Here is a 142,580-nt window from a genome sequence, read left to right as displayed (position 1 = left end):
GAGGACCACCAGACGGTTAGCAGATTGAACTGAGAGGACCACCAGACAGTTAGCACACTGAACTGAGAGGACCACCAGACAGTTAGCACATTGAACTGAGAGGACCACCAGACAGTTAGCACACTGAACCCCTTCATTATCCTCAACTTGTGTAGCCGGCGGGACTGTGACCGCATGCAAGCACTTTAATTAATGTCACAGAAAAAAAATATTTTAATGATTTACAAATGGGGACTGTGCACACACACACACACAGGCACACACACACACACAGGCACACACACACACACACAGGCACACACACACACACACAGGCACACACACACACACACACACACACATACTGTACACACACAGGCACACATAAACACACACAAATACACACACACACAATGTGCTATGCCATTCATTTACAGTCTGATTAAGACCTACTGGTATATGGAAACAAATACAGACAATTCTTAGACATCCAAATTAGAGGGGGTAGAGAGTGTCGCGGCTACAGATACATGTGTGTTACCCTGTGGTCTTCCTCCCCTCTTCCCCCCATCCACCTCCCTAATTTAGCCTTTTTTCTAATCGATGCCAAATGGCACTTTTTCCAGTGTTTTTCAGCGAGAGAGAGAGAGAGAGAGAGGGAGAGAGAGAGGAAGGAGGCCATTGTTTTTCAATGGGAGCCTTCCATTTTCAGTTTTTTTACAACCCACGTCACATTTTATCCCCCACAAACAAACTCATACAATTACTAGTGCTTTCATGTACCACAGACTGTGGGGAAAGGGGGCAATTGCTTATAATTAAGAGGTATTTGTTTGGGGGGGAACAGGGGTGGGGGGTCCTTACAATAAGTTATGGATGTGTACATATGACTTTGTGACAGATTATGAGCTCTAAAGTGAAGGAGTCACAATAGAGTAGATAATAAATCACACCATTTTAAAAATATTTTTTTATGTATTTATTTAACTAGGCAAGTCAATTAAGAACCAATTCTTATTTACAATGACGGGCTACCCCGGCCAAATCCTCCCCTAACCCGAACGACTCTGGGCCAATTGTGCTCTGCCCTATGGGACTCCCAATCACGGCTGGTTGTGTTACAGCCCGGGATCGAACCAGGGTCTATAGTGACGCCTCTAGCACTGTGATGCAGTGCCTTAGACCGCTGTGCCACTCAGGAGTACCAACAGACAAATGGGACAGAAATGCAATTTGACATCTTAAATATTTAAAGGATTATGAGGACTTAAAATACCAAACAGTTTCATGCAATTCAAATTACTATCGATGTGGATTCACTCTAAAAATAAATAAAAAAAGACTTTAGAAGGGAAATGCATTTTGACAATCTTAAGGGTATACCATTGTATTGTAAGGACCTTTTTTGACATTACGAGGATAAAAAAAGACAAAGATTTTTCATCAATATACAGTATATATTCCAAGTTCATAATAATACTTCATCAAACCCTGGTCGACTGTTACGGTGCTTGTGTGAGCGTCTGAACTGAACACCCTTTGCTGTACCTTTAATCTCTCATTTACACGTAATAACACAGTAAAATAATTCCACACTTAACCCAGCATATGCTAGTCATTATTAATTTGTGCATTTAGTTGCCTCCATTTAGGTAATAGCAAAGAAAGGAGAACAGTAAAAACTCTTTACGTTCAATACCCAAGGCCGTACAATTAAAATTTACTATGTGTTTGTTTTTCAATAGGTCTTTAGTTTTGGCTGATGCAATCTGTTGGCACGATGAAACCAGGGCACGAAGCTGATTTCATTTGACTGCAAGATAAACAAAGCTTTGTGGACTTTCATTTCAAAACATTCTCAGGTTTGATTGCTGGATTCTTCGGGATGATCGGATGATCAGTTTCTTGAGCACATCTGCGTCCGCATATTTTTTTTTGCGAGGAAGTAAGTCACATAGGCGCGGTAATTGGGAATTGCAGTCAAACTGAGACAGACTCTTTTTTTTTTGTCTGGAGAAAATGGATAAACTCATGATTTTCCATAGTTTTCATGATAATCTACCGGACCCCATTGACTCTCATGAATTAAATGTGATCTGACCAGGTAAAAAAAAAACGTCTGGCCCTACTTTACTTCTCTACAGTGCATTCACACTGTATTCAATACAATTCAATACAGGGCATTTCAATGGCTGAACAAATATGAACGCTGAATCTACCCCATCTCTCCTGCAGTCTCAGACTAGAACAGTGCTCCTATTGCTTCCATCTCTCTGCTCATCTGACATCATAAAAAGGGGTCAATTCTTCTCTCAACTCCTGGGCAGTGGAGACGTTTAGTCTGATGGATGAGGCCAATTCTCCATAGAGATCCTCACTGCAGATGAACACAATCAAATAAATGGAAAGAGGGAAGAAAAGAAAAAAAGAAAGAAAAGAAAAGAGTGGGCCAGGAGGATTAACTTAATATGACCACTAGCTCATGTCAAGGAAGGGCGCTCTTTTGTTTTGTTCCTCCTGCTCTCTCTCTCTCTCCCTCTCGCTCGCCCTCTCTCTCTCTTTCCCTTTCTCTCCCACCCTCTATCTCCCCTCTCCATCCTCCCTCCATCTCTCTCTCTCTCTTTCCCTCTCTCTTCCCCCCCTCTTCTCCCCCCTCTCTCCATCCCTCCCTCCATTGTGTGTGTGGGTATATCAGCCACAGCTCCTGTCATTTGGCCTGACTCGGCAGAAAGCCGTCTGGGTCACAAAGTCAGCTGGCACCAGAGCTAATGGGGAAGGTTTGTTACGGGGGGCCCTCTCTTCTCAGCCCGGGCCGGGGCACAGCAGCCGACAATGGCCAGCGTCTCTGAAACCCGGGCCGCGCGATGACAGGTCGATCGGCGGGGGACAATGCGCTGTAATTTGTGAGGGCCTCGCCGGAGAGGTGGATGATGGGTAATTAAGAGGAAGACAGTGAGAGACACCACAGAGGCTCGGAGCGGCTCGATGACAGGCGAGTCAGGTGATTGGCTGTTTGTGAGTTAGTAGGGGGGCCCTGGCATCTCCAGTTCGCCTCTTCTCTCTCTCCTCTCCCTGTCTGTCTCCCTCATCCCCGGCTAAAACAAACCTGGCGGACAAGAGCAAACAAGGGCCTTTGAGTAGAGCTCAATGGTAGCTGGATGTTGGGGAGGTTCAGCTAGAGTGGTGGGGGTTGCTGTTTATGGGGGGGACAGGGACAAGTACTGTAGCTGTGTGTTCCATAGCATATGAGGGGACTACCTGTATGAAGGCTTACCTGTACTGTCATTAGATGGTTAGGGGAGAACGGGATTGGTTGTCACACTTTTTACTCTCGTGTGTATTTCTCAGCACCAGTATATCTTACAAGACTATTTGCAATATTAGGTGAACAAACAAGGTCTTAGGTTTAAATGGTTACCTTTTAATCCTCATATCTCATTCCAACATGGAGTTATAAGCCATCAAACACACGCTGGGCACTTGTGACATCCATCCCCATCGCGAGGTTGGATTTCACACAGTATGTTGATTGTCACAATGTTTTCTATTAGCTTATTCATTTTGGAACAGGAAATGAAGCAATAATGTATACAGTCTTAGAAATAGCCTTTCTTTGATCGAGCGATATTCCAAACAAAATTCAGCTTTCTATTCCATGAGAAGAACATATGACATTTTAAGTAAATTTGTTTGTGTATGCGGGTGTGTGACAGAAAGAAATGTGTGTGTGAGAGAGGCAACGAACCCAACCTTAGAGCTTGGAGAGAGTGTGATTGTCCTATGGTTATTTAGCATGACGTTTTCTACAGGTTTCCTCATCGTTCTATTTAAAGTCATGTTCTCAGAACGTTCAGAGAACATTAAGAAACAACGTTCTTCTGTGGGAATTTCAGTACTTCAGCATAACGTTTTCTGCAGGTTTCCTTACGGTTCAATTTAAAATAATGTTATCAGAACATTAAGAAAACGTTCCATAAAAACCACAAGACATTTTTTATTGGGGACGGGGGGACGATGAGGAGTAGATCAGCTTTAATATTGCAGATAGATTGTGGCTTCCATCAAAGGAATTATCTGCATTATTTCCAATCCCCCATATATTTTGGGGTAAATATATTTTTAAAAAATATATATATATATATATATATATATAGACACACATAATATATATACAGTAGCAGTCAAGAGTTTGGACACTCATTCAAGGGCTATTCTTTATTTTTACTATTTTCTATGTTGTATAATAATAGTGAAGACATCAAAACTATAAAATAACACATATGGAATCATGTAGTAACCAAAAAAGTGTTAAACAAATCTAAATATATTTTATATTCTTCAAAGTAGCCACCCTATGCCTTGATGACAGCATTGCACACTCTTGGCATTCTCTCAACCAGCTTCACCAGGAATGCTTTTCCAAGTCTTGAAGGAGTTCCCACATATGCTGAGCACTTGTTGGCTGCTTTTCCTTCACTCTGCCATCCAACTTATCCCAAACCATCTCAATTGGGTTGAGGTCGGGTGATTGGGGAGGCCAGTTTATCTGATGCAGCACTCCATCGCTCTCTTTCTCGGTCAAATAGCCCTTACACAGCCTGGAGGTGTGTTGGGTCATTGTCCTGTTGAAAAACAAATGATAGTCCAACTAAGCTCAAACCAGATGGGATGGCGTATCGCTGCAGAATGCTATGGTAGCCATGCTGGTTAAGTGTGCCCAGCAAAACACCCCCACACCTCCACCTCCATGCTTCACGGTGGGAACCACACATGTGGAGATCATCTGTTCACCTACTCTGCATCTCACAAAGACACGGCGGTTGGAACCAGAAATCGTACATTTTGACTAATCAGACCAAAGGACAGATTTCCATCGGTCTAATGTCCATTGCTCGTGTTTCTTGGCCCAAGCAAGTCTCTTCTTCTTATTGCTATGCTTTAGTAGTAGTTTCTTTGCAGCAATTCGACCATGAAGGCCTGATTCACACAGTATCCTCTGAACAGTTGATGTTGAGATGTGTATGTTACTTGAACTCTGTGAAGCATTTATTTGGGCTGCAATTTCTGAGGCTGGTAACTTGAATGAACTTATCCTCTGCAGCAGAGGTAACTCTGGATCTCCCTTCCTCATGAGAGCCAGTTTCATCATAGTGCTTGATGGTTTTTGCGACTGCACTTAAAGAAACTTTCAAAGTTCTTGACATTTTACGGATTGACTGACCTTAATGTCTTAAAGTAATGATGAACTGTTGTTTCTCTTTGCTTATTTGAGCTGTTCTTGCCATAATATGGACTTGGTCTTTTACCAAATAGTGCTATCTTCTGTATACCATCCCTACCTTGTCACAACACAACTGATTGGCTCTAGTGCATTAAGAAGGAAAGAAATTCCACAAATTAACTTATAACAAGGCACACCTGTAATTGAACTGCATTCCAGGTGACTACCTCATGAAGTTGGTTGAGAAAATGCCAAGAGTGTGCAAAGCTGTCATCAAGGCATAGGGTGGCTACTTTGAAGAAACTCAAATATAAAATGTATTTTGATTTGTTTAACACTTTTTTGGTTACTACATTAATCCATATGTGTTGTTTCATAGTGTTGATGTCTTCACTACAATGTAGAAAATAGTTTCAAAAATATATATAAAAAACCTGGAATGAGTAGGTGTGTCCAAACTTTTGATTGGTACTTTATATTTTTAAATATATTAGATTTTTTATTTTCCCGTAAACCTTACATGCCTCCCCTAATTGAAGTAAACTAATGGACAACAACTCTTAGGCTTCTACTTCCAGCTTATGCATACTACATATATTTTACAGACACAGTATATTTTACAATAGTTATCATTTGTTTCTTTTTAGTTCCATCCTTCAGCTCTACTCAACCCCTCCCATCCATCTCTGAACACCATCCAGTTTTTATTTTTCAACTGCGCTGTGAAGTTTCACAAAAGTTCTGAACCTTTCTATTCTCATAGATTCTACGTATTGTAAATTAAAGGTAAAAATGTTTGCAAAGAGTATTATTGTATTATTGATCGATTATCTATGACGTTTTAAATCACCCAGCAGTGCTATTTTCAGAGATATCCAGGTAAATGTTGCAATTCTTCAGCCATTCCTGAACCTGCCACCAAAAACAAGCTACAGTGCATTCAGAAATTATTCAGACCCCTTGACTATTTACACATTTTGTTACATTACAGCCGTATTCTAAAATTGATTAAATTGTTTATTTCCTCATCAATCTACACACAATACCCAATAATGACAATTTTAAAAACAGAAATATCACATTTTTCATAAGTATTCAGACCCTTTACTCAGTACTTTGTTAAAGCACCTTTGACAGCGATTACAGCCTTGAGTCTTCTTGGGTATGACACTACAAGCTTGGCATGCCTGTATTTGGGGAGTTTCTCCCATTCTTCTCTGCAGATCCTCTCAAGCTCTGTCAGTTTGGATGGGGTCTCACTGCACAGCTAATTTCCAGGTCTCTCCAGAGATGTTCGATCGGCTTCAACTCTGGGCTCTGGCTGGGCCACTCAAGGACATTCAGAGCCTTGTCCCGAAACCACTCCTGAGTTGTCTTGGCTGTGTGCTTTGGGTCATTGCCTTGTTGGAAGGTGAACCTTTGTCCCAGTTTGAGATCCTGAGCGCTGTGGAGCAGGTTTTCATCAAGGATCGCTCTGTACTTTGCTTCGTTAATCTTTCCCTCAATCGGGACTAGTATCCCAGTCCCTGCCACTGAAAAACATCCCCACAGCATGATGCTGTCACCTCCATGCTTCACCATAGGGATGGTGCCAGGTTTCCTCCAGACTTGGCATTCAGGCCAAAGAGTTCACACTTGGTTTCATCAGACAAGATCATCTTGTTTCTCATGGTCTGAGGTGCATTTCGGCAAACTCCAAGCGGGCTGTCATGTATCTTTTAGTGAGGAGTGGCTTCCATCTGGCCACCCTACCATAAAGGCCTCATTGGTGGAGTGCTGCAGAGATGGTTGTCCTTCTGGAAGGTTCTCCTATCTCCACAGAGGAACTCCAGAGCTCTGTCAGAGTGACCATCGGGTTCTTGGTCACCTCCCTGACTCCTCTCCCCCGATTTCTCAGTTTGGCTGGACTACCAACTCTAGGAAGAGTCTTGGTGGTTCCAAACTTGTTCCATTAAAGAATGATGGAAGCCACTGTGTTCTTGGGGACCTTCAATGTCGCAGACATTTTTTGGTATCCTTCCCCAGATCTGTGCCTCGACACAATCCTGTCTCAGAGCTTCAACCTCATGGCTTGGTTTTAGCTCTGCCATGGACTGTCAACTGTGGGACCTACTATATACAGGTGTGTGCCTTTCCAAATCATGTCCAATCAATTGAATTACCACAGGTGGACTCCAATCAAGTTGTAAAAAAATCTCAAGGATGATCAATGGAAACAGGATGAACCTGAGCTCAATTTTGAGTCTCATGGCAAAGTGTCTGAATACTTATGTAAATTAAGTATTTCTGTTTTTTATTTTTAATACATTTGCAAGAATGGCAAAAAACTGTTTTCACTTTGTCATTATAGGGTATTGTCGAGGGAAAGATTAACGAAGGGAAAGATTAGGGAAAGATTAACGAAGCAAAGTACAGAGCGATCCTTGATGAAAACCTGCTCCACAGCGCTCAGGATCTCAAACTGGGACAAAGGTTCACCTTCCAACAAGGCAATGACCCTAAGCACAAAGCCTTAACAACTCAGGAGTGGTTTCGGGACAAGGCTCTTTAAAAATAAAATAAAAACACTTTCCAAATGCACTGTACATATGAACAATACCAAAACAAATGATCTAATGATTCTGTCTCTTCACAGCAAAATCTGCAGAGCTAGGATGGTTGTATCTCCCTTATATATAACATTTTATTGGTTGCAAGAATTTTGTAGAATCATTTAAATTGAAAAAACCTACGTTTTGAATCCAGTGTAGTTTTGCGTATCAGTTCATAAACCATGTGCCATAGAAGCGGTACATCAAAAATATCTTCCTAACTATTTTGCAATATGGCACAGCTGTACATTTTTTGGTCCTTAAATGAAACTGGCATACTTTTTTTATTTAGCACAATTTTCTTTAGCCAATATTGGTCTTTAATGCAGGGCCGACAAACAAGTTCCTTCATTTCTTCACCTTCCACTTGCCTCTTACATATTTGCGGTAATGTTGCAATTAGTAACATTCAAAGAACGTTCTAAGAAACATACACATTCTGTTCTCAGCGTCAACAAAATTCTCTATATCCTCTATCTTGCTAAGTGTGTTTAGGTGTGTTGGCCGTGCCAATTCATTGGCCACACCCGATTTTAAGAGATAGAAATTAACCACTTTGTGTGAGTTAAAAGAACGTGGCATGCTAGCGCTATCCTGGTGGACTAATTCCATGGATAAACAACAGAAGACCATAGGTTTGAATCTCACTGACACATGCCACAATAAAAAATCTATGTGTTTGCATGGTTAATGCCTAAATTCATTTCCATGTGTATTTTCTGTGTTTGGAATTCATAACAGTTAAGCTAGCAGTGTTATTAACAGCCTTAATGAAACATGTTCTCAGAAATCTATCTAATTTCCTTCAAATAATCATTTCCGTTCTTAGAACATTCATGAAACCTCCCAAATAAGCTTTCAGGGAACCATAGTAAAACATTCAAAAACCTCCCAGCAACCTAAAATTGTAAGTTTCCAGAGCTTTACATTTTACCCGGACATGAAAATTATGACTTTGTTCCCAGAACCAATGGGAAACCAAAAACGAACGTTCCTACAACTTCCATGGAACCAAATGTGCTAGCTGGGAAGGGAACTCTTTATAGGACAATCACAAAAGAGCTTGGGAATTATTGTATACTGTCAGTGGCAATTTTATAATGGAGTTGATAGAGACAACCAACCCCACATTCCATGTGACCCTGCGTGGCTCAGTTGGTAGAGCATGGCGCTTGCAGGGTTGTGGCTTCGATTCCCATGGGGAACCAGTACAAAAAAAGCATGAACAAGTATGAACTCACTACTGTATATGTACGTGAGAAATATATGTGACAACCGGCCCAAAGCTAATTAAGATACTAGTTACCACATGACTTCGGAACTCAGAAATAGGCTTTTTCTCTTTTTGACAAACATAATTCTTCATGGATACTCCCATAATCCACCCAAAATTCTGCTTTCACGTATGAAAAACACATGTTTTGTCATGTCGACATAAATTGACCAGGTGGATGAGTTATTTCAAAGAATTCACATGTTTTAACCTTAAATATATATATATATATATATCTTATGAGAGCCTGAGCTGTTGTGGAAATGCATATTCAATCTTAACCTTTTTAGTTTTCTTGTTTTTACCCACAAATCAGTTGTGTGTGACATTTCATGTGAGGGCCTACCTACGCTGTCATGAAATCAAAGCAAATGTTACTTGTCACAGGTGCCGAATACAACAGGTGAAGATCTTACAGTGAAATGCTTTTACTCACAAGCCCTTGACCAACAATGCAGTTAAGAAAAATAAGTGTTACGTAAAAAAAAATATATAGATAAGTCATTTATTTGTATTTTTTACAAATAATAGAAAAATAACAAATAATTAAAGAGCAGCAGCAAAATAACAGTAGCGAGGCTATATACAGGGGGTACCTGTACAGAGTCAATGTGTGGAGGCACCGGTTAGTCGAGGTAATTGAGGTAATATGTACATGTAGGAAAAGGTAAACTGACTATGCATAGATAATAAACAAGGAGTGGCAGCAGCGTAAAGGGGGGGGGCAATGCAAATAGTCCGGGTGGCCATTTGATTAGCTGTTCAGGAGTCTTATGGCTTGGGGTAGAAGCTGTTAAGAAGTCTTTTGGACCTAGACTTGGCTATCTGGTACTGCTTGACATGCGGTAGCAGAGAGAACAGTCTATGACTAGGGTGGCTGGAGTCTGACAATTTGTAGGGCCTTCCTCTGACACCGCCTGGTATAGAGGTCCTGGGTGGCAGGAAGCTTGGCCCCAAGCTGGGCCGGAAGCTGGGCAGTACACACTACCCTCTGTAGTGCCTTGCGGTCGGAGGTCGAGCAGTTGCCATACCAGGCAGTGACGCAACGAGTCAGGATGCTCTCGATGGTGCAGCTGTAGAACTTTTTGAGGATCTGAGGACCCTTTTCCGTCTCCGTCTCGTGAGGGGGAATAGGCTTCTTCACAACTATCTTGATGTGTTTGGACCATGATAGTTTGTTGGTGATGTGGACACCAAGGAACTTAAAGCTCGCAACCATCTCCACTACAGCCCCGTCGATGAGAATGGGTCCTCCTTTTCCTGTAATCCACAATCATCTCCTTTGTCTTGATCACATTGAGGGAGAGGTTGTTATCCTGGCACCACACGGCCAGGTCTCTGACCTCCTCCCTATAGACTGTCTCATCATTGTCGGTGTTCAGGCCTACCACTGTTGTGTCGTCGGTAAACTTAATGATGGTGTTGGAGTTGTTCCTGGCCATGCAGTCATGGGTGAACAGGGAGTACACGAGGGGACTGAGCATGCATCCCTAAGGGGCCCCCGTGTTGAGGATCAGCGTAGCAGATGTGTTGTTACCTACCCTTACCACCTGTGGGCGACCCGTCAGGAAGTCTAGGATCCAGTTTGCAGAGCGAGGTGTTTAGTGCCAGGGTCATTAGGTGCATAAGGTGCATATTTTTTAAGGCCCAGTGCAGTCAAAAATGTGATTTTGCCCTTTGCTAAGTAGCAATTTATTTATTTTTTGGACCATTTTAATTTAAAACAATCACAGAAATTAGATAAAAATTGCTGCATTGGACTAGTAGCCCTGTACACTTGTACCCATATACAGGTTAAAAATATCATATTTGGTCACTGATAAGTGCCTACATTGGAAAGTGGTGGCTGTAAAGTAATACGCTGTAAATGACGTCAGAGCTCAGGCTCTGCGTTTCACAGCGCTGTATGGGTTTTGACTGACAGCCAACATAGAGATCATAAATGTGGACACTGTATATGACTGAGTTTTAAGATATGGAAATGTGAAGAGCAAGGGCAGTATTTATTGTAATTGTCAACGTCTCATCTTTCAAAATAAATCATGTTCTTAACTTCCAGCATATCCCTTTAACTCAGACAACACCGCGCGCGACAAGTTGTTGCCCACATCCCGCCCGCTAATTAGGCAACTTTTGCGTATTTGTTGTTGTTTGAGTTATAGGGAAATGCTGTAAATTAAGAAGACCTGATGTATTTTGAAAAATGAGACGTATACAGTATCTACATTTGTGATCGCTATGTTTGATGTACAGTTACAAGATGACATGGCGTCATATCCTGGATTGTTCTGAGCAGAATGAGCCTTGTTTGTCTATTGTGAAGGCAGTTTTCCTCGGGAACACGCACCTGAATGCAGACATGATTCCTTTTCTATGCTCACCAAAACGGATTTTCTGAATTGCCCTGTGAAAGCCTAACACTGTAATATTGTATTATATAACTTAGATAGTCATGTTGATAATAGAACAACCTTTCAAATGATGAACACCTGACCCAGATTGCGATGTATACCTTTTTGGGGGGATTGCGTAAACAACAACAGTAATTGTGTGATGGCGGTGATGCAGTACTGTGTTCTGTAGCTACAGTAGGAGAGCAAAAAAATAGCACCTTATAGTTGACGACTCTTCTTTGAGTCATAAAAGTGCATTGACATTGCTTAGGAACTGTGCACACTTTGGAGAGGGGTGTGGCCACATGGAGACTCCAGTTAGTCCTCTCTTGCTCAAACCCTTTACATTTTTTTCCCTCTTATGTTGCACCTAAACCACATTTTCCAGGAATATTCTTATCACCTTACTGAATGTATCCAGAGTATTTTCAGATTTCGTTATCTACAAATGCGGCCGGAAAGTACAGTACATGTAAAAATGCATAGAAAATCAACAGTGTAACATTTGGATTCAATCTTGTGTCAGGTGAAATGTTGTGTGCTCACCTTTGGTCTAATAATTGTCCCATAATATCCCAACTGTTCCCTTTCAATTGTTACCATGGTTATGCATATGCTTTTTCTTCTGTGAGAAGCTTTTCAATTTAACCCTGTCCATATAGGCCAATTCCCACGAGTGTAAAGGGTTAAAGTACTTGGGAAAAAATGCTTGAAAACCTTTGCGTTTAAATTTATCAGTCTCCTCATTAGTATATGGTACCAAACCACAGAACGTGGAATACACAAGGTTTGGCCTCCAGCTACAGTACATTCCTATGGAACTTCAAACCTATAGCTTTATCAGACTGACTGGAGCTAAGAGCAGGACATCTTTCCCTTACATCTCCCTGACAGTCTCTAAATCAAAACTCCCAGCTCCTGGGCCCATTAAATAACCTCGCTGGAGTCGCTGACTAATTGATAACGTTACAATCTGAAACATTTTCAGAGGAGGGCCTTAATTGAAAACATTGGGGAGGAAGACAGGATTATGTCTGAGGAGACTGACGTGAGAGAGAGAGGGAAAGGAGGAGGGCGGAGGAGGTGGGGGGGAGGTAGCCTTCGTCTTTGATCTCTGTACTTGTCTGCCATGCTGTTTTCCTTCAAGGCTTCCTGGTTTGTTTCAGTAGACACCGGGCCCAGGCCCCACTCTGGGGGAATCGGATCGCTAATGGATCACTTTAGGGAGGCCTATTCTTTACGGCCAGCCTAAGTGTTATCATCTGGGGTTAAAGACACTGACTGCAGAGCAGAGGAGAGAGCTGCTGGCTGGGCTGGAGTTTTTCTGACGGAGTGGAAAGCGGAGGGAGGAGATAACCTTCTCTTGGGGATTACAGTAGAAGGGCCTTTGGGGTGTGTTGTGTGTGAAGGGGTGTGTGTGTTGTGTGTGAAGGGGTGTGTGTGTGTGTGTGTGTGTGTGTGTGTGTGTGTGTGTGTGTGTGTGTGTGTGTGTGTGTGTGTGTGTGTGTGTGTGTGTGTGTGTGTGTGTGTGTGTGTGTGTGTGTGTGTGTGTGTGTGTGTGTGTTTGTGTGTGTGTGTGTTTGTGTGTGTGTGTGTGCGCTGTGTGTGAAAATGGTCTTGATCTTTCTGCGTGGCGTCCTACATGGGGAAAAACACTCTGGAGTCTGACGTTCCCAACCAGAATCTGCCATTCCATTGGAAACCATTTATCAGTCAGTAGCACAAGAGAGAGTCAGGGAGTCAGGCGGCAATAGATTCCAGAGGTTAAGGGTGACCTTGGCCCTTTGCCTTAAAGAGTTAAAGGGGTTTATCTATCCACAGGACCTGTCATTGCCTGACTGGCTGAAATGAGTAGCAGTCCATCAGATAAGCTGCCGAGGAAGAAAGAAACATGTCTCTTAAAACGATCATTATCTGACTGTGTTTTTCTGTTTAACGAGTGCACAGAAGGCGTGATTGACAAGCAGGAGGCTCTTTAATTGGATGTGACATATTCCATCATTAGGTTAATTGCCAACTGGTTGTGATTATTTAGAAGAGTCAATCTCACCTGAAAATCTAATTCAATCATTTCATTTGACAAATGTCTTCTTTTTCTCACATATGAGTGGCAGTTAAAATCATAACTGTTAAGAGGGCAATGAATGAATACACACTCCCACCACTTAGCCTATAACCAAAGAGACTCTACTACTGCTTCTATAGTTAAGCAATATGACATATTTAGATATTTGTTTCCTTGCCTTTAAAACAAGTCCAACGTGTGGATACGTCACTCAATAAACTGCTTTCAATGTAAGCAAACAAATATATAAAAACAGCATTTTACTGAAGTGTTTCTAACAAGTAATCAATCAGAAAGTGAGTAATTTGGTCAGAGACGACTCCAATGCCTGTGGTACATACAGGAATATATCACTTAAAGGGGGGAACCTGTCGTAAAATAGCCAATAACATGTGTTTCAAATTGCCCGTTGGTAAAAGATTGGTTTACTAGAGGTGGCTAGTTATCAGCCCGGTGGCATTTCACACACACACACACACACACACACACACACACACACACACACTTCCCTGTGTTGATAAAACACCAGGGAATTCTAAGTCAATTAGTTTGCCACACCAAAATTCCTGCAGACAGGCTGGCCAATTAAATCTCTGAATTCCCAGTCATGGTTAACGGCTCTTCCTGTTGACTTCCTGGTTAGGGTTAGCTGTAGTTATTTCCAGATCACAGCACCTCTACACTGTGTGATGGTAAAAGGATATTTTATATTTTGAGACTGGCATGATGATGATTGGTTGGATTGGATTAGAACGAATCTACACTCTTCATTGAGACGAATGTAGAAAATATGCAATGGGCAGGGAAACATTCATAAAATATATATATTGCAATAACTGTTTGTGTAAGCATAGCATTTGATTTCAGGTTGGTATCATTTTTTTCATCACTGTTCAGTATGCTTAAGCCACTGACCTATTTATCATTCTGTTTGTTGGTTTCAACCCTATAACTACGACCACGAATTCCGCTTTGCCGAAACAAAGTTGCTTGGTTTCTTTATATTCATTTTCTTTGCTCTGGAGTGAAAATCCCTCTGGGGAAAGAAATGTGTTCATTGTTTTAAATCGCCAGCTTTTATTATGAGCTCTTTTGTTCTCGGTCGGAGTTGCAAATTGTTGTTTTGCTGTGAAGTTACGCAAACGGAGCATAACAATAACCACGACTCCACAATGGAGATTCAACTTGAGAGGGAGTGAGCTGAGAGCTCTGCAGATCAGTTGTTCAGAACAACACACCTGATGTGTGCGTGTGAATGTAATGTGTGTGTGTGTGTGTGTGTGTGTGTGTGTGTGTGTGTGTGTGTGTGTGTGTGTGTGTGTGTGTGTGTGTGTGTGTGTGTGTGTGTGTGTGTGTGTGTCTTACAATTTGATGACTACACTCTTAGAAAAAAAGGTGCTATCTTCTTCAGTTGTCCCCATAGTAAAACCCTGTGAGAACCCGTTTTGGTTTTTGGTTCCATGGAACCCAAAAGAGTTCTACTTGGAACCAAAACGGTTTTACCTGGAACCAAAAAGGGTTCTCCTATGGGGACAGTCGAAAATCCCTTTTGGAACTCTTTTGTCTAAGAGTGTACAGGAATCTCAAAATCTGCAATCTTTTAGACATTCAGAAACAAATTCAGATTCAAAAGTGGATGATTATGATGATCAAAGACCATAAGATCTGTGCTTCTTCTTTTACATGCCTTTTTAGAATATTCAGTATTCCACATTTCAAAGGTACAGTACTATAGAAGGAAACGTTGTCCCATGACTAAACTGTTGCACGCAATACTTTTTAATGATATCTGACCTTCACCGAAAATATGGTCTTGATCTAACATCACAAAGACGTTAAAAGGACATTACAGTATGTGGTTATTTTGATGTTTTACCTCTATCGTTATATCTCCTCTTCTAAGTTTGTGTGATCCAGACATTGCTTGTGGTGCTTGTTAAACCGTTGTGGATAACAAACAAAACGTCCCCGCGATGATGAACACAGAGGGACTGGGGAGCACTACCACTCAGCCTACCACAGCACTCTCTTTGTCTCCTCGGGGGCAGGTTACTTTACAAAGCTGAATTTCCCCATGACTGAAGTTTAAGTTAACTAAACATTTTTTTGATCGCCGCTATATTTGTGGTTCTGTGCAATCCCTTTAACGAGCTCCATCTTTGACCTTGGTTGTATGTTACCCCGAGATGTCATGTCTTGTAACTCACTGAAATACTTTAATGTCCAGATGATTTAACATTAAAGGGGAAGGATCGAGAAGAGGGCTCACTGCCAGGGAGCTAATAATACTGCCTCAAAAATGAATTGTAAACGCTAAATACATCTTACAGATCAGTAGAGAACATCCAGTGCAAGTTCATTACATTACAGCAACTTAGACTGTCCATGGTTTTAGACCTAAACAATTTGAGTCATACACCTGTCATTGGATGTGAAAAGAAATGTCATCAATAACTGGTCATTCTTTAAAAATGTTGACACATACTCACATCCATACAAAAACCCTTTTGACTTACAAAGGCCCATATTTCTAAGATGGTCTTTATAGTCTACCCATCAAGCATAATGAACAGGAGTTCCCTGTAAAAGCCAGAGTTACACTGTCTCTTGCTTTTCCCTGGTCTTTAGTCAAAGAAAGGGATTCGATAAAACACATTGTTTACATTGGCCCAAACCACAGTTGTGTTAAGAGGGGGTTTCCTACTTTTAACTTTCCCTTTTCCCTCCGTCTTTCTGACTGTAAATTTGTACAGTATGTTTCCAGTAAAAACAACATGAATTATGCTCTTCTCCTTCACTTTAGATCTGAGACGAAGAGAACAGAGCAGAGAGCAGGAGTTGGCCCGAGACATACAGTTCCGAGACAGGCTTGCCACGCCATTGTTTGTGGCTCTCACAGACCTGTAATCAGTTTTCTGGAGGTTTTGGAAAGCCATCGCCAGGATAATTCTTTAAAGACTTCACTTCACCAGCTCGTCCTCTAAGGCACAATGATGTCCAGTAAAACAACATTGAGACTCTTTCTCAAACTCATATCCTACTGTGCGAGCTATAATCATATATTTTTTAAAGGAAATACATTCCATACAAATATTTGTATGCACTGTTAGAATTGTTTCCAATATTATTTTGAATACAGTTATGTCCCTTGCTAAATCACTTTGTTTTCGTCAAATTGCTCGAGGCTGGTTGAAGGTTTCGTCCGGGTTTTAGAGTTGGGGCTGGGAAACCCTGTTTGAATTAGTGTGATGGAACACATGTGTCCAGGTCCTTATCGGAACCGACATCTTCTACTGATGGCCTTTGAAATAACTGGCTCCACTGGGTAATTGGACTTGAAAGAGCTGATTCTCCCATGGTGCCGTTTTGCATACTGTCGGGCCATCCGGAGCCAGGCCCGCGTGGCTCTGCTGCTGACACCCGGCCGTGTCTGGAGACTTGTTATAAGAGAAAAACACACGCACGCATTCACAAACTCACACACAGACAGATATAACACACACACACACACAGATAGTTGACACTCATCAGTGTCCAAAGACTTGTTCTAAGTGGTCGGGTATAGCCCGGCAACACCCCTAGGGAAGATTTGGATCTCTGCAGTGGGACCCTCTGTCTCATTCATTAGTGGCTACAGACCATACACACAAAGTCAACGACATAACACACCACAGAATGACACAAATGCCATGGATGTTCTCTACCACAACGGACAAAACCCGTGTTAGACCCGCAAGTGAAAAACAAGTGTCGATGTCCTAATATGTCTACCACATCTACAACAGATGTCCCGAAGGACTTATTGACGTATCATCACACCGTAAGAGTTAGTTAACAGGCCATTCTCAGCCAGACATAGCTCCAGTCTCATTACGTCTCATTACATACAGTTTGTTTCTCAATTAAACATATTAAAAAAAACAAGCCCACGTAATGATCTCTTTAGACGAGCAAATTACCATGGCAATATAACGTTCTTTAATTAGACTTTATTAGACACCTCTGGTTGGGTTATTTTATTGTTTCATTTTGTTTTATTTTTAGTGTCTTTTTCCATAGACGTAGGACAGAACAGACAAGCCCACGTAGCACTGAGAGGACTAAATGTAGACTCTTAAGTGTCTCATAACTAGTCAATAAATCCATTTGCTTCATTTGAGAGAGTTGGTTTGCTCTGATGAAGGGTTAAATTGCTCCCAACATCATGATGCAATTTGGGTTGTTTTTTATCACCGTTTTAGCAGTTACAGTGCGGCTGTCCGATTTCCTGCAACAAAAGTGTGTAGTGCCATTAGTGCGAGTAATTTCACACAGCAGGCCTCCATTTGGGCATACATGTGATCTGGGAGAAATGCACTCGGACACACAATGCACAAATAGACACACACACCCAAGTGTGGAGGAAAACCTTCGTTAATGTCCTCCTTGGTCATCTTACCTTGTCGGGGTTGTGTTTTACTCCACTAACATTCTTTGACCATTGTGGGAGAGAAACGCAACAGAAATACAACAGATGGCATACACTAGACTAGAGGGTGTGTGTGTGTGTGTGTGTGTGTGTGTGTGTGTGTGTGTGTGTGTGTGTGTGTGTGTGTGTGTGTGTGTGTGTGTGTGTGTGTGTGTGTGTGTGTGTGTGTGTGTGTGTGTGTGTGTACATCGTATACATACATGTGTCTGTGCATATCAACCATAATGTCATCTGACACAAACATTACACACCATACCCTTAGACATTTATATATGAAACATATTAACCGTCCCCTAAGATTTCCTAAATGGGCAAACCTTTAGACGTGGACGGTTCCATTCTAGTTCAAGGTCACCAATGAGTCGGCAGAACTTCCGGTCAGACCACTAGGGAGGTACTGTGGCGTCACTGGGGTAAGTCTGCTACTGTGTCTTCTCTACACACACACACACACACACACGCTTAAGTGGTTCCACCATGATTCTCCCCATTCTCTCATGCAGCACAGACACGCATATGCTGAATCCCAAATGGCTCCCTATTCCCTATACAGGCCATGGTCAAAAGTAGTGCACTATGTAGGGAATGGGGTGCCATTTGGGACAGAACCTCTGTCTTTCTCTGTGGACTACCACATACTTATAGTAATACGTATTTTTAAGTACCCCAAACCATATGTAGATACAGTGTGGGAGCTAAACTCCACAGCTCAACCATCTTGGCTGCTTAGGCTTATTCGACTGAGTCCTAATATAGAAGTCAAACAAGTAACGTGAGCAAGCACCATGCCGACCGTCGATATTGGAAATAAAATAGTGCTCTCCTAAGAAAACCTGAAAAATCCTGTCCCGGCACTTTAAACCTTAAAGGGCGTCTTATATAAACTGTGCAGGACCGGACTGAGTGATATCTGATCAACTAGATCAATATTATTGGCTTTTATAGCCCACTGAAAACATAGCCCAAAGGTATGTCGTTTGGCAGAGAGCAGCTTGTAATATGTCGAAGAATTGTTACCAGCTGGTGTGACTGCGGGGAACGCTTCTCTCTTAAAAACCTCAAAGTCTAAATGATACATGTTCAAATGCAGCATTCATAACCAGGTTGGCTTTAACGGCCGGCCGTCCACATTGATTTGCCTCCCCGTCGCAGTGGCAACCTTAAAGGGGGAACTACACTTTTTTGAAGTTGTATTTTTTTCAACTTTTCCTCTGAAAGGAACTGCCCAATTTTCAATTTGGATTATAATTTTATCATTAACTTTTCAGCAGTCTTCATTGAATATATGGTATGTAGGCTAGTCGTTGTAGGCTATTTTGTTTGTATAAGAAAATGTCTGCTCCTGTCTCTGCCTGTCACTTTTAACCCATTTTAGGGATTTTGTGGACTCCTCCCTGATAGTTTGCAGTACACAGTTTTACTCAGGTTATTACCTTATTATGAGATCACAACATCTATGTAGTTAGTGCAGACAATTACTGTGAGAATGTTGTCGTTTTAAATGGCCTCTTTGTGTAGTTTCCCAGTTCTATATTATTTCGCCTACATCCTGTCTACACTATAGACAAAGAAAGGGCATTTTACCTCAAATCAAATGCATTATCCCCGCTCTGTCAATACACATTGGGAATCCCATAGGGCGGCGCACAATTGGCACAGCGTGGTCCGGGTTAGGGTTTGGCCAGGGTAGGCCGACAGTGTAAATAATCATTTGTTCCTAACTGGCTTACCTAGTTAAATAAAAGTTCAATAAAAAAGTGTTACCGGTAGATAGAAACCACTAGTGGAAAAGTTGCTGCTGCCTGATAATCGACCAATCCGGTCCAAGGAATCCTTTTCTCTCACTGTGTGCCCTGAGGTCTAGTTGGCCTGTCATAAGAAACATGAGCCCCCTCTGTAGCAGTGTGAACCGGGGGGGGGGGGGGCGATTGTGGGGGCTGTTTACTCAATGCCTCCTTGACCTGTTGCTATTGATGGGGGGGTGACTCTGCGCCGCACCACATACAAACATCTTCAGGGACACCTCCGGCCGACATCCTCTCACCCCTCCCTCTCCTCCTCCTCCCGGCGGCGCCGCAGTGTGAGAGAGGAGAGGAGAAAAGCTGTTGTTAATAAAAAACTGTTTCAAAAGAATAAAAAGAGGATGAAAAGGAGAGGTGAAATTGAGCGGGCCCTGGCTGTGTTATTCCTTCACCGTATGGGAGCTGGCCTCTCGCTGTGTGTATGTGTGTGTGTGTGCCTGCGTGTGTATCTGACGCTCTCGGGCCGGCGGGGGCCCAATGGGGGGGCTGAGGGAGGGGTCCAAGGATCACTGACCATTTCTGGCCCCGGGGCACAGCAAATTATTTGCCTCTCTGAGGCTTCAAAGAGGGGCAATTACACTTAAGTAACTAAATGAATAGATAGCCCAGCTTGGAGGCAGTTTGGGGAAACAGTGAAGCCCATTGAGGGGAAGAAGAAGAGAGGCACCACACCTCTGGAGTAATGTGCAACAGCTCCCAGCTTGCATCACAGGGAGAAAGGAGAAGAAGGAGAAGTAGGGGAGGAAAGAAAATAAAGTAATGCAACTGACTGAGCGAAGAAAAGAAGAGAAGAAACTGAAGAAGGGAAGATGGAACAGAGGAGGATGGTGCCAGCGTTTGGCGCCTGTCAAAGGGCAAAACAAAACAAATTCAGGCATGGCTCAACTCCACCTCCATGAGTTACATGTTTCTAGAGCGGCGGCACCGCCTTTATGAACTGAAGGCATTCCGAATGTCCCAATATACCATAGCAGCAAATACGAAGTCAACTCAGCCCCCCCCCCCCCCCCCCCCCCCCCCAATGAAAACTCCCATTGAGCCCCATTGAGCGGACTGGAGAGGCTGTGAGGCTGCTTCTTTGGCACGGTTAGCTCACCTGCAGAGAGGCCTCTATAGTCGTATAAAGAGGCTTAGCAGCTGCCAGGGCTGTAAGTCTATGGCACCTAGTGGGAGAGGAGAATAGGGAAATGTAGGCCCCCCCTTTCAATGGCCCTCGCCACTTAGTAACAGAAGGCATGTGCCAAACTTGCAGAATGAGAATGAGGAGAATGAAAACGTTCCCTTTGGGGTTCACTAAATATCGGCAGTGGCGGCGACTCTCTTTCTTTGTTGTCAAAGTGAAGTCACCCCCCTCTCTCTCTCTCACACACACACACACACTCTCTCTCTCTGTCTTTCTCTCTCTCATAATTTCTCTATGAATAAAAGGACAATGAATGAAGTCAATTCAGCCAAAGACCCACAACCAAAACAGCAGAGATATAGCAACAACAGGATAGAGAGGGAGAGAGCGAGAGAGAGACAAAGAGAGAGAGGGGAGAGAGAAAGAGAGAGAGAGAGAGAGAGAGAGAGAGAGAGACTGAGGTCCTGGGTCCCGAAGTGTGGAAGCCATCAATTACATAGGTAAAGCTACCAACCCAGCAGGACAGGGGCATTCGAATGCAGATATAGGCATGCAGGACCATAGGGGTCCCATAGGCAGCAGATGCCAAGCGTAGCGGTCAAAAGAGCACCCAGGGGCATATAGTATAATGGTATAGAGGAGGCATATGCACTGTGAGGAATTTTCTTTCTATAGAACTGAGGAAGAATAGGAAATTCAATGGAATGATGAGTGAAATAGTGAGTCAATAAAAGCTATAGGTTATATAAAAGGTTATAATAAGTTATCGGTTTGCTCTGCATGTGGGGGTTGATCCATTCCATTCTGATATGACGTATTATCGCAAAAACCGAATATAACACTTTTCCTGACATATTAACACATACAGTAGCTAATGTCACTTTTCCTGACATATTACCACATACAGTAACTAATGTCACTTTTCCTGACATATTACCACATACAGTAACTAATGTCACTTTTCCTGACATATTACCACACACAGTATCTAATGTTGCTTTTCCTGACATATTACCACATACAGTAACTAATGTCACTTTTCCTGACATATTACCACATGCAGTAGCTAACGTCACTTTTCCTGACATATTACCACATACAGTAACTAATGTCACTTTCCCTGACATATTACCACATACAGTAACTAATGTCACTTTCCCTGACATATTACCACATACAGTAGCTAATGTCAGTTTTCCTGACATATTATTGAATAGCTACCTGTAGTGCAGGTAGCACAAGCATTTCGCTACAGCCGCAATAACATCTGCCAACCACGTTCAATAAGAAAATGACAATAAAATGGGATTTGGTTTGAGGTATTGCTATAACTGTACGAGTCTCCAAGAGCGCTTGACGCTGCAGTTCTATCAAGCCGATCCAGTAATCCAAAATATGCAACAGCGATTCCTCCACCCTCCAAATCCCCCCCGGCATCTCCCTATTCGTGGCACTCAGCAAGCCTCTATCCCCTCCAGGCACCTGGGCTCCAGGCTTCCTCCTCCTTCTTACCACGGCTAATTTAGAAGGGCCTCCAGGCGATCTTCTTCACAGTCAGAAAAGTGCAATTGTATTTTCCAGCTCATTAAGCAATAGCACAAAAAAAAGACACCCCCCCCCCCCCCCCATCCTACTTCCCTGTCCACCCTCTGTTCAGAGAGAGGGAGAGAAGGATGGAGCGAGGGAGGGCTAGATAAGTGCTAAGTTTGAGGAGAAAATTAAGAAAGAGAAAGATGGAGAAAGAGAGAGAGAGGGGGGAGAAGGAGAAATACGACTAAGGGACCTTCTAAATTAAATGTGTGCACCTGTATCAGATTGTTTGTATTAGCTAGACACTCGGGAGGCATCTTCTTAAATTCTCGACTCCTCCGTCACAACCCACAATTCCCCCCTCCCTCTCTTCATCGCTCCATCTTTTCAAAGCCAATCCCACTGCTCACTTGGTTCCAGTGAGTCCCATTGAAAAGCAACCCGTGATTGTTTATTAAAAGAGCCTTTTAACTCTGCCAGCCCATTCCATTGTTGGGGCTTTTCAAGGGGAGGACTTTGAAATTGTAATCTCAAGTCGGCTCAAGAGCACACTATTTGTCCTGACCTTTACTGCTTGTAATAACATTATTAGTACTATAGTGTCAAACAAATGCAATCCGGCAGGATCAAGGGCGATAGTGAAGAACCAATGGGGATCTCTTTAAAGTGGAGATAGAGTATGGTTTTTGTAAAGTCACAATCACACTGTGAAATATACACAGGACCCTAAGTGAAATATACACAGGACCCTAAGTGAAATATACACAGGACCCTAAGTGAAATATACACAGGACCCTAAGTGAAATATACACAGGACCCTAAGTGAAATATACACAGGACCCTAAGTGAAATATACACAGGACCCTAAGTGAAATATACACATGACCCTATGTGAAACATCACATGACCCTATGTGAAACATCACATGACCCTATGTGAAACATCACATGACCCTATGTGAAACATCGCATGACCCTATGTGAAACATCACATGACCCTATGTGAAACATCACATGACCCTATGTGAAACATCACATGACCCTATGTGAAACATCACATGACCCTATGTGAAACATCGCATGACCCTATGTGAAATATACACATGACCCTATGTGAAATATACACAGGACCCTATGTGAAATATACACAGGACCCTATGTGAAATATACACAGGACCCTATGTGAAATATCACATGACCCTATGTGAAACATCACATGACCCTATGTGAAACATACACATGACCCTATGTGAAACATTGCATGACCCTATGTGAAATATACACATGACCCTATGTGAAATATACACACGACCCTATGTGAAATATCACATGACCCTATGTGAAACATCACATGACCCTATGTGAAACATCACATGACCCTATGTGAAATATCACATGACCCTATTTGAAACATACACATGACCCTATGTGAAACATCGCATGACCCTATGTGAAATATACACATGACCCTATGTGAAATATACACAGGACCCTATGTGCAATATCACATGACCCTATGTGAAACATCACATGACCCTATGTGAAACATCACATGACCCTATGTGAAACATCACATGACCCTATGTGAAACATCACATGACCCTATGTGAAACATCGCATGACCCTATGTGAAATATACACATGACCCTATGTGAAATATACACAGGACCCTATGTGAAATATACACACGACCCTATGTGAAATATACACAGGACCCTATGTGAAATATACACAGGACCCTATGTGAAATATACACACGACCCTATGTGAAATATACACACGACCCTATGTGAAATATACACACGACCCTATGTGAAATATACACACAACCCTATGTGAAATATACACACGACGCTATGTGAAATATACACACGACCATATGTGAAATATACACACGACCCTAGGGTAAAAACCAACATTGATCTGATCAAAATATCTCTACTATAGATATGCATTTCACAGTTAATGAAATGGTTGAAAACAACCGACTATTATTGCAAAAGGTGATAAAAGGAATGGGTTTAGTAATATTGGTGACCTATCTGGCATGAAGTTTATCACGTATCGGTATGAAGTCTCATTCCCTTTGACTCTGGGTGAGCTTATCGCTATTTTCCTCTAAACATTACAAAAGGGGCATTTGTTTCAAGACACTGTAGCATCATATTATAAATAGTGTCATAGTCAGGATATGACCTATGGGAACATTACTCAACAGTGTCTACTATCTTTCTCGTGACAAGGGTTATCGCAAAACTCATTTGGTGTCAGGGCATGAGACGTTCAATAAGAAAATGACAATAAAATGCCCTTTTTGATCGTTTCTGATACAAATCACGCTATTTTTCAATTGTAATTATTCATTGATTTGATAAGAAGTTTGAATGGTGTGTGTATTTTTTAAATTCATATAACACAATAACGATTTCGAGAATATGTTGGTTTTCATTGATACAAATAATCTCCACGAGGCTGTAAACAGCAATGAATATCCATCTGATATTCAGTGGAACCAGATGGGCTGGATGTGCTGTCACAAGTTCTTTGGCCTGACAAAGTGTGACGGCACACACATAACAAGGCTTCAGGATCAGGATAAAACAAACGCTGCTTTGATAACCTACTTATATCACCCAAACACACACACACACAAACACACTTTTGACCACAAACACACACTCGCTCAAACACAAACCCAACACACACACACCTTTTTTAATATATTTTGCCTACAAAACCCCCAGAAGGATGGTTGCAACACATCTTTTTGATTCTGCCATTTTCTCACTCACAGCCCACATTTCAGCCAATCTGTTTTTATTATGTGAAAAGAGCGTTTTTATATAATATACTGTATACTAAATTGCTGTAATTCATGCAATAGTTTCTGGTTTGGCCCCGGCTTGAAATGCCGGCCAAGAGTGAAGAGAAAATTAAGGCTGCTGCCTAGGGTTTTCTCAAATATAATGCATCACAACTTTGGCTGAGAAGATAGTAGGAGTTTGTGGTGACATTCTTTGGTTGCCTTTGTAACCTCAAAGTAGTCACGCTAAGTTCTTTGTCCCCTGTATTCCCAAACCTCGCTCGCCCACTCGCATTGTCTCCAGACTTTCCTCAAGAATGCTGATTTCTATGGCCGACGAACGTGGAGGTCAAATGAAAATGGTTAATTGCATTGTCACCTCTTGCGGTGTACCACTACCTTAAACGCTTTCTGTTGGCAACTGTGTGTAATTCCCTCCCTCTCTCTCAAAGCCCGCTACAGAATCTGTTTTGTTTTGTGTAAAAGGCAGTTGGGATGGAATGACAAATGATAACAAGAAAGTAATTCCTCACAATAAGACTCATCTTCATCATCATCGGCATTCATATTCATATGGGGGCAGCAGGTAGCCATAACTATGAGAAAACTGAAAGATTGCAAGGTCGAATCCCTGAGCTGACAAGGTAAAAATCTGTCGTTCTGCCCCTGAACAAGGCAGTTAACCCACTTTTCCTAGGCCGTCATTGAAAATAAGAATAAGAATGTGTTATTAAATGACTTGTCTAGTTAAATAAAGCTAAAATAAAAAATAGATATTTCAGTTATTATAGTGTTGTTATTCATTATAGTTCATTTGTAGTTGGAGTGGCAGTAGTTCTGTTATTCTTGTTCTTGTACACTGCTAGATCAAATGGTGCTGTATAGAGCCTAAAAGGATTCAATGGCTCATTTTATTTATGGTGCTCAAAAATGTCATAGAAATAATGGTAGAAAAGTAGCCGAGGATTCATTTCACTTTTGTGCATTCTATGACAACATTTCTCTTATTACCCAGCATGCATTCAGCAACCAGTACCAGTTCTCACTGACTGATGCCACTGTTGCCACAAGGAGGGAAGTGGCTTTGGCATAAAAATGTTAACCAACATTTAACTGCAAGCTTGAAGCCGGTCTGATGTGGATAGATTCGACTTGTTAAGTCAAATGAAAGGTCAAGAGATTTTCCAAGGATATCCTGCAACCCAAGGCAATGCTATTTAAACCAATTTAATTTAAATGGGAGAGAGCTCTTGCCTGGTTTCCTGATGTTAGAGTTAAATGAAGATGGATGGAAATGAAGCAAGGCAAGGAACTTTTAAGATAAAACACACTCAAAATATTTTCTCATAGATTTCATGTGAAATGTATGAGGATGCCTCTCAATTTTTCTCACGTACCGTTTAAGCCATGCAGTTCTCGGTCTCTATCTCTGACACGTAATAAGAATTGATGAAAACTGAACACTAAGTAACTGGCTTTGGCAGATTCACCCCCAAAAATCCCTCTCTAGTGTGTATTTAATTTTCATGATCAGAATCCACACCATTCTGGACGGCTGATTCTCCACTTCTCTCCTCATACAGACTCATGTGAGAGCAGAGCGGTGAGAGAGTGCCGTGATTGGATGGCGATGGCCAACGAATGTGTCCCCTCGCCCCATCCTCCTGTGTGGTGTCAGCAAGTGTGTCCGTCTCACTCTGTTTCATTACCCATCAGCCGTTGTGTTTCTGTCTGTCAAGCCCATCTCACACGTATTGGGTTCCTCACTTTTAAAATGATTGGTTTGTTTATCACTGTGCAGGGCCTCACCACGGCACAGAAACCACTACAACAGGGAATTCACAGTTCACTGGGTGGACAGCTCAGCTCGGCACCTTTCACCCCGGGTTCCTTCTGACTGAGAATTCAGCTTTGCTGTACAGTGCACAACGCTTACGGCGAATGCGGTTGTAGTGACCAACTGCTTAGTGATCATATAGTCATTTAAGGATGTAATCACTGTCTGCAGAGTGCACTGTATTCAATTGGAATTCGCAAATTCTCCGTCTGGTTCCAAGCTATTCAGCTACAGTATCTTCCTTGTCTCACACACAAATCCAACTGCGTATGAAATCTAATTTGATTTTGATTGTGTTTAAGTACTTTTACGGGTGTCCTTAGTCCTTATATAGGGTCAGGGGTCATTCCAACTGTCTATGAGAGAAATAGGCCAAAGTCACGCTTTCATTCAGCAGTAAAAACCTATTACTTGAGCTAGGAGTTAGATTAGGGGTCATCTACTATATAGGTTTCCATACTACTCATTTTGAACCTTATAAAGATGATCTAACTTAGTTTTTCTTACATTGTCTAAATTTGCAGCCCAAACTTGGCCCCTGCTTTTACGAACTGGCTGAGTGGTTCCATCGAAGCATGAGAATATTGGAAATGGCCCCATATGAGAGTCCTAAATGGCACTCTATTCCCTATGTGGAAGTAGCGCACTGCATAGGGAATAGGGTGCCATTTGTGACACAGGCAAAGTTTTAATTTCGGGTGCCGAAGGAAAGTGTTTCCTATCGAACGGGTCGACCTTGGGGGACAGATCTGCTTTCAAACTCGGTAATGACATCTGACACAGTTCACTCGCCTGCATGCTGTTACAGAAATGCATTTTGGGGATCTAGGAGAGAAGGGCTCTGAAAGTCTGAAACTGAAGACCCCGGCCGAACATCAGGGGGGAACGTTTTACTGTAACTTGGTGTAAATTCACGTGTAGATTATTTACGGGTAGTACCTGTATCGGGTGAATCTCTGCATGGATTTGTGTTGCTCTATGATCTGCCTCTCATCCTCATCTAACACGACAGTTGGAAGATTAGATTGACCGAAGGGTACATGGTTGCTGGGATCTCAAACCTAAAACAGCTACGCTAGGAGATTGTAGAGAGTGCCTGTTGAGTCAGAGAGAGAGAGGAGACAGAGAGGCAGATTGTTAGATATGAAAATGCAGGGGTAGACTCCCAAATTAGGGCTTGACATTTTTTTTTATGAGAAACTGTCACAGTGGTTCAGATATTGATAATGACAGACTCATTTGGGAGGAGTGTAAATGATTGTATCTATTTATTCAGGTATTTGGAAATGTAATTGAAATGACTCAAAAACTCTTAGGGTCGTTTTCCCGAACTCAGATTAAGCACAGTCCTGGACTAAATTACATTCTCAATAGAGAATTTCCATTGAAAGTGCATTATAGTCCAGGACTAGGCTTAATTTGAGTCTGGAAAAAGTGGTTCTATCTAGAACCCTCTATGTAGGGTTCTTCAAAGAACCCCCTGTATACGGTTCTACCTACAACCCTCTATGAAGGGTTCTATCGAGAACCCGTTTATCGTTGGACGGTTCTTTCTAGAACCCTCTATGAACGGTTCCACCGGACGTAAAATGTTATTATTTATGACAATACATTACATATATCATAAGGCCTTTCTTTGAGGGCCTAGTTACACCCAAGCACATTGGTGTTAGGAATCTCCTGGTTTACAGGCCACATCAGGCCTTCAAGTCACATTGTGCTGGTTTGCAAAGTGATGTGTAACTCCTATTGGAATTCAGCCAGAGTTATGATATCCAACAAGTGGAATTGTTAATCACCTGCAACCTGCATTCAGAATGACTGATAGGGTAGGGAAGATTGAATACTGAGATGACCTCAAGGTGCAAATTGGATGTTTAGAAAACTATGTTATTTATTTTTGTGTAGCATAAAATTAATCAACCAATCAATGTACTTGCAAAAACACAGATATTACAGTAAAACAAACTATTCTGAAAATCTCCCTGCAATAGAGCATCCTTCTTGCCTTCCAAGGAATCATCAAAGAATCCTTTCTTCCTTTGAATGTTAAAGGTTCTAGGTAGAACACTTATCCTTACAAAGAACCCTTGTGTGAAAGCGAAGTTGTGCATCTCGCTCATCGCAATATCTGCAGTGCTGCTCGAGACAACATCCTTTCGCTGAGTTAACCAATCAACTTTTCCTGTCCTTGTGTAGCTTTGAGAAAAAGCTTGATTGCCCACAGAACTACGTCAGTTTGGTAAGTTGTCCAACCATAACAGTCATGTGGTTTGACATAAATCATATAAAGTCATAAACCAAATATGACTTGTTGTCAAATGACGTGAACCAATTACACTTCATGTGTGACATAAGTTCATTCATAGTGTGATTTAAAGATGCACTCCGGGATCTTAAGCACAATAAATTCAAACCATATTGCACTAATTGGATTTGTAAACATATCACACAAATTGCAAAAATCGTATGATATATCATAAAGATTGCTACATTCGTAACATATCACACTAAATGGATGAGGTAGTACACTATTGGATGAGTGGGGACCACTTTTGGCTCGTGAGCACCACTTTCAAAACTAGTGGCTGAAATTAAAAAGTTTGAGAGTGCATCTTTAAGTAGTTAAGGACACATAAGGTCATAAACCAAATATTACTGACGGTCAAGTAATGTGAACCAATCACAAGTGCCTTCTCATGAGTGGCCAGATTCAAATAATGAATGATTCACCCTTTAATCCAACTAAGCTGTAAATTGAAGTGTGAAGAGTAACAAAAAGACAATCCAGAGAGGGCTGAGTGGGTCTCCAGTATATTGGAGTGACCATGCACTCTCTCGGTCTCTCTAAGTGTCTTCCTTGCCAGAATATTAACCTAAGAGTGATTGGGCTAAGGCAATTCAATTAAGACAAACCCCCCACTTGTTGCCTACTAGGTGGCCATTTTGCACTTAACCAAGTCTTAATTGTGTATTTGATCCTGCTGATGACTGTTGGAAGTCAAACAGGCTTTCAGTGGGGTCCTGAGATAGGTGGGGTTGGCCATGCCAGGTAGGCCATCTTGGATTATATGGTGTTATTTACTGTGGTATCATGTTGGGAGTGCAGAAGGGTGATGCTTTGGGATGATACACGTCATGAAAGATAGTTGAAGTCAATGACACTGGGGCGAAGTGATGATTTTAGTGAAGGAGAATGTCTGAGAGAATCATTATGTTACAACGCCCCTGAAGGAAATGAGAGACTAAACTTTAAGAGCTTATTTTGCGTACTGGTGGCACTTCAATCAAAGGCATTAATGTTCAAATAATATGTGGTCACATAAGGCCTATGCTGCCACTTTAAAGTGCTACAAAATAATGTTTTGTGATAAGAAACAACTAGGTCTACAAATATGAAATAAGGCCAGGACTACACAGATATTCCAAACTGTCAAGTAAATGTTTTGTTTTTTCTCATATTTAAAGTATTTTTAAAAAGCTGTTAATTGTGTCTTTAAAATGTCTGTTTTTTATTTTACTTTGTGGAAGGTATTTGATGGCAAATGCCAAATCATCCAACGTTTGTATTTTTGTTTTTAATTCCTCAATGTTCATTTGACTATTTTAATTTCAATGTTACTCGATGTTTATTCTTTCTGTGGGAATATGATCATTTTCAAAAACATTTTTGAAATACTGCCCCTCTTATCACCCGATCAACTATGTTTGTTCTCTTCTTCCAAGAAGTGAAACCGTCTTTAATGTCAGTGGTTGTGCCTCCTTCCTGCAGCTATGCACTGGACTATGAAAAATATTTTGAGGACAACTGGTTAAGTGGAGTTAACCGTTCCCTTTTCTCCCCGAGGTAGCTTCCTTTTTGATCCCGCCGAGGCTGGCGCCTTCCACAACACAACTTGTCTGGCTTATTAAATCGTTTGACCCGAAGAAAAAACGCCTGTTGCTTCTCAACCGAGCCTATTGTAAACTTTTAAAAAGTCCATGACAGCCTTTAAATTGGCGTAATGCTGTGTGACAAACAGTCATAGCAAATCGATGTATTTCTCCATTATGTCTGTTCATAAATGTTTATATGACTTTTAATATTTGAATGAGTTTCAATTTATTTGTATATTTGTGTATTTCCTTATTTTTTGTCATTTCTCCTATTTTATTTGAGCCTATTTAATTCTTTAGAAGGATTCCTTTATAACCTTGCATTCTTCTGTATCTTATCACAACGTTCTCGGGTGCGAAATTAATTAATTTAAAGGTTCCAATAAGTGCTCAACTAATGGATGTAAATACTCATGAGGCCTCCCCACTGGTTAATTGCGCTAAAATTGGTCTACTTTGTGTTCCGCGGAGACAAAAAAGCCCTTGAGCTATCAATGCACCAGCTCCGCACGGGGTCTGTATGATTAAAACTTCTTGTTGCTTTCAAAGGCCCTCTTGATGTCTCTTGGAAGGCAGAGGGCCAATGGGGACGGAGGAAAGGAGAGCTGGGAACGTCACGAGGCCGAGTTGAGACGATGATTGGACGGCGCGGAGAGGGGAACACGTACTGCCCTTTTATAGACGACCCCATTTAGTGAGTTGAGCTACTGGGCAATATTCTGACAGCGAGGACAGCACCAGACGCTATACTCTCGCAAGCGTTTCGATTTTCCTGAGCTGGCCAGGCGGAGGTGTATGGCCCCGTACCCCTTTGAGATGAATCCCGTTGGCCTACCGGGGTCTCCGTCCCACGAGATTAAACTCCACCAGAAAGAACAGTCGGATACGGAGTGTGAGGAACTTCAACCCAAAGATATGACAACCGACAAAGGATACAAAAGTAAGACGAGCAGTCTTCCATTCAGCGTCGAATCATTGATTTCCAAGAAAACAACCTGCAGGACTTACTATTCTTCTCCCTCTTCGGATTCGGGTCTCGTTCAACCGAAGCCTGTGGCGGCGACGGTGCAGATCACCGAACAGTTTTCTCCAAGGACTTTTTACGTTGAGAGGAAAGTTTCCCCAGAAAGCTCGCAGAGCGTGTCGGACTGTCAGAATGACGACAATCACGATTTTTGTGAGAAAGACCAGAGCACTTGGTTCCAGACTTCATCTTTCTCGACTCCCCCCCGTAAGTCCCTGCTAATTAGTCCAACTATTCCCTATTGTTTGTCTATTATACTAATAATATATAGCAGTAGTTTCCATATTATTGGTCTTATTATTGATGTATTAGATCGTTATTACCTCACATAGTAAATCACATATGTTGTCATCAGTGTGGTCGTGCTTGTCTATCCAAAAATCTCTAGAATTTGCCTCGAAATGTCCCTATATCAGTCTAATAATACAATGTAATTTCAGAGTAGCCTGATAGGTCTAAACTCTGCACCATTAGACAAAGTTTGTCATAGGTCTATTTTTAGAATTGGGAAATTGGTAGGCCTATCCATTAAAAGCCACGGTGCAGGAATAAACCTTATGGCAATGTCCTTAAAATGTATACGTTGTTTGGTGAGACTAATTGTGAAGAAAAAAATACGTTTTATTGTCACATAGGCGCAGTGAAATGTGTTGTTTTAAAGGGTCAGCAGTCCTTGAGTTTTTCATTTAATAACAATACTTTTTAATTTATTTGTCCCCCCAGGAAGCTTAAGTCCACCTCCATGTCCTTTAAGGAAACATAAAAACAACCGAAAACCTCGAACGCCTTTCACTACCTCCCAGCTGCTCGCTCTGGAAAGGAAGTTCCGACAAAAGCAGTACCTCTCCATTGCAGAGCGAGCCGAATTCTCCAACTCCCTCAATTTGACCGAGACCCAGGTCAAAATCTGGTTCCAAAACAGAAGGGCTAAAGCCAAGAGACTTCAGGAGGCCGAGTTGGAAAAGTACAAACTGGCGTCGAAACCCATGCTACCTGCCTTTGCTCTGCCATTCCCCCTGGGAGCGCACATGGGCTCTCCATCTCTCTATGGACATTCTAATGCCTACCCCAGGCCCACTTTACCTGTTCCGGGACTCTTCGGTGGACCTGTCACCTATGGAATGTATTATTTGTCTTGACCTAGATTGTGTATTTACATTTGAGATAAAATGATATGTCATTTGTATGTCTTCAAACATGGTTGCAACACTTAACTTTACTCCCTGTCTGAAACATGGATATATATTTTTTCCAGAAAGGCAACATTTCCCAGAAAGCCCATAGGCCTATATTTGTCTACGCGACAGAGATCATTTTTAGATATATGTTGTATACGCTCATTAAAGTCAAATAGGCCAATACTTGTGGGACATGTTCTCATGCCTAGATATGCTTAGCCAAATGTTGGCCACATTGTTGATTGAAGGATGGTGATTGCAAGATAATTTTATATCAAAGGCCTGTAGGCCTTATTTTGTATATTTCCGATAGCGATTTCTGATAGTTGAGCAATTATCAATGGCCAAGTTGTTAATGCACGTGAGGCCTTAAAACACAACCCGTTTGCCACTTGCAGCGTGTGTAATTGATCACTAGATCTATACATTGTTTTGTATCCATTTCGATTATACACAAAGGGGGGCATTAACATTAAGTTTATGTAATTTAACAGGACTAGACAACGGCAATATCCTCGTGCATAATATATAGCCCTGTGCGCCATGCAACGAAAAAGTACTTAAAAACAGCCTTATTGAAAGTGCCTTCAAATACCAACTAGGCCTATTTTGAGCTCTCGAAAAGCTTACTTGAACTGTAAAATGTCTGTCATTTGTTCAACATTAACGATTTTTCACACTCAATTGTACGTGCATACAATTATGAAAAATCATGACCAACAGAATTATGCATGTGTACATTTGCCGCATATCTTTCCATTTGCAAGCTCTGTAAATCCTGTTTATTTTCATGGTGTGAAATATTACTTTAGAAAACAAATGTGCATAAACGATTTGTACTTTTTCACTATGAGAGGCCTTAAGACCAATTACAAATGGGATATTTGTATGATATAAAATTGATTTTATTTTCAAGAAATATAAATAATATCATTGTAAATAGTGTTCACGTGTCCTGCAACTCTGATGGAAGAAGGCGCAGGAATATTGATATTTATTAAATATCTCTGTATCTGTACTGTGTACATACATGGTCTTATTTTAATTATTCACTTATACCTGTAAAAACTGAGCTCAGTAAATAAACATTATAATTTAAACTTCTGTTGAAATGCTTTTGTCTCGGTCAATGAACACAGATTACACGTATTACACCACACGGTGAACATCAAGATTGAAAGGGAAAATTGACTTGACAGGAACCAATGTAGGTCTACATTTTCTCCTCATTTGAAATGTGAGAACAATTTCTAATTTCAAGGTTCAGTATTTAGCCTCCATCTATTTTGAATGAAATGTGTATAATTCGTTCATCTATGACGACTGAAATGGTAAATTGCTGCAACAAAAACGGCAAAAAGTTTTCTTGATACTTGCAATGTTTAAACGAACAATATCCTTAGGCTATATATGTTTCTTAACAATTTAATTGTTGTGCGAATTAGGCCTACTTTGACAAGAAAAACGGAAATTATAGGCTACCTTCACAAGACTAGACTTGTGCGGCTGTTGTAATATGCCCATCACTACCAACATAACCATACGCTTTCATAAGATTTGTCCTTGATATATTGTTTTATTTGTGTCTTGTGGCCATTTGATAAGATAAACGGTAGTTGAAACTACCAATGACGTTTGGATGCTATGATTGTTTTATTCATCTCTGTCATATTAAACACAACAACAGTAGATTTCCACCACTATTATTCAATCTATTTCTTAATTGCACATTAACCGTTGTATCATCAATGACCAAGCATTTCGTATAGGCCTACTCAACAAGTGTTGATATGTCTTAATTTCTCCCATGGTGGTTTAGGCTACAGTTTTTGGAATGATATGGCATTTTTCACCACCAAGTAGCCTAGGGAACTTTAGCGAAATTGGGAGGATGTTCAGTATATGACAATCTCCAAGAAACCCGTCGTGATTCTGGAGTAGTGCGTAAGGGTCCTCATGTTGGAACCACCTCACACTCCAACACGGTAGTAGGCGATATACACTCATTATTTGTTTCCCGACCAATGGATGCACCAAAGAAATAGAAGCACTTCCACAGTTGCGCAGTGTGTGTAAACACATGGACGTGTTCGAGGTATTTTGTCAATTCAAGTATTATAAATAAAACGTTTTTGTAGCCATGTCATTTCTGGAAATATTATACCATGCAACGTGTGCTTGTCTTGCACAGCATATAATTATAACATTTTCCACACGTAGGCGTTCGTCTGAAATCTCATGTGTTTGCATTCCGACCATGGCTGTAATATTGGTACTTACAACTTGCAAGGTTGTCGAACTTTTAGTTTGCAGAGTTAGCATTGAAAATGCAGTTACGTTTTACATTAGTGCTTGCAATGATTAAGCAGCGTTTTGCTCACCTGCAGAAGAAATATACAAGCGTTGGCATGCTTGTACAATTCAAGACATGTGGCTGTTTCGAGTGTCACCACATTGTTTCTTGACAGCAGTACAGAAATGGCAGCTTGGCAAACCCAATAGCAATACCCAACGGAATCCATCATGTGTCTTGGCATTTCTCCTGGGTAAATCCATTTGAATTCGGTCACTTTGACAGCATCCCTTGATTTAACAAAACTTTCCATACATGTTTGTCCATGGTAGAAGCGGTCAGAAAGGGACTTTTTGGACCTGAATGCCAAAACATTCAGGAGATAAAGGTACTCAAAGTTGACTCATTTTGCATACCTTACCACATACCTTGAGACATCCATGTCGTCATCACTGGAAAAGATAAACGGTTGAATTTAATATAATTTAAAAGCTTGCAAACGGGGATGTCAAAACGTTTTTTTTTATATAAAACTGACATTTTAACGTCAATTATATAAAAACTCATTTAACTCTTGAGATTTTTCCTATTTCCATATGTTGTAGTTTAAACACCGCTTTCAATCATCTGGTGTTTTTGTGTTGTGCCGGCCATGGTTTGAGACACAGCATACTATTGAGTACAGGGTGGGTGTCATTTCAATCATAGGTCCATTCTATTTCTATTCCTTTACTCCAGGCTTTTCCCAAACTAGGTCAGGCTAGTCATGTTTTGGAGGACGCGTGACTCGGACTTTTGTCGAGCAGGTTGGGGAGTTGCAGCTATGAGACAAGATAGTAATCACGAAATTGGGGAGAAAAAAATTAGGTAAAAATAAATCAATTGTACTCCCATTTTAGTACATTTATCAGCCAAAGCATGACACCCACACTGTATTCAAGAGCATGTTTTGTCTCAATCGATGGCGGGCACAACACTAAAGTCTCAGATTTCAACATATTGAAATATGAATGGGTCTAAGCTACATCTATTTTTGGACTTATAAATGAATGATATGTACCCATTGATCCTTGAAGAATAGAACTTATAAATGCCTCATGATCTTAATTCAACTGTTGTACCCCTTCAGAACCCAAAATATTAGATTGTTTTACAAAGAAAATGTCAACAAACACTATATAGCCTCAAAACATGGTTAAAAGTATCATTTGGATATCATGGATGTTGCCTGTTCATGCCCTCTGTTCCTGTGTGCGGATGATTCTGCCATTAGAATAAGGAGACTGTTGAAAAGACACTAAAGCAGCCAACTGCCTAAAGTCACTAAGTGGTTATCTGACAACAGACTCTCTGCATTTAGGCAAGAGAGAATGTATCCTGTTTGGTTGCAAACACAAAGTGAGAAAATCTTCCAACTTCTCAGTCAAGTGTAATGGTGTAGCGGTGAGGGAAAGATGCTATGTTACATACTTGGGATGTTAACTGGACCAACACATGACAGGTGAACTAATGGTTGTGAAGGTCATTATAAAAGGTATACTCTGGACAATGTGTTTTGGCAAAAGTAGCCATGTTTCTGGATACGGAGACTATGAGGAACCTGACAACATCTCCGATCCAGTGCCACTATGACTAGGCCCAAAACAAACTAATGAAAATTATCCTCAAACTCAGCTGTAGGACGCACATTGGTCCTAATCGTTTCAGGAAACTGAACTGGCTTCCGGTTTATCTCTGGGTGGTGCAGATCGAACTGTTGATGGTTTTTAAAGTTATATGTTGGACTAGTAACCCAAAGGTCGCAAGATCGAATCCCGGAGCTGACAAGGTACATATCTGTCCGTTCTGCCCCTGAACAAGGCAGTTAACTCACTGTTCCAAGGCCGTCATTGAAAATAAGAATTTGTTCTTAACTGACTTGCCTAGTTAAATAAAGGTTAAATAAAAACATTTAAAATACATGACCATGCCCCCGGTTACATGTCTGGTTATTTTAATTTCATTAGATGACCTCTATACCAGGTAGTGTGTCGGAGGAAAAGGAAGGCCCTAAAAATTGTCAGACTCCAGCCACCCTAGTCGTAGACTTCTCTCTGCTACCGCACGGCAAGCGGTACCGGAGCGGCAAGTCTAGGTCCAAATAGCTTCTTATATAAGACTCCTGAACAGCTAATCAAATGGCTACCCGGACTATTTTCATTGCCCTCCCCCCTTTACGCTGCTGCTACTCTCTGTTTATTATCTATGCATAGTCACTTTAACTCTACCTACATGTACATATTACCTCAATTACCTCGACTAACATGTGCCCCCAGTACATACCGGTACCCCCTGTATATAGCCTCTCTACTGTTATTTTACTGCTGCTCTTTAATTATTTGTTATTTAGATTTTTACTTAACACATATGTTTCTTAAAACTGCATTGTTGGTTAAGGGGTGATGAGTAAGCATTTCACTGTAAGGTCTACACCTGTTGTATTCGGCGCATGTGACAAATACAATTTCAATTGATTTGACTCTCATAGCCAGCACACCAAAGCCAATGTTGCCAATATCAGACCGCTACGCTGTAGGAGTATGTCTGGAAAAAGCAATTTCCTTAACACTGGTGCAGAGGAATGGAATGGTGTACCATATAATATCAATTCCTACGTTAAAAGTCCCTAAGATACACCTTAAGAAATGGTTTATGGGCAAAATGCTTTAAAACTGCACAGGCTTAAAGAAAGTATAATTGTTTTCAATGAACGTTACATGGTCATCTATTTTATTCCTTTTACGGTTTCGTCCCTATTTATGAGATGTATTTTGTTTCCATGTTATAACGTTGTGTATATTTTGTTTTCATGTATTTTCATGAGGACCACAATGGAAATACGTTGAAACGTTTTGTGTCAGTCCTCAGTGATTTTAATGGCATGGTACTGTGTCTACACGTGTGGTTGTATTGTGTTTTAAAATGGTCAAATACATCAATGGGAAAATGTGTGTGGAAGGTCTCGTTCAAATCAAAAGGTGTGCGGGCAAAAAGTCAAATGGATTTACCCTCCTTTGCTGCTACTCTTTGTTATTATCTATGCATAGCCACTTTAATAACTCTACCTACATGTAAATAATTACCTCAACACCGGTGCCCCCGCACATTGACACACTGACTCTGTACGGATACCCCCTGTATATAGCCCCGCTATTGTTATTTACTGCGTCGCTTTAATTATTTGTTATTCTTATCTCTTACTTTTTGTTTGTATTTTCTTAAAACTGCATTGTTGGGTAAGGGCTTGTAAGTGAGTATTTCACTGTTGTATTCGGCGCATGTGACAAATAACATTTGATTTGATTTGAAGATGCGTAGCGATGCCATCTCTGCCAAGTCAGTGGCACTCATTTACCAAATACTTTCAAATACAATATTAGACAAAGAATATCAATTCCCGCAATTGTACACTTTATACATGATCTAATAGCAATATTTTATTTAATAGCAATATTGGACCAATGGGGCAATGGACTCGTTTATCTGTTCCATTATGGCTGTGAGCGCACAGTCAACGCCATTGAGGCCATCTCCATTATCTTCTACTACCACTATGAGTTGGTAAACAAACGGAATGGTTGCACACTGCCACCTGGATGTGTTGTTTGAACAGATATAAAGCCAAGGGGTTGGCGATGTATACTCATGTTTGCTAATGAGTATAATTCATGGGCTGATTCCTCTTGATGACCCAGATGGAATTATGTGAGCCTTCCTTAACCCATAGGATGTTCCACCCAGTTAACCACTTCAAAATGTTGAAAGTCCTCAATGGTGCCGCCCAGGCTAAAACAGGATTGTGAGCACTAGAGTCCTCTGTCTCGATGGGCAGTGCATGGTCAGGAAAAACACATAGCCCTAAATGTTAGGCCTATTTGACTTTATTTCACTCTGTTCATCTCTGAAATGTGTGTCTGTCCAGGCATTTTGCTCTGAGGTAATGGTATCTTCCTATCCCTCAGAATACAAATTCAGTTGCCTACTTGGAGGCATCCAAGGCCCACATCGTCCATTATTCAACACAGGTGACCATCCAATACATGCATAGAGTAGAAGACTCACTCTCACTCTCTCTGACACACACACACACACACGCTGCAAACTGGAGTGAGAGTCCATACTGTCCTCACTGTTCTCCCTCTCCCTGTCTTCTCAGCTGGAGAAGTGGGGGGCAGGACCGAGTTTTAGAAACCCTCTCCAAACCTGCCACTTTAATTATCCTAACCTGCTGTGTAATACAACCTAACCTGTTACGAAATGTCACTTCTGCTTGTCAAAACCGGCAGCCTGCTTTCAGAACAGTGTGAGTTTCCACTAATGCGATACACATGTAAAAGATATGTTCCAGGTAGAATGTCCCAGATAATAAACGCTATTGTATACTGACAAGTTTTTACCACTGGGTGGCAGTATATGTATGTATTTGGCTGCAGGTTGAATGTGGCACCTAGACTCACATACCTAACTCAGCAAAAAAAAGAAATGTCCCTTTTTCAGGACCCTGTCTTTCAAATATAGTTTGTAAAAAAATCAAAATAACTTCACAGATCTTCATTGTAAAGGGTTTAAACACGGTTTCCCATGATTGTTCAATGAACCATAAATTTAACCACAAATTAATGAACATGCACCTGTGGAACGGTCGTTCAGACACTAACAGTTTACAGACGGTAGGCAATTAAGGTCACAGTTCTGAAAACTTAGGACACTAAAGAGACCTTTCTACTGACTCTGAAAAACACCAGAGGAAAGATGCCGGGGTCCATGCTCATCTGCGTGAACATGCCTTAGGCATGCTGCAAGGAGGCATGTGGACTACAGATGTGACCAGGGCAATAAATTGCAATGTCCGTACTGTGAGAAGCCTAAGACAGGGAGACAGGACGAACAGCTGATTGTCCTAGCAGTGGCAGACCACGTGTAACAACACCTGCACAGGATTGGTACATCCAAACATCACACTTGCGGGACAGGTACAAGATGGCAACAACAACTGCCTGAGATACACCAGGAACGCACAATCCCTCCATCAGTGCTCAGACTGTCCGTAATAGGCTGAGAGAGGCTGGACTGAGGGCTTGTAGGCCTGTTGTAAGGCAGGTCCTCACCAGACATCACCGGCAACAACGTCGCGTATGGACACAAACCCACCGTCGTTGGACCAGACAGGACTGGCAAAAAGTGCTCTTCTCTGACAAGTCGTGGTTTTGTCTCACCAGGGGTGATGGTCGGATTCACGTTTATCATCGAAGGAATGAGCGTTACACCAAGGCCATTACTCTGGAGCGGGATCGTTTTGGAGGTGCAGGGTCCGTCATGGTCTGCGGTGGTGTGTCACAGCATCATCGGACTGAGCTTGTTGTCATTGCATGCAATCTCAACGCTGTGCGTTACAGGGAAGACATCCTCCTCCCTCATGTGGTACCCTTCCTGCAGGCTCACCCTGACATGACCCTCCAGCATGACAATGCCACCAGCCATACTGCTCGTTCTGTGCGTGATTTCCTGCAAGACAGGAATGTCAGTGTTCTGCAATGGCCAGCGAAGAGCCCGGATCTCAAACCCATTGAGCACGTCTGGGACCTGTTGGATCGGAGGGTGAGGGCTAGGGCCATTCCCCCCAGAAATGTCCAGGAACTTGCAGGTGCCTTGGTGGAAGACTGGGGTAACATCTCACAGCAAGAACTGGCAAATCTGGTGCTGTCCATGAGGAGGAGATGCACTCCAGTACTTAATGCAGCTGGTGGCCACACCAGATGCTGACTGTTACTTTTGAGACAGTTTCGAAAGATGGGCAGGGACTTTGCTGTCCTGACTTTAGAGGGAAGCTTGTTCCACCATTGGGGTGCCAGGACAGAAGAGCTTTGAATGAGCTGCCCTCCTGTAGAGGTGGGAGGTTCAAGAGACCAGAGGTGGCAGAACGGAGTGCTCGGTTTAGAATGTAGGATTTGAGCAGAGCCTGAAGGAAAGCAGGTGCAGTTCCCCTTGCTGCTCCGTCGGCAAGCATCAGGACCTTGAAGATTATGTGAGCTATGACTGGAAGCCAGTGGAGTATGTGGTGGAGCGGGGCGACATGGCAGAACTTAGGTTGAACACCAGGCGGACTGCGCCATTCTGGATAAGTTTCAGGGGTTTGATGGCACAAGCGGGGAGCTCAGCCAAGCAGAGTTGCAGCAGTCTAGATGGGAGATGACAAGTGCCTGGATTGGGACCTGCACCTCTTCCTGTGTGAGGAAAGGTTGTACTCTATGGATGTTGTAGTGCATGAAACTGCAGGAACGAGTCACTGCTTTGATGTTTGCAGAGAACGACAGGATGTTGTCCAGGGTCACGCCAAGGTTCTTTGCACTCCTGGAGGGGAACACTGTGAATTTGTCAACCGTGATGGAGACGTCTTGAAGCGGGCAAGCCTTTCCCGGGAGGAAGAGCAGCTCTGTTTTGACGAGGTTGAGCTTGAGGTGGTGGGCCGACATCCAAGCTGAGATGTCTGCCAGGCACACAGAGATGCATGTCGCCACCTGGGTGTCAGAAGGGGGAAGGAGAAGAGTAGTTGAGTGTCATCCGCATAGCAATGATAGGAGAGACCATGTGAGGACCGAGTGACTTGGTTTACAGAGAAAAGAGGAGATGGCCTAGCATTTTGGATGTGGCATTACCCTAGTTATAGGGCCTTTAAACCATAACAATAGTGATTGAATCAATCATCCCTCATTCAATACTAAATACTGAGGAATATCATTATATTTGATAAATTGTTGCCTTATCTTTTCGATCTTATATACATCTTGGTAGATGTCTGAAGATTCCGATTTTTAAAAATGACACAAAATTTTAATTTAATATTATAATGATGGCACCTGTAGAAGGTGGGCAATGTCATGGGCTACATACCCAGTTGATTGAGATGTATTGTCATTAGTTTGTAGTCAGGTTCAAGGATCCATCATAAATATTTTATTAGCAGCTAACGTGTGTGTTTTAATTTTCTAAAATCATGCATGATAATAAACGTTATACATTTTTTATTTGTTGTCTCTTGTTACTGGTTAGTGTAATCATCAGTCATATACACCTCGCCAATCACAGGTCTATTTATAGCGTCCCCTTCTCAACCTTGCAGCTCGATTGGCTACTTCTCTCATCTAAAGGTAGGCGGGCTATGTTGCGATATTTCATCCCTGGATGCAGATTGGTTTAGATATCCACAATATCAGATTGTTGATTGGCCTGCGGCTCGTGTAGAATAAAAATAGGAGGAGTTATGATACAGATAATTTCCGCTATTGGTGTTATTTGACAGTACTGTAAAGATTGACGAGAAACACGCAGTTCAGGTAAGGGCGGTTATCGTTTTCACTTAACAGGTCAATAAATAGCATGTAATTGCTAGTGGGAGGTATGTCTAGCTGCATAAATTGACATATGTATGAGTCTGTGTGTTAGAGATAGTGCGCGGGCTGTGCCGAGCATGTCAATCAATAAGCACTGTCCCTGCGGAGGTCAAAAGACAGCATCTTTGCATTAACCAGATTCTGGTGGCTTTTCTACACGGGCCGACTTGGTGAAATTCGAAAGCGACTGTATTTGTACATTAAATTTGATTTGTTTTTTCTACGGCTGGTTGGTCTCATCGTAAACAACGATCTAACGTTAGCTGTCGTGTTGGCGTTATCGGTCATCATATGCCACTGCTAACTAGAGGGGACCATAGTTAACGGCTAGCTAGCGAGGTGTATGATGCTTGCCTGCTGTTTCAAAGCGTGTCAACTTAGCTAGCTATACAGTAACCAGGCTACTGAATGTTGTGGTGTAGAGACACACATTGTAACTGTTAGCTATGTACCTAGCTAACTAGCTACAAAATAATGAGATTACTTAATTGAGTTCAAGTTTCTAATGGGCTTTCCAGAACATGTTTGGCCCTGTAGTACTGCTAAGGTAGATCAGTGCCTAGACACGAAATTACCATAACTTCACCAGTTTCATTACCGTACTCTGCGCAAAAACACACCCACGGTTTGCGCAGGTCCGAACGAGAATGCGGCTACATTAGATTCAAATGAACGAGTTGAGGCACGATCGATTTGATGTGGAGAAAGACAACCCTCTCTGTCACCATCAATTCATCGGACAGGCCCTGTCCCGACTTCTCTGTTTACAAATGGCTCTTTATAGCTACTAAAGGGCCGACCAGGTGATTAATGAGGACTAGTAATGCAACACTACACGGCAGGGTTGCGAATTATGCAACAACTATTTTGACATAGACACCCGAGCTGACCTACTATTGCCACACTGTCCTGCTACGGTTCACGCGACTCGCGAGCTACTAATTAATGTCACACGAGCTATAAAGTAGTTTTAACCTACACATTTGAAAACGGTAATATGGTTCATGCTAATTTATAGACCTTTTAGAGAGCAACGGTCAAGTTGGGCCATATCCGTATGCAGGTTTCTGTTCTCTATGACCCTAGTTATTGCTCATCACAGAAAGTTGTCTTAGTCACAGTTCATGTAGTTTCTGTCGCTGCTGCATTGCCCAGCTGCCACGCCACAGTAACGATGCCATCCTTATCTGCAATAAAACATGTCCAAGCCCAATCAGTAAGCCATGTAATTGTTGTGTAGTTATCTGAAACGAAGCATGCAAAAAGGGCAAGACCAATTCATTTGAGCAATCTAGTAGGCCTACTAGCCTATGTCCCAGTCCATTGTCCCCACAGTCGTTTTGTCTGTTCTCTAGGGTCTGACAGGCTGACCCAGTAGAAACAACATGCTATAGGCTGTTGTTGGTGGTGTTAATCCCTGTCCCAGAATGTGCAGTGTAGGTAAATAAAACGGGCTTGGTTGTGCTATTCTTGCTCCTGGTGTGAGCAGAGGAGGAATGACGAGAGAGGGAAAGGGAGTTAGTCCATGCCTGGCCTTGGGACGTCAACACTGGCAGCATTGTTTTTATGAGGACAATGGGAATAGCCACCCAGCTATATGGAGGTGTTACCGGAGAGTGTGAGAGAGACAGTTCTAGTGTCAGCTTCTGCTAGAGGAGATTTGTAACATTTACTCTTTTCACTGACAGTGATCTTATTACTCTGTAATAATTCTGCTAGCCTTGTAGTAGTAGAGCGCAATGAATGCAATAGAGTTAGCATGGGCCTACGTGTTACACAATAGTATATACACTGACAACCCTTAATGTTCACTGAGGTGGCGTGAAGGGACACGGACACTCGCTCTTGGGATCATTTGACACACAGTACTTTGTTTGCCTGATTGATTGTATTTCATCCTTCGAGAGCACCTTCTGTCCACGACCAAAGCCTAGCACTGCAACTGTGAGTGAGGGGCAGGGAAAATGTCATGATGAGCAAATGGAAACGTGTATGTTTTCCATTCTATATGATTAACCCTGGGCCTCCTTGTTGTCTATACAGCACAGACCAGCAGAGCATGTGATGTTTCCAGAGCCAGGCAGTACTGCTTGGCTGGGTGGAATCATGGCTAGGCCTAGTTTACCATGGTATTTCATTAAAATGGGCATTCATAAACATAGGGATATTCAGTAGTTTGGGTACTTACAGTTTTGCTTCAGCAGTTGGTTAAGTGAGTCAAACACAAATGAATGGTGGAGGATCAAATCAAATCAAATTAGGATGAGAGGGGGTAGTTGAGAGAGAATAGACCTTGATACTACTCGTCCTGTTTCAGGTCTGTTTGTGACAGGCTATGCAATATGACAGTCCACTGTCAGCCACTCTCTCGGATTTGATTTAATCCAATGCAGCTCTCGGGGGCGGCAGATAGCCTAGTGGTTAGAGCATTGGACTAGTTACCGGAAGGTTGCTAGATCGAATCCCCGAGCTGACAAGGTAAAAATCTGTCGTTCTGCCCCTGAACAAGGCAGAACAACCCAGTGTTCCTAGGCCATCATTGAAAATAAGAATTTGTTCTTAACTGCCTTGCCTAGTTAAATAAAGGTATAAAAAATTGGCCTCTGGTTCCTAGACCATGATGTCATAGATTATCCCTTTAGCTGGAGTTCAAAACGTACATACAGAGCATTCGGAAACTATTCAGATCCCTTCACGTTTTCCACATTTTGTTGTGTTACAGCCTTATTCTAAAATGGATGATTTTTTATCTTTTTTAATCCATCTACAAACAATACCCCATAATGACAAAGCAAAACAGGTTTTTAAAAATTAGTATTCAGACCCTTTACTCTGTAATTTGTTGAAGCCGCTTTGGCACCGATTACAACCATGAGTCTTCTTGGGTATGAAGCTACAAGCTTGGCACACCTGTATTTGGGGAGTTTCTCCCATTTTTCTCTGCAGATCCTCTGAAGCTCTGTCAGGTTGGTTGGGGAGCGTTTCTGCACAGTTATTTCCAAGTCTCTCCAGAGATGTTACATCTGGTTCAAGTCTGGGTTCTGACTGGGTCACTCACTGGGACATTGAGACTTGTCCCAAAGCCACCCCTGCGTTGTCTTGGCTGTGTGCTTAAGGTTGTTGTCCTGTTTGAAGGAAAACCTTCACCCCAGTCTGAGGTCCTGAGCAGGTTTTCATCAAGGATCTCTCTGTACTTTGCTCTTTTTATCTTTTCCTCAATCCCGACTAGTCTCCCAGTCCCTGCAGTTGAAAAACATCCCAAAGCATGATGATGCTGCCACCATCATGCTTCACCATAGAAATGGTGCCAGGTTTCCTCCAGATGTGACGCTTGGCATTTAGGCCAAGAAGTTCAATCTTGGTTTCATCAGACCAGATAATCTTGTTTCTCATGGTCTGAGTTCTTTAGTTGCCTTTTGGTAAACTCCAAGCAGGGTTTCATGTGCCATTTACTGAGGAGTGACTTTCGTCTGGATACTCTACCATAAAAGCCTGATTGGTGGAGTGCTGCAGAGATCGTTGTCCTTCTGGAAGGTTCTCCCATCTCCATAGAGGAACTCTGGAGCTCTGTCAGAGTGACCATCAAGTTCTTGGTCACCTCCCTGACTAAGGCCCTTCTCCCCTGATTGCTCAGTTTGGCCTCATGGCTTGGTTTTTGCTCTGACATGCACTGTCATCCGTGGGACCTTTTTATATAGACAGGTCTGTGACTTTCCAAATCATGTCCAATCAATTGAATTTACCACAAGTGGATTCCAATCAAGTTGTGGAAACATTTCAAGGATGATCACTGGAAACAGGATGCACCTGAGCTCAATTTCATTGCAAAGGGTCTGAATAATTATGTAAATAAGGTATTTCTATTTTTAATGTTTCTCAAAAAAAATTGTGTGTAGATTGAGGATTTCTTAAAATTTGATCTATTTTAGAATAAAACTGTAACGTAACAAAATGTCGGGAAGGGAATGCACTGAACTTTCCCAATGCACTGTACTAGGCCTTAACCATATCACATTAGCTTGTATGGCTAAATATCTTTCTGTTTGCCTAGCTAGGGTATGTTTGCTCAGTTTCAGTAGGAGTCAATGGAGGTTTGAATGCAAAGCTAGCTGCTTGTTTGTCTGTGCTCAGCGTGTAGCCTGTGAAGACTTTGTTTGGATTGTATACTTGCATTTGTTTGTGTCAACAAATGGTTTAAGAGAGCGAGAGGGAGGGATGGAGAGAGGGGGAGATGGTGGAGGGTCTGGAACGTCTGCTGTGATAACTGGATGGAGTGGGAGGAAGAAAAGGAAAGAGGCGAGATGAAGGGAACAGATGGGGGTGGAGTTTCATTGGTCAGGGCTAGGCCTAAATCCCAGGAGTATTAACCCAAATAGGGCTGGGGGGGGTAAACCCTCTTAGAGGACCAGCCCTCAGGGAGATGGTCGGGGGGGGGGATAGTCCAATGTCAACTGGGCACGGCAGGATTGTCTGTCTCTCTGGATCATGTGTCCCAAATGCCACTCTGTTACCTATATGGTGCACTACTTTTGATTAGCGCTCAATTCAAAAGTAGTTCACTGTGTAGGGAACAGGATGCCCTTTGGGATGTTGCCTGTGTGTCATTGGAGCACTGTTATTATCTCTAACTCCGTTTGGGACTGGGAGAGGATCATGTTGCCAGTTTCAGTGGGGGAGGGGAACGGATGGGGATTGGCTGAGAGGCTCTGCTGTTTATGCATGAACGCATATACAGTATGTATCTATAAACAGCAGTACCTCTGAGAAACCTGGATAGGTGACTTTCCCAAAGTTTCCAGGTTTTCCAGGAGTATTCTGGAATTCCTGCTTGTTGCCTCCTGATTCAGGGACTTTTCCAACCTGGGATTTCTGGAAAACCTGGACATTTTTAGGAAAGTAACCAGAATTTTGCAACCCTAAACCTGGACAACCTTTACAAAGAGCAATGAGTCATAATTGCATACTAGAAAGTATTTAGAATAATTTTGTTAGTCATTGCTCTTCATAAAAGTCCAGGTTTCTCTTCCATGCTACTAAAAAGCTATTTGCTTTACTGCGTGTGTGTGAGACGTAAACAGTAGCCTGTATGTCTAATGCCAACTTCCTGTTTTGTCTCCTTAGAGGCCGTTGATGGACCAGCCTGGTGAAGAGGCGGGGTTAGAATGGGACAGAGCACCTCGGAACAAGAGGGCCAAGAACATGCAGATGCCCCTCTGGAAGTAAGAACACACACACACACAATCCTGTCCTCTACCACTTACTCTGGCCCCATTGACCTCACCAACTACTACAGTACTGCTTCCATAGATAGAGAGAGAGAGTGTGTGAGGGGATACCTAGTCAGTTGCACAACTGTATTAATTCAACCGAAATGTCTTCTGCAGTATGTACAGTATCCACCATCTCACAGACCATAACCAACCTCTCATCAATAATTGCAGCTGAGTCCTTTTCTTTCGTCTCTTCTCCTGATCAATAAGCACTGACCGCCCTTCTCCTCCAGCTCAGTCACCGATTGGCTGAGAGCCAGAGTACTAAAAGCCCATTGGCCTTGCCCCATAGTTATACACGATCTGCTTGGCCATGTGACCAGTGGTCAACTCAGCCATCCCCTTCTCTCTCTCTCACACACACACACACACACACACACACACACACACACACACACACACACACACACACACACACACACACTTACTTTCTATTGCAGTAACACTGTATATAAGCTTATCTCTGAGCTAGGATCTCCACTCCTTCAGTGAGTCATATAGGGCCTAGTCTTAATCAGTGAAGGAATTAGAACAGGGAAGGTCCTTTTGGCAGGACATCACTCAAGTTCTACGATATCCTTCTGGGAAAAAAAGAGTCCTATTGATTTGAAGTTAAAGTGACCTCAAAAGACAAGAGACTCTCACTGTAATTTCTCTGCTATGGTCCCCAACTGTGTGGTTGTGTGTGGCATAGGAGTTAGACATCTCTCTTGGCTCTCTCTCACTCGTTCCTTCGCGGCCTCTTGTATGATCTCAAGTTTCCTCATTCCCTTTTTATCTTTCTAATTTGCTCTGTTTCTTGTTCGCACGCAGGCTACAGCATGCAGGCTATTAGATTGCATCATGTCTCAATTTAGATCTGTGTTATTGTCTGGTGCAGCAGAGTAAAGAAGTAGCAGTCACTTTTCCTATTATTGGTCTCAGAGCCAGGCTGACATGGGTGCAAGGCAACTAAACCAATATTGACAGAAGGCAATTAGGCTTACTGTATAATAATAGTGATCATCATCAAAGGTATTGTTTGGGAGTTATGTTGTCCCATATATTTATATGGAGCTATTTGAGTTAAGCTGGGTAAAGAAGGGAAGGAGGAATGAACAAGTGGGTTGGGGTGCTGACAAAAGAGGATGTTGAGGATAAATAGTTAGGCCAAACTAAACACATTGGGTGACCGGATGTGTTTTTAAAGCCCCTCTGGGAATCGTCATACCTGATTCAACCCAGATGAAACATTTTTACTTCATCATTCCTCCTTCTCCTCTGCCATTCCTTTCCCTGGGCATGGCAAATCCCAAAGCCTGGTTTCCTTTACATGTCAGTTATTTAACTCAGTAACAGAACTTTCCCAGCTCTGGAAAAAGTTCCCTGTCTACATAGTATATAGGCTATTTTACACGGTTGTTCACTTCTCTTTTTTTTTTGTCTACCAACAGGAAGGGTTTAATAACATCAAGGCGTTTGTGGAGGAAGAGCTACAGACGAGCATGGTTCGTTCGTATGTTGTGGTCTGGTGTGCAGTGTTTCATTCCATTAAGTCGTTCTAATTATGCTTTAATCAGCGGCTGCACACCTCTCTCTCTCTGTCCGTCTCTCTCTGTCCGTCTCTCTCTACGTCTCTCTCCCTCTGTCCGTCTCTCTCTACGTCTCTCTCTCCCTCTGTCCGTCTCTCTCTACGTCTCTCTCTCCCTCTGTCCGTCTCTCTCTACCTCTCTCTCTCCCTCTGTCCGTCTCTCTCTACCTCTCTCTCTCCCTCTGTCCGTCTCTCTCTACCTCTGTCCGTCTCTCTCTACGTCTCTCTCTCCCTCTGTCCGTCTCTCTCTACGTCTCTCTCTCCCTCTGTCCGTCTCTCTCTACGTCTCTCTCTCCCTCTGTCCGTCTCTCTCTACGTCTCTCTCTCCCTCTGTCCGTCTCTCTCTACGTCTCTCTCTCCCTCTGTCCGTCTCTCTCTACGTCTCTCTCTCCCTCTGTCCGTCTCTCTCTACGTCTCTCTCTCCCTCTGTCCGTCTCTCTCTACGTCTCTCTCTCCCTCTGTCCGTCTCTCTCTACGTCTCTCTCTCCCTCTGTCCGTCTCTCTCTACGTCTCTCTCTCCCTCTGTCCGTCTCTCTCTACCTCTCTCTCCCTCTGTCCGTCTCTCTCTACCTCTCTCTCCCTCTGTCCGTCTCTCTCTACCTCTCTCTCCCTCTGTCCGTCTCTCTCTACCTCTCTCTCCCTCTGTCCGTCTCTCTCTACCTCTCTCTCCCTCTGTCCGTCTCTCTCTACCTCTCTCTCCCTCTGTCCGTCTCTCTCTACCTCTCTCTCCCTCTGTCCGTCTCTCTCTACCTCTCTCTCCCTCTGTCCGTCTCTCTCTACCTCTGTCCGTCTCTCTCTCCCTCTGTCCGTCTCTCTCCCTCTCTCTCCCTCTGTCCGTCTCTCTCTACCTCTCTCTCCCTCTGTCCGTCTCTCTCTACCTCTCTCTCCCTCTGTCCGTCTCTCTCTACGTCTCTCTCCCTCTGTTCGTCCCTCTGTTCGTCTCTCTCTACGTCTCTCTCCCTCTGTCCGTTTCTCTCTACGTCTCTCTCCCTCTGTCCGTCTCTCTGTCCGTCTCTCTCCCTCTGTCCGTCTCTCTCCCTCTGTCCGTCTCTCTCCCTCTGTCCGTCTCTCTCCCTCTGTCCGTCTCTCTCCTCCTCTGTCCGTCTCTCTCTACCTCTCTCCCTCTGTCCGTCTCTCTCTACCTCTCTCTCCCTCTGTCCGTCTCTCTCTACCTCTCTCTCCCTCTGTCCGTCTCTCTCTACCTCTCTCTCCCTCTGTCCGTCTCTCTCTACCTCTCTCTCCCTCTGTCCGTCTCTCTCTACCTCTCTCTCCCTCTGTCCGTCTCTCTCTACCTCTCTCTCCCTCTGTCCGTCTCTCTCTACCTCTCTCTCCCTCTGTCCGTCTCTCTCTACCTCTCTCTCCCTCTGTCCGTCTCTCTCTACCTCTCTCTCCCTCTGTCCGTCTCTCTCTACCTCTCTCTCCCTCTGTCCGTCTCTCTCTACCTCTCTCTCCCTCTGTCCGTCTCTCTCTACGTCTCTCTCCCTCTGTTCGTCCCTCTGTTCGTCTCTCTCTACGTCTCTCTCCCTCTGTCCGTCTCTCTCTACGTCTCTCTCCCTCTGTTCGTCCCTCTGTTCGTCTCTCTCCCTCTGTCCGTCTCTCTCTACCTCTCTCTCCCTCTGTCCGTCTCTCTCTACCTCTCTCTCCCTCTGTCCGTCTCTCTCTACGTCTCTCTCCCTCTGTTCGTCCCTCTGTCCGTCTCTCTCTACGTCTCTCTCCCTCTGTTCGTCCCTCTGTTCGTCTCTCTCTACGTCTCTCTCCCTCTGTCCGTCTCTCTCTACGTCTCTCTCCCTCTGTCAGTCTCTCTCCCTCTGTCCGTCTCTCTCCCTCTGTCCGTCTCTCTCCCTCTGTCCGTCTCTCTCCCTCTGTCCGTCTCTCTCCCTCTGTCCGTCCCTCTGTCCGTCTCTCTCCCTCTGTCCGTCTCTCTGTCCGTCTCTCTGCCTCTGTCCGTCTCTCTGTCCGTCTCTCTGTCCGTCTCTCTCTCTCTCTCCGTCTCTGTCCGTCTCTCTCTACGTCTCTCGCCCTCTGTCCATGTCTCTCTCTGTCCATGTGCGTCTCTCTCTCTCTAGATGATGGGGATGGTGATTGGTGCGGGCATCGCCATAATCCTCATCGCCATCCTCATCTTCTTCATGCTGCGGAGGATCCAGCTCAGAAGTACGTGTCACATTCTCTCTCCAATGTGTTTTCTCCGTTAATTATTAAATTAAATAAATGCTAGCTTCAGGTACTCTAGCGATTGCCCTTCACTTACACCTAAGAACTTTGGGGTGCTGTCCCCGACCCCCGAAGAATTTGGTTGACCGAAAGTCGTCGATTGTGTCTTTGTCCATAAACACTATATGGCCAAAAGTATGTGGACACTCCATCAAATTAGTATATTCAGCTATTTCAGCCACACCCATTGCTAACAGGTGTATAAAATCGAGCACACATCCATGTACTGTCCATAGACAAACATTGGTAGTAGATTGTCCTGTACGGAAGAGCTCCGTTACTTTCAATGTGGCACGATCATAGGATTCCACCTTTCCAACAAGTTAGTTCATAAAATTTGTACCCTGCTAGAGCTGCCGCGGTCAACTGTAAGTGCAGTTATTGTAAAGCGGAAACGTTTAGGAGCAACAACAGCTCAGCGGCAAAGTGGTAGGCCTCACAAGCTCATAGAACGGGACTGCCAAGTGTTGAGGAGCATAGCGCATAAAAATTGTCTGTCCTCGGTTGTAATACTCACTACTGAGTTCCAAACTGCCTCTGGAAGCAACATCAGCACAAGAACTGTTCGTCGGGAGCTTCATGAAATGTGTTTCCATGGTCGAGAAACTGCAGAAAAGCCTAAGATCACCATGCACAATGCCAAGCCTTGGCTGGAGTGGTGTAAAGCTCGCCTCCATTGGACACTGGAACAGTGGAAACGCATTCTCTGGAGTGATGAATCACGCTTCACCATCTGGCAGTCCGACGGACTAATCTGTTTGGCGGATGCCAGGTGTGGAAGAACTTGAATGGGCTGCACAGAGCCCTGACGTCAACCCCATCAAACACCTTTGGGATGAATTGGAACACCGACTGTGAGCCATGCCTAATCGCCCAACATCGGTGCCCGACCTCACTAATTCTCTTCTGGCTGAATGGAAGCAAGACCCGGCAGCAATGTTCCAACATCTAGTGGAAAACCTTCCCAGAAAAGTGGAGGCTGTTATAGCAGAAAAGGGGGGGACCAACTCCATATTAATGCCCATGATTTTGGAATGAGATGTTTGACGAGCAGGTGTCCACATACTTTTAGTCATGTAGGGTGTGTGTCTACACACTAGGTTTGAATAAAATCAACTATATGTATTGAGCTTGTCTGATGCTTTAAGCACACAGTTTGGTTTAAATAATTAAGACGCATGACCCTTGAGGAAGCCAGGGATCAAGATAGCCTAAATCTTTTCCTGACCCTCCCGCTCACCTTCGCAGATTCTGCCGTTAAGCTCCTGAAGTTGCCGTTAATAGGCAACTTTTCGGCAACCTTTTCCATTTGGAGCACCAATTTATCTTAACATTTCTACCGATCTGCGTGGCAGCTATGATTTTCGTGTGCACATTTTCGTGAAACAGTTTCATTTAATTTATAATAATCTTTGTATCTCAAAGTCATTGTCATGTGGTTAATCTAAATGATATTGAAATCTAAATGAAAATGATACAAATCTAATTTATTTATGCCTACATAAAGCCAGCAAATAAAAACATTGCAGCCTGCAGGTAGAAAATATCCTGATTTTTTTAAATATAAGTATCCTATCAATTACGTTGGCAATGCATGGCCTGTCTGCAATGAACTTGAAACAATTTATCAACTGTGTCCTGCAGAAGCTCCTGCTAACAAACTTGTAACATTGGATAAAATACTCTGGGCCCTCAGTTTCCTGCTCCAGTGATCTCGAGACAGACACAGCTGTAGGCTATTTGTGCAAAAGGGATAAGAATGAATCCAGGTATTTTATGACATTTCCACTGGATCAGAGCATTAGATATGTTTCCCTATCATGCTGAGTGGTTATCGAAAGGGAGAGAGCTGGAAATATTTTTCAAATGCATTGACAAACTATTGTCATTCTCACAACGTTCTCTTTGAGGTGAAGAAAGCATTTCTTTGAGAAGCAAAACGGCTTATGGTGAGTGAGTTAAGACGATCAGAAATGCTATCAGACATCCCCAAATGGGCACATTTTATAGGCCACCATTAGCGTGCGCAGGCCAGGGAGCCTAGGCCTACTTCTATATGCGTAATCAGGTGCACGTCCTTACTCAACATTGACAGGTGTGTTCCAAACAAAAGACAATGAATAAATTGACAATTTGTAAATGGAATGAAATGAACCAACTTCTTTCTCACAAGTGTATTATAGGCTGTGATTACTGCAAACAACGTGTCCACTCCGACAATGAGAACGGTAAACGACTGTAGACCTAATAATTATATTTTAACAGAAATGACCATAAACAGACATTGTAGATTGGGAATTAACGGTAACTGTTGGTTACTACTGGTGATGTCTGTAATGTGGAATTGATAGACACTTAAAATCAAAGGGCATAGAATTCACACAATTAATTTATGAAACAATGAATGTATATGAAATGGTGGGAAAGAGCCCATTCTGGAGAGAGACATGTATTTTAGCCACACCCCCTTTCTTCTTGGACCGTGGCATCCCCTCTGCCTCCTCATTGGATTAGTCCACTGAGACAGGCGCCAATCAGACCGGTGTCTCGTGTGCCATGGAATGCTTTTCAAATCCATTTGCAACTGCTCGACTAAAAATCGTCCAGTCAACTGAATGGGGTCAGCCCAATAACTTTATATATATATCTATCTTTTTTTAGTTAATTTCAGTTTTGCTAGTGAATATATGGTTTTAGCTAACATTATAGCATTGTATAGCGTCTTAAAATGTTCATACGGGTACTTTATCATACTCACATTGACTTACTGTTTGTGTCCCTGCTCTAGTATCTCCATATATGTGTGTTTTAACTTCTCACAGACCTGCAAGCCCAGGAGGCCCCCAAGTATCGATTCCGCAAGAGGGACAAGGTCATGTTCTATGGGCGAAAGATCATGCGCAAGGTTAGTGGCAGTGATGGGATGCATTTTGGGGGTTCTAGCAAAGTAAAATGGTACCCTTTTGTTCGACAATGTGTCTTTTTGCCATAGTTGCCCTTTGACCTCTTGCTCTCACAGGTGTCCCAGTCCACCTCTTCCCTGGTGGGCACAGCCTCCTCCTCGCGCCCACGACTCAAAAAGAAGCAGAAAATGCTCAACATTGCCAAAAAGTGTGTGAACACGGTTTACCCTGTCTACTCTACTGATATCCATGATGCTAACTTACTTAGTGACTACAGAGTAGAGAACAATAGTCTGTTATACATTTATCCTCCCGCTTTCTCATCCTTCTTTCCATCCCTCCCCCTCTCCTCCCTCCAGGATTCTGCGTTTTAAGAAGGAGGTGCCCACCCTGGTAGCTAAGGAGCCCCCTCCCTCAGTGCTGGAGGCGGACCTTACAGAGTTTGACGTGGCCAACTCCCACCTGCCCTCCGAGGTGCTCTACATGCTCAAGAACGTCCGGTACGTAGGGACTTCTCCGAGTTTCTGTGTGTGTAGAGTGTACTCTGTGTGTGTTAAGATGTGGAGTCTTTATCTATATGGAGGAGACGTGTGTGTTTGAAAGTATCTAAACCACCATGTATCATGGGTAGATTGTGACTGACTGATCTACAAATAATACTGAGTAGTTATTTCTGATGCAAGGTGATGTATGTCTGTAGTAATCTCTCCATCTCTACCCCCCCTGCAGTGTGCTGGGCCACTTTGAGAAGCCTCTGTTCCTGGAGCTGTGTAAACACATGGTGTTCCTGCAGTTTCAACAGGGAGAGTACGTCTTCAGACCGGGCCAGCCTGACAGCAGCATCTACGTGGTGCAGGACGGAAAACTAGAACTGTGCCTTACTGGAATGGTGAGAGAGTGTGTCTCTCTGGGTGTGTGTGTGTATGGGGGGGGGGGGGGGGGGGGGGGCATTTACATTTTCTTGTTTTGTTTTTTGCCTTCTGTGCAAATGAGCCTCCACCCATGCTAACGAGTAAATAGGGACTTTATAAGGGGCTTAGAGTTCTCTAACAATTAACTCTCTAGTAGGACATAAACTAATAGGTGCTAATCATTATTTATTGACTCAGATTATCCCAATGTGGAGGAAAACGCTCAAATGGAATGTTCTCGGAATTTAGAAAGTTATGACCACGATAAACTTGCATTTGGGCAAAGATTGGAATGACTTAACATGAACAGAATGTTTTCAAGATATCTGTCAATTGTACTGTTTGCCTGTGTTTTTCTGTGCTTTTTTTTAACACAAAAATGTACGTTGTCTTTTGTCTGTTAATTTGTTATGACATACTCTGTTTTACCCCTGTGTGTTTTTAGGATGGCAAGGACGGTGTGGTGAAGGAGGTGTACCCCGGAGACAGTGTCCACAGCCTCCTCAGCATCCTGGACGTCATCACCGTAAGACACGCCCACTTCCTGTCCCACATTCCACACTCCCTAAATCACCAAACGCGTGTTGTTTCTTGTTTGTCACCCCTTTGTCTTTCCCTTTCACGTTTCAGTCAGACATTTGAACTTAGTCAAGGAACAAGTCAGGGCATTCTAGTGTTCAGCTTTGGAGGCTAAGTTGAATCCTATCAAAATCATGATGATTTCGCAATTTAAAGTTATATCATAAAGCACTATGTGTGGCTTAAGTCAGCTTTGACTTTTGGTGGGATTTTTTAAACTTCCAATAAGTATACAATGAGCTATTAAACACATGACCGTTTATAGTCAAGAGGAGTTGGTAGCTAGAATGTAACCCCTATATTTAGTCCTGGGAAAACTCACTGACACAAACATCCATGAGCCCTTGCTTTACGGCTGAGAAAAGGAAATTGAAAATGTCTCTAAAGCAATGGTTTCTGCTGGTGTGTTCTGCTAGTTCCCTCTTCTTGGTTTGAGACTATAAACATTTTGTTAAGTAGTTCAGTTCTTTGTTAGTGCGTGGGTCACAGGGCCATTTTAAAAAGGCTTCACCCAAGTCACTGCAGCAAAACGGCTGCTTTGACTGCTATATGGCCTCCCGAGTGGCGCAGCGGTCTAAGAAATTGAAACTCCTATGGGAGTCCCATAGGGCAGTGCACAATTTGGCCCAGCGTCGTCCGGGTTAGGGGTGAGTTTGGCCGTCATTGTAAAATAAAAATGTGTTCTTAACTGACTTGCCTAGTTAAAAAAAATAGGAGAGTGATGAAAGAGCCTTGTCATTGTGTTTGTTTCAGGTACACCTAGCTAGCATGTGAAAACCACTCCCAACACAAACTTCCCCTCCCTTTACTGCTGAAAATAGGAACTTGTAAAATGTCTCAAGTCTCCAAAATGTCTGTAAAGTCACTAATATTGAGTTAGTACAGTATATTCTAAGAGTGTGTGTATTTCAGGGACACCAGAAGCCGTACAGGACGGTGTCGGCGCGGGCGGCTGAGGTGTCCACCGTACTGCGTCTACCTGTCGAGGCCTTCCTCTCCATCTTCGAGAAGTACCCTGAGAGCCTGGTGCGGGTTGTCCAGGTAAGCTGTAGTGTGTGTGTGTTTGTCACTAGGTGTGGATGTGCGTTTTCTCTTGGTGTTCACATGACCTTTTCCTCCCTCTGTCTTCTCATGCAGATCATCATGGTTCGTCTCCAAAGAGTAACAGTTCTGGCGCTGCACAACTACCTAGGGCTCACCAACGAGCTCTTTAGCCACGTGAGTCAAGCTCCCCTTACACACACACACACACACACACACACACACACACACAGCGCCACGGTTCATCATACCACCCAGATCCTCAAACAACACACACCCACACATGGACATTCTGTTTGTTACTTCATCTACCAGGAATGCTACTTCGTTAGCTGAAGCTACATCAGACATGCTGTTTTCATTACGATTGAGTCATTCAACGCTGACGCTACCGCTAGTCACTTTTCAATGCTGACCTGGTAATTATAACGATGCTAATTCAACGCTAGCCTGCCTTCATTGACCCTAACCTCTCTCTCTCTCCCCCCCCTCCCCCCATGCCCCTGTCCTCTCCTTCCTATAGGAGATGCAGCTCCTGCGCCTGCTGCCCCTGTCCCCCCACCCTGTGCCCCGCACCAGCCCCCAGCGCCACGGCAAGCGTTTCGGGAGCCTGACCGTGCCCGCGGAGGACCGCGAGGCCGCCGTGAAGGACGCATCAGATCCTGGGAAGGATGGAGCCACAGTCCCACCAACCCTCAGCAGGACCATCTCCATGCCTGTAGACATCGCCGGTGACTAACTCTTTCTGTCGGTCCTCTCGATCCCTCTCTCTGTCCTCTTCCTCCTTCTTTTCTCTGTCTGTATGGTAACATCGACATTCTTAGTATGTAACTTTAGCTCTGTGGCTTCAGTCCAGTTTTGACTGCATGTTAGGGACCTAACTTGACATTTGACATTAGTGCACTTTATGTTCCTAGTATGTAACTTAGCTCTGTTGCTTCTCAGACTGTTGACTGTGGCATTTACACATGTTTGTGTCAACATGATTTCTGTTGTGTGTGTGGTGTCTACACACAGGCATGCAGAAGAATCTGCGGTCGGATTTCGACATGGCCTACGAGAGAGGACGGATCTCAGTTTCCGCTGAGGACGGCAACACGCCACCCACCTATACACGGGTTAGCATACACGAATGCATGCGCTCACACACACACACACACACACACACACACAAGGTTGGATATTAGTGGTGTGTATAGAACATGTATTTACATTTGAAATCAAATTGAAAATGCACATTTGCACTTCAACGTAGACCACTAACTCTTATCTTTGTACGTCCCCGATCTGCACTTCCAAGTAGACCAGGCACAGGGTACAGTAATTGACATTCATGCCCCTCCATGTTTTCTGTTTCTTTCCCAGGATCAGCGGGAGAGGAGGGTGACCGTAGACGAGGTGCCGTCGGGGGTTTACCTGTACCCCGAGGAGGAGGGGGGTCCGGACAATCAGTTCTCACCAGGACCAGGGCCCGTCCCCGGTCGCCCCAGCCCTGCCCTGTTCGAGGAGGCCCTGAAGGAGCTCCTCAAACTCATGAGGATAGAGGTTAGTACTAACTACTACTTAGTACATGGTCAGTCGAAGGTTACTATCTATGCAACCATGACTCTAGTATCAATGTAATCATGTGGTATTTATCTGATTATTGTGTTAAACTGTCACCAAGTTACTTTGTCCTTTGGGATAATGTACCATGTCTAGACGAGACATTTTGAAACGCAAAACCCAAAAGTGTTCTTATTGGACAAGTGCAAGTAGTACCTCCCCATTTGAAAACATGTCTCCTTACTGGAAATCACCCAGCACTTTCTCCCTCTAACTCTTTATCTAAGCTTCTTACATTTCCATTTCACAATCTACTGTTATGGTTGGCACCGAGCATCTGAAATGTACGATATTGAAAGTTCTGTCTCCTTCCGTATATTTGCCAACCCTCTTGATTTGCAGCCCAGGAGAGCAAAAAGGGAATCCAGATGTTGTTTCACCACCAAGAGTATTTCCTCATTCCCTCCCTCAAACGCTGTCTCACTTTCTTTCTCTCGTTTTGTTCTTTTTCCTTCTTCTGCCAGGACCCCGCTCTGCTGAATGGGAGAGTGACTCTGCACCATGCCAAGGCAGGAACCGTGCTGGCTAGACAAGGAGACCAGGTACTTTACTGAGGCTTGGAGAGAGTGAAGATGTATTCCCTCTCTCCTCTCCTCTGTTTTAATGCAGGTTGACGTTTATTGTCATGAATCTTGCCATGGAGGCAGAACTGAGCTATTTCAGTTAGATGGGCCAGCTGTAAAGTCAATTGTTTATCTCCACGACAATACATACCAACCTGACTGTTTAATCACCAATTCTGCAATATCAAAAACCTATGTTTTCCTTGACATCTTTCCCCGTCCAAGTCCCTCTTTCCCATAAACTTTATTCTCTCCTCCCCAGCTCCTTCCCCCCTCTACTCTCCTCCCCTCTCTTCAACCCCTCTAAACACACCAGAACATGAGATGTGAAATCTGAACTCCCTCTTCTCCTCTCAGGATGTGAGTCTCCACTTTATCCTGTCCGGCTGTCTCCACGTGTACCAGCGGATGATCGACAAGCAGGATGCGGTGTGTCTGTTTGTCACCCAGCCGGGTGAGATGGTGGGCCAGCTGGCTGTGTTGACTGGAGAACCCCTCATCTTCACCATCAAGGCCAACAGAGACTGCACCTTCCTCAAGATCTCCAAGTCTGACTTCTATGAGTGGGTGTCTAGTAGAGACGAGACTAGAAAGAGACTAAGGGGGGGAGGGGCGCAGGCACTTCCTGTTTTTGATTTAACCGACCTGGAAGACCAGCTGTGTTGAATTTAGGCGATGAACTGCTCAGTTGGTCAGGTGTGGTGCCTAGTTGGAACAACATCCTGCTGTACCCGTGGCCCTCCAGGAACAGGGTTTCCTACCCCTGGGCTAAACCCTTCTGTGTGAAAGGGGTATTGTTCAGTCTGGGCATTAAGCTGGACCATTTTAGTTTAAGCCTAACTTGGGTTTAGAATTAGAGGTATGCAGTTTGTTGAATGATTACATGAAATATACCAGCTGTCACTGACTGTTGAATAATAAACCATCTGTTATAAGTAGGTTGGCTTCAGTTCCAAACATGCATTTCTCATTCTATGTCACAACTGTCTTACTGCTGATAAGATGCTGGTTATTACTATCTATCTGGTCGTGGTAGGAGGGCGGAAGTGGCTAACACTTCCCCTAACCCTAGCTTTATTTATCAGTTGCTGTGATATTTAAGCGTAGTGACTGCCTGCCCTAAGATACTGCCTGTGTGTTTTTCCTGATCTGGTGTGCTCTGTGCTGCCCCCTGTCTTTAGGATCATGAGGGAACAGCCCAGTGTGGTTCTGAGTGCAGCCCACACCGTAGCCATCCGCATGTCCCCCTTCGTCAGACAGATGGACTTCGCCATAGACTGGATGGCTGTGGAGGCCGGCAGAGCCCTCTATAGGTATCTGGACAAATTTTCTCTTATGACGGTGTTTTTAATTTTGACCAGAAAATCTGTATTAGTGAGTTTGTTCTTATTTACAAGCAGGCAAACTTTTTCTGACTGACAATATCTTTTTCTTTGACACGTTCAAATGAACACTGTCCTGAAACCAAACAACTCTTTTTTGGGGGGGGGGGGGGGACTGAACTGACTGTCCTCCACCTCCTCTCGTCCTATCACCAGGCAGGAAGACCAGTCGGACTGCACCTACATAGTTCTGAACGGACGTCTACGTTCTGTTATACGTAAAGCTAACGGGAAGAAGGAGCTGGTAGGAGAGTACGGTCGAGGAGACCTCATAGGAGTGGTGAGACTTTGGCCCATTTCTACAGCTCTCATCGTTCTGGTCTTCCATGTAAAGGCAGAATATGTTGTCACTATATTAGCTTATAAAGCTAATATTCAGAATAAAGTCAACCTAATTTATTTATATTAGACCTATGTGTTTATAGTGTATATTTGGGTTGTATTAGATCATTGGGGACTCTATACCTTTTTTAAATCCCATGGTTTTGGAGCTCTTACGATCTCCTCCTGTTTTCCCCAGGTTGAGGCTCTGACCCGACAGCCCAGAGCCACCACGGTCCACGCGGTCAGAGACACAGAGCTGGTCAAGCTACCAGAGGGAACGCTCAACAACATCAAGAGGAGGTACCCACAGGTGGTCACCAGGTTGATCCACCTGCTGGGACAGAAGATCCTGGGGAACCTGCAACAGGCCCGCGGACCATTCTCAGGTGTGTGTGTGTGTGTACACAGGCATGTACTGTATGCATACACACACTTTCCCTCTTTGTCCTCTAGATAAAGCCATGTACTTCTCTCTCCATTTCTACCCCCCCCCCCCCCAGGTTCTGCCCTCGGCCGGTCCAGCGTAGCGTCCAGCCCTGACGTCACCAACCCGGCCAGTAACCTGTCCACTGTGGCCGTACTGCCCATCTGTGACGAGGTGCCAATCAACGCCTTCAACCTGGAGCTCAGCCACGCCCTCAGCGCCATAGGTACACACCTCTAGAGACTAGCATAGCAACTGTCGATCAAACCTGACTATGACTTGAACGTCTTGTAATCACTATTGGCTAATATGAAACATCTGCCTAATGTGACTAGATTCTGTGGACACAAAGTTGTTCTGTCAACTAAATTGCCACATTGAGCGACCATGATATCCAATTTTATATCCATCAATTGTTCTCTCTGAAATATTAAACCGATTTCTATTTGTCCTTGATGTGTAGGACCTGCCCTGCTGCTGACCAGTGACATCATCAGAGAGCGACTGGGGGCCTCCGCTCTGGATAGGTCTGTTTTTATTCTCTCTTCTTCCTCTCTCCCTCTGCAGTATCCATACCAGTTGGTTGTTCTAAACTCTCGTTCTCCCCTCACAACAGTATCCACGAGTACCGTCTGTCTGGCTGGCTGGCCCAGCAGGAGGACATCAACAGGATAGTCCTGTACCAGACAGACAGCAGTATGACTCCCTGGACCCAGCGCTGCATCAGACAGGCTGACTGCATCCTCATCGTGGGCCTGGGGGAACAGGAACCTGCGCTGGGACAGGTAGGGGGGACGGGGTGAAGAGCTGGAGAATGATTTGGGTGGGGCTCAATTGGAGGATGGGTTGACTTTTGAAGCTACTCTACTTACAAGCTGCCTAGTTACATTTGTTTGTTCAATTTAAAACTTTAGTTGTGAAATTATACATTAACCTCATATTTAAGCTTATGTGTAGAGATTATTTTTTTAAAGCAGTCTAGTTTTGACTGCATCTCATCCTGTATCTAACCATGCCTCCTTTCTTTCTTTCTTTCTTTCTTTCTTTCTTTCTTTCTTTCTTTCTTTCTTTCTTTCTTTCTTTCTTTCTTTCTTTCTTTCTTCTTTCTTTCTTTCTTTCTTTCTTTCTTTCTTTCTTTCTTTCTTTCTTTCTTTCTTTCTTTCTTTCTTTCTTTCTTTCTTTCTTTCTTTCTTTCTTTCTTTCTTTCTTTCTTTCTTTCTTTCTTTCTTTCTTTCTTTCTTTCTTTCTTTCTTTCTTTCTTTCTTTCTTTCTTTCTTTCTTTCTTTCTTTCTTTCTTTCTTTCTTTCTTTCTTTCTTTCTTTCTTTCTTTCTTTCTTTCTTTCTTTCTTTCTTTCTTCTTTCTTTCTTTCTTTCTTTCTTTCTTTCTTTCTTTCTTTCTTTCTTTCTTTCTTTCTTTCTTTCTTTCTTTCTTTCTTTCTTTCTTTCTTTCTTTCTTTCTTTCTTTCTTTCTTTCTTTCTTTCTTTCTTTCTTTCTTTCTTTCTTTCTTTCTTTCTTTCTTTCTTTCTTTCTTTCTTTCTTTCTTTCTTTCTTTCTTTCTTTCTTTCTTTCTTTCTTTCTTTCTTTCTTTCTTTCTTTCTTTCTTTCTTTCTTTCTTCTTCTTTCTTTCTTTCTTTCTTTCTTCTTTCTTTCTTTCTTTCTTTCTTTCTTTCTTTCTTTCTTTCTTTCTTTCTTTCTTTCTTTCTTTCTTTCTTCTTTCTTTCTTTCTTTCTTTCTTTCTTTCTTTCTTTCTTTCTTTCTTCTTTCTTTCTTTCTTTCTTTCTTTCTTTCTTTCTTTCTCCTCTAGTTAGAGCAGATGTTGGAGAACACTGCGGTGAGGGCCCTGAAACAGCTGGTGCTGCTCCATAAAGAGGACGGCTCGGGGCCCTCCAGGACCGTAGAGTGGCTCAACATGAGGAGCTGGTGCTCCGGACACCTCCACCTCCGCTGCCCCCGCCGGGTCTTCTCACGACGCAGCCCCTCAAAACTGGTGCGACTCGCTGGGGAGATGCCATGATTTCTTTAGTTTCTTTTTTAAAAACTTTCTCTCTTCCTAACTTTAGTTTGTTTTGTCTTTTTTCTTTCAATTCGTTTATTCATTCGTTACACACCGACATTTGCCCACATCTGATTGTGTTCCTCCATTAAATGGAGGATGAGGACAGTTGTAAAGAGAGCTCTGACGATGTGGTAAGAGAGGAGGCTAGTCTGTTTGCAAGAAAATGTTTTCTATATATACATTAATAGCCTGTTGAGCATGTCCTCTTAATCCATTCTATATATATATATGTTTTTGTTTTATCCCGCACGGTGTGACGGCTCAAAATGAAGCACTTTGCTGTTCTACGAGTAACATGAGTTTTGGTTTTCATGAGAAATAACATAGTGCTTTAGCTACAAAGGCTTTGGGAATCCCAGCCCGTCTTGGGGAAATGATCCATTGACAAGCTTACCAACCAATTACAGCGCTTCGGTGGATAGCAACTGTCACTAACCAGGCCCAAGTCTGAATAGTTGAACAAGCTCTCGTTTCAAGCGCTCTGATTATCATCTGAATTGGACTTTGTGTGTGTTTGTGCAGAGGGAGGTGTATGAGAAGGTGTTTGAGAAGACAGCGGACAGACACAGTGATTTCTCTCGGCTGGCCCGGGTACTGACTGGGAACAGCATCGCTGTGGTGCTAGGAGGAGGAGGAGCCAGGTCAGTGGACTTGGTTTTTATAGGAGCACCTCTCTTTTGTGCCAGACTCTCTTTTGTAGATGATCAAGTAGTAGATAGTGTGGAGTAAAGAATGTACATCATCAAATGCATGTTTTCAATGACAGTCATGGGACCACAGCTCTTTGCGTGAGAAGTCCTGTTGATTTATTATCAAGATTTCTTGTAACCTTAATGTCCTTCGGTGTATCTGTAGTATCAAATTAGTCTTGTTCTTTCAGATCTTTTCAAATTAATGCAAGGAGTGGAAGAAATGCAGGCAAAGTTGGTCTCTTTAGTCCTCAAAACAGAGAGTGAATTTCCTCCTCTCTGATTGGTTGTTCTCTGTCACTCTCGCAGAGGCTGCTCCCATGTGGGAGTGATCAAGGCCATGGAGGAGGCAGGGATTCCCATCGACATCGTGGGCGGGACGTCCATCGGGTCGTTCATCGGGGCGCTGTACGCCGAGGAGAGGAGTGCGGTGCGCACCAAGCAGAGAGCCCGCGAGTGGTCCAAGGTCTGATTCTCCCACCGCTATACCATCATGCACTTCTCTTGTTCCTGTATCTGACCGTTTGACACGTTCCTTTGTCAGGTGACATGTAGCATATTAGAGGGGATCAGTTTGAGCATGGCGAGACACAGGATCACTCGTCTTGACCACATAATGACGCCAACTTCCGGCGCCGACAGAGATGGCCGCCTCGCTTCGCGTTCCTAGGAAACTATGCAGTTTTTTGTTTTTTTACGTGTTATTTCTTACACTAGTACCCCAGGTCATCTTAGGTTTCATCACATACAGCCGAGAAGAACTACTGAATATAAGATCAGCGTCAACTCACCACCAGTACGACCAAGAATATGTTTTCGCGATGCGGATCCTGTGTTCTGCCTTACAACCAGCGCCACGGGATGGTTCCCATGCAGCGACCCAAAAAAACGACTCAGAAAAAGAGGGAAACGAAGCGGTCTTCTGGTCAGACTCCGGAGACGGGCACATCGTGCACCACTCCCTAGCATTCTTCTTGCCAATGTCCAGTCTCTTGACAACAAGGTTGATGAAATCCGAGCAAGGGTAGCATTCCAGAGGGACATCAGAGACTGTAACGTTCTCTGTTTCACGGAAACGTGGCTCACTGGAGAGACGCAATCCGAAGCGGTGCAGCCAGCGGGTTTCTCCACGCATCGCGCGGACAGAAACGAACATCTTTCTGGTAAGAAGAGGGGCGGGGGCGTATGCCTTATGGCCAACGTGACATGGTGTGATGAAAGAAACATACAGGAACTCAAATCCTTCTGTTCACCTGATTTAGAATTCCTCACAATCAAATGTAGACCGCATTATCTACCAAGAGAATTCTCTTCGATTATAATCACAGCCGTATATATCCCCCCCCCAAGCAGACACATCGATGGCTCTGAACGAACTTTATTTAACTCTCTGCAAACTGGAAACGATTTATCCGGAGGCTGCATTCATTGTAGCTGGGGATTTTAACAAGGCTAATCTGAAAACAAGACTCCCTAAATTTTATCAGCATATCGATTGCGCAACCAGGGGTGGAAAGACCCTGGATCATTGTTACTCTAACTTCCGCGACGCATATAAGGCCCTGCCCCGCCCCCCTTTCGGAAAAGCTGACCACGACTCCATTTTGTTGATCCCTGCCTACAGACAGAAACTAAAACAAGAAGCTCCCACGCTGAGGTCTGTCCAACGCTGGTCCGACCAAGCTGACTCCACACTCCAAGACTGCTTCCATCACGTGGACTGGGAGATGTTTCGTATTGCGTCAGCCAACAACATTGACGAATACGCTGATTCGGTGTGCGAGTTCATTAGAACGTGCGTTGAAGATGTCGTTCCCATAGCAACGATTAAAACATTCCCCAACCAGAAACCGTGGATTGATGGCAGCATTCGTGTGGAACTGAAGGCGCGAACCACTGCTTTTAATCAGGGCAAGGTGTCTGGTAACATGACTGAATACAAACAGCGCAGCTATTCCCTACGCAAGGCTATCAAACAAGCTAAGCACCAGTACAGAGACAAAGTAGAATCTCAATTCAACGGCTCAGACACAAGAGGCATGTGGCAGGGTCTACAGTCAATCACGGACTACAGGAAGAAACCCAGCCCAGTCACGGACCAGGATGTCTTGCTCCCAGGCAGACTAAACAACTTTTTTGCCCGCTTTGAGGACAATACAGTGCCACTGACACGGCCTGCAACGAAAACATGCGGTCTCTCCTTCACTGCAGCCGAAGTGAGTAAGACATTTAAACGTGTTAACCCTCGCAAGGCTGCAGGCCCAGACGGCATCCCCAGCCGCGCCCTCAGAGCATGCGCAGACCAGCTGGCCGGTGTGTTTACGGACATATTCAACCAATCCCTATACCAGTCTGCTGTTCCCACATGCTTCAAGAGGGCCACCATTGTTCCTGTTCCCAAGAAAGCTAAGGTAACTGAGCTAAACGACTACCGCCCCGTAGCACTCACATCCGTCATCATGAAGTGCTTTGAGAGACTAGTCAAGGACCATATCACCTCCACCCTACCTGACACCCTTGACCCACTCCAATTTGCTTACCGCCCAAATAGGTCCACAGACGATGCAATCTCAACCACACTGCACACTGCCCTAACCCATCTGGACAAGAGGAATACCTATGTGAGAATGCTGTTCATCGACTACAGCTCGGCATTCAACACCATAGTACCCTCCAAGCTCGTCATCAAGCTCGAGACCCTGGGTCTCGACCCCGCCCTGTGCAACTGGGTACTGGACTTCCTGACGGGCCGCCCCCAGGTGGTGAGGGTAGGCAACAACATCTCCTCCCCGCTGATCCTCAACACTGGGGCCCCACAAGGGTGCGTTCTGAGCCCTCTCCTGTACTCCCTGTTCACCCACGACTGCGTGGCCACGCACGCCTCCAACTCAATCATCAAGTTTGCGGACGACACAACAGTGGTAGGCTTGATTACCAACAACGACGAGACGGCCTACAGGGAGGAGGTGAGGGCCCTCGGAGTGTGGTGTCAGGAAAATAACCTCACACTCAACGTCAACAAAACTAAGGAGATGATTGTGGACTTCAGGAAACAGCAGAGGGAACACCCCCCCCCCCCATCCACATCGATGGAACAGTAGTGGAGAGGGTAGCAAGTTTTAAGTTCCTCGGCATACACATCACAGACAAACTGAATTGGTCCACTCACACAGACAGCATCGTGAAGAAGGCGCAGCAGCGCCTCTTCAACCTCAGGAGGCTGAAGAAATTCGGCTTGTCACCAAAAGCACTCACAAACTTCTACAGATGCACAATCGAGAGCATCCTGGCGGGCTGTATCACCGCCTGGTATGGCAACTGCACCGCCCTCAACCGTAAGGCTCTCCAGAGGGTAGTGAGGTCTGCACAACGCATCACCGGGGGCAAACTACCTGCCCTCCAGGACACCTACACCACCCGATGCTACAGGAAGGCCATAAAGATCATCAAGGACATCAACCACCCGAGCCACTGCCTGTTCACCCCGCTGTCATCCAGAAGGCGAGGTCAGTACAGGTGCATCAAAGCTGGGACCGAGAGACTGAAAAACAGCTTCTATCTCAAGGCCATCAGACTGTTAAACAGCCACCACTAACATTGAGTGGCTACTGCCAACACACTGTCAATGCCACTGACTCTACTCCAGCCACTTTAATCATGGGAATTGATGGGAAATGATGTAAATATATCACTAGCCACTTTAAACAATGCTACCTTATATAATGTTACTTACCCTACATTATTCATCTCATATGCATACGTATATACTGTACTCTATATCATCGACTGCATCCTTATGTAATACATGTATCACTAGCCACTTTAACTATGCCACTTGGTTTACATACTCATCTCATATGTATATACTGTACTCGATATCATCTACTGTATCTTGCCTATGCTGCTCTGTACCATCACTCATTCATATATCTTTATGTACATATTCTTTATCCCCTTACACTGTGTATAAGACAGTAGTTTTTTTTTGAATTGTTAGTTAGATCACTTGTTCGTTATTACTGCATTGTCGGAACTAGAAGCACAAGCATTTCGCTACACTCGCATTAACATCTGCTAACCATGTGTATGTGACAAATAAATTTGATTTGATTTGATGAGTGGTCATGTGGGACGCGAGGTGATTTGTGGATCAGTGATTCTGTGCGGTCCGACTGATCTCAGACACGCTCAATATGAACCTTTTTGTCTCTCCCTCCTTCCCTCCCTCCCTACAGGCGATGAACTCCGTATTCAAAACCATCCTTGACCTGACCTATCCCATCACCTCAATGTTCACTGGTGCCGCCTTCAACACCAGCATCTCCAAAGTGTTCCAGGACAAGCAGGCTGAGGTGAGATGTCACACTGTCTGTCAGTGCTACTGGAGATGTCTGTCTGTGAAGGAAACTGGGCCAGTAGGCAAACCTTGTGAACAGTTGCAGATAGAAATGTCTTGAATAGAGCAGCCGTTGATACCTGCTCCACATTTTGGAGAGGCATATTTGTTCTACGTAATATATATCCATCTGAACGTTCCTTATCCCAATTCATATGGAATGTGTGGTCTATGTAACCATCAGGACCTGTGGTTGCCCTACTTCAACGTGACTACTGACATCACGGCGTCCGCCATGCGTGTGCACCAAGACGGTGAGTGACAGGCAGCTAACCGCTGGCCCCTCCCCCTCTGCTCTATCGCTGTTTAGAAATGGACGACTAGATATTTTAAGTTGCCTTGAAAACACTACAGAAGTAATTGTCCTAGTTCTGCGTGATTTTGAGTAGAAATTGGATGTAGCTGTTAGGATAACTCTCATGCAGTCAGATAAACACACACACAAGTTAGATATGTAGTTTATTTAGAGATATACTCCATATGTAACACTATTTAACTCAATCCACTCACGCTGGTACGCTCGAACTACCGTGGGATTGACATGATCATGCATTCCTAATGTCATTCGGCGTTTGCCGATAACAGCTGGCTAATTTGGAGTATGCGTTATGAGATTAAAATCCTACATTTGGGTCATTTAGCTCTCATCCAGAGCGACTTCCAGTTAGTGCCTTCACCTTAAGATCGCTCTGCGTTATAATTAGGAGTTTGAGAGAAATTGGTTAGATTCTGCATGCCTTTCAGCTGTATAATATTAATAGGGGGGGGGGGGGGGTCATACAATTGGTACACTGAAAGTCCTCTTTTCCCTGCTTGTTTGTTATGTTCATCCATTGACTCACACTTAATATATGGATTGTTTATGTATGGGATGACTGACTGAGTGAGATGCACGACCACTAACTGTAGCTAGAATAGTCCTAGAGGCTGGGAGTATGACCCCTGCTGACCTCTTGGGGTCAAAGGCCACAACCTTTGGCTTATGGAAGGAAGCCTACCCCCAAATCCAGTGTTGGTACATGTTGCGTGCCTTTTGTTATCACCGGTAATGTCCACTAGTTTGTAAGAGCAAAGGGATTTATAAAAAGTCATGTATATTAGTTCACGTTATTTATGTACTGATTTCTGGCCACATGGGCAAATGAATCCTCCTGGATTTGGGGTGTCATGGTTGTGGGGTCCTCCAGTTATATCTTAAATGCTTGTCTGCACTTGGCATGTTTACTAATGGCGAGAGCAAAGCTTTACGATGCTCTCTCTATTTACCTATCTCCTTCCTCCTCCCTAGTGTGATGTCACTTCCTGTTGACACAGCCTAGTACACTCCCACTGCTCATCTCTATTGCTCTATTTCTCAGGTTATTCCTCCTACCTTTCTGACATCTGTTTTCATGTTTAAAACATGTCTTTAAAACAACACCAAACAAACCATGCCACAGTGACTTCCCTAATGACTTCCCTTTGCTTATATGGGGACACTTTCACCATCTGCTGTTCTGGCTTACTATTAGCCTGGTCCCAGATCTGTTTTGCCATCTTGCCAACTCGTATGGTCATTGTTGGGTAGATGGCACAAATCTGGGACCAGGCTAGTGTACTATAGGCATAGTGTAGTGTTGCTAGTCGCTGATCCTTCCACCCCTGTCCGTGTCAACAAGTAGGATCCAGAACACTCTTCCCTTGCTTTACCCCTCCGCACCCTAAAGCCTCTCCCTCCATCCCTCCCTCGCTTCCCGTAGTTTTTCTGCTTTTCTGCAGCTCTGAGAAAGTTGCCAGTTTTAAACACCAACCTCAGTTTTTCAACAGGAAGTTGCACCGTTGGCGCATTTGTAACGCAAGGACTTTACGAGTTGGTGGTGACACTATTTGGTTTATGCAACACCCCATGTTCCCATAAGCCAACCAATGAACGTTGGTCTCTTTGACGTTGTGTAAATTTGGCATCATTTAGACTTTTTATGTTACGCTTTGACCTGTAGCTTAATTTCAAGATGGCGGCTTTTAGAGTACGGACATAGCCATCAAGTTTCTAGATCCTGCGTCGTGTGTGCTAGCTAACTCTCCCCGGCTTGGAGATGGATCTTTCTCAATCTTCCTTTTTGATCTTTTTCTAACTCTTACTTCTCTCTTTCACTGGCCTCCTCCCTCTATCACTCTCTCTGAGAATGTTGGTGCATTTTGTAGTAATCTTGTTTGTTGCCGGCTGCTATCTGACCAAGCTAATAATAATTCTAACACTCTAAACTAAACACCGAACAGGACGACTGTGGCTGTTGATAGTGCATTTCCACTCTTTCCCAGGCTGTGTACAAAACATTAGGAACACCTTCTTAATGTTGCGTTGCACCCCTTTATTTTTCCTTTAGAACAGCCTCAATCCGTCGGGGCGTGGACTCTACAAGGTGTTAGAACCGTTTCACAGGGATGCTGGCCCATGTTGACTTCAATGCTTCCCACAGTTGTGTCAAGTTGGCTGAATGTCCTTTTTGAGTGGCGGACATTTCTTGATTTCACACGGGAAACTGTTGAGCGTGAAACCCAGAAGCGTTGCAGTTCTTGACACGAACCGGTGCGCCTGGCACCTACTACCAGACCCCGTTCAAAGGCACTTACATTTTTGTTGTCTTGCCCATTCACACTCTGAATGGCACACGTATACAATCTGTGTCTCAAGGCTTGAAATTCCTTCTTTAACCCGTCTCCTCCCCTTTATCTACACTGATTTTGAAGTGGATTTAACAAGTGACATCAATAAGGGATCATAGCTGTCACCTGGTCAGTCTATGTCATGGAAAGAGTAGGTTTTCTTAATGTTTTGTGCACCCAGTGTATGCAGGTCTCCATTTTCCAATGAGGTTTCGGGAACTAATACATGGTTCCTTTGAGTGGTTTAGGAGAGTAAATGGACAACACCACTTAGCTATTAGTTTGGAATTCACTGTAATATTAATGCTGTGACGATATTTGGTTATTTTCTATCTGTATTTTAAAAACGAACTACAGTCCTGTCTGTGCAATCTCTTTTAGTTCTAGAAACGTTGCTTTATGTTACCTGACCAGGTTCACTGAGGGTTTTATATTGTATACGTCAGATACAATTACGTTTCTAGATTGTATACGTCGAGAGCTCTGGACATGTTTTGCCCCTCCTACTCTTTTCTGTCCCCTTCTCTCTCGATATATACATCTGTCTATCTCCTAGCTCGGTCTTGCTCCTAGGTTTACAACATTTACAGAGACTTTCCAAAGTTCTCAGGTTTTTCAAAAATCCCAGTTGGAGGATTTCCCAGAATCAACAAATATGGGAACTTTGGGAAAGTTTCTGACAATTTGGAACCCTAATCTCTCCTCTCTCCTTTGTCTCTCTCTCTGGCTCTGCCTCCCTCTCCCTGTCCATGTTTGATGTCTCCTCTCCATCTTCCATTCTGACAGGCTCGCTGTGGCGCTATGTTAGAGCGAGTGCCTCCTACACCCCCTATTTACCTCCCCTCTGCGACCCCAAGGATGGCCACCTGCTTGTGGATGGTTGCTATGTTAACAATGTCCCAGGTCAGAGTTCATAGTTCAAACTCCGACCCCCGTCTCACCCCTTAACCCCAAAAGGAGTTGTAGAAGTTGCTCCTGACCACTGATACAGGGTCATATTATTTTCACCCACCTGATGGTTGTTAGGATTGGGGTTATGTCATCTGATCCCAGATCTGGGGTTAGGGGCAACTTCTACCTTAAGCTCTTTTGAAACGACCGACAATCGACCACTCCCTCCCTCCCCCTCCCTCTTTCCCACGTTCCGTCTCACCTTAACCCCACCTGACCAGTCGGACATTGGGAACCCATGGTTTGGAAGGAAAGTTAGGCTAATACAGTGTATATTTCGGTATGTGAGTGGAGGGGATGCAATATTTCGCTCCCCTACACCCAGAACCACCCATTCTTAACACCAATACTTTTCTATTCAATTTGGCTTCAATAGTTCACACTCCTACACAAGTCAGTTCCGAATTGGCTTTGTCCCGCCCCCCAGTGTCAGTAAGCCCCTCTCCATGCCTCCAGATTGGCAGTGAGGCTTTGCTCATGCAGGTACATATCCATGGGTCAGACAGAGAGGTGCATGATGGTCCTGCTTTTGGTGCCCCGCCCCCCTCCCTGTTTTTGGTTCTCCATGCTCCTCCACTTCATCTCCCAAGTTCTCCTGCACTTGGCTGGTATACTACACACCAAGTGTACACTTACTTGTCTGCTTCTTCCTGAGCATGTTACACAGGCTTTTCCCTGAGGCCTTTCCACGCAGCTTGCTGCTTGTCGTTTCCCACGTTCTAAAGCTTGGGCCTCAGTCACTCGTTTGTCAGTGTAGGTCCATAGGTTATAGCTTTTTTGCGTATCGACCTAGCTATAGGAGCACAACATGTAGCGTTCTCTTCAGGGTTTTGAAGCTGATCCTATGGTGTCGGGAAATAAAGGTTTTGTGTTGAGGTCAGAGAAGGTCACCATATAGGCTATTTCATGTTTGTTTTTTAATTGTGGGTCTGTAGTCGGGTTTTTTCTCTGTCCATTTGTCTGCCCATTCGTCCATCGCTTGATCCCATGTCGTCATACCGAGCAGTGCTTATAAATGGCTTATGTCAACTATTTGTACCCCCCCCCCCTCCCCCAGCAGCTACACCTCCCCCTGTCCATGTATGTGCATGTGTCCGTGTACTGTACGCATCTATATATTTACTCTTTACATATATATTGATGACAGTGTTGCTGATGCTACCCGTTTCCCTTTAGCCTTTTCTAGCGAGATGCCAAAAGTGTTCTGGATCCTACCAATGCCCATAGACGAACATACAGTTCATCCAGTTCCATCACTCAGTGAAAGGCTTGACTGAAGCCTCAAATTAAAAGTGGGCTGAAAATGGTGACTGTGTTTTTGTTAGTACTTCTAAGTCCAGAACAGTTCAGTTCAATGATTCCACATTGAAATTCTTCAGTCTCCTATGTCCCCTTCAAACTCCACCCACACACACAGCAGCATCCTTCTCTTCCTCTGGTGCTCCTTCTCCTTCCAATCCATGCAGCGCCCAGCCTCCCCCCTGCCCTCTCCTGGTCCGGAGTGGTATTACAGGACTACAGCTCTGGGCAGGGCTGGCTGGTTTCCCCTAACATGTTCACTAGTGTCTGAGAGATCTCCAAATGCTGTGACCAGACTACCAACCCCCTGTGCTCCTTGTGTCTAGTTGAGGAGTCAGGGAACTGAAGGCGAAGTTTAAAAGGTTCCTCATACCTGTATTTTTGGTGGTTTTTGTATGTTTTCACCAAGTGCTGTAAAACAGACACAATTATTTTATAAATGGTTCTAAAAGCAAAAGCTTCACTTTGGCTCGATAACCTTTCACAAGGGTTAACTCACAGGGAGCATAAGGTTGTGGTTGGGGACAGAGTCTGGAGATCGAACCAACCCTTGATACTCTGTGGCTGCACCCTTACCCCCTGTACCCTGTGCCTAGACCTGACACACACAGGTCTCTGTGCATGGTAAGGTGGTTCAGGGGATGCAGAAGCGATTTGAGAGGTTGGGCAGCACTACATTCACATCCCGTGGCTAACCCTTGGACGGTTATCCACCTCTGGGTTAACCAATTGGGATGGCACCCTTTGGTTTGGGGCCGTGGTCTGCTGCCAAAACGCATGACCAACCTGAAGTTACGCCAACATTATTGAGATGTTATCCCCTCCCCCCTCCCCCTCCCCCCCCTGGGTGTGGCTCACAGGGTCACTGTGGCGCTATGTGAGGGCGAGCATGACCCTCTCAGGGTACCTGCCGCCCCTCTGCGACCCCAAAGATGGCAACTTGCTTATGGACGGGGGCTACATCAACAACCTGCCAGGCAAGTAGATGATGATGAGGAGAATAGGAAAGAGGGAGGAGGGAGGGGGTAGTAGGACATTTTTCAGAGTTATTTTAGTTGAGGGGGGGGGGGGGGGGGGTGAGAGATCGTCCATGGGTAAGTAGGGGCTGTCATTGACGAAGGTGGAGATGACAGTTTGACAGAATTCAGTTGCATTTTCTACCATCTGAGCAGTGGGAATGAGCGTTCAAATCATTTCCATTGTCGAAATGTTTGCTCAAAATATAGCCATAGAGGCAATTGACTGAGAGGGAAAACAAATATGTAAATGATCCCCGTAGTGTATTTGAAATTGCTCCGTAACATGCTTTCAGCTCAGGATCAATCTTTACCTATCAGATGGGAGTAAATACAACACAGAGCGTTAAGTGTGTTAGTGATGGTGGACACTGGCGGTACAAAGTATCCCATTGTCCAGTATCCACAAGCTTTTTAAATCTGCACTAAATCAACAGAGTTTCAGAATGCTATGTGTCTGTCAGTAAGGCTTCCTGGTGTCTTACTGGCTGAGAACATCTAAAGGTATGGGACATACCGTGTTCCTCAGATTATTTGGGTGTTGATAGAGTTGTGAGCTTTAAAACGATATACAGTTAGCTTTCTCAATTCCATAAAACTAATCAGTGACTTACAAGACACCAGTCGGCTCTGACAGTACATTCCCTTCCAGTATGAAGACGACACGCAGTATCAGGCCCCTCAACAAACTAGTATTCATTAGGCTGTTACCAACCTGGGAGTAATTCCAAATGGATGTATGGATTGCCTGTTGCATTCCTACTGGAAAGAAAGACAATTTGAAACAATTTTTTTTCTGCATAACTACTCAAATGTCTATCTCTTCTACTATGCTACTCTTATCTCCTCTGGAAGTTGTCATTGTAACGTGCAGGAAAAAAATGTGACTCACAAAACCATGTTTCACAAACCCTGATGAAGTTGAACATCATCCTTCTCTATTTTGGGTGATTTAGGTTCATTTAGATGTGGAATCTCCTTGCGGTTTGTGCAACATGGTCGGGTGACTTCGAGGTTTACGATACGTGTGATTATTTGATGTTTTGGGTGGACACACCCACAGAGTTGGACCCAGTGTCTATCGGGATAAAGCAATGACTAGTCACATTCTAATAGGCAGAGGAGGCGCAATGCCATAGCCACCATCTAGTGTTCACAGTGGGTTTAGATAGCTAGTACCCATAGAACTAACGCTAATGATATACATTTAGGCTTGGTTCATTTTTACATTTGTCATTTAATAATTAACAGACGCAACTTACAGGAGTGCTCAAGGGGATTCGGGGATTCGAACCAGCGACCTTTGTGTTACTGGACCAACACTCTAAACCGCTAGGCTAAACACATTGGGTCAACACTGTGGAGTGGCCTGGTGAGACCTGCACCCTTCACAGGGTACTTGGTCTCAAACCCTCTCTGGGACTCGCACCATAAACACACACCAAGGCTGCATTATCAACCATGCAGGAACGAACACAACGTGGAGATAAGAATTCACCCAAACATTGGGACCATCAACATGAGTAGATGCACTGTATAAAACTGGAAATTAAATGAAGTTTGATGTGATTATCCAGTGAGTGATAATCCAGCCAATTGGGATGTCTGTTTCTGGTGGAGTGAGTTTGAATATGGTAATAAAGTATATGAAGGACAAGGTTCCTATTAGGAATTAACCCCAGACTGGGTTTTCCTTATCGTCCCTGCTGCCGGCTCGTGTACGTCCGTGTGTGTGTGTGTGTGTGTGTGTCACAACGTGACGTCCCACAGCGGACATCGCGAGGAACATGGGCGCCAAGACTGTCATCGCCATCGACGTAGGTAGCCAGGACGAGACGGACCTCTGTAACTACGGCGACAGCCTGTCGGGCTGGTGGTTGCTGTGGAAACGAATCAACCCCTGGGCAGAGAAAGTGAAGGTATGATGATCAACGCAGATGGGCCCCACACACCGACACACGCGCACACACTCCTACACACTATCGTCTATACCCACCCAGGTTCCAGACATGGCAGAGATCCAGTCCAGGCTGGCCTATGTGTCGTGTGTACGTCAGCTGGAAGTGGTTAAGAAGAGTGCCTACTGTGAGTACATCAGACCACCCATCGACCGCTTCAAGACAATGGACTTCGGCAAGTTTGACGAGATCTACGTGAGTTCCACAATTCCCTCTCAACACCTCGGTCTCGTCTCCTTATGCAGGCTCTGGGATATGTTCAAAGTGTATTTACATTCATGATCACTTCTGTGTTACTGTTGGAAGTCGGATGTTTATGTACACTTATGTTGGAGTCGTTAACTTGTTTTTCAACCACTCCACAAACTTCTTGTTAACAAACTATAGTTTTGGCAAGTCGGTTAGGACATCTACTTTTGTGCATGACACAAGTCATTTTTCCAACAATTGTTTACAGACAGATTATTTCACTTATAATTCACTATCACAATTCCAGTGCACAGAAGTTTACATACAAAGTTGACTGTGCCTTTAAACAGCTTGGAAAATTCCAGAAAATGATGTCATGGCTTTAGAAGCTTCTGATAGACTCAAATGATGTCAATTAGCCTATTGGAGGTGTACCTGTGGATGAATTTCAAGGCCTTCCTTCAAACTCTGTGCCTCTTTGCTTGACATCATGGGAAAATCAAAAGAAATCAGCCAAGACCCCAGAAAACAAATTGTAGACCTCCACAAGTCTGGTTCATCCTTGGGATCAATTTCCAAATGCATGAAGGTACCACGTTCATCTGCACAAACAGTAGTACGCAAGTATAAACACCATTGGACCACGCAGCCGTCATACCGCTCAGGAAGGAGATGCATTCTGTCTCCTAGAGATGAACGTACTTTGGTGCAAATCAATCCCAGAACAACAGCAAAGGACCTTCTGAAGATTCTGTAGGAAACAGGTACAAAAGTATCTATATCCACAGTAAAACGAGTCCTTTATCGACATAACCTGAAAGGCCACTCAGCAAGGAAGAAGTCACTGCTCCAAAACCGCCATAAAAAAGCCAGACTACGGTTTGCAACTGGGGACAAAGATCTTACTTTTTGGAGAAATGTCCTCTGGTCTGATGAAACAAAAATATATTTGTTTGGCCATAATGACCATCGTTATGTTTGGAGGGAAAAAGGGGAGGATTACAAGCCGAAGAACACCATCCCAACCGTGAAGCACTGGGGTGGCAGCATCATGTTGTGGGGGTGCTTTGCTGCAGGGGGACTGGTGCACTTCACAAAATAGATGGCATCATGAGGAAAGGAAAATGATGTGGATATATTGAAGCAACATCTCAAGACATCAGTCAGGAAGTTAAAGTTTGTTCACAAATGTGTCTTCCAAATGGACAATGACCCCAAAGTTGTGGCAAAATGGCTTAAGGACAACAAAGTCAAGGTATTGGAGTGGCCAACTCAAAGCCCTGACCTCAATCCTATAGAAAATGTGTTGGCAGAACTGAAAAAGCATGTGTGAGCAAGGAGGCCAACAAACCAGACTCGATTACACCAGCTCTGTCAGGAGAAATGGGCCAAAATTCACCCAACTTATTGTGGGAAGCTTGTGGAAGGCTACCCGGGAACGTTTGACCCAAATTAAACAATTTAAAGGCAATGCTACCAACTACTAATTGAGTGTATGTAAACTTCTGACCCACTGGGAATGTGATTAAAGAAATAAAAGCTGAAATAAATAATTATCTCTACTATTATTCTAACATTTCACATTCTTAAAATAAAGTGGTGATCCTAACTGACTTAAGACAGAATTTTTACTAGGATTAAATGTCAGGAAATGTGAGAAGTTTAGTTTAAATGTATTTGGCTAAGGTGTATGTAAACTTCCGACTTCAACTGTGTATGTAATTTTAGATAACCACTGACATTAAGTTTTGGTAAAATACAGTCTCCTGTTCATAGCTAACAAATCACACGGTAAAAGACCATCTTCGAAGCTTGGTGTCCACCAGACTCTATTGCTGCGGTAGCTTGTTACTGTACCACATGGTATGTTACCCCAGGCTAACCTGTCCTCTCTGTCAGGATGTGGGCTACCAGCACGGCAAGCTGCTCTTTACCGGATGGGCCCGTGGTGACATCATCGACAACATGCTCAAGGACCACCGCTCGGCAGACTACAATGACAGCAAGACCAAGACGGACGTGAGTCTCACACACACACACACACACACGCATCACCAATCTTACATTCACCCTCTCACAGCTGCTCCACTTTACATTAGCACAGTTACATTTATCTAACGTTATTATAACAGTCTTTACATTATGACCTTCTCCTAACATAACATTTATCTAACGTTATTATAACATTCCCATGACATTCTCTTGTTTTAAGCTGTGTTCGTTATTACATTTTTACACAAATTCTAACATTCTCGTACCATAATGACATTGTCTTGTTTGTATTCCAGTCCTATACGTGTCCAGGGTCAGACTTCACTGACCTGGCTGAGATAGTGTCCAGGATTGAGCCGGTCCAGACCTACGTCGATCCTGACGCTGCTGAGGGTAAGAGGCTATTATAAAGTGGAAAATGTACCGAAGTCTGGCAGCAGTAGCCTTGCTGACATGGCGATAAGGGTTTGAGCCTTTCCTCTCCGTTTCCCTCTTTACCCTCTCCGTTTCCATCTTTTACCGTTTCCATCTTTTACCGTTTCCCTCTTTTACCGTTTCCCTCTTTACCCTCTCCGTTTCCCTCTTTACTGTGTCCTAACTCTTCCAAGTGTCCTGCAATAAAATAATAATTAGAGCTCCAGAGCAGGATTGCTGATCTAGAATCAGGTTTGCCTTTTAGATCATAATGAATAAGATTTCTATGGAAAGATCCTAGGTCAGCACTCCTACTCTGAGACTGAATACGGGCTCTGGTCACCTTTAAAAAATATATATTGAATGTATCTTTACTTAAATTGTAGCTCCTTTACGATAGGAATATACCTGGAGAGAGACACTATATATACCTAGGTGTGGACACCTCTTCAAATTAGAGGATTCGGCTATTTCAAACAGTCAAACATTGGCAGTAGAATGTCCTTACTGAAGAGCTCAGTGACTTTCAATGTGGCACCGTCATAGGATGCCACTTTTCCAACAAGTCACAACATCATATTAATACCTGTGATTTTTGAATGAGATGTTTGACAAATATACTTTCGGTCATGTAGTGCATCACATGGCAATCTTCAGTCTTGTTGCTAGAGCTACGGTAGGGCTGGTCTCTTTCATATAGCGCATTACTGTGTCTGTGTGTCCCCCAGCGGGGGACGAGTCGGACTGTCTGACGGAATATGAGGAGGACGGGATGGACACGGTGAGAGAAGAGGAGGAGGAGGAAGAAGAGGAGGAGGAGGAAGAGGGGGAACAGGAACTCGATGACCTCTCCCCGGGAGAGTGGGGTCAGAACGGAGTCTTCCAGGCGGTACGTGTAACACAGACTCCATATCAACATCATAGACACACACACCCTGCTGTTAGTAGTGACTGTCTGTGTGTTGTTCCTCTAGGATGAGAAGTCAGTCCGCCAGCGGAGGAAAACAGAAGGTGAAGCCAACACCTACTCCGAGCTCTCCGACTGCTGACAGGAGGAGAGGAAATATGAGAAAGAGACAGACTTTGGGTCCAAGAACCATGAGAAAGGAAGGAGGGAAAGGCAGGGAGGAAAAGAGATATGAGTCCGGCTCTGTGTCCAAAAACTAAGGAGGTGGAAGATGAATGTTGGAGGTCGGGCAATTTCTGCAGCTACTGTAGCTCAACAAATACTTATTTATCCCAACTCTAATCTACCACACCTGATTCTAATAATTAGCTGGTTTATCAAATAAATCAGGTTAGTTACATCAAGGGTTGGAGTGAAAACCTACATGAGCGCTCTCCAGGAACAGTGTTGGAGGGCTATCTAACCCCTGACCCTTAACCCCGTAAGCCATTGGACCACTGGTGTCCAGTGTGACTTGAACCATGAATGGACACTCTCCAATCTGAAGATGGACTCAACTGGGACCCCTCCACTCTGTTTCCCCTCCCACCACTCCACTCCTGCCAAAGCTGAAATACTTTTATTGGGGTGACTAAAGTGTGTCCCTCATACCACAGGGAACACATTAGTACTTGGTTGAAGTTAAAAACCTGGTCTCTTTAAAGCTTTCAGCTCCAATGCTTTGGCCCTATTCAGACTGTCTGTCTGCATGTCCTGTCTGTCCATAATCAGGAGAGGTTCTTATTGATTGTTCTCTGTTAAGACACAGATGGTATTACGTGGATGGAAGTTGGAAAGGTGTGTGTCATTACAATTTATTTGCTAGTAGTAGTATTGATGTTGAATGGAGAAGGAGAGAGATATGTAAAAGGCTGATAATGAAAGAGGTGCAAAACCGCTGACGCGCACAAACAGTAGAAAGACGGATGTATCCTGAACAAAAATATAAACACAACATACAACAATTTAAAAAGTTTTACTGAGTTCATATAAGGAAATCTGTCCATTGCAATTCATTAGGACCTAGTCTATGGAAATCACATGACTGGGCAGGGGAGCAGCCATAGGTCCACCCACTGGGGGGCCAGGACCAGCCAATCAGAATGTGTTTTTCCCCACAAAAGGGCTTTATTACAGACAGAAATACAGACAGTCCCGCAGGTGAAGAAGCTGGATGTGTGCAGGTCCTTGACTGGTGTGGTCTGCGGTTGTGAGGCCGTTTGGACGTACTGCCAAATTCTCGAAAACAATGTTGGAGGTGGCTTATTGTAGAAAAATTAACATTTTAAATTCTCTGGCAACAGCTCTGGAGGACATTCTTGCAGTCAGCATTGCACACCCTCAAAACGTGAGACATTTGTAGCATTGTGTTATGTAATAAAACTATACATTTTAGTGGCCTTTTATTGTCCCCAGCACAAGGTGCACCTGTGTAATGATCATACTTTTTAACCAGCTTCTTGATATGCCACACCTGTCAGGTGGATGGATTATCTTGGCAAAGGAGGAATGGTCACTAACAGAGATTTAAACCAATTTTTGCACAAAATTTGAGAGAAGCTTTTTGTGTGCATATTAAACATTTCTGGGATCTTTTATTTCAGCTCATGAAACACTTTACATGTTGCATTTTATATTTTTGTTCAGTGTATATTATTGGAAGTTGAAGTAGGGAGATGAAACTGTGTAGTGGAGAGGTGTGTGTGTCATTGGTTTCCACCATGCTTGCTACCACTGTATTCTGCTTGTTCCAAGCAGAGGATAACAATGCCTTTTTAACCTGAAATTAACCGTTTAAAAACAATGGAGGGGAGACTTTGCCAATGGACCTTTTAGTATAGAAACCCCCCTCCTCTCCCTACTTGCCTAATGCTTGCATGGGGTCCTGTGTACTCCCTAACCAACAAGTGTCAAACTCATTCCACGGAGGGCCAAGTGTCTGTGGGTTTTCGCTCCTTCCTTTTACTTGATGAATTCAGGTCACTAATTAGTAAAGAATTTCCTTCACCTGGTTGTCTAGGTCTTAATTGAAAGGAAAAACCAAAAACCCACATCAACTAGGCCCTCCATGGAATGAGTTTGACACCCCTGCCCTAACCTCTCAAATGGTCACAGAGTAACTTAGTCTAATCTTAGTAATAACTATATATACACACTATACCTACTTTACACCTGTTAATACTCATGTATATAATAAATACTTTCTATGTCAATGTTTTTCTGCTGCGAAACTAGGACTCTTTTCACCTGAGAGATGTCCTTCCTAAATCCATTCAAATGTGCACCGAAATGTTTTTGTTGCCAATTTTAGTTTTTATTTCTTTTGTTTTAACCACTGGCTTTTAAAAAAAAATTGCCCTTTTTTTTACACTGAACAAAAAGGAAAAAAATCCTAATGGAGAATTCTAATTACAGACGTGAATAATGAACTATACTGTCCTTTCTTATTAGATTGTGTTTCGCTATTTTGCACTGATGAATATAATAATATAATAAATAATATTCCTTGTTTGGAAAGGAGGTTGTTTTATTTGCATCTTCCTTAAGATGCCCTATGGAGACAGGATGGTATGGGATGTCATTTCAATTTAAAGAAATGTTCAAATGCATACTGAATAATACATCTAAATTGTAATGCAAACATTGTTTTTGTTTTATAACAGGTAGAGGAGAGGATTTCTCTCCGGTAACTTTGCTTTTACTGTACCTGTAGTTTCTGAAGTTGTCCACAGGAGGGAGCCCTGTTCATTCAACGTGATGAGAACCACCCCCAACACTGCTCTACTGAATCATAGTTTGCCAGCATCACACCTCCTTGTCTCTACACAGCAGAGGTGGATGTGCAGAAACACGTCCAGAAGTGGCTCATCCTTGCACCCTCTCGCTCCACCCCAGCCTCAGCTCCACATCTCTGGGTGCTGCGTCTGCAGTTCCCCCTCAGTGAAATTACTCAACCACATTACATGACTGGACATGACAATTCCCTCCAATAACAGTCTTTGGATGCTTGTGAAAGGGATATAATGTAATCTCTCACTCTGGAGGTTTTCATTGTATTGCTCTTTGTAGTCCTACTGCACTAATACCTCTACATGGTATGTTGAAGCCATTAACAGTCCCATGACACTTTTTAACCTGTTTTGTCCTACGTTGTCCAGAAGCCGATGACAGGATGTTACATCATGACCTATGTTGTGTTACATCAAACCATGCACTGTGGTGGTACAAAATTGACTAACAGGATATTAAGAGTGAAGTGACACACACACACACACCAAATACTAAGAAGTGAACTACTGTTTGACAGACAAATTTCTCCTTACATTTAAACTGTAAATCAGGTTGGTTTTATCAAGATGGCTGGTGTAATCTCAGGTAATCTAACTGCATAATATCTCTCCCCTGCAGTTGAACAAAATGAGTTCTACCCTGGACTGCAGATACCATATGTAATAAGTATATGTTCATGTGACAGTGGTGGCTGGTGGCTCGCTTTCACTTTAGTGTCAACTGTTGCGACACGCCTACCCGCCTCCTCGAAAGCCTATCTGTTCATCTTTGATGCCAGGCTGATTGAAGGAGAGGGGGATGGGGTTGTAAAAGTAACTTGACACCACAGAACAAGCACAAAGAACTACACCTCCCTTACCACTCTCTCTCTCACTCACTCGTTCTCTGGCCCTCTTTGACCATATTAGGTAGAGAAGTCACAAATGCCTACATTGGGGAACTGAGAAAGTGGAAGTGGAAGACAGTATCTCCTTATGAATTGTAGAAACAGATTGGTACATGTTTGTTTGGGGATTAGTGAGTCATGCCTGGGGCTAGTTTTCATACTCTTACCCGCGGAATCTTTTTTGTGTGCTTTTTAACCAGATCGGTTTGTGAGGCATGTCATATCACCTTACCTGGCTGTCTGTAATTGGCTGCGTTTACACAGGCAACCCAATTCTGATCTTCTTTTTTTGCCAGCTAATTGGTCTTTTGACCAATCAGATCTGAAAAATATCTGATGTGAAACGATCTGATGTGATTGGTCAAAATAACAAATTTAGTGGAAAAAAATATCAGAATTAGGCTGCCTGTATAAACACAGCCTTTGGAAATTCATTCTTCTCTCATGACGTGACAAAAAGTTGTATAAATATGTCACAGGTGTGATGATTGCCCTATTATTACTGTGCATGCACTAGCCCAGGTGCTCCTAATTTAGTCTGTGTTAACTGATTCATTGAAACATGTGATTGGCTGTTTTCCCCTGTCTCTTCATAACCCTTGTTCAGTTTGTTTGAGGTGTGCCTGCTTAGAGGAAGCGGTGGTTGTGGTAGAGTGCCTTCTAAGCCTTGGTTTTGCAAAGAGAAGTATGATTTGAGGAATGATGATCTGAGTTGATGTTTAAATGCATTCCCTGCACAGAAACCTGTTTTTGTTTGAGTCCAAAAAGTAGGAAGGAAGGTGGTCTGCTTATTGTGGACTAAGTTTGACAGGGGTGTAAACCCTCTCTCGTTGTCTCTTCCTCTCTGGGTAGAGTTAACTTGGTTTAGGGAAGCTGAAATTGGGAGTGAGAAATAAACTGTGACCTGTCTCAGACTTTCATTCCATGTACTTCCACTCAAGCACATTCTAAAATAACCAGTGTGGTCTGTGCTATGAGTTATTCAGTGGCCCCTATGCACTTGGTGTAAACCTAGGGTGTGTAGATTTGTCACATGCGCCGAATACAACAGGTGTAGACCTTACTGGGAAATGCTTACTTACAAGCCCAACAATGCAGTTCAAGAAATAGAGTTAAGAAAAGATTTACTAAATTAACAAAAGTAAAAAATACCACAAAATAATGAGGCCATATACCGGGAATACTGAGGCAATGTGCGGGGTACAGGTTAGTCGAGGTAATTTGTACATGTAGGTAGGGGTAAAGTGACTATTGACCTGAACTGAGTTGTCACAGCACCTCTCGGCCAGGGTCTGTCAAATGCATGCGAATGTTTACCTAGTTTTTAATACATGCTAAAGTGTACAGTGCATGGTGAGGTTTTCAATCACATTGATGAAGAAATGCTCCTACAGCATCATTAGTGTATCTTTATTGACACCAGCCCACCTTCAGAGTGGCTGCAGATCAGACCTTTCTACAACCCTCTTCCCAACAACTAAAAGTCTCAAAGCTTCTACTGTCTCCCCCCCCCCCCTCCCCCCTCCAGCCCCCAAGCCTTCTGTGACCTGGCTCAGAAAATCACAGGAAGGGCAGGTACAGGCAAGACTCCTGCATTTCTCCACACATACTCTACTCTCTCAGACCAGATGCTCACCTTCTGTCACAACACCCCTTCCTCTCTCCTTCCCAAGCCTAACCATCCAGTATGGTTAAATAACAAACAGATCTGTTAATAGCAATATGTATTGGCCTGGGTGAGGTCTGCCTCTGGAGATAAGTGTTAGATATTTGACTATGGTGCTAAAGTATTGGTAGTTTATTCTTTGGCAATTGACAATAGAAAGTGATAATTCACCAAATCAAACACATCAATATGCATGATCATCCCTCCAAATCCCACCCTATTTCTCCTACCACATTATGATGTTGTTGGTTGATACATGGGGTGTGAGGCACAAATACCTACCTGCAATATGGTGAACCGCCCCGGGTTGAAATGCCCAGAGAAACCCTGTCACCTCTTCTTTTGGCACCTGGCTACTTCCTTGTTCTAGCAGGTTAGGAGAATTATTAAAGCGGGTTAGGAGAACTAAAGTAGTAGGTTAGGATAATTAACATGGCAGGTTAGGATAAGTAATGTAGCAGGTTAGGACAACTAAAGTAGCAGGTTAGGACAACTAAAGTAGTAGGCTAGGAGAACTAAAGTAGCAGTTTGGATAATTAACGTGGCAAGATAGGAGAACTAATGTAGGTAGCAGGTTAGGATAAATAACTTGGCAGGTTAGGAGAACTAATGTAGCAGGTTAGAATAATTAACGTGGCAGGTTAGGAGAACTAATGTAGCAGGTTAGGAGAACTAATGTGGCAGGTTAGGATAATTAATGTAGCAGGTTAGAATAATTAACGTGGCAGGTTAGGAGAACTAATGTAGCAGGTTAGGAGAACTAATGTGGCAGGTTAGGATAATTAATGTAGCAGGTTAGAATAATTAACATAGCAGGTTAGGAGAACTAATGTAGCAGGTTAGGAGAACTAATGTAGCAGGTTAGAATAATTAATGTGGCAGGTTAGGAGAACTAATGTAGCAGGTTAGGAGAACTAATGTGGCAGGTTAGGATAATTCATGTGGCAGGTTAGAATAATTAACGTGGCAGGTTAGGAGAACTAATGTAGAAGGTTAGGAGAACTAATGTGGCAGGTTAGGATAATTAACGTGGCAGGTTAGGAGAACTAATGTAGCATGTTAGAATAATTAACTAGCAGGTTAGGATAATTCATGTAGCGGGATAGGATAATAAGGTTATGATCAGGAAAAGGGTTAGGCTTAGCTAAAATGCTAGCAGGTTAGGAGAACTAATGTGGCAGATTAGGATAATTAATGTAGCATGTTAGGATAATTTACGTGGCAGGTTAGGAGAACTAATGTAGCAGGTTAGGAGAACTAATGTGGCAGGTTAGAATAATTCATGTGGCAGGTTAGAATAATTAACGTGGCAGGTTAGGATACTTAATGTAGCAGGTTAGGATCATTTATGTGGCAAGTTAGGAGAACTAATGTAGCAGGTTAAGATAACTAATGTGGCAGGTTAGGAGAACTAATGTAGCAGGTTATAATGATTAACTAGCAGGTTAGGATAATTAACGTGGCAGGTTAGGAGAACTAATGTAGCATGTTAGAATAATTAACTAGCAGGTTAGGATAATTCATGTAGCGGGATAGGATAATAAGGTTATGGTCAGGAAAAGGGTTAGGCTTAGCTAAAATGCTACAGGGACAGCAGGTAACCTAGCAGTTAAGAGTGTTGGGCCAGTAACCGTAAGGTTGATGGTTCGAATCCCTGACCAGACTACGTGAAAAATCAATCGATGTGTACTTGAGCAAGGCACTTAACCCTAATTGTTCTGGATAAGAGCTTCTGCTACATTACTCAAATGTAAGTAGCCAAGAGCCAGTATAAGAGGGGCGGGCTTTCTATGGGCGTGGGCGTTTCTTACCTCGTTTTGGCGAGGACTCGGGTCGCAGTCAGACCTTTCTCACCTGTGAATGATAAAGTGGGTGGATCATAGTTTAGATATGTCCACCCCATTTCAGTCACGCCCAGCGCAGAGACAACAGAAAGGGAGATAATTGAGAAGGAAATCATCTGCAGTAGGGTTTCTTGAGTTTGCTGTCGCGCGGAAGAAGTTGCCTTTGAAAACACGGAAACCGGTAGAGCAAACGAATTCACACCGTAGTGCCTACAACCCGAGTAGAAGGTAAGTTGTTTTTAATCAAGGTTACCTATCAGCTGGTCCCTCCGTAATCCTCGTGGGATGAGATCTGTTTATAATATGTTAGTACTCTCTTCGAGGTCTGTTGCGGGGAACTCTACGAACGACAGACAAGTAGGTTATTTTTTATTAGTTCTGTGTCATGTGCGCTTTTGCGTTTTTATCGCGAATGTAGATCGAAAGGTGACGCGTCCAGCAGAATCCGCACTACTCGACGTCAAGGTAGCCTTGTCACTGCTTCAGGTGAGAACCTAGTCAGTCGGTGGTAGTAACGAAGGGACACTTGGAAAGATTGCAAACTAACGTCACATTGCTAGTTGATGGGATTTAATATTGATACTCACACTTTCTAGTAATTTCACATTAGTCCCGTCAAACTTGCACTGTTGCAGTTTCATTTTAGCCATTGAGTAAAGCTAACCTGGATAGCAGCATCTGCAAGGGTAAACCAATTGTAGGCTACCTATACAAACAATGATTATTTCACCTTGTCATGATAAGTAATTAGCAATGACAACACCCAGCCAATGTCCAATCTTATGCTCTGCTTCCCGAACTTGGTGGCTCTTCCAACCCACAGCCATCAACCCTGTAGTAGAGCACTTTACGTTGACCAATTTACTGTTTTGGGGAAGCTACGCTGAAAATATAGTTCACTAAGCTACCAATCATTTCACACTGAAAGGTGAACTACACTAAAGCCACCCTAAAAAAACACATGGTTTACTCAACTAGAGGCTAAAATACACTTTGATTAAATATGACCCCAAAGTGATTTGTTCTTTAAATTTGTAGTCTGACATTTCCGAAAATGTAAAAGGTATATTTTAGCCTATTAAACAAACCATGTTTCAAGTGAGAATTAGGCAGGTCTGATGTGGAAAAATATACATTTGCCTACTACATATTTAAATTACTAGTTGGACTAAATGGAGTTCACTGCTCAACACTGCCAATGTATCTGATGTTTGCTTGTCTTGGTTTGAAGTTGTAATTTGAGACCATGGCTTGGAGGGTTGGTTGGAGCACAAAATGCACGCACGCCCTGATATGGATCTGCCCTAAGGATACACAATTTGCACACACTGGCATTCAAATGGTTTTGGCACCTGAAATACTTGGTCTCGTGTTTGAGTTGTTTCGTATGGTAAAGGTGTGGCATTCAACTATCAACTGTTGAGCCAAACCTGTATTCAGTTCAGTGAATGTCCTACTCAGGCCACTGCGCTGTCTCCAAGCTATTTTAGCAGAATGCAATGTTCCTGGTAGGAATCGAGTCCTTCCTTGGGGACTAGACCATACACACCTTAAAATAGAGTTATATGATTAGTACATGCATAGCTGTTCTGCAATCATATCTACCATCTTGCTTAGCTACTTCCCCCACCCATTTTATTATAGATACTAATGTTGTTAATGCCAGCCTCTCCTAGTACCTGCATTAACTAGATGATAAGAGACAGTCTGGTCTCAGACAACACGTAACATAGTAAATGTAAATCCGGGGGGACTCAAATTAGTATATGTTACATTTGGTATAGTAGGGCGCCAGGTAGCCTAGTGGTTAGAGCGTTGGACTAGTAACTGAATGGTTGCAAGATCGAATCCCTGAGCTGACAATGTACAAAATCTGTTCCTCCCCTAGGCCGTCATTGAAAATAATATATAATTTTTTAATTGACTTGCGTAGTTAAAGGTAAAATAGTTACGTATGACAGAGGGTTATTAAAGACAAAAAAATAAAGTAGGGTGGTTGAGCGGGCAGAAGTATAAAGCACATTTCTTGTAACCCAAAGGTTGTGTGTTCTCATCACGGACAGTTTTAGCAACTTTCCGACAACTTTTTAGCTACTCTGAAACTACTTGGCATGTTGGCTAACCTTAACCCCCTAACCCCAGCTAATGTTAGGCACCTAGTTAACGTTGCTGACAACAAATTGAAATTTGTACCATATGAAATGTAACATCAAACTAATTGGAGTGTCCCAAATTTACATTTGACATTTTCCCAAGAATCAAGATTTTAAATGGGGGGGCATTAAGCCTACCTGGAGTGCCAGATGGGTGATGTTTGCACTGTTGGGACTATGCCATTGGTTCCATTGTGCCACGAAATTAAGCCCAGCTAGTATTTGACCTATTTATTTTTTATTTTTTCCCTCTCCAAAATGCTGTTTGTTTAAAACCAGGTGTGTTGAGGTCACCACTGGCTAATGTCTAGCTCTGACAGACCTGCCCTGCTGTCCTCAGCAACACGTTTCAACACCTCTACGCACTTGTGTTCTTGGCCTCCATTCAATCCAGTCTTTAGCTTGGCTTCCCCCTGCCCTTTTAACAGCCACCCACATACCACCTCCATCTGCAACAGCTTGAGCTATAGGACTTTATTATGCTGTCTGACAACAGTTCTGAGATACAATGACTGCATAACATAGGTAAATGACACTGGTTGGTAGCAGAGCAGGGTTTCCTAACCGGCTACCAGGCAGCCAAATGCATTTCTTATTTTTCCCGCTGGTTTAGGACTCATTATCTTACCTCTGTTTTTCAAGTACTTTTTGAACCCAGATCTAGACCCAATGCACATAAATCTAATCGGGCAACTGCAAGACGAACCATGCCGAGGTCCCTCGAGTGAATGGATAAGGAGTTGTGTTAAAGGGCAATTCTGCCACTTTTCAACCTCAATCATTATCTCCAGTGACTTCTAAACTTTATTTATGTGCATTTTTCAAATATGTAGATGGACACTGGTGTTGTGCTGGAGATTATGGAAATTAGGTTGAAAGTGGTGTAATTGCCCTTTTTTAATTGACACACTAGTCATTTGAGTTGGCAAGCCAGTCATACGAGTTGAAAGGTGACTAGGAAATCCTTGACAGCCACAGCCCACTGCATGGGCTTACACTCTGATCCCCTTAACACTATGACAATGGGTACCATCAATTGTGGATGTCAGTAGTGTCCTTTTCTAGGCTGAAGTTGGGCAATAAGACCCTCAGGAAATGCATGTGTCAACACTGCAACACCATATCACGCAACTTCCTGTGGAAGTTGGCCCACAGTTTGCACTTTGTTGCTGAAAACCCACGTTCATGTGAAAGTCTCTCATTCTCATCTTGTCTGCATTTCCTCATGTCTCCCACGAGAACCCATTCCTCCTATGTGTTTCAGATGGGGCTTATGTACATGAGATCAGCCTGATTCCCAGATCTGTTTGTGCCAACTTCTTCTCAGTCAGTGTCATTTTCGGTCTGAGTGACAAGGAGTTGGGATCAGGCTAGCATGCCTGGGTCATCATGAGTGGGAACAGTCCTGATTTTTCAGCTGTCTACTCACACTGGTTTACTCTGGTTTAGTAGTCCACTCCTGCTGGCACATGTAGTGGGCAGCCAACAGCATGGACACAGATCCTTAAGGTGATCCTCCCCCTCTGTCTTTAATCAGAGCATCAGTCTGAGCCCATAATGAACTTAGACACCTGGATGTTATCCAGCTGGATGTTATCGCTCTGTCCCTCTCTATCCCCCTTTCGCTCTGTCCCTCTCTATCCCCCTTTCGCTCTGTCCCTATTATTTCACACTTTCTCCCTGATAGGGGGGACGTGGGTTAGAAACACAACACTGTTTAGTGTCACCACCTCGGGCACTATGGGTGACATGATCAACACGCGGTGATGTTTTGCTTGGAAGCAGGAGAACCTTGAAATATATGCTGATAGATCTGGACACAGCTTCATTAGCCTTCAACCAGTATAAGGCAGCGTTTACACAGACATCCAATTCTGATCTTTCTTCCACTTATTGGTCTTTTGAACTGTCACTTAAGATCCAATTGGTCAAAAGACAAAATGGGAGTTCTGAATTGTGCTACCTGTATAAATGCAGCCTAAGAGGCATAGCATTATAATGGTGGACAAGGCAACCCTGTACAAGTTATGTAATCCTAAAGAAAATGATCTCACCTGGAATGTAATTACAATGTTATCATGGAGGTAAAAACTGGTTACGACTGGGTGTTGTAGTCTGTACTTGTAGCCTGAGGCCATGAGTATGTATACACACACACACACACACACACACACACACCCTTGAAAGGGTCATAGCTAGAGACGCAAGCAGATAGAAATAGAAATTGACCTAGAATACCTGGGCCTGTATTCATAAAGCGCCTCAGTCTAGGAGTTCTGATCCAGGATCAGCCTTTTGGATCATATTGAATAAGCTTATGGACAGGTGGGCCCTTATCCTAGATCAGCACTAGAGCTACTCGGAGACGCTTTATGAATACAGGCCCAAGGATAGAAGGGGGAAGTAGTAGGTTAAGATGTGGATCTGTCTGTGTATTCACCAATTTAACCTGAAGAGTGAAGGTTTTCTTAAAGAGACATGGCGTCTGTTCTTAAGGGAGTGGTGGCTGAGTATTATGAAATGTTTCTGTCTAAACTTGCTCCAGACATTCCTCACTGGCTGTCCTGTTTTCTGTTCCCCTTCAAAGGAAGTAAGGGAGCCCTCATTTGTCTTCCTCTGACTGGTCCACCGCTCTTTACTTGTCTGTAAGACAATGTTATGTAATGCATGACAGCTGGAGTGCATTCGTTATGGCATACCGTAGCAACATTTTTTTTGCAACAACACACAAAACCAAGTGATTCTTATTAGAGTAAGTTCAGGTAGTACTACCCTTCGATGTTGTCAACTTCATCGAGTATAGGCATCAAGCTATAACGGGAGTGTTCTGTTTTTGGTTATTAAGGGACAGGAAGACAACAAGGGGAAGGTTAAGGTACATGTATGGATCAGTTGTGGGAGAGAAGTGCCAGTGTCTATGTAGGGAGCAGCAGGAGTGAGAAAGACCAGCTTGTAAGTGCCAAAGGTCACGATGGAAAGGTGTCACTGGCTTTGTGTGTGTGACTCCAATGATGTGTGCATGCACAATTCCTGATTGTCACAACCCATTTAGAGTCTGATTCAGTTTATGCTTGGCCAAAGTCAGTCCATAACGCCTCTTATGTCTCATGGGGACAATCTACCAAGCTTACAGAGGATCATCCTCATAATACATCCTCATAGTACAACCTCTAGCGTGCGTGTGCCTGCAGGGGTGTGTGAGCGTCCTCTCATACATGGCAAATATTCCTGAGAAGCCCATTTCATGTAACACATGTTTATGTCACGCATAACAATGCATTTTCAGCAAATGGGAATCGCATGTTTCACATTGTAGAAGAAGCTCATGTTCAGCGTTCTCAACAATGATCACGTGTTCTGAAATGGTTCCAGTCATTTATAGGTCCATGCTGCGCATATGACCTGAACTTAGACAGGTTGAGTGAATTATACACTTAAACATTTCACTCAAACTTCGCCTCTAAGGTGCTAAATCCAAGGAATGGGACGCTGTATGACCAAAATAATTACATCAGTTGGAGCTGTACCTTTTTACTCATTTGGTCTGAACTGCACCTGCATGCTGTTTGTGGTTGCCCCTCACTTTAAAGTAAGGCATTTCGGCCAAAATAGTTTGCTGCGCTGTAACAATCTTAGGTTAGCTCAGCATGTCTGCATTTTTATTCCTCTGGACACTTGTCCTATTTTCCCTATCCATTCTACAGCCATGTCAGAAACAAATCTGTTATTGTACAGGGAGAAGCCGAACTCGATAAATCCGGTCATGTGTTCCGTACAAACTCCTGGGCCAAAACATGATCATCTATTTATTTTTCACTGGGTGTTTCCATGTCTTGTTTTTCCTCTCCGCTCTACAGCCACTATGTTCTGGCTCACGTTCCTTTCTCCAGCCTACCTCCTGGGTGGTCTTATTGTTTGTTATTGTCTTTGTCCTACAGCCACCATGTCGGAAGCGGACAAGTTCCTCTACAGAGATAGTGGGAAGGTCGCCAACCCCCTAGACCAGGCCGACTGGGCCACCAAGAAGCTCGTATGGATCCCTTCGGAGACGCTGGGGTTCGTGGCCGGCTCCGTCAAGGAAGAGAAGGGAGAGGAGTGTCTGGTGGAGCTAGCCGATACAGGCAAGAAGGTGACTGTGAACAAGGACGATATCCAGAAGATGAACCCTCCCAAGTTCAGTAAGGTGGAGGACATGGCTGAGCTCACGTGTTTGAACGAGGCTTCAGTGCTGCACAACCTCAAGGACCGCTACTACTCTGGCCTAATCTACGTGAGAGTTTTGCATGCTTCATATGCACATATTTAAATAAAGACAGAATCCACATAAATATGTGTAAAATAACACAGGTATACAGAAAACCCTTATCCAGAAAAAATTTCATTTATGATAAATACACAGCACTCTGGACGGTTTTGTAACTTGGTATAGATGGTTAGTGTTGCCTGTGTGCTCAGTCCCTTCTCTTGTAACTTTCAGACGTATTCTGGCCTCTTCTGTGTGGTGATCAACCCCTACAAGTACCTTCCCATCTACTCCGAGAACATCATTGAGATGTACAAGGGCAAGAAGAGACACGAGATGCCCCCTCACATCTACGCCATCACAGACAACGCTTACAGGAGTATGATGCAGGGTGAGAGAATGTGATGCCACACACCTGTGCCACATACACACCTGTGACGCGCGCACACACTCACATGTATTTTCTGTCTTCTATTTCAGATCGTGAAGATCAGTCCATCCTCTGCACGTAAGCTATGTCTCTGCTCAAAATCTTCCCTGTTTTATTTATGCTTGTTGTCTAGCAAAAGACATCTCATCGGAGCTGTCTGTTCCCTTCAATCAGCAACTCCTGTTCTCTCCCTCCCTCCCTCTCTCATTTCTATCTAATTTCTCTCTCTTTTCCTGCAGAGGAGAATCGGGAGCTGGAAAGACTGAGAACACCAAGAAAGTGATCCAGTATCTGGCACACGTTGCCTCTTCCTTTAAGTCAAAGAAAGACCAGGTCAGTACCAGCCCTCCTTTTCACCTCCTCACTCCCCCTCTTCCTACACCTCCATTCTCTGTCTTCTGTAGTTTTCCTGTGCTGCTGCTCATTTTCTCATCCCCTTGTACTTATTCCGGGTAGTTGTCCCTAACATTCCTGTTTCAGGCCCGGACCTGCCTGCCTCACCTCCCTGTAGTCACCAGTGCCAGTATTCATAAACTGTCTTAGAGGGAGTGCTGATCTAGGACCAGTTTTAGCATTTTAGCTCTCAATATGAGCGAAATTTCATGGACGGAGCGACCTGATCCTTGATCAGCACTGTTTCCTACTGAGACGCTTTATGAATAGGGGCCCATTTCCTGAATTCCGGTTGTTGAATACAGTCCATTGACATTGGATGGGACTGTAATGACTGTTGCATGACATTGTATTAGTTTGTTTTACCACTGTAGGCTAGTACTTGTGATAAACTCTTTCTCTTATCCATCGTTCCCATCTCTAGGGTGCAGCGTTAGCACATGTGAGTTAATCGCTCGCCATCTCTCCCGCTTGCCAGCGTCCCCCCCCCCCCCCCCCGATGTACATGTATGTTCTACTAACTGCAGTCTGTCTGCAAGCTGTGTGGTGGTGAAAGGGTGTATTTGAGGTGTGCTGAAGTGTTATGTTATACCGAAAGCGTAACACCTTAGAGATTTAGGCCGAAAAGAGTACTGCGTGATATTTCAAATGACTGCATAGTCAAGCAGACCAAGTAACAATGCTTCGGACTGTTGACACAGGCTGCCTAATTCTGATCTTTTTTATTTTCTTCACTAATTGGTCAAAAGACCAATCTGATCAGCACTGACAAAGATCTGATCTGTAGTGGGGGGGGAGATCAGAATTGGGACGCTGTGTAAAAACAGCCCTAGAATCAAATGTAAGTTGTGTGTGTTTAGCCATCAGCAAAGTGCTCATGAGTCAGGCCACACTAGTAGTGAAGGGGTAACCCAATCATGTTTGTCTGACCTGTCCCACTCCCTGGCCTTTGTCCACCTGATCTGGTTGGTCTTAGAACAAGTGGACAACAACAAAAGCTGATTTATCTGTTTTGGGTGTTCCATGCCTGTGTGCTGTCTTGGGATCTTGGCGACTGTCTCGAATGTACTTTAACTGCTTATCTTTTATGCTTGTAAGGCTGGGCTTGTGGTTGGGACGGGAGAGTGTGTCGGAATGTGGAATATTTAACATGAATGAGTGTGGGGGTTTATTTGGAAATTATAGCTTCCCTGGGGCCATACTTTCTTGGTTTGTATCATAATGGTAGCATATCCTGCTGTTTACTGCTTAAAGCTATGCACACCTGCTAATTTATATGTCTATGATAACTGATCTAAGGCAATATACACCCTCACATTCACGAAAAATAATTTGCTCCTACAGACCGTGAGTCAACTAGCTGTGGCTATAAAAAGCAGGCAGACGAGCATTGAAGCATTCAGTCACTGTTTGATTGAATGTTAGAATGGGCAAAACGAGTGACCTATGACTGAGTGTGGTATGATCGTTGCTGCCAAGCACCCCGGTTCCAGTATCTCGGAAACGGTCAGCCTCCTGGGCTTTTCACTCACGACAGTGTCTAGGGTTTACGGAGAATGGTGCAACAAACAAAAAACATCCTGTAAGCGGCCGTTCTGTGGGTGAAAACAGCTTGTTAATGAGAGGTTGACGGAGAATGGCAAGAATTGTGCAAGCTAACAGGAAGGCCACAAACAGGCAAAAAACAGAGGAATGCATAACTCCTCCATCCTTGTCACGGGTGGGCTATTTCATCAGAGTTCCACTCCGATCACTGGCACGCAATCACCTACGCTGGACACTTAAGGAGTGGAGAAACATTCCTTGGTCCGACAAATCCTGGTTCCTGTTGAGTCCTGCTGATGGTCAGGATTTGGCGTAGCACCATGAGTCCATGGCCTCATCCTGCCTGGCGTCAACGGTACAGACTGGTGGTGTCATGGTGTGGGGAAGGGTTTTCCTGGGGCACATTAGGTCCCTTGATACCAATTGAGCCTTGTAGAATTGATGCCCCGGGTCCAACCCGATACTAGATGGTCATACCTAATAAACTGTCTGCTGAGTGTACGTGTGAATAACATGGCTATAGTTCCACGACAAACGCATGGAGTCAAGCGGGTGCTCCCAATGCTTCTCGCCAAGATGAAATGCAATGCTTGCAGCGATGAATTAAGGAGTTGCAGCATCTTACTGCATGAATGCCCATGTTGAGTCATCCTGCCATCCTACTGCCATAATGATAACATGTGGTATACCTGTGAGTATATTTGTGAATATACTGCATCTATATGTTTTGTCACCAGGGGGAGCTAGAGAAACAACTTCTACAGGCTAACCCCATCCTAGAGGCCTTCGGAAACGGCAAGACGGTCAAGAATGACAACTCCTCCAGATTCGTAAGAACCTTGTTTTATTTTAGCGTCTTTGTGCAATTATGTGGTGGCGATAATGACGAGACCAATATTGACTGTAATCTCGCCTTCTCTCTCTTTCTAGGGGAAGTTTATCCGGATCAACTTTGACGTCAATGGATATATTGTGGGAGCCAACATTGAAACTTGTATCCTTTTGAGTAATAAGTCTTCATAGTTCTTGAAGGACATGTACAGCCTTCACGCTAGAATTGTTAGTTGAAAAATCTGAGGGATGGGCTTGGATAAATAAACACACACAAATTCATGGCTAGAGCTATGGGTGTGAGGACTGACCATCCATGATGGCAACATTTTAGTGTTAGTCATGTTAGCCGGCCTTGAAGCTATACAGTATTTAACGTTTACATTTGGAGTCAAACAAGCTTATATTTTGGGTTCTGGGGGTGCATGGCAGTATAGCTAAGCTAATGAGGCAGTTTAAGTTATTCTTCAAGAATCAATGGGTGTATATCACTTAGTCCAGAAATCGATGCAGCAACTATGGATTGTAGCTTTAACATCAAATATTCCACAACTTATTGGTTGTCTATGGTGGGTTGTTTTTTTTTTCTTGACAAACCATGTTGCCAGATCTGCTGGAGAAGTCCAGAGCCATCCGGCAGGCTAAGGATGAAAGAGCCTTCCACATCTTCTATTACATGCTCACAGGAGCTGGGGACAAAATGCGCTGTGAGTGACCAACAAACTCATTTTATATCAATGTTTATGCCGTGTCATTTTTTGGGGGCGGGGGGGCAATTATTACATTTTGTGTCATTATAGCAAAAACGTATCCAAAGTGACTTAGAGGAACAAATAGGAGGAGTTCCTTGCTCAAGGACACATTGAACCAACAACCGTTTGGTTACTGGCCCAACGCTCTTAACCGCTAGTCTACATGCCGGCCGTTATTAGTGTAATGTAAAATAAGTTTTGATTTTAAATCAAATTATATCCAGCAACACTTTTTACTTGAAGCCTGCAGATATAATGCTTTATAACTTGAAATAATGAAAGCATGTATCTTCCTTTTATTTATATATATATTAGCCCTATTTTGTGGTATCCAATTGTTAGTAGCTATCTTGTCTCATCGCTACAACTCTCGTACGGGCTCGGGAGAGACGATACACAACCCAACCAACTGCTTCTTAACACAGCGCGCATCCAACCCGGATGCCAGCCGCACCAATGTGTCAGAGGGAACACTGTGCACCTGGCAACCTTGGTTAGCGTGCACTGCGCCCGGCCCGCCACAGGAGTCGCTGGTGCGCGATGAGACAAGGATATCCCTACCGGCCAAACCCTCCCTAACCCGGACGACGCTAGGCCAATTCCATCGCCCCACGGCCCTCCCGGTCACGGCCGGTTACGACAGGGCCTGGGCGCGAACCCAGAGGCTCTGGTGGCACAGCTGGCGCTGCAGTACAGCGCCCTTAACCACTGCGCCACCCGGGAGACCATATCTTCTGTTTATAATGGCTTATGTGTTTTGTCTTTAACCAGCTGAGCTGTGTCTGGAGGACTACAAGAACTACCGGTTCCTGACCCACGGGAACGTGACCATCCCTGGGCAGCAGGACCGTGACCTCTTTGTGGAGACCATGGACGCCTTCAACATCATGAGCATCCCAGAGGAGGAGCGGATAGGTACAAACTCCCCTCTGTCACACCTGATTCTTAGCCTGTAATAGTACAGTATTCAAATAGCTTTTTCAAGATCAATGCAATTTCTGTAAATAACTGATGTATTGTGATTGATGGTCTTGTACTCCATCAGGTCTTCTGAAAACTGTGTCCGCCGTTCTCCAGCTGGGTAACATGAGCTTCAAGAAGGAGCGCAACTCTGACCAGGCCTCCATGCCTGATGACACAGGTACTTTACATCTGTTTTTCACTAGTCATTTCTGGGGTTCCCCCAGGATCGGTACTGGGTTAATTTTTTTGTTTTAGTTCGGCAGTAACTCAACTGTCTCTACTAATGAAGAGCTCTGTGATTTAATTGAATCAAGTGTGTTCTGGGTTGGAACAAAAGTGTGCATCCTCTACTCCACAACATGGGTCCTTAATGACACTTTGTCTCCTGCAACCCTCCTTCATGGCTTTGACAATCCCTTACGTTCTCCATTCATCCAACACCAACCACTCACCCACCCATTTCTCTCTCCCTCAGCGGCCCAGAAAGTGTGCCACCTGCTGGGCATGAACGTGACGGACTTCACCCGGGCCATCCTGTCCCCCAGGATCAAGGTGGGCAGGGACTACGTTCAGAAGGCCCAGACCCAGGAGCAGGCTGAGTTTGCGGTGGAGGCCCTGGCCAAGGCCTCCTATGAGAGGATGTTCCGCTGGCTGGTGATGAGGATCAACAAGGCCCTGGACAAGACCAAGAGACAGGGAGCCTCCTTCATCGGCATCCTGGACATAGCTGGCTTTGAGATCTTTGAGGTGAGCTGAAGATGGTGGGAAAAGGGGTTTGTTTGTTGGTCATTGAATACAAAACAATGGATTGGCGTGAGTGGTCGTTGATTGTCAATTTGTTTTCAAAATGCATCTTTATATCTCTTTAGATGGGTTGTGGACATTACTGCTTTCTCACATTAAGATAAATGTTGCATTTCTGAGTTCCCACCAACAATGTGTGTCTAATGCGTACCTTCTGTCTTCTCCCCGCTTTCTCCTGTAGCTGAACTCGTTTGAGCAGCTGTGCATCAACTACACCAATGAGAAGCTGCAGCAGCTGTTCAACCACACAATGTTCGTCCTGGAGCAGGAGGAGTACCAGAGGGAGGGCATCGAGTGGAGCTTCATCGACTTCGGCCTGGACCTGCAGCCCTGCATCGACCTCATCGAGAAGCATGTAAGTATATTGCCCCTACCACCTCTTCGCTAATGGACCTGAGGCTTATGTGATTTGTTCTGTTCCAAATTACACATTGTCTTTGAACAAGCATAAACCGCAATCCAGCTGATGGTTGTTTACCTGGCTGCTGTCACCAAATGCAAACTTAGGCATTTTTTTTCTTCACAAAACCAATGCAAGTCAATATCCCCTAAAGTTAGCTTGTTTTAAATGTCCTGCACGACCCAGCATACACTGAATTTGTTTCCACCTTTCTCTCTGCTGTTCCTAGGCCAGTCCTCCTGGTGTGCTGGCTCTGCTGGATGAGGAGTGCTGGTTCCCCAAGGCCACGGACAAGAGCTTTGTGGAGAAGGTGGTGCAGGAGCAGGGAAACAACCCCAAGTTCCAGAAGCCCAAGAAACTCAAGGACTCTGCCGACTTCTGCATCATCCACTACGCTGGAAAGGTCAGTTTACCACTCGTGGGGAATCTTATCTATCTATCAATTACTAATTGGGTGGTAAAATTTGGGACTTTATGAAAGTTTTCAGAGATCCTACAACCCGGGATTTCTGAAAACTGGGAGTTTTGCAACCCTTATTTATCTTGAACCTGAGAAAATTGGTAATACCACAACTCCTTGACTGGTCAGCTATGTGATCACAAAATGGTTCCTCCCCAGGTGGACTACAAGGCAGATGAGTGGCTGATGAAGAACATGGACCCTTTGAATGACAACGTGGCCACGCTGCTCAACCAGTCCACTGACAAGTTTGTGTCGGAGCTTTGGAGAGATGGTAAGTCTTGTGATACTGAGAGCTGACTAGACCTGTGGCGTCTGAGGGGAGGAGGGCTCCTAATGATGGTTATCAAATGCCTGAAAACCGTTCATTATGAGCCATCCTCCCCTCAGACACCTCCACTAGACTAGAAAGTAACTGGGTTGGGCTTTAGACTCTAATAGTGCCCCCTATTGTTGGTACATGGAACTGCATGATTGGTGTTGGCCAACAGAACTACAGCAACCTTTCTGTGTTTGAACTGAAAGTATATGGTGAAAGATGAGTTGATAAGTGTTATCTATGGTCCTGTTGCTCCTTTTCATTCTCTCTCAGTGGACCGTATTGTGGGCCTGGACAAAGTTGCTGGGATGTCTGATGGGGGGATGCACGGGGCCACGAAGATCCGTAAGGGCATGTTCCGCACCGTTGGCCAGCTCTACAAGGAGCAGCTGTCCAACCTCATGACCACTCTCAGGAACACCAACCCCAACTTCGTCCGCTGCATCATCCCCAACCACGAGAAGAAGGTATGGTGTCTACAGACATCAACTCTTCCATTGATCAAAGTGTTTTTGACTAAACTTAAATAATAAATATATGATAAATACGAGGCACAGGCAGTTGGTCTTTGCTTTAGCACATATACTATAAAATGCATATTTAAAATCATGCTTCTTCACTTCGTCACTGTCAGGCTGGTAAGCTGGAGCCCCACCTGGTTCTTGAACAGCTGAGGTGTAATGGAGTTCTGGAGGGGATCCGTATCTGCAGACAAGGCTTCCCCAACCGCATCGTCTTCCAGGAGTTCAGACAGAGGTAACCACGGGAACTTATCTTTGTGTGCTCATCTCCTACCTGTTTATCAGCTTCACTGTGAGCAGACTAGCCTTTACTGTTTTTCAGTGTCTTACCTTAAACTTCTCCTGTTTTCCCAGATATGAGATCCTCACTCCCAGCGCCATTCCCAAGGGATTCATGGACGGCAAACAAGCCTGTGTGCTCATGGTAAGAGGCGTCAGAACAAACCATCATTCAGCAGTCTTCCAATGTCATTCCCAAATGTCATCCTCTCTCTCCTTCCCAGATCAAGGCCCTGGAGCTGGATTCCAACCTGTTCCGGATTGGCCAGAGTAAGGTGTTTTTCCGGGCCGGTGTCTTGGCCCACCTGGAGGAGGAGAGGGACATTAAGATAACCGACATAATCATCAGCTTCCAGTCCTGGTGTCGTGGATACGTGGCCCGCAAGTAAGGAATTTGTCCTTTAGAGCAGTAACTTGCATAGGTTTGGCTTGTGATTTTTCTACTGTATATTAGTTGGTGTGAGCATTCTATGTACACATATTCCAATAACATCATTTATATTGTTGAACTTTTTTTTTCTGTCTCCAGAGCCTTCACAAAGAGACAGCAGCAGCTGACTGCTATGAAGGTGATCCAGAGGAACTGTGCTGCTTACCTCAAACTCAGGAACTGGCAGTGGTGGAGGCTCTTCACCAAGGTACACGCACTGTTGCAAATCCATATGGGAGCATCCTAATATCAGTGTTGCAGACCTCATCCCCTACTCCTCAGCTACTTGCATTGTCCTGAGTCCCCGTCCTACTCCCCCAGGTGAAGCCTCTGCTGCAGGTGACCAGGCAGGAGGAGGAGATGCAGGCTAGGGAGGATGAGCTGGAGAAGACCAAGGAGAGGCAGCAGCAAGCTGAGGAGCAGCTGCAGGAGTTCGAAGCCAAGCAGCAACAGGTATGGAGGGTCCCTTCTAGTAATTATATTTCTATCGGACTAAGCCCCAAATGTAAGGTAATGACTGGTACACTCAGAATGATTATGAATTGGTGCCTTTTCAATATGTCTTCTTGGTGTAGTTTCCCAGATTGACTCGTCCTGGACTAAAAAGCATTTATCTGAGTCACCATTGAGTTTGCTATTTAGTCCAAGGCTTAATCTGTCCAGGAAATCACCCCTAGTGTCTTATACATTGTTGATGGCTGGAGTTATATTATCATAAACCAACCAGCATTTCAGCCTTGCTGTGTATCATTGCCCTGTTTCTAACACATGCCCCCCACCAGCTGAATGCAGAGAAGCTAGCCCTGCAGGAGCAGCTGCAGGCGGAGACGGAGCTGTGTGCCGAGGCGGAGGAGATGCGCTCCAAGCTGGCCACCAGGAAGCAGGAGCTGGAGGAGATCCTCCACGACCTGGAGTCCAGAGTGGAGGAGGAAGAGGAGAGGGTCACCCAGCTACAGACCGAGCGGAAGAAGATGCAGACCAACATCACGGTAGTTTTCTGTTTTGTTTTATATATTCTTTATGGTGGACTAACTTTTCTTTAATTGAGCCTTGTGGTCAACTTGTCAGTCACATGTAAAGATATGAACTCTATTTCTCCTATTAAATTGCCTTTGCAAATTGTCAATTTTCACTGGTTTTCATTTTCCCTTCCATTTCACCCTCCAAGGGGTGTGGTGCTTTTAATGAACTTGGAGAGGAAGGGAGTGATGGAAGGAATTGAGGTGAAAACACCTGAATGAAAATGTTCCATCTCTCTCCCTCCGTCTGTCTGTAGGACCTGGAGCAGCAGCTGGATGAGGAGGAGGCAGCCAGGCAGAAGCTACAGCTGGAGAAGATGACCACCGATGCCAAGCTGAAGAAGATAGAGGAGAATGTCATGGTGCTGGATGACCAGAACAACAAACTCAATAAGGTTTGTAGTACAAGTTGATGCATTAGCATGTTTTTTTCAGACGAATGGAAGAATAATATAATCAATTAGGCAGTTATTCATTCATCCCAGCAATAAAGCAAGTAATCATGGACCAATTTTTATGAAGAGTAAATTAGGGACTAGGTGTTCTTTGAATGTAATATCTGGTTGTGCTCTTATGGTTCAGACATTTTGTGACCGTGTGTGGGGCTATTTTGTGACCGTGTGTGGGGCTATTTTGTGACCGTGTGTGGGGCTATTTTGTGACCGTGTGTGGGGCTATTTGTTTACTTGCAGGAGAAGAAGCTGTTGGAGGAACGTATCTCAGAGTTCACCACCAATCTGACTGAAGAGGAGGAGAAGTCCAAGAGCCTGCAGAAACTCAAGAACAAGCACGAGGCCATGATCACTGACCTGGAGGGTAGGTGGACCGTAGACATACAATGACATAGATTCTAAGTTTGAGGTGAACCACTTTTCCTAGTCTCTTATCCTTCGTCTGTACTGATCTGAAACGCGCCGGTGAGAGCAGTAGTATTGAGACAACCCTGGTTTCCTCTCCATCATCAGACCGTCTGAGGAAGGAGGAGAAGAGTCGTCAGGAGCTGGAAAAGAACCGCAGGAAGCTGGAGGGGGACTCCACGGAGCTGAATGACCAGATGGCTGACCTGCACGCCCAGATAGCCGAGCTCCGAGCCCAGCTGGCCAAGAAGGAGGAGGAGCTAATGGCTGCGCTGGCCAGGTGAGGGGGAAGGGCAATGCTTGATTGGAGAAAGGGGCCTAAATTCATTTTCTGATGTGTGTATTTTTTACATTATATAAATGATGCCGCATGTATGAAGAAAAATGCAGGCCACATTTAATTAGCTTGCGGCCTGCATTTGGTTGGTCTGAACGAGATGTTTTACTTTCCATTGAAAGAGTTTGATCTGCTGTTTATTAGGATTTCATTTAAGCCCATACAGTAAAACCAAAGTCAAGAAAATAATCTTGTATGACTTTTAATTTCAATGCTTTACACTCTAACCCCCATCCTTCTTTACTCCCCACCATCCTCCAGGATAGAGGAGGAGGCCGCGGCCAAGAACACGGCCCAGAAGAAGATCCGGGAGCTGGAGGCCCAGCTTTCTGAGCTGCAGGAGGACCTGGAGCTGGAGAGGGCTGCGAGGGCCAAGGCTGAAAAACACCGCAGGGACCTGGGAGAGGAGCTGGAGGCTCTGAAGACTGAGCTGGAGGACACACTGGACTCCACTGCAACACAACAAGAGCTCAGGTACTGGGAGCGTGCATACACACACCGTTAGAGGTGAAGGACAGTGGTTTACTATGTGTAAATGTCAAGTTTTAGTTATAGACCATTACCTGTTGAGAAGACCTATGGGGCCAGTCCTCAATTCCCCTCTTCCTCCACCACTTTCAATCGCTCCGTCCTGTTCAGAACCAAGCGTGAGACTGAGGTGACCCAGCTAAAGAAGGTTCTGGAGGACGAGGCCAAAGTGCACGAGCAGCAGGTGGCCGACATGAGGCACAAACACAACCAGGCCTTCGACGAGCTCAACGAACAGCTGGAGCAGGCCAAGCGGGTGAGGGCTCAAACTGCATTATACTGTTCATATGTAGGCATCATGGGGTGGCAGGGTAGCCTAGTGGTTAGAGCATTGGATGAGTAACCGAAAGGTTGCAAGTTCAAATTCCTGAGCTGATAAGGTTACAAATCTGTCATTCTGCCCATGAACAGGCAGTTAACCCACTGTTCCTAGGCCGTCATTGAAAAATAAGAATTTGTTCTTAACTGACTTGCCTGGTTAAATGGGGGGGGGCATATGGTTCTTTAACATGACTGTGTGAATGGTGGAATCTTTATTTTATTTGTATAATGCCTGTCGATTGACCGGTCAGCCTGTAACAGTCAAGGTTTTACTGTAATAGTTTGTATTTCATATTGAAGTTTTCATCAGCGTGACCTTTATATAACCAACAGTACAATATGAACTCTTTCTCTGAAGTAAAACAAGCTGTACGTTATAGTATTTCGGGAGAGAACCGCCTATGTAACCTCGTGCCCATGTGTCTGCTCGTTCAGAACAAGGCGTCAGTGGAGAAAGCCAAGCAGGCTATGGAAAGCGAACATAATGAGCTGGCCATCGAGCTGAAGACCCTGACCCAGGGGAAGAGCGAGTCAGAGCAGCGCAGGAAGAAGGCTGAGACCCAGGTCCAGGAACTGCAGATCAAACACTCTGAGAGCGAGAGGCAAAGGAAGGACCTGGCCGAGAAGGTGGCCAAGATGCAGGTAGGTGTGGATTGGATACTGTGGCTTGGCTGTTGTGGATGGAGAAAGGGATGATATGAGGCAAGAGGGTGAATGAATGGGGTATCCAGAACACTTTGGGGGATTTCAAAGTATTATGTTGGTGGATGGCTAGATTAACATTATACAATAGTATTTGTCACATGCACTGAATACAACGGGTGTAGACCTTAGAGTGAAGTGCTTACTTACAATCCCTTAACCAACAATGCAGTTCATATGGAGTTAAGAACATTTTTACTAAATAAACTAAAGTACAAAATAAAGTAATACAATAAGGCTATATACAGGGGGGGTACCAAGTCAATGTGCCGGGCTACAGGTTAGTCGAGGTAATTTGTACATGTAGGTAGGGGTGAAGTGACTATGCATAGATAAACAGCGAGTAGCAGCAGTGTAAAAACAAAAGGTGGGGTTAATGGATGGTAATGAATATATGCATGTATATTAGGGATCATGGATTAACGTGGTTCTGGAGGATGTGGTTAAATGGCTGTTAATTCCTCCTTTCTGTGTCTTGTCTAGTCTGAGTTGGACAACGTCAACAGCGTGTTGAGTGTGGTTGAGAGCAAGGCCATCAAGGCAACTAAAGACTGTTCCACTGTGGAGTCTCAACTGCAGGATGTACAGGTACGGTCACACAGACGCGCTCGCCAACAGACGCGTACACACACCCATGTTGTGCTGTTTAGAAACGGCCTTAAACGCACACTAACCATGTTTTCCCTCCTTTTTGTCTTTCTAGGCGCTGCTCCAGGAGGAAACGCGTCAGAAGCTCTCCTTCTCCACTCGTCTGCGTCAGATGGAGGATGACCAGAACAACCTGAGGGATACGCTGGAGGAAGAGGAGCAGGGCAAGAAGAACACGGAGAAGCAGCTCTACACCCTCCAAGCTCAGGTTAGTACCAGCTCTACACCCTCTGTCCCTCTTATCTCCATAATACTATCCAGTTTTGTCCCCTATCGGTCATGTATTACACCACCTTACTGAATGCTTAAAGAAACCTTCATATTTTCTCTAAATCCAGATTTGAACTATGCCACCTTGTACGCTAGGACATACAGACCATGAAGTCTGAAGCATTTCATGTATTTTACATATTGACACAACGCTTTAGCTTGACCAATCGGCACTACATCTCATGTGCAGCTCTCCCTTACCTTTCTACCGAACTTCTCATACTCTTCCCTTATCCTCAGCTGACGGAGATGAAGAAGAAGATGGAGCTGGAGACCCAGTCCCTGGAGGGGGCGGAGGAGAACAAGAAACGGATGCAGCGGGAGCTGGAGGGCGTGGTCCAACAGCTGGAGGAGAAGGCATCGGCCTACGACAAGCTGGACAAGACCAAGACCCGTCTGCAGCAGGAGCTGGATGACATGATGGTGGACCAGGACAACCTCAGGCAGACTGTGTCCAACCTGGAGAAGAAGCAGAAGAAGTTTGACCAGGTGAATTGTTTGATGGGTGATGATGGCATAGAGGTTCTATAGCATCATATGATGATTAATAGATCAATCGTTTTCGGTTCATATTTGCTTCGCGGACTATCAAAACAAAAAAAAAATGGATTTGACTCCCTTACTAAAATACCTTCTCGCCTGTCCCTGTAACAGATGCTGACTGAGGAGAAGAGCATCTCCAGCCGGAATGCTGAGGAGAGGGACCGGGCTGAGGCAGAGGCCAGGGAGAAGGAAACGCGGGCCCTGACTCTGACCCGCGAGCTGGAGACCATTAAGGACCTGAAGGATGAACTGGACCGAGCAAACAAGGTCCTCAAGGCAGAGATGGATGACCTGGTCTCATCGAAGGACGACGTTGGTAAAAGTGTAAGTCCGATCACGAATGTTGTTGTGGAACTATTGCTAGTGGGTGACTCAAGTTATCGATTCATTGCGTCCTGTCTTATAGACTCCCAAAAATGCAAATCCAGTCTGACCTTCTCCTCCAATGTGTTTTGCAAATTGTGAGGATAGTTTGGAACATTTCCAAATGCTGCAAAATGTGAATGCACCATCCCTCCCTCATTGTTGAATGAAGATGTTTATTTTATTCCTCCTTTTTGCCTCTTGTGCAGGTCCACGAGCTGGAGAAAGCGAAGCGTGCCATGGATCAACAGCTGGAGGAGATGCGCGTGCAGCTGGAGGAGCTGGAGGATGAGCTGCAGGCCACGGAGGACGCCAAGCTGCGTCTGGAGGTCAACATGCAGGCCATGAAGGCCCAGTCCGACAGGGACCTGCAGGCCAGAGACGAGCAGGGTGAAGAGAGGAGGAAGCAGCTGGTCAAACAGGTACTGGGGTTGTGTTCATTACATGCCAATTAGAAGAAAGCAGTCTGAAACCCAGAACAGACAACTTATACAATAAGAAATGCTTGTTTAAAAAAATAAATAAAAAAACGAACCTAATAAACACAACCTTGGATCTGTGTGATGTTCCCCAGGTGCGTGAGATGGAGACCGAGCTGGAGGATGAGCGCCGGCAGAAAGCCCTGGCCACTGCTGCTAAGAAGAAGCTGGAGGCAGACCTGGGAGAGCTGGAGGCAGGCATCAGCATGGCCAACAAGGGCCGTGACGAGGCCCTCAAACAGCTGAAGAAACTGCAGGTAATACAGAGTCACGCACACAGGAGGGCAGTGAGTTTTGGGCTACTTTTTGAGGCACTCTGCTTTTACTGGGATTTACTAGGATTGTTCGCTAATGTTGCTACATGTAGAAAATGTTTTGTAATTGACACAAGCTGTTTCCAGTCAACTAAAAGGTGTTTGCTTACTGTCGTTAGACCTGGGTTCGAGTCTCGGTTGGAGCTACCCCCTTAATTCGCGACATTATACTTCCATGATTGGTTTCATTGACTCTCCCCTTTTTAACTGACCCTAATTGACCAATTTATTTTTCCTACAACTTCCAAGTCTGTTGGCGAGGATCAGCTTGTGCAAATTGAGGTATAGAATCAATGATCTACAATAAGTATTCCCTGCCAAATAATAGGTTTTGTGCATCGCGTTAGGTATGTTATGGGGGTGAAGGTTAGTGTTAGGACAAACACACTACCATGGTACACTACCACACTCAATCCCCAGGTGGCAGCAGCAACTGGGTCAAGTGGCTGAGCCAAGCCTTTATTTGCACATAGGTGCTGCCAATGAAGATGATAATCAGTGTCCCAGCTGGCATAGCTTGAGGCTGCTGGTTTTGTTTGTTGGCCATGAGGCCTTTCGTTTGTTTTTGTTTTTAGTTTGGGTATACCTTTTGTAGGCATTTGTTTTGTCACCACCTGAACAAATAATAACCTTCTTGGACTGGCCGACCAAGTTGTCATGAAGGCGCTGGACCTAAGGTAAGGTGGCTTGTTCCTGGGGTGTGTTCAGTTATATTGAACATTTGCTATGTTGTAACTGTCTGTCCTGAAATAGGTGTTTCCCCAAAATGTTCTTGAAGCTATGTTTGTTCCATGTGGTGGGGTGTTGGCTCGAAGCATGAAGTTACTTATTTAAAAGGATAATGCAAGATCTTCTACAAACCCAGAATCTGATGACCTTGTGGAAACCATTTGTTTGTCTCTGCTTGCTGTCTGAATGAAGTTGGCAGTTTCGTGAGCGAAACTGCCAACTAGCATTAGCGCAATGAAGTCTACGGGTAGCAATGCAGATGTTTGTATCTAAAGTAAGCTAGGAGAGGTTTGGAGCAGTGCTAGTGAGTTTCAGCTGATGGGTTTTGGTCAACAAATGTTTGTGGTGGCGGCCATGAGGTTAGAACCTTGTTTGCAGCTGGTATTCATCTACTGTAGGGCATTTAAATAAATAAAAAATTTAATCTGTTTTGCAGGATTAGATTTCCCAGTTGGGAGTGAGTATCTGTTAGCGCTAGGCTAGTGGCTAACTGTTGCTATGGTTGGTAGCATTGTGCATGGCATGCTTTTAATTTTTTTCCCCTCGCAGTGGTTCTCTTAGGCTTGGAGCATGTGCATGTTTGGTTAGCGGTGAGCTAATGGCTAACTTGTCAGTTGATTTATTGGTTTTCTTTGGCATACTGATTTGAACTAGGGGGGCATTTGAGCCAGCAGTGTATTGTGTAGGGGTAGAGGATGTTGGGGTTTCCTCAAGCTAATGAGGGATCAGTTATTGCAGGTGGCAGAAATGCTGGAGGTTGAAAATGGCAGAAGTTGAACATGGTAGAGGTTACTTTGAATGGTCAGTGCTTTTTGGGCTCATTGGTACATCTCAAACCTTAACCCCTACTTTAAGTATCTTTTTCAACTTCAAATGGGGGACGTCCCAAGGATCCCAGATGACGAGGATTGTTTAACAGACAGGTGCGTTTTTCTCCGCTTGGTGGGTATGGCGTGATGAATGACGTATTTAAAGGACAGTGGTCATGCTAACAGGGTTCCCTAACTCCCTTTGTCAACTGGTCATTCAGAACAGCACTTGATTAAATGACTTTCCACTTTGTTTTGTACTGAATGCAGCCTGAGCGTAGTTTCTCAAGGGGCGTTTTGAGTTGAGCCCGGTTTGTAAAGTTAATCATCTTTAGAGTGCTGTTGGAAAAAACAAAAACAAAAACGATGGAGGTGGATTTGTGGGGGGCCCTGAAATTGGTTTTTGCTATACTAGATGGTGGCTCCCAGTAAATTCTTGTCTCTAGCTGAGACCTTCTGGGCAGAGATATGTGTGCCTTCTGCAGGTTGAGAGATTCGTGTGTCTGTTTACAGACCTGTTCCTTGTCAAAGTAGCTACGGTTGTGGTTCCTCAGCAGGCTGACCATGAGCTTGTTTGGGTGTCAGATTATCTGACAATTTTCTCACTAAACTGTGTGGGAGATTCTTCCCAGTCGTGATGCTAGTGTGAATCTGCTGGGAGACCTGATCTGGTTTTTGCGGGGTTTCACTGCTGTTTTTGTGAGGAGAATCAAGAGCTTGAAAAATAGTTTGGAAAAGCCAGATCCACTGGTTTTGACACTTCCTGTTGAGGCGCGGTTGACAGTTCCTGTAGCATGTAGGCTTACTGAGTCTCCTGTTAAGGTGGAAGAAAGTGAGGATACGGCTAGCAGTTTACCTCCAGTGAGTACTCAGGGCTGAGGAAAGAGGATTTGGGGAACCGGCTTGTTCCTAGAGACTTTTCTGAAGTTGGTTAATGTTCACTTGTCCCTGGTGGTGGTTGCTCTCATCGGTGCATGCATATCAGATGGCACTTGGTGCTTGTGACCATGGGCCTAGTTAATGGATTTGGTCTCAGTTTAGAACCAGAGGGGTCACAGCTGGTCCCTTGAACAAACCAAGTCAGACTTTTAGCAGGAAGTAATTACCTGAGTGCAGAGCTGTAAATTTGATGGGTTTTTGTTTTAACTGGCTTCTGGTTTTGAGAACGGTTTGATCTCACATACACAGTAACCGTCTCTATGCACCAAAAGTGAGCTGAAGGCATGTTTAACAGCTGTTCTGTTAGGTTTACACAGACAAACACGTAGTTCACAGCTCACTACAAATTTGGCAGTGTGTGGTCTTTTTCAGTAGAAGGTTACCAAGCCCTACAGTCTGGTGTGGTACTTGACTCAGTCCTTTGGTTCTCTCCTATACAGGCCCTGTTGAAAGATCAGATGAGAGAGCTGGAGGATCTGCGTCTGTCCAGGGACGAGGCCCTCAACATGGCCAAGGAGAATGAAAAGAAGGTCAAGGCAATGGAGGCTGACACCATCCATCTCCAGGAGGTATGTCTGTCTGCAGGGCTCTGGCTCGCTGTCTCCACCCCCACTGTCCATGTTCTTATACTCCTCCATCTTCCATAGGAGTTGGCGTCTGCTGAGCGAGTCAAGAAACAGGCCCAGACAGAGCGGGATGAACTGCAGGATGAGCTCAACAGCCACAACGCTAAGAAGTACGGCTCAGACACCTAATAAACACTATGAAATTGCATTGATTTGCATGGAATTTGCAAGTTCTGTCATGGTTTTCTTCCTCCCAACCAAAATGTCCCCCCCACCCTCAGTTCCCTGACGGTGGATGAGAAGAGGAGGCTGGAGGTTCGTATCGCTAAGCTAGAGGAGGAATTGGAGGAGGAGCAGTTGAACACAGAGATGGTCAACGACCGCTTGAGGAGAACCACACTGCAGGTAATGAACTGATCGCAAAGCAGAAGAGCTGTAGCGAGGAAAGTGTTTCATTTATCTGGGTTAGTCACAAGGACATGAAGGGAAAAGAGGGATTCTGGTTGAAGAATAATTGAGTTTGTGGTGGTTCAACCCGAGTCATTAGAGCTCTATTTGTAGGAAAAGTACTCCACTGAGACGAATACACCATGTCTAACGTTATGGGCTGGCCACTACATTATCCAATTCATCTCAATGCATAGTCTTGTTCATACCTTCACACTCCGCTCTAGACTGACCAGCTGACCATTGAGCTGACGGCGGAGCGCAGTACCGCCCAGCGCCTGGAGGGGACCCGGGCCCAGCTGGACCGGCAGAACAAGGAGCTGAAGCTCAAGCTGCAGGAGCTGGAGGAGACTGTGAAGTCCAGATACAAGGCCTCTATCGCCGCACTGGAGGCCAAGATACTGCAGCTGGAGGAGCAACTGGACTTGGAGTTCAAGTAAGTAAAAACCATTGGTGCGGTCTCCCTTGGTCTTACCTCAATTCCTCACGTCCTCTCTCCTTGTTTCCTTTTCAATGTATTGTAGGAGAGGATCCAAGGTCCCTCACCTTTGACTAACCAATGAATTTTGAGAAGCAGTTAGGAGTAAACACCCCTTCAAGAGTCATGTCTTTACTTTTTTTTCTGTTCTTAGGGAGCGTCAGCATTCGTCCAGGCTGGTCAGGCGCACGGAGAAGAAGCTGAAGGAGGTGCTGCTGCAGGTGGAGGACGAGAGACGCAACACCGAGCAGTACAAAGCAGAGGTGGGTCTACCCTGTGTAGATCAGTTACCTACTCCAACATCCGTTGCCTACCCCTATATCAGTAGCAACATGGGTGTAATGTATATCAGTGAAGGCTGCTGAATTTCTAGAACGGAGCGAATGGCATCAAACTCATGTTTGTATTTGATATCATTCTACTCCAGCCATTACTAGGAGCCCGTGCTACCAACCTCCTGTGGTGTATATTCCCAGGTGCAATGTAACCAGACAAGCGAGACGACGGCTGCAAATTCTATTGTGAAGATCTGGGGAGTTAATTATTCAGATTGTTTTGCAACAAACGTTTACTCTAGGAACCAAACGGAAGTAAATGGAGAGGGACCTACCTGAATTTGTCCAATAAACTCTATTTTGTTGCAAAACGTTTTCTGTTTGGAATAAACGATTTCTGTTACAAAAACATTTTGCAAATGAATATATCCCAGATAATCTGTGCAGACCTGTCCTATATCTGGGAAAACAACAAGAAACCTGCATGCTGTATAGCTTGCAGCCCACTGAACCGCCTTGCACAGTCACTGTATAGATGAAGGATACATATATTTGCAGCCACTGATCGAAGGTCCTCTGCCTGTACTCCACAGGCGGACAAGGCGAACAACCGCACACGTCAGCTAAAGCGTCAGCTGGAGGAGGCAGAGGAGGAAGTGACACGGGCCAACGCCAACCGCAGGAAGCTGCAGAGGGAGCTTGACGATGCCACTGAGTCGCAAGACGCCGTGACCCGAGAGGTCAGCACCCTGAAGAGCAAGCTCAGGTATGGTCCATCCCTCCCTCTACCCTAGATTCATTAGAGTGAAATGTTGCACAAGGTTTCGTTAGAACTGGATTGTGTAGAGCAGGGTTTCCCAAACGTGGTCGTGGGGCCCCCCTTGGTGCACGTTCTGTTTTTTCCATAGGTGTAGAATGTATGTCGGGTAGAGTAAGGGATCATGTCATGTGTTTTTGGAAACATTCTGAATTCACTGACTACAACACAGCCTTTTTATAGTTATGGTGTTTTTGGAAACATTCTGAATTCACTGACTACAACACAGCCTTTTTATAGTTATGGTGTTTTTGGCACACCTTTTTACAGAAATACAATGTGTTATTGGGTCTTTGGACTATGAACAAGCATAAAAGGATCTCAAAATGTATTTAAATAATTGCGCAGTCATAAAACCTGTTACCAAATATCTCTGAAGTCGTTGCTTTACTCTTTGCAGGCGCGGGGACTTGCCTTTAAACATGCGCCGTGTCATGAATCGCACAGGCATGGGGGACAGTGATGAGGAGATGGATCTGACCAGCGACGCGTCCAAGCCTATACCTGAGTGAGATGAATGTGACAGGAGAGAGCAGCCAACTTTTACAGGGACCATACTGGAAATGCAACATTTATCATGGATTTAAATAGTGCATTCTATAGCTGCCTGCTCCATCAGCTATCCATGCTATCATACAAATAATTATATATCAAGATTTATACTATTCTCGTCCGTGTCCATTTTTGACAATCTGTTTTGTTCAGGTTGGAAATCTGAGATCGTTCTCATAGATTTACTAATTCACATTCAAAATCTGTACAAGGCATTTTGTGCGTGTGTAAAACAAATCTGTGGCCAAATTTATATTTTGTCATAAATGTGACTTTTTTATTTTTTATTAGAGGCTAGCGTTCCAAATATGTGACTTTCTAGATCCATTTTTCTACTCAGCCATTTTCAATATTATAAAAAGTATATTATTCAGACATGGTTTAGCAGCTTAAATTGTTAGTGGTGTATTCTAGCCACACTATCTGCTGCAACCTCTTTTTCCCTTGGAACTTGTATGATACTGTTTCTGCCATCTTTCGCTGTGCACATAATATGGTTTTTCTTTATGAATGCAGTGATTTAATATGGGTTATTAGTGTTGTATCATGTACTTCTGGTGTGTTTTTTTTTTTTTTTTTTTCCACTGGTATTTTCTGCACACAGTAGTACTTCACTTTTACTCCACATATTGTAGTACTTGCATCACATTAGGACATTTGTACAGTTTTTACATCTACAGTTAAAGCCTGCACTTTATACCTAACGGTCACACAGGAATGGAGTTGGTACATACACTGAGCATAACTACAGCCTAAACACTTGCAAATCGTATTATGCTGAAACATGTGCGTGTTCTTCTCCATAGTTATTGGTCTCTTGAAATGATTGACTGCTTTGGGTTGATCCATGTGCTCTGCTAATTAGGGAGAATGGTGGTGGGTTTGATGGCACTGTTCTTTGCACATGAGTGGCAGTGAATACTACATGGTGTGAATTCTACTTCATTTCGAAGAATAGATACTCTTTTAATCTAGCTCTGTCACTTTCATTTGCTGTTATTGCACTTTCACATTTCAATTGAGTTTCTAGAGATTCTGCAAGATCTAGTCGGGATGTATGCTTATGCGCAATTTTCACTGTTTTAATGAATTGTAACTGAGGGGTATATTGACAATTTGTTTTATTTCAGTATTTTATCAGATGCCATGTGTCAAAATTATATTAAAAGGATATGACTGCAATATTTAACCCTGAAATTAATTATTGATGCAGTGAAACCATTTTCTCTCACTAACAGGAGTTTTAAACAAAGAAGCGATACCACAAATTAGCTGCAGTATTTACACACATGCAGTCCTCAAGTACACCACCAGAGGGTTCAGAGTATAACTAGAAATATTGCCTATGCTCCCCTCCCACTATATTTTGCAGTGGAAAGCGAGATGAAACCGGTTGGCCCCGACTGGTACAGAGTAGAGAGGAGGTGCTTGGGGCGACGTGGGGGGGAAATTGCTGATCTCTCACTACGCAGGTTTGACTTTTCCCGACACCGACCAACATTGTCATTGACAGTAAAAAATTAAAATAAAAGGTGGATGGCAGCAACTGCATAGCTGTCTACGTTTTAAATCTAGTGAATTATATTTTACTAGCTAGTAGATGAATACAGGTCGGTTGCTGTGAGCAGTCAAACGTTTTAGTACAAAGCCAGCCAACTACTTTTGCAAAGTCAGCACAGCTAACGTTGGCTAGCTTGCGTCATTTTGGTGAGAGTTTGCTAGCTACCTAACGAGTAAAATTAGTATTTATTTTAGCTAAACACAATTATAGTATTACTCAGAGGTCCGCGCTTACGAAGTCGCTAGTTTTTGGTTCAGCTAACTCGCTAGTTGGTGTAGTGACCGACTTACCGGCAAAATGTCTTTGACATTAATAATCGATCCCTAGCGAACTTCAAAGCCAGGTAAGGTATGTTTGCGTGCCGTGTCCCATGTCATTTGACCACTTTTTCAATAGCTAAAGAGGTAGCTAACTAGTGTGCTTCGTTTGAACTAATATATTCAGTTTGACCTGATGTCATTTTATAGTTCAGTAGCTGTAGCGAGTCTGCAAAACATTGCATCATTATGTTGACGTGCGTATGTAATTGGTATAGCTATTCACCCCCTCACTGTAGTTGGGGCTGTAAACAAACAGCGACAAGACGGCAAGAGAAGGGAAGGAGGCGCTTGAATCGCTCCTTCAGGATTCATCCACTGCATCATCAAAAATGGAGTTGGCACTGGTAAGTTAGTAACGTTAGCTACAAATGTATACATGAACACTGTAGTTCACAAGCATCTGGCATCTTCGTCTTTGTTACTATACAAGTGAGCTAACCTGACTGACAGAGTGATACTCAGTCTCAGAAGATTCAGTTTAAAACTGCAGAAAATGCTCCACCATTTTCTGGTTGCTAAAAATCTAATAGTTCGCCTAATTTAAGTTTATATGACAAAAGTGTTGGGTATCGTTTTTTTTTAACCATATTAACCGCTGTGAAGTATATTTTCCATTACCAAAAATATATCTTAAGATGTTTGTAGTTGGTGTACAAAAGTAAGACCCCAAAAACGAAATTAAGAACAGGAAGCATAGAAACATGCACATAGAGCAGATCTAATTAGTCTTTCAATGAGAATGACAGATCTATAACTCAATTTCTGTTTATTTGGTCTTCACCCAAAAGTTATATATTGCACCTTAAAATGTATGCCAAATAAAAACCAATGACTGCAGAGTTAAACAAACCATACAACTCTCTGCACAAGGACTACTTCTACCAAATTCCACAAATGCTACTAAAACACATTTACTTGAACATTGCAGGTGCAATGTTTGGTAACAGAATAATGGCACAAACAATCAGTTAGCTAAATTCGTTTTCTGCGAAGATTTGGTTTGAATACCTGCGGTCATGGGCAGGATTTGACTATATTCTCCAGAAGTAAGGAGTTAATCTTCCGAAGTGCATGGAGGTGAGGCCCAACACCCTTTAATGTTCTATAGGCAGCCCTTTATTGGTCATAGTTGTCTGTTGCCATGGCATTCTTTAGAAAAATAGGACTTTTGTAATGATGAGAATAATGTGCTGTGAGCCTGTGATGTCGGGGTAAAGGAGGCTGCCATAGACGGAGAAAGTTGTATTTTCTGTGCAAACATTGTACTATTCTACTACGCTAATTTTACATTGGTTATGTCATCCAGGCCTGGGGAAGACCGTATAGTGCACACAGGCTGAAAGTCACACATTAATTTGCATAAACAGACTCCCACCACCATCCAATTCTCAGTGAACCATATTTAGTGTCACACACACAGAGACAGTCTCCTCTCTCTCTCTCTCTCTCTCTCTCTCACATAGTTTAAATCACAGACACTCTCTCACACACACAGTCTAAATCACACACAGAGACACAGCCACTGCATGACTCATACATCATTTCATAGAGACAAAATTTGTCAGAAAGCGATTTAGAGGGGAGGGGAGAGAGCAGCGCAATTCTGTTGTGTATATGTGTGTGTGCGAATCAATGAGCAATTGAGAGAAACCAATTTAGAAGCCTGTGGGTGGGGGCGAGAAGAGGGGTAGCTGCAGCAAACCATTGTGTGTTAGATCGAGAAGCAAACCATTGTTTTAGATCGAGAGAGAGAGGGAAGTGAGAGATGAAGATGTCTTATTTTGTAATATGCTGTTCGTAGCAGCAGCACAGAGAGGGAGAGAGGTGAAAGAGGGAGACATGCAACAGAAACAGGATTCTCAAGGAGGCAAACCCTCAAGCATCCTGGGAAAGGTAGGGAGGATAGCCAGTGTCGTGTGTGTGTGTTACTGTCAAGTGCCAATGTGGATGCGTTTTCATGCTATGCTGTTGTGCAGTTGCGTCTACATGCTTTTAAAAGTAATTGTTAATCCACATGATTACAGTATTTGACATCCGGCATCATCCGCCTGTCAGCATCTATATGTCTTTGTGTCATTTGTGTCATTTGTGAGTGTGTGTGTGTGTGTGTATATATGTTTGTGTGTCCATGTGTTTCAGATTGAGTGTTTAAAATTCACATGTACAGGGTTGCAGGTGTAGTTGGATGGTACAGTGAACATCTGCTGCAGGACTACGTGAAATAAAACAATGACAATTGTTATAAAAAACAATAGAAATAGCACTATAAACATAACTGTAGCAGTGATGAATAAATACATGTCCATTGTGGCAGAATAAAGACTGTTGAGGGAGTGGAGGATGAACAGGGGGAGCAGCAGGCTCACTTAGACTGTTGAGGGGATGAACATAGGGAGGAGAAGCAGGCTGACTAGAGACTGTTGAGGGGGGAGAAGCAGGCAGACTAAATGACCATTGAGGGGGTGTGGGGACCAAGTGAAATAAAACAATAGAAATAATAATAAGAATATACATATTTACATCTGCAACAGTGATGAATGTCATTGGGGTGGGGAGGAAATGTCCATGGGGGGGTAGTAGGATGCTGACGTGGTAGCTATTCAGCAGCCTGATGGTCTGGGTGTAGAAACTATTGGCCAGTCTTCCAGTTTTAGCCATGATGCTCCTGTACTGCCTGCGTCTGGCCGTGGCTACGGTGGCTGAGGTCAATGATGATCTTCTTGGCCTTCCTGCAACACCTGGTGTTGTAGATGTCCTGGAGGGCAGACAGTGTGCACCCAGGGGTGCGTTTGGCTGCACGTATCACCCTCTGAAGTGCCTTACGGTCAGGCAGTGGAGTTGCCGTACCAGGCTGTGATGCAGCCCGACAGTATGCTCTCTGGTGCTCCTGTAGAACACTGAGGGCCCTCTTAGAGAGGCCCAATTTCTTGAGCCTCCTGAAGTTGTTCTGCTGCCTTCACCACGGTGTCCGTGTGATTTGACCATTTTAGCTTTTCTAAGACGTCTACACAGAGGAATGTGAAGTTCTTGGCCGTCTCCACGCGGTCCTGTTTATGAGGATGGGGGCTGTCCGACCTGGTTCCTACGGAAGTCCACAATCAGCTCCTTTGTTTTGCTGACGTTGAGGGAGAGGTTGTTTACCAGGCACCATGCCGTCAGAGTGCCTACCTCCTCCCTGTAGGCCATCTCGTCGTTGTTGGTAACCAGGCCTACTACTGTTGTGTTGTCAGCAAACTTGAGGATGGAGATGGAACTCTGTGAGGCCATACAGAGAATACAGGAGGGGCCTGAGGACACACCCTTGTGGGGCCCCAGAGTTGAGAATCAGTGTCGAGCACGTAATGTTGCCTACTTTCACCACCTGGGGGCGGCCCGCCAGGAAGTCCAGGACCCAGTTGCATAGGCAGGAGTTCAGACCCAGGGTCGTGAGCTTTGTAATGAGTTTATAGGGCACTATGATATTGAAGGCTGAGCTGTAGTCGATGAACATCATCCTCACATATACATTCCTTTTGTCCAGATGAGTAAGGGGAGTGTGCAGTGAAATGGTTTATGTATGTATGTACATGCGCCTGTGTGTTGGTATTTATCAGTGTGTCCCATTTATCCCTGCGTCTCGAGCTATATTTAGTGTTTGTCTGTGTACATCTCCCCCTTCCATGTATGTCCATCAGACATGTGAATAATGAGAATGCTCAGTCTCCATGTGATTCGCCATGACAGCTCCTCTGTTAGTGTGTTGACTGTCTGCACGCATCTCCATCACCACTGGTTGTGTGTCGACTGTCTGCACGCATCTCCATCACCACTGGTTGTGTTGTTATATCTGCGTGTACTTGTGCATACATCATGAACATGTTTCCGTACTGTGCATAGCCTTTTAGGGCGTCTTTTGTGTTTTCACCAACGGATTGTGTGGTGTAAGCTGTATTGCCTTCCTACATGCCCGTGTACGTAGCATCAGTCACACATAAAACGACATGTGGACGTGTGCTTATCCCTCGTCCTCTTTTTTTTTCTCACCCTCTTCTCTCCTCCCATCTCGCTCTCGCTCCATGCCCCCCGCAGGCGCATCCAGCTCTCAAGGCCTTCATGTGTGGCTCCCTCAGCGGTACCTGCTCCACGCTGCTCTTCCAGCCTCTGGACCTGGTCAAGACGCGCCTGCAGACCCTGCAGAACACCATGAAGCCTGGGTATGTAGTGGAGCTCGGCAATACAGACAACAATCCATATCGCCATAAATGGACACATTTGTTGCGATTCAATTAGGCTAAATTATTTTGGGGGAGGTGCACAGTTACTCTCCGTTTGCACCCTATTTACACTGTGTCAAAGAAATGGCCATAATATATTATCCTAAGTTATTTGGTTACCAGGTGATCCAGCGTTTAAAAGATGATGTAACACTGCGACAGGAAGAGACCTGTATTTTAAACCGTCTACAAAGCACCTGCAGCTCAGCTTCGATGTTGTGCAGTGTCAATGACATGTAGGGCTTCGCCGTCCTACTGGATCACATTTCAGTTGTTGCCAAATACTGCTCTGCACCCGTTTCAGCTCCGATGCTATTTTGCCATGACATTGTATTTCTTGTCCAGATTGTGAACCATCTTCTTTTGTGATGTGGTACGTTATGTCATCTGTAATTTCATTCCATCGGTTAGTGTGTGTTGCATTGTGTATGCAAACGATTCCTTATTGGGTTGTTGATATATATGTTCCAAAGGTCTGCATCAGTGGCTTGTAGGCTATGTGTGGTAGCCAGAAATGCTAAACACGTTTATGTTAGTTAACAGTCAATTACCGTTAATCAGGCAGTTATTTGCATCACAGTCACCCGCTGACAACTTTTCATGACAGCCCTAGTCATGACACTTGTTAACCTTTGCCTAATTCTTCTTCGCCATGCGTTCGTCATGCTGTATTACCTGCCTGTGTTTCAAAAGGTGGAAACAGTTGTTGGTGTTACCTCGAGTGGTTGTTATAGTTGTGCAATAGTTCAAGCACATCGCCTCACTCTTCTCAATGTCACTGGGTTGAAAACCAGAATAGGCCCAAACAACCGACACAGCGTCCTTATTTGGTAGCAATTATTCTTGGATTTCTGGGACGGCAGTTTGTTTGTCTCTGTTCATTTGACCCCGCTAATGAACAAGGCTACTCGCAACATCACTTGGGAGAACTGCCAACAGCAGGTGTTGGAAGCTTGGGATAGAACACGGCTCTGATTGGCTCAAATAAAACGGCATAGATGAAAGTGTTGTGCTCCGGCAGCGTGATGCTTTCATACATGCATTCGCAACATTTCTTCGGTATGATATGGAATGTCAGTGTCGGTCATTTTTGGTTTCTCGTCCCAGCTCTAGTCTGTAGGACACACATACACAGAAAGAGCCGGAGAGACAGAGGCACACACACTCGCGCATGTATACTTGCATAAACACCGATACAAACACGCTGAGAGATACACACACTGCAGGGTAGAATCCCTCTTCAGTAGCTTTCAGACAATTTGAATCCCCTCATTTGACCCATATATGCTAATTAGACACACTTCCATGCTAACAAATCCTCACTAGAATTGACCCCCGAAGACGTGTTGGGAACATATCTACAGGTGAATCTGTCTTTTTAGACTTTCGCTTATTTTCAAGTATCCAGTCTCTAAGCTTAATGGGTGTGTGTGTTTAACCATGTATTTATCTCCTGTCTCAGAGCTCCTAAGGTGGGGATGATGACGGTGCTTATCCAGGTCATTCGGACAGAGAGCTTCCTGGGCCTGTGGAAGGGAGTGTCACCGGTGAGAGTCTAATCGAAGCGGTCTGGCTTCCCTTTTCATCTTGTGGTTTACTTTCCCTGTTTTAACACAGTCTGTGTACGAAGTCTGACTTACTGTATCACTTTGGTTAGTGAATCTTTTTCTAAGAACCAGACTTTCTTAGTAGATCACGTCGCTCTCCAAAAACGACAGGACTTTTTTTTTTTACCACTGTTTTCTTTTGTGTGAACAATAGCAGAGATGCATAAAGATGGCGGCCCCGTGTACAGTTGATGTCAGAAGTTTACATACACTTAGGTTGTAGTCATTAAAACTAGTTTTTTCAACCACTCCACAAATGTCTTGTTAACAAACTATAGTTTTGGCAAGTTGGTTAGGATAGATGTAATTTTTCCAACAATTGTTTACAGACAGATTATTTCACTTATAATTCACTGTATCACAATTCCGGCGGGTCAGAGGTTTACATACACTAAGTTGACTGTGCCATTAAGCAGCTTGGAAAATTCCAGAAAATTATGTAATGGCTTTAGAAGCTTCTAATATAGGCCAATTGACATAATTTGAATCAATTGGAGGTGTATATGTGGATGTATTTCAAGGCCTACCTTCAAACTCAGTGCCTCTTTGCTTAACATCATGGGAAAATCTAAAGAAATCAGCCAAGACCTCAGAAAACAAATTGTCGACCTCCACAGTCTGGTTCGTCCTTGGGAGCAATTTCCAAATGCCTGAAGGTACCACATTCATCTGTACAAACAATAGTATGTAAGTATAAACACCATGGGACCACGCAGCCGTCATACCGCTCAGGAAGGAGACGCGTTCTGTCTCCTAGAGATTAACATACTTTGGTGCGAAAAGGGCTAATCAAACCCAGAACAACAGCAAAGGACCTTGTGAAGATGCTGGAGGAAACAGGTACAAAAGTATCTATATCCACAGTAAAACGAGTTCTATATCGACATAACCTGAAAGGCCGCTCAGCAAGGAAAAAGCCACTGCTCCAAAACCACCATAAAAAAGCCAGACTACGGTTTGCAACTGCACATGGGGACAAAGATCGTACTTTTTGGAGAAATGTCCTCTGGTCTGATGAAACAAAAATAGAACTGTTTGGCCATGACCATCGTTATGTTTGGAGGGAAAAAGGGGAGGATTACAAGCCGAAGAACACCATCAAAACCGTGAAGCACGGGAGTGGCAGCATCATGTTGTGGGGGTGCTTTGCTGCAGGAGGGACTGGTGCACTTCACAAAATAGATGGCATCATGAGGAAAGGAAAATGATGTGGATAATATATTGAAGCAACATCTCAAGACATCAGTCAGGAAGTTAAAGCTTGGTCGCAAATGGGTCTTCCAAATGGACAATGACCCCAAGCATACTTCCAAAGTTGTGGCAAAATGGCTTAAGGACAACAAAGTCAAGGTATTGGAATGGCCATCACAAAGCCCTGACCTCAATCCTATAGACAATTTGTGGACAGAACTGAAAAAGCATGTGCAAGCATGGAGCCCTACAAACCTGACTCAGTTACACCAGCTCTGTCAGGAGGAATGGGCCAAAATTCACCCAATTCTTTGTGGGAAGCTTGTGGAAGGCTACCCGAAACCTTTGACCCAAGTGAAACAATTTCACGGCAATGCTACCAAATACTAATTGAGTGTATGTAAACTTCTGACCCACTGGGAATGTGATGAAAGAAATAAAAGCTTAAATAAATCATTCTCTCTCCTATTATTCTAACATTTCACATACTTAAAATAAAGTGGGGATCCTAACTGACCTAAGACAGGGAATTATTACTGCGATTAAATGTCAGGAATTGTGAGTTTTGGCTAAAGTGTATGTAAACTTCTGACTTCAACTGTACTTATCACAAATGCCTCGTTTGCGCATTTCCCTGAATTGTACATGGCTCTCCTTGACTCTTTTATCGTGTTCTCATTAGTACAATATACATGATAACAATTCTAGCTCCAAGACGACAGCAATTTGAAAACCCCAAAAAGTTGATTGTGCTGATTTACTTGTTGAACCATGTCGCGCTCCGTCGTTTAAAAACTCAGTGAATGTCGTGGAGTTCCACCGTCTTTATCCACTTCGCCATAGTTTCTACCTTAAAGAAGAATTCAGCTACAATCTAAATCTTGAACTTTCTCTCTCGCCCTCTCTCTCTCTCCCTCTCTCACCTCTCTCTCTGTCCTTGCACTCTCTCTCTGTCCTCGCACTCTCTCTCTCCCCTCTATCTCTGTCCTCATACTCTATCTCTCTCCAGTCTTTTGTGCGCTGTATCCCAGGCGTAGGGATCTACTTCTCTACCTTCTACTCACTGAAGCAGCACTACTTCCAGGAGGGCCGGGCCCCTAACGCTGGGGAGGCTGTGCTGCTGGGGGCCGGAGCCAGGGCCGTGGCTGGGGTCTGCATGCTGCCTGTCACCGTCATCAAGACACGCTTCGAGGTGAGAGCTTCTTCTCGCTGTTGTGAATGGGGATGGACTAAAATAAAAGATGGAGAGGGAAAGGAGTTGGGATTAAGGCATGGTTGAGTGGGCGAGAGGTTGTTACAGCTATATGAGGATGGAAAAAGACTTTGAGGCAATGGTGTAGGATGGAGAGAAGGAGGTGGAGGGAGAGGAGCAAGGATGAGGTGAGGGTTGCTACAGCCATGTATGTTTAGGATGGATTAGGAGGAAGATAAGCATGAATGGATAGAAGAAGGGGTGGAAGGATGTATGAATTAAGATGAGGAATGGTTCAGAATCAGAATGTGTGTGAGAGGAAAGGGAGAATGAAGTCAGGAAGTAAACAAAGGAGGAAGGGGAGGAGTTGGTGGTTCAGTAATAACATAGAACAAGCACTAGCAGATAGGCTGGGATATTTCTGGTGTCTGTGGGCTGGAGCTGGAAGGTAGAATTAGAGAGAAGATGATGGTAGAATTAGCAGCCTGCCACCGCAGAGAGAGAAGGAGAAGATGAAGGGAAAAGAGAGGCGAGAGAGCGTGGAGAGAGAGAAGGTTATCTGATGGGAGAGCTGATTGCCTTGGGAATGAAATGCTTCTATCTGCATTTGAATAAATTCTGTTGTTGATTTTATAAGGACTGAGCTTCTAGCTGTGCGTAGAGGATCTGTCACGACTACAAATGTTTACTGGAACTATGTCACCTGCTAGTTTCTTCATCTGATTGACTACGTGTCATCTGTTTATTAATGGCGCTCCGTTGGTTTCCAGAGGTGGTGGATATCTATCTGGTTTAGTGTTTAAATGTTGCTAGTAGTTGTGTGTAATGTTGTGTATTGAGTTAAGTTTTCAATCAGTGGAGGCTGCTGCGGGGAGGACGGCTCATAATAATGGCCGGAATGGATTGAATGGGAAGGTATCAAACAGATGAAAACCATGTGTTTGATACCATTCCATTGTCTCCATTCCGGTCATTATCGATTCCATTTCAATTCAGTCAATTGAAATGGAACCGATCCCAACCCTCTTGGTAATCTGTAGGTATTCCAGAGTGGACGGTATAACTACGTGATCTACTGTGGTTGTAGTGTATAATGTGTTGTATTACTGTGTGCGTTGCGCAGAGCGGACGGTACAACTACGTGAGCGTCCTGGGAGCTCTGAAGAGCGTGTGTGAGACGGAGGGACCCAGGGCTCTGTTCTCCGGGCTGACGGCCACACTGCTCCGAGACGCCCCCTTCTCTGGCATCTACGTCATGTTCTACAGCCAGGCCAAGAGGTCCCTGCCACCGGGTAAGAGAAACACACTCTCTATGTGAGAGGAGGGGAAGAGGGCAAGTGAGAGACTACAAAATGTGACACCGACACACTGAATAGTCAAGTGTGTTACTTCAGCAGGATTTCTTTAAATTGGCGTCTGTTAGTGTAAACAGCTATTAAACGCCATGTGGGGTATTGCTTGCATGTGAATTCCAAGTAATCCAGAATAATGACATGTTTATTTTACCTTTTTAAAATAGGCAAGTCAGTTAAGAACAAATTCTTATTTACAATGACGGCCAAGGAACAGTGGGTTAACTGCCTTGTTCAGGAGCAGAACGACAGATTTTTTTACCTTGTCAGCTCGGGGATTCGATGTTGCAACCTTTCGGTTACTAGTCCAACACTCTAACCACTAGGTTACCTGATGCTGTATTTTCTGTTAGTGCCCGTGTAGGTCTGACCATTCTCTGTGCGGTCTCTTCTCTCAGAGGTGAGCTCGTCGCCCTATGCCCCATTAGGGAACTTTGGCTGTGGGGTGATGGCCGGAGTACTAGCCTCTGTGGTCACCCAGCCAGCTGACGTGGTCAAGACTCACATCCAGGTCAGCCCTGCCCACTGGACCACCAAGGACGCCATTCGCTACATCTATACGGTGAGGCCTAAATCTTAATGAAAATATACACTACATGATTAATTTCCTATGTGTGAGGTACCATTCTTGGTCTTCCAATTTTTCCTATTCTGAGGGTATTTTAATACATGAGATATAGCTATGGAGCACTTCTTATTGATCGTAAATGTTCCTCCAAAAGCGACTGAACATCTCTTCTTGCGCACACTTCTCTCTCCTTCAGGAGCATGGTCTGAGGGGTTTCTTCCGTGGGGCTGTGCCACGCTCTCTGAGGAGGACTCTGATGGCAGCCATGGCCTGGACCGTCTACGAACAGCTGATGGCCCGCATGGGACTCAAGTCCTGAGGAGAGGAGACAGGGAGGAACTGATAAAGGAGGAATATGGGGACTTGTTTTTATACAAAGCAGCAGTATGAAGTAGAAGAAAGAGAGGAGGATGAGAAGGAGTGAAGGAGGAGGGAGAGAGGAGGTGTAGGGACTGTTTATCACTGCAACTAGCTTGGGAAAGAAAGAGGTGGGTGTCTGTGGCATGGAAGAGTGTGTGTGTGTTTTACATGTTGATGGTTATGAGAGTTATTGTGAATGTTTGATGTATGTCCTTACATTGTCAAACCTGACCTTAAATGACATCCCCTTTTGCTGAGAACTGAACTGATCCCTCTCTGACTGGGGAGACCATAGAGAACTATCTATTTCTATGGGGGAGACCATAGGGATGTATTTAATATATTTCTATGGGGGAGACCCTCTCCGACTGGGGAGACCATAGAGAACTATCTATTTCTATGGGGGAGACCATAGGGATGTATTTAATATATTTCTATGGGGGAGACCCTCTCCGACTGGGGAGACCATAGAGAACTATCTATTTCTATGGGGGAGACCATAGGGATGTATTTAATATATTTCTATGGGGGAGACCCTCTCCGACTGGGGAGACCATAGAGAATGATCTATTTCTATGGGGGAGACCCTCAGACTGGGGAGACTATAGAGAATGATCTATTTCTATGGGGGAGACCATAGGGATGTATTTAATATATTTCTATGGGGGAGACCCTCTCCGACTGGGGAGACCATAGAGAATGATCTATTTCTATGGGGGAGACCCTCTCCGACTGGGGAGACCATAGAGAATGATCTATTTCTATGGGGGAGACCCTCAGACTGGGGAGACCATAGAGAATGATCTATTTCTATGGGGGAGAACCTCAGACTGGGGAGACCATAGAGAATTATCTAATTATATTTCTATGAGGGAGACTCTGCCTGGGGAGACCATAGAGAATGATCTAATTATATTTCTATGGGGGAGACCTTCAGACTATGACCACTGTGGTTTAGCTCTGGATACCACTCCAGTGACAGAGACTGTCGCCGACTGTCACCCACTACCACTGTCTATGACTATGAATGACTGGGACTAACATCTAGGTCTCTCTAACACTCCCAAGATGAAACAGCAGCTTTGATTGAATTAGCTCAGCAAGAGGTTATCCGCTGGCTAAAAGTGTAGTGGACAGGACAAAGCTACCCAGTGCCATAACCACGCAACATATTTACAAATGACCGGCAGAATACATTATAACAGCACAGTGATTATTGTGACCTGTCGACTGACTGAAGGAAGTACTATATTTATTGACTGACTAAAATATTTCTTACTAGCTTGGACAATCAAGACAATATTGCTGTGCATTGTAGCAAAAGACTAGGCTGATATTTTCTATACTGCAACTGCACAATTAGCTACGAGCAACTTGGCATTGGCATACTTAGCCATATTAAAATAGTGTACAGCAGGTGTTCTCTATACCCAATTCAACTGGGATCTCATTTCTAGTGCATTCCATTCTGGTTGCAGTGTTGTAGACCGGATGTGCTTTATCTAACCAGTAATAATAGTCAATCCCAGAGTCATAGATGGATAATTGGCTCTAGTCAATGCCATTGGAACCCAGACAATGCAACTCTGGCCCCCATTGTGCTGTAGCATTGTGAGACAATAGTCAACATCACGATCATGAACATGCAGCTTCAGCATCACTGTATTACATGGGCCGGATTCAGTAGTCACAAAAAGAAAGCAAACCGGAGGGACTAGCTTATCTTGTCCTATATGACATGTAAAATGTTTTTGTTTTTCAATGCAAAACATTTTGCTACGGTGTGCACTAATGTACACTACCCAGCTAAATATAGGAATCCATATCAGTGATGCACAGCCATGGTCCTGGATGGTCTCTTATTAGTTTTGTAAATGAATAGGCCCATGTATTCAGCATTTTGAGTAGTTCATTTTTGGAAGCCCATACACGTGTATATATTTTTAACCCACAGTGTCCAATGTCATGGGTATTATTTTTTTAACATGTCAGTTTTAAAGAGATGTGTTATATTTAAAAGTATTGTTAGAGATTCCAAATATACACTAAGTGAGCGCTACTCAGTATTAGGAGGGTGTTCTTAATGTTTGGAATACTCAGTCTATAGAGCCTGAGGCTTTGAGGACCAGAGATGGCTGAGAGAAACTGATTTAAATCCAGTACCATCACTAACTACAATCACTGTTTGCCAACTGTTTTTGCGTTTTACACAGACAAAACAGCTTCAATATACACTGTGGCCAGTTTATTAGGTACATCCATCTAGTACCGGGTCGAACCCCCTTTGCTTCCAGAACAACCTGAATTCTTTGAGGCGTGGAAACGTTGCTCAATTGCTATCAAGGGACCTAACGTGCGCCAGGAAAACTTTACCCACACCGTGACACCACCGCCACCAGCATGGATGGTGCAATGGACTCCTGCTGTTTATGCCAAATCCTGACTCTGCCATCAGTATGAATTAACAGGAACCTGGATTCGTCAGACCAGGCAATGTTTTTCCACTCCTCAGTCCAGTGTTGGAGATCACGTGTCCACTGGAAGCGCTTGTTGATAACTTATAGGGCCGGACCCCGGTGTGGTTGTCTGTTGCAATAGGCCATCCTAGACTAGGATAGATGAGTTGCGCATCTCGAAATGCCGTTCCCCCCCATTATTTGCCTGTTTGTGTCCCTCCTGTTAGCTTGCACAATTCTTGCCATTCTCCTTCGACCTCTCATTAACAAGCTGTTTTCACCCACAGGACAGCCGCTTACTGGATGTTTTTTGTTTGTCGCACCATTCTCCGTAAACCCTAGACACTGTCGTGAGTGAAAAGTCCAGGAGGCCGACCGTTTCCGAGATACTGGAACCAGCGCGCCTGTCAGCAACGATCATACCACACTCAAAGTTGCGTAGGTTACTCATTTTTCTCATTCTAACGTTCAATCGACTGGTAACTAAATGCCTTGATGCTGCTTTTTATAGCAAGCCACGGCCACGTGACTGTAGGAGCGAACCATTTTTGTGAACGGACCTAATAAACTGGCCGCTGAGTAGTTTGAGTCATTGAGAGGGGAAACACTGAGTTAACCCTAGCTCAATGCCAGTCAGTGACTGCACTTTAGAATTCAACGCATATTTATTCATTCATTCAAGCCCCTTAGCAGTGGCTGGTAAAAGGACTGGGGTGATTGACGTTTCTTGAGAATTGGTAGCTCTTCAGCCCTTGTCTGTGTTTGTGTTGTCGTTACACCAAGTTGATTTGTGCCATAACATTTTTACCTTGGCGATTATCATCACTATCACTATTGTCCTTGATATTGTGACTTTACACTGTATATTGTCTGTTATTATTGTCAATATTTTGTCTGTGTGTGTGTGAGTTTGCTCAGATCGATGCTGTGCCTGTTTTGTTTTTAAGTGAATAAAATTCCCCCCATTTTTGTACAATTCCTGGTGTTTATTTGATTCAATCTTTGCCTAGATTAACTTCAACATTGGTTCATCATGTTATCATCCTTTGTGAGTCTCTTTACCTTGAGCTGCTGTATTTTCAGGCTCAAACCTCAGTACCAGGGGTTACTACAACACTGATCAAGGAGTTAACCAGATAACTTGCCTAAATAGTCTTAAGTTTAAATTATTTATTAAAACAAGCATGAGATGGGCATGATCTAATTGATTAAACAAATGAACACACATATAAGTTTAGCTTTTATAATGAAACAGAAGATCAATAGTTATTTCTGGTTGCTTATTAAAGTTAGCTGGCTAACTCATTGATCCTAATTTGTTGTATAGCCCACTGGTCTCTCCAAAGCAACACCACATTGACATAACAGACAGTGACAGGCTACAGCTCATGTCCTCAGAACACCGGGGTCCATGTGTCCTGAGGAAGAGACAGGCACTACACTAGACAGCCCCACAGCTGACTTTCCCTGATGTGGAGAGGGGGGAAATAATCAGTGTGATCGACACATGATGATATGCACAAGGACATAGTCACTAAGACTGAGGTCAGGATAACGTATTCTTAAATGACCTCTTTAGCAAGTATTCTCTAACAGCATAGTAGGACAGATCTTCCTTGAAACACCAATCCACTGTATTTGCTCTCACACTTACCATTGACCCTGTTAAAATAACATGCATAACCATGAGAAATACATACACTCGTGAGTACTGTACCAATCCATAATGCAAACAGACTTGGCCGATATAAACAGAGTAAGGTGGTCAACCAGTGACAGAGAGGGGAACTAAAGACAGTGATGAGATATCAAACAAATGAGGAGTTCACAGAGAAGTCTGGTCTTTCAATGGATTATCGGCCATTAGATATAGATAGATATGCTCTTGTATGACTCATTGCTTCCTACATTTACACTTATCCAGAGTGACTGGTAGTTAGTGCATTCATCTTAAGATAGCTAGGTGGGACAACCACATATCACAGGCAGAGTAAGTATACTTTTTCTTGAGGTGAGGAAGGGGATTATTTTATATTCTTTGAAAGGGTAGGGTTTCAGGTGTTTTTGGAAGATGGGCAGGGACTCAGCTGTCCTAGCTTCAGGGGGAAGCTGGTTCCATCATTAGGGTGCCAGGACAGAGAAGAGCTTGGACTGGGCTGAGCGGGAGCTGCCCTCCTATAAGGGTGGGAGGGCCAAGAGACCAGAGGTGGCAGAACGGAGTACTCGGATTGGGATGTAGGGTTTGAGCATATCCTGAATGTAGGGAGGGGCAGTTTCTCTTGATGCTCCGTAGGCAAGCACCATGGTCTTGCTCCGCCGCAAAATCCACTGGCTTCCAGTCGAAGCTGGCATCCACTGGAAGCCAGTGGATTTTGCGGCGGAGTGGGAGAACTTGGGAAGGTTGAAAACCAGGCGGGCTGCAGTGTTCCTCTTCTCTCTCCTGACTATGTATTTCATCCCAGACAGGAACTGGCTGTATCTAATCACTTTCTTATGATGTGGCCTGAATTGATTTAATTTCAAAGCAGTGGATTTTATATTCCCTTTGAACAGTACCGAATTAGATAATGTTTCAATTGAAATGGCATCAAAATATTCAAAGATATAAGTACCTCAAAATGGCAACCTATAATTTTACTGACATAAACAGACTATAAAGCTGTTCAATCAATCATTACTATATGGGGTGAAGGCATGATCTCTTGGCAATAACTTTACTGTATTTAATTATACATTTAACAGAATTTGAAGTAACAACTGCTTCCATCACAATTTATGCCCGTTCTCATAGCACTTTAGTCTCAAATGATTTGACTACCATCTATCGACCTTTTTATGGATTGGTTCTACTACAATCATGGAGACGGAAATGGAAGATGATTGGTGGAATTTACAGTATATATTTACGTCACTTCCGTTTCTCTTTCTCTTTTACGGTGAGGTACAGAACTCCATACGGCGTTGTCTCGTGGTGAGATAACAATTTTCTATTTTCTTGATGTAAAAGTTGCGGAGACCAATATTAAATCCTTGTTACGAACAACTATGAAATTGTGTCTAAATGTTTCCCATATCCGTATAAATCCAATAGCTGTAAATAGCGAATTACATGTTAGACAGCTAGGCCAGAAGCCATGTAGCTACTACTAACCTTAGCACTAGTAGCTAGTTAGCCATGCGTGCTCGTGAAATCTATTGAAGATGCTGGATACTAATAACTGAGGTAGCCAACATCCATAAATTCAATTAGACTAGTTTCACGCATGTAATGCTCTTTTGCAACATTGTATTTATTGATATGAATTGGTCAGCAATATTGCATTGAATTGGGGTTAGTGGACTAAACTTGCTGCTTACAACAACACTTTTTTTATTTAACCATTATTTAACTAGGCAAGCCCGTGAAGAAGAAATTCTTATTTACAATGACGGCCTATCAGGGAACAGTGGGTTAACTGCCTTGTTCAGGTGCTGAACAACAGATTTGTACCTTGTTGGCTCAGGGATGAGATCCAGCAACCTTTCTGTTACTGACCCAACCCTCTTAACCACTGTTACCTGCCGCCCCTCTTCCCCACATGCTCATGTCGATCATCACTCAAGAGATCAAATGTCATTCATAAGGAACTGCAACAATATTTTTTATTTAATAATTGTAAATTCTGTGTTTAGAAACAGATGCTGTTGCAAGTGCCTGTATAAGTACACTAAATAATTATAAGCATTGCAGCATTGACAGTTGTTCAGCACACAATTAAAGCCTGACTCGGTCTGATGTCTGTGTTCAGGTGTCGGAAGTGTGCCAGAATGATCCGGCCGGGTTTTCGCTAACATCAGTAGGGCTACTGCCCCATGACTGGAGTTTGATAGTGACCTGAGCCACAATGACCCCTCAGTTCCAACTGCAACCATTCTCTGCTTCCCTACCTTTTATGTAACATCTCAACTGTCTCTTTTTTTTCTGCAGCTTTTCCATATAACTCGTAACTTAGGAAAAGTGGTCACGATGTCCGGAGGTCTGGATGTGCTGCAGATGAAGGAGGAGGATGTGCTCAAGTTCCTGGCAGCCGGGACCCACCTGGGAGGTACCAACATGGACTTCCAGATGGAGCACTACACGTACAAGAGAAAGAGTGATGGTGAGTGGAGAAATACGAGATCCCTGGTTATTTGTCACTTTCTGATCTGAAGACTTCCTGAACTCGCACATATTTTGACTGGAGGATGTGAATGCTTTTCTTCCAGCCCTGCATTATCATATGTAATTCAACTATTTGTGGTCTTGACGTGATACACTGAATCAGGTGCTGGGCTGGAACAATAGTCTGCACACAATTTTATAGGATCAGAGTTGTTGATACCTCTGAAATACACATTCCCCTTCTAAAAGCACTTGCGTTGTCCGGTCAGTGACTGGGTGAGTTGTCGTTGGAAGGGAATAGTAAAACCATCACTGTGGGTGAGATGGCAGTCTGAAACCGTAACTGACCCATCTCAATCAGTGATGGAACATCTCTTCCTAATATTGAATGTTTTTCTCTAGCTCAGACATTTATCCAGTAGATAATGAGCTTAATGTGGGTCTTTTTCTTCGTGGATTGTCCTGAGAAAGGCTAGCATGTGTATAGACATTATGGCTGTATGCGTGTCGGGTTTCAACGTGTAAATAATGTAACTGGTTGTCCCCTCAGGTGTGTACATCATCAACCTGAAGAAGACATGGGAGAAGCTGCTGCTGGCTGCCCGTGCCATCGTGGCCATTGAGAACCCAGCTGATGTCTGCGTCATCTCCTCCAGGAACACTGGACAGGTGAGACCCCCACTGCTAGCTCACCTGACATATTCGAGGGCCCAGAGTTTCTCCTGGGTTATGTTCAGGGGGTGCAAAATGGAAGTGAACGGTCTAAAGAAGAGAGGTACTGTCTAAACTTGTCCAATAAGAAACTTGTTTTTATTTCCTGGTGTGCCCTAATGAACATTACTTTGGTCAGCTCAGTTGGCCTGATGTAATTGTGGGTGACTAGCTAAACGGCACACAATTAAAGCCTGGCACTGTGATGTCTGTGTTCAGGTGTCGGAAGTGTGCCAGAGTGATCCGGCCGGGTTTTCGCTAACATCAGTAGGGCTGCTGCCCAATGACTGGAGTTTGATAGTGACCTGAGCCACAACCAAAACATACTAAATAACTGCTCAGTTATATTCTTGACTGGGTCACCTGCTTGTTAGCCAATCCACTAATTCCACTCTCCGTTCTCCTCCAACCAGAGGGCTGTGCTGAAGTTTGCATCCGCCACCGGCGCCACCACCTTCCACGGTCGTTTTACCCCCGGAACCTTCACCAATCAGATCCAGGCTGCTTTCCGTGAGCCCCGCCTCCTGATCGTGACAGACCCCCGTGCCGACCACCAGCCCCTGACTGAGGCCTCCTACGTCAACATCCCCACTATCGCCATGTGCAACACTGACTCTCCCCTCAGATACGTGGACATCGCCATCCCCTGCAACAACAAGGTACAGGCAGGCCATAGACTACAGATGTATGTTCTAGTGGTTTCACATTTATATATATATATATATGACTTTAACAGCCTATCATATCAGTTTTGTCCCCAATGGTGTTTCCTCAAAGTGAAAGCATAGATGGGGACTTCCGCAGCACACAATTAAAGCCTGACACGGTCGCATGTCTGTGTTCAGGTGTCGGAAGTGTGCCAGAGTGATCTGGCCGGGTTTTCGCTAACATCAGTAGGGCTGCTGCCCCATGACTGGAGTTTGATAGTGACCTGAGCCACAACCATGAACCCTACTCGGTCTCTTCCTACCTGGGGAGTTTCCTTTGTACTTCCTCGTCAGTAGTTGAAGATGCCCTCCCATGTAGTCATGTTTTTACTTGGTATCAGTTAATCCACTAACCAATTCTACTAGTTTAGACAGATCAATTCTGTTGATGGCCTTCGTGTCTCTGTATGACTGACTGTTGCCAGTGCATATAATCGTCATTGACTTACTATACAACCCTATGTCTAACTGACTGTTGTCTGATGTGTTCCAGGGCCACCACTCCGTTGGTCTGATGTGGTGGATGCTGTCCAGGGAGGTGCTGCGGATGAGGGGCACCATCTCCAGGGAACACCCCTGGGAGGTCATGCCTGATCTCTACTTCTACAGAGATCCAGAGGAGGTAACTGATATACTGGGACACTATGGTTCACACACTGTTTATACCAGGGGTTTTCAAATCTGATTGTGGAGAGCTGTGTGTTTGGGTTGTTTGTTCTAGCCCTGCACTACTTGTTTGATACAACTTAACTAATCATGGGCCTCTGTCTGGACCACGATTAATTGCATCAGATGTGTTGGTGCTGGACTGGAACAAAAGCCTGCTCACCATGTAGCTATTCAGGAATGGAGTTTGGAGACCTCGAATGCACATTCTCCTTCTAAAAGCACTTGCTTTGTCCGGTCAGTGACTGGGTGAGTTGTCGTTGGAAGGGAATAGTAAAACCATCACTGTGGGTGAGATGGCAGTCTGAAACAGTAACTGACCTATCTCAATCAGCGATGGAACAACTTGAAGCAAAATATGCTTCTGCTGTGGTGTTGGAGTGTTGTATGCTTGCGCTAAGAATCTATATACCTGTGGTGCCTGCTTACCTGAGCGCTCACGCAAATTGTGACTGTCACATCCCAAACTTCTAACCTCTTCGTCCCGATCCAGATTGAGAAGGAGGAGCAGGCCGCGGCCGAAAAGGCTGTTGGCAAGGAGGAGTTCCAGGGTGAGTGGACCGCCCCCACGGCAGACTTTGCCCAGCCCGAGGTGGCCGACTGGTCCGAGGGAGTGGCAGTGCCCTCTGTGCCCATCCAGCAGTTCCCTGCTGGCATTGAGGGTAAGAGCTTCACCGAGGGTAAGCAATGAATACACCGGAGTGGAGGCCACAAATGCAAAGGTGGATGGAGTAGCACATTTTGACAATCACAAAACAAAGTGTCTACCGGAATACATTTGACTCTAACTTTGTTTAATTCTCCTTTTCAGCTGCTGCACCTTCCAAGGCCCCAGCTGCAGCTGAAGGCTTTGCTGGTAAGATCTACTGAAAGTAAATTAGTATTGCCCCTTTTTTTGCCCATCTAGGACCTAAAATGTCCTATATGATTAACACAGGGGGGTAGAGTAGTTCTCTCATAAACCTGTAGTGAAGCCTCAAATCCTCACTGTGGATCCTGTCGGGAGAAACACAATTTCTCTTTCTCTTGACTGTGGCAATGTCTGTACAATAAATGGTTTGATTTGGATTTTCTCACACACATGATTGTATTCCTACAGAGGATTGGAGTGCCCAGCCCGCCACAGAGGATTGGTCCGCTGCCCCCACCGCCCAGGCTACCGAGTGGGGTGGTGCCTCCGCTGATTGGTCCTAAGTGGTGTCAATCAAGAGTCAAAAGCTGTGCTTTAAACAGTGACTGTCAATAAACTTGGCTTATTGTTTTTAAACTTGTCTATTTTCTTGGGATGAGGGCGATTACAAATACATGGGTTTATTATATTGTGTTTTTCACATTGACATAGAATTTAATCTGTCATCTACTCTTGTTGTGTCTTCAGTTTGGCCTTCAACACTCAACCACAGAGTCACAATGGATACACAGAAATCCATACAAATATTATAGTGACTGTTCAGTTTACAATTGATATTTAAAGATGTAATCCTTAGTTGCTGCATCCATTTTTGGACTTGAATAGAAAAGACACATTTTGTTTCCTGAAGAATATAATTTATAAATGCCTAATGAGCCTAGTTCAACTATCACAAAACTTGTTTCAATTAAGGATTCTAGCTTTAAAGGGGAATAACAGACGGTTGACTCCTGTGATGTGAATTGGTGCATAACAGGTTGATTGTAGAAAGTTCTTGACAAATTTTACCTATTTGGCATCGTGTCCATTAAACAAAAGCTACGGGTGGGGGGGAAGTGTAACACCAATCAGACCCAGAGGACTAGAGTTGCACAGACCAGTTATATAAGTTACATTTAAATGACATGAACAGCATCTGTGTCCACTTTGCAGGCAAGAGCGCCTTTATCAAGATTGATTTGACGTTATTATGCCTACCCAATGAAAGTTTCAGTTTCTGGGTGAAAATAGTATCACCCCAGATGGGACTCGAACCCACAATCCCTGGCTTAGGAGGCCAGTGCCTTATCCATTAGGCCACTGGGGCTGTTCCGAATACACTGTTTCAATGCCATGTGGTTGGCATTTTTTATTTGACGAATATGCACGTGAATGGCGCTAAATCCAGAGTTAAATTTGCATTTCGACAAGGTGAAAAGGACGAACAACGTTGCCAGGCAACACAAGCGTAATCCCCACACGGCAAGGAAATCACAGTCAGATGTTTCATTAGCTAGTGGCTAACGTTAGCTAGCTTGGTGCTCTTCGTTCACCTTACTTATTCATGCTATTCTTTGATAACAATTTTAGACAGCGAAAAGAAAAGGTGTCTTTTCTTTTCGTATCTGTTGGTTCACTGTTAGCTAGCCAGCCAGCTATGCTAATTCTAGCTAGAAAAAAATCTAATAGTGCTAACGTGTAGCTAATTTAACACTAACGTTACCAAGTGTTGTTATCTAGCTATAATCAATTTCTCCAAACTGAACAGTGACATTATGCAAGGGTAACTGCTGTGCCGTCATGGTAAGTCTTACAAGTTAGCCTACTAGTTGAGTAACATACTAGTTTGTTAGCTAAAAGTCTTGCTGTGTAGTTAACGTTAGCTAGTTAGCTTTTTAGATTAATCATTGTCGCTTGCCAGCTACCAGTCTATTTCACCTATCTGTGATATGTGACGAGGTTAATTTGAAAGTAATGGCAGGTAGCTAGTTTGACAGGATAAGTGCTACACTACATCTATTAAAACATGACCGTCTATCTTACCAAATGTGCAAATAGTGTTTGATTCCCGCTTTAGTAAACAAATTGCCAGCTGTCATGTCCACAATAAGGATTCTCTTCCTTGTCACATCCATCCAGATTCTGTCTCGGGTGAAGCCAGCAGTAGGTGGAGATTCTGCAGCTAGCGTCAGTGAGAAGAAGAAGAAAAACAAAGCCAAGAAGAGCCCTTGCCTGGAGGAATACCTCAACCAGAGAGACTACCTTGGGGCACAAACTCTGTTAGAGGTAGCCAGATCGGAACTCATGTAGCTAGCTGTCATGTGCAATCAGCAAATGACTGATGAGCAACTCTGTAATAAATGTGACAAGATATCATGTGAACTGTGAAAGTCCTGTGTCCTCTTAAGGTCTTTCTGTTTCCTTATTACAGTTGCATAGGTGTGTGTGTGAGCGGTGAGAACGAGCGAGCGAAAGCACTGTGTCCTACTGTTGATGTGTTGCTTTGTCTTCCAGTTTCAGCGAGATGTTGGAGAAAAAGAGGAGCATGCAGACCTTTGGATTGGCTACTGTGCCTTTCACTTGGGTGATTACAAGAGAGCAATGGAGGTGTGTGTGCGTGCATGCGTGTTTGTTCAGTCAAATTAATTATTGTCTGGAAAAAAAGCAATTTTTACAATACTATATTTGACACATATGTCTATTTATGTCCATGAAAGGAGTACAGGGCCTTGACACTCCGGTTAGAAGAACCAGGGGAGGTGTGGGTGTATCTGGCCTGCACTCAGTTTTTCCTGGGACTCTACAGAGAGGCAGAGGAGGCTGCAAACAAGGGTGAGTATTTAGCTAACATGTTTTGTAAATGTTCTGTTTTTCATCCTCCTGTTTCTATTTCTTGCCCTAGTCGATAAGATGTTCCTCCTTTTTTCCTGTAGCTCCAAAGTGTGCACTTCAGAATCGCCTGCTCTTCCACCTGGCTCATAAGGTCAGAACTGTTACATTTCTGAATTCTTTAATATGTTAACCATAATTGATTCGCATTACTTTAATAAAATATTTCAGTTGTTGTGTATATTACGTTTGTTTTAGACCTATTTGATGACTGTATTATTTCATTCCAAGTCATCGTCTCATCACCATAGAGCTGATACCTATGCTGTCTGACAAAAACTATTTTACTAGTTCTTCAAAGTAATTAAGGCATACTTTTATGACTGCTGAATACCAATTATCAATCATAGATCATGTATTTTCAGGTAGAGATACGTCACGAAGCAACTGCTCTCTATACCTCTCGATCACACGTTCTTCTCTCTCTTCTCTCCTTCTCAGACCAGACAAGTAGGCACGCAATGGATTATGGTCATTGTAGTTAATTACCACGTTTTCTTTGCCTAACTATGTTGAATATTGGCCTTTTGGAAACTACAATCCCTTACTACATCGTACAGTTTGTGCTTGATTTGATTTATCTGTAGAGAAACTGTGCACTGAGCACAAAATGTAATTCAAATCATTCGGTCAGTTAGTTGTTTAAAGACGGAAAAATAACCAACATTTCAGTTAATCGCTCAGCTCTCAATACTTATACTGAACAAAAATATAAACGCAACATGATAGGGGCGTGGATCCGAAAACCAGTCAGTATCTGGTGTGACCGCCATTTGCCTCGTGCTGCGTGACACATCTCCTTCGCATAGAGTTGATCAGGCTGTTGATTGTCCTGTGGAATGTTGTCTCACTCCTCATCAATGGCTGTGCGAAGTTGCGGGATATGGGCGAGAACTGGAACACGCTGTCGTACATGTCGATCCAGAGCATCACAGACATGCTCATTGGGTGACATATCTGGTGAGTATGCGGGCCATGGAAGAACTGGGACATTTTCAGCTTCCAGAAATTGTGTACAGATCCTTGCGACATGGGTCAATGCATTATCATGATGAAACATGAGGTGATGGCGGCGGATGAATAGCACAACAATGGGCCTCGGGATCTCGTCACGTCATCTCTGTGCATTAAAATTGCCATCGATAAAATGCAGTTGTGTTCGTTGTCCGTAGCTTATGCCTGCCCATGCCATAACCCCACCGCCACCATGGGGCACTCTGTGCAACATTGACATCAGCAAACCCCTCGCCCACACAACGGTTGTGAGGCCATTTGGACATACGGTCAAATTCTCTAAAATTATGTTGGAGGCGGCTTATGGTAGAGAAATTAACATTACATTTTCTGGCAACAGCTTGCCAATTACACGCTCCCTCAAACATTTTAGACATCTGTGGCATTGTGTTTTGTGACAAAACTGCACATTTCAGAGTGGACTTTTATTGTCCCCAGCACAAGGTGTACCTGTGTAATGATCATGCTGTTTAATCAGCTTCCTGATATGCCACACCTGTCAGGTGGGTGGATTGTGTTGGCAAAGGAGAAATGCTCACTAACCGGGATGTAAACAAATTTGCACAAAATTTTAGCAAAATAAGCTATTTGTGTGTATAGAAAATTTGGGGGATCTTTTATTTCAGCTCATGAAACATGTTTATATTTTTGTTCAGTGTACTTTTCTCTTTCTTTGTAATGCAACTGTATGCTACTGTAGGTGCACACCTACTTGTGTAATAACAAAGCAATAGACAAACCAACCATCCCTTTCCTTTCTGTTCCCAGTTCAACGATGAGAAGAAGCTGATGGGTTTCCACCAGAACCTGGAGGATGTGACTGAGGACCAGCTGAGCCTGGCCTCCATCCACTACATGAGATCACACTACCAGGAGGCCATCGACATCTACAAACGCATCCTGCTACAGAATAGGTACTTATACTGGGCCATTCTCCCATGTCCCTTCATCAAAATAACTGATAGACAAGAGCATAGTCCCTCATATGCCAGATTACAGTGGTCCCACTAGTACCAATAGGTATTGTGGATTGTCTGAATGAGTCGGTGTCAATTTTACTGTAAATTATTATATCTATATACAGTAAACATACCATAAGCCATACATTTAGGATGAAGTATTAGAAAATAGGAAGGACACATTTCCTTGTGTTGAGAACGAGACAAGAAGATGGAGGGAGGCTATAGTTATTTTGCAGTGGAGGAAGATGCATTGGAGAAAAGTGCATTATATTGGACGGTGCAGTCAAAAAGCAAGAGAGAAAGATGCACAAGGACTTCTATTCAAGAACGCAGTGTGAGCTATAGGACTAGCTATTGCGGTGTTTACCATATTTACATATTTATTTTAACCAGAGATTTCCTGGCTCTTAACGTGTACGTAGCGCTGTGCTACTACAAGTTGGACTACTATGATGTTTCCCAAGAGGTGTTGGCTGTGTATCTGCAGAGTATTCCTGAATCCACCATCGCTCTCAACCTCAAGGCCTGCAACCACTTCAGGCTGTACAATGGCAAGGCAGCTGAGGTAAAGCAACTCTGTATGCGTCTACGGTCAAAACAGACCACCGTGCATCTACATGCGTAACAACCACAGTCGATGTTTATGCCTACACTTGTCATTGTACAGCAATAAATAATGTGGTTCAATTGGTTCTTTTCTCTCTCAGGCCGAGTTAAAGAACCTCATAGACATCTCCTCCTGCTCCTTTGAGTTTGCTAAGGAGCTTATCCGGCATAACCTGGTAACCCATTCCACCACCTCTGTTGTGTGACTGTGTTTGCAAGACAGTGACCCCATGCTCTATAACCCTTTGACCTCTATCACCCCAGGTGGTGTTTCGTGGTGGGGAGGGGGCGTTGCAGGTTCTGCCCCCGTTGATTGATGTCATCTCTGAGGCTCGGTTGAACCTGGTCATCTACTACCTCAGACAAGGTGGGCCTTAGCCACTGGTGGTTGTCTTTGAATCCTAATCCTAACATTGAAACGTTGAATGGCTCTTTTATCATCAATAATGTGCATCTTTATGTTTCAGATGATGTTCAAGAGGCTTACACCCTCATAAAAGACTTGGAGCCAACCACGCCACAGGTAGTAATAGTTTCACATTATCAGGTGTCATAAGCAGAGGAAGTCTCGTTGTTTAAAGACTAAAGCATTAATAGCGTACATGCAGTGTCTTAACAAAATCTATTTCTTTAAGGAGTACATTTTGAAAGGAGTGGTGAATGCCGCTTTGGGTCAAGAAATTGGATCGGTGAGTAAGTGTTTGACAAACTACCCGAAAAACTCCTAGGACCACACAGTAGAAATGTCTGAGTAGATTAGGAATGTCTTATAAACCTGGTTAAGTAGATCGTCACTGAAATCTGACTGACTGACTGTCTCTATTGCCTCCTCCTCGTCCCTGCCTGTATCTCTGCTGCAGAGGGATCACCTGAAGATTGCTCAACAGTTCTTCCAGCTGGTCGGAGGCTCAGCCAGCGAATGCGGTAATGTGAATGAATGAATCTAAAGCGATTCAACCAAGAAGCTAGGAGTTAGCTTGTGTGTGTGTGTGTGTGTGTGTGTGTGTGTGTGTGTATATCTGCGTTGGAGTGAGCATGTGCGTCTTTGTCTCACTGTCTGTATCTCGCTCTCCTCAGACACGATACCTGGAAGACAGTGTATGGCTTCCTGTTTCTTCCTTCTGAGGCAGTTTGAAGACGTTCTCATCTACCTCAACTCAGTCAAGGTTTGCAAGGCCCAAAACATGCAGCATACAGACCAATAGGACAGTACACCACATAGGCATGTTTGCACACACATAATCACTTTCTTATTCTTTTTGCATTTGAGTGCTTGACATATTTATGGATTGGTGTGGAATTAATATGTATACTTGGGGAAAGGAGGCAAGCATTATTTCTGTTTGTTTATTTTTGGTTTGTCATTAACAGAGTTACTTCTATACCGAGGATACGTTCAATTTCAACTACGCCCAGGCCAAAGCTGCC

At 43.9% G+C, this 142,580-nt stretch overlaps 6 protein-coding genes and 3 non-coding genes across 20 annotated transcripts in view; 8 read left to right on the top strand and 1 right to left on the bottom strand.

Moving 5' to 3' along the window:
• The first annotated feature begins 31,661 nt into the window (after positions 1-31,661).
• Positions 31,662-34,797, top strand: LOC109865939 (homeobox protein MSH-C). The gene is made up of 2 exons (XM_020454452.2): positions 31,662-32,191; positions 32,708-34,797. Exons 1-2 carry the CDS (start codon positions 31,756-31,758, stop codon positions 33,121-33,123), a joined length of 852 nt encoding a protein of 283 aa, XP_020310041.1. The 5' UTR covers positions 31,662-31,755; the 3' UTR covers positions 33,124-34,797.
• Positions 34,798-42,749: 7,952 nt separating this feature from the next.
• On the top strand, positions 42,750-82,741 carry LOC109909493 (neuropathy target esterase). 6 transcript variants are annotated; one of them, XM_031831317.1, is made up of 36 exons: positions 42,750-42,828; positions 48,007-48,104; positions 49,589-49,642; positions 51,792-51,879; positions 54,762-54,844; positions 54,959-55,050; positions 55,202-55,342; positions 55,572-55,731; positions 56,199-56,279; positions 57,245-57,373; positions 57,470-57,550; positions 57,897-58,104; positions 58,391-58,491; positions 58,739-58,918; positions 59,443-59,520; positions 59,899-60,104; positions 60,723-60,854; positions 61,080-61,203; positions 61,444-61,633; positions 61,748-61,897; positions 62,135-62,198; positions 62,288-62,456; positions 63,477-63,659; positions 63,824-63,859; positions 64,251-64,369; positions 64,727-64,883; positions 68,653-68,769; positions 68,998-69,067; positions 72,246-72,362; positions 74,570-74,686; positions 76,496-76,644; positions 76,726-76,878; positions 78,772-78,891; positions 79,161-79,257; positions 80,007-80,167; positions 80,253-82,741. In XM_031831317.1, the coding sequence occupies exons 2-36, from the start codon at positions 48,048-48,050 to the stop codon at positions 80,325-80,327; spliced, it is 4,239 nt and encodes a 1,412-aa protein (XP_031687177.1). In that variant the 5' UTR covers positions 42,750-42,828; positions 48,007-48,047; the 3' UTR covers positions 80,328-82,741. The 6 variants fall into 6 exon arrangements, with proteins under 6 accessions (XP_031687177.1, XP_031687180.1, XP_031687181.1 ...); XM_031831320.1 differs by lacking the exon at positions 63,824-63,859; XM_031831321.1 differs by lacking the exon at positions 72,246-72,362.
• Positions 82,742-87,462: 4,721 nt separating this feature from the next.
• Positions 87,463-115,115, top strand: LOC109888419 (myosin-9-like). 2 transcript variants are annotated; one of them, XM_020479602.2, is made up of 41 exons: positions 87,463-87,638; positions 93,502-93,833; positions 94,041-94,197; positions 94,287-94,314; positions 94,476-94,569; positions 95,054-95,071; positions 96,912-97,004; positions 97,105-97,168; positions 97,614-97,712; positions 98,529-98,672; positions 98,803-98,898; positions 99,196-99,467; positions 99,706-99,879; positions 100,154-100,327; positions 100,544-100,658; positions 100,977-101,170; positions 101,338-101,459; positions 101,579-101,648; positions 101,728-101,888; positions 102,033-102,141; positions 102,255-102,386; positions 102,716-102,922; positions 103,210-103,347; positions 103,645-103,768; positions 103,918-104,089; positions 104,408-104,620; positions 104,786-104,930; positions 105,431-105,637; positions 106,181-106,285; positions 106,401-106,553; positions 106,856-107,104; positions 107,270-107,482; positions 107,731-107,943; positions 108,096-108,257; positions 111,232-111,360; positions 111,439-111,527; positions 111,639-111,762; positions 112,032-112,240; positions 112,437-112,545; positions 113,151-113,323; positions 113,775-115,115. In XM_020479602.2, the coding sequence occupies exons 2-41, from the start codon at positions 93,507-93,509 to the stop codon at positions 113,884-113,886; spliced, it is 5,889 nt and encodes a 1,962-aa protein (XP_020335191.1). In that variant the 5' UTR covers positions 87,463-87,638; positions 93,502-93,506; the 3' UTR covers positions 113,887-115,115. The 2 variants fall into 2 exon arrangements, with proteins under 2 accessions (XP_020335191.1, XP_020335200.1); XM_020479611.2 differs by lacking the exon at positions 95,054-95,071 and having other exon boundaries at positions 113,775-115,108.
• Positions 115,116-115,240: 125 nt separating this feature from the next.
• Positions 115,241-129,764, top strand: LOC109888441 (mitochondrial glycine transporter B-like). 4 transcript variants are annotated; one of them, XM_020479640.2, is made up of 9 exons: positions 115,337-115,830; positions 116,044-116,151; positions 117,609-117,700; positions 119,876-120,000; positions 121,523-121,607; positions 123,868-124,050; positions 125,174-125,342; positions 125,801-125,964; positions 126,167-129,764. In XM_020479640.2, the coding sequence occupies exons 3-9, from the start codon at positions 117,647-117,649 to the stop codon at positions 126,287-126,289; spliced, it is 903 nt and encodes a 300-aa protein (XP_020335229.1). In that variant the 5' UTR covers positions 115,337-115,830; positions 116,044-116,151; positions 117,609-117,646; the 3' UTR covers positions 126,290-129,764. The 4 variants fall into 4 exon arrangements, with proteins under 4 accessions (XP_031687196.1, XP_031687195.1, XP_020335229.1 ...); XM_031831336.1 differs by lacking the exon at positions 117,609-117,700 and having other exon boundaries at positions 115,241-115,830; positions 116,023-116,151; positions 126,167-128,205; XM_031831335.1 differs by lacking the exon at positions 117,609-117,700 and having other exon boundaries at positions 115,241-115,835; positions 126,167-128,205.
• Positions 129,765-131,632: 1,868 nt separating this feature from the next.
• On the top strand, positions 131,633-136,278 carry LOC109888473 (40S ribosomal protein SA-like). Of its 2 annotated transcripts, none has more exons than XM_031831334.1 (8): positions 131,633-131,757; positions 132,754-132,925; positions 133,478-133,596; positions 134,052-134,297; positions 134,839-134,967; positions 135,505-135,673; positions 135,823-135,867; positions 136,111-136,278. In XM_031831334.1, exons 1-8 carry the CDS (start codon positions 131,644-131,646, stop codon positions 136,203-136,205), a joined length of 1,089 nt encoding a protein of 362 aa, XP_031687194.1. In that variant the 5' UTR covers positions 131,633-131,643; the 3' UTR covers positions 136,206-136,278. The 2 variants fall into 2 exon arrangements, with proteins under 2 accessions (XP_031687194.1, XP_031687193.1); XM_031831333.1 differs by having other exon boundaries at positions 135,505-135,691.
• LOC116376301 (small nucleolar RNA SNORA62/SNORA6 family) lies at positions 133,815-133,956 on the top strand. The gene has a single exon (XR_004211725.1). It is a non-coding gene; the product is annotated as a small nucleolar RNA SNORA62/SNORA6 family (small nucleolar RNA).
• LOC116376256 (small nucleolar RNA SNORA26) lies at positions 135,907-136,025 on the top strand. The gene has a single exon (XR_004211657.1). It is a non-coding gene; the product is annotated as a small nucleolar RNA SNORA26 (small nucleolar RNA).
• Positions 136,279-136,935: 657 nt separating the features above from the next.
• Positions 136,936-137,008, bottom strand: trnar-ccu (transfer RNA arginine (anticodon CCU)). The gene has a single exon. It is a non-coding gene; the product is annotated as a tRNA-Arg (tRNA).
• LOC109888432 (intraflagellar transport protein 56-like) overlaps positions 136,976-142,580 on the top strand; it is a 7,171-nt gene continuing 1,566 nt past the window's right edge. Inside the window, exons 1-14 of one of the 2 annotated variants that reach the window (XM_020479622.2) lie at positions 136,977-137,484; positions 137,821-137,967; positions 138,196-138,288; positions 138,399-138,513; positions 138,615-138,664; positions 140,353-140,498; positions 140,940-141,111; positions 141,254-141,328; positions 141,417-141,519; positions 141,620-141,675; positions 141,788-141,841; positions 142,013-142,076; positions 142,230-142,318; positions 142,524-142,580. The exon at positions 142,524-142,580 is cut by the window's right edge and continues 27 nt beyond it. In XM_020479622.2, the coding sequence (XP_020335211.1) occupies positions 137,482-137,484; positions 137,821-137,967; positions 138,196-138,288; positions 138,399-138,513; positions 138,615-138,664; positions 140,353-140,498; positions 140,940-141,111; positions 141,254-141,328; positions 141,417-141,519; positions 141,620-141,675; positions 141,788-141,841; positions 142,013-142,076; positions 142,230-142,318; positions 142,524-142,580 (1,224 nt within the window). In that variant the 5' untranslated portion in view covers positions 136,977-137,481. Of the gene's footprint in view, positions 137,968-138,195; positions 138,289-138,398; positions 138,514-138,614; positions 138,665-140,352; positions 140,499-140,939; positions 141,112-141,253; positions 141,329-141,416; positions 141,520-141,619; positions 141,676-141,787; positions 141,842-142,012; positions 142,077-142,229; positions 142,319-142,523 lie in introns of both variants that reach the window. The other variant, XM_031831332.1, reaches the window with a different exon arrangement.

The sequence above is a fragment of the Oncorhynchus kisutch genome, linkage group LG1 (genome assembly GCF_002021735.2).
Source record: "Oncorhynchus kisutch isolate 150728-3 linkage group LG1, Okis_V2, whole genome shotgun sequence".
Lineage (NCBI taxonomy): Eukaryota > Metazoa > Chordata > Actinopteri > Salmoniformes > Salmonidae > Oncorhynchus > Oncorhynchus kisutch.
The sequence above is the reverse complement of the archived record's forward strand: the minus strand, read 5'-3'. Positions and strand labels throughout refer to the sequence as shown.

Excerpts from the sequence above, each read along its gene's own strand:
- LOC109865939 (XM_020454452.2), top strand. The coding sequence starts at position 31,756 with ATGGCCCCGTACCCCTTTGAGATGAATCCCGTTGGCCTACCGGGGTCT. Across the intron at positions 32,192-32,707 it reads ATCTTTCTCGACTCCCCCCC|GAAGCTTAAGTCCACCTCCA; the intron begins GTAAGTCCCTGC and ends TTGTCCCCCCAG.
- LOC109909493 (XM_031831317.1), top strand. The coding sequence starts at position 48,048 with ATGGGACAGAGCACCTCGGAACAAGAGGGCCAAGAACATGCAGATGCC. Across the intron at positions 49,643-51,791 it reads AAGAGCTACAGACGAGCATG|ATGATGGGGATGGTGATTGG; the intron begins GTTCGTTCGTAT and ends CTCTCTCTCTAG. Across the intron at positions 62,199-62,287 it reads GGGGCCTCCGCTCTGGATAG|TATCCACGAGTACCGTCTGT; the intron begins GTCTGTTTTTAT and ends CCCTCACAACAG.
- LOC109888419 (XM_020479602.2), top strand. The coding sequence starts at position 93,507 with ATGTCGGAAGCGGACAAGTTCCTCTACAGAGATAGTGGGAAGGTCGCC. Across the intron at positions 97,005-97,104 it reads ATGACAACTCCTCCAGATTC|GGGAAGTTTATCCGGATCAA; the intron begins GTAAGAACCTTG and ends CTCTCTTTCTAG. Across the intron at positions 103,348-103,644 it reads AGAACAACAAACTCAATAAG|GAGAAGAAGCTGTTGGAGGA; the intron begins GTTTGTAGTACA and ends GTTTACTTGCAG.
- LOC109888441 (XM_020479640.2), top strand. The coding sequence starts at position 117,647 with ATGCAACAGAAACAGGATTCTCAAGGAGGCAAACCCTCAAGCATCCTG. Across the intron at positions 120,001-121,522 it reads CAGAACACCATGAAGCCTGG|AGCTCCTAAGGTGGGGATGA; the intron begins GTATGTAGTGGA and ends CTCCTGTCTCAG. Across the intron at positions 125,965-126,166 it reads CCATTCGCTACATCTATACG|GAGCATGGTCTGAGGGGTTT; the intron begins GTGAGGCCTAAA and ends TCTCTCCTTCAG.
- LOC109888473 (XM_031831333.1), top strand. The coding sequence starts at position 131,644 with ATGGAGACGGAAATGGAAGATGATTGGTGGAATTTACAGTATATATTT. Across the intron at positions 134,968-135,504 it reads TCTACAGAGATCCAGAGGAG|ATTGAGAAGGAGGAGCAGGC; the intron begins GTAACTGATATA and ends GTCCCGATCCAG. Across the intron at positions 135,868-136,110 it reads TGCAGCTGAAGGCTTTGCTG|AGGATTGGAGTGCCCAGCCC; the intron begins GTAAGATCTACT and ends GTATTCCTACAG.